This window comes from Mesoplodon bidens (assembly GCF_964165515.1).
Source record: "Mesoplodon bidens genome assembly, chromosome: X".
NCBI lineage: Eukaryota > Metazoa > Chordata > Mammalia > Artiodactyla > Ziphiidae > Mesoplodon > Mesoplodon bidens.
Genome location: NC_138163.1, coordinates 84,107,609 through 84,251,787, shown reverse-complemented (window position 1 = coordinate 84,251,787; position 144,179 = coordinate 84,107,609). Strand labels below are relative to the sequence as shown.

At 47.3% G+C, this 144,179-nt stretch overlaps 1 protein-coding gene across 4 annotated transcripts; it reads left to right on the top strand.

Annotated features, from left to right (window-relative positions):
* Positions 1 to 40,331: 40,331 nt before the first annotated feature.
* On the top strand, positions 40,332 to 111,698 carry STARD8 (StAR related lipid transfer domain containing 8). Of its 4 annotated transcripts, XM_081222303.1 has the most exons (15): positions 40,332 to 40,562; positions 52,688 to 52,721; positions 98,302 to 98,373; positions 100,547 to 100,628; positions 101,569 to 101,632; positions 102,938 to 104,328; positions 105,018 to 105,191; positions 106,180 to 106,339; positions 106,819 to 107,017; positions 107,408 to 107,618; positions 107,886 to 108,000; positions 108,286 to 108,510; positions 109,502 to 109,719; positions 109,820 to 109,996; positions 110,151 to 111,698. In XM_081222303.1, the coding sequence occupies exons 1-15, from the start codon at positions 40,518 to 40,520 to the stop codon at positions 110,266 to 110,268; spliced, it is 3,285 nt and encodes a 1,094-aa protein (XP_081078429.1). In that variant the 5' UTR covers positions 40,332 to 40,517; the 3' UTR covers positions 110,269 to 111,698. The 4 variants fall into 4 exon arrangements, with proteins under 4 accessions (XP_081078429.1, XP_081078430.1, XP_081078428.1 ...); XM_081222304.1 differs by lacking the exon at positions 52,688 to 52,721 and having other exon boundaries at positions 40,399 to 40,562; XM_081222302.1 differs by lacking the exons at positions 40,332 to 40,562; positions 52,688 to 52,721 and adding an exon at positions 72,366 to 72,385.
* The last annotated feature ends 32,481 nt before the right edge of the window (positions 111,699 to 144,179 follow it).

The following is a 144,179-nucleotide window of genomic DNA, read 5'->3' as shown; positions in this document are numbered from 1 at the left end:
TGGGTTTTATTCTTCAGTTTGTTAATGCGGTGTATCACATTGATTGATTTGCATATATTGAAGAATCCTTGCATCCCTGGGATAAATCCCACTTGATCATGGTGTATGATCCTTTTAATGTGTTGTTGGATTCTGTTTGCTAGTATTTTGTTGTATATTTTTGCATCTATATTCATCAGTGATATTGGCCTGTAATTTTCTTTTTTTGTAGTATCTTTGTCTGGTTTTGGTATCAGGGTGATTGTGGCCTGATAGAATGAATTTAGGAGTTTTCCTTCCCTTGCAATTTTTTTTGAAGAGTTTGAGAAGGATTGGTGTTAGCTCTTCTCTAAATGTTTGATAGAATTGACTGGTGAAGCCATGTGGTCCTGGACTTTTGTTTGTTGGAAGATTTTTTATTTTTATTTTTATTTTTATTTGCGGTACTCGGGCCTCTCACTGTTGTGGCCTCTCCCTTTGTGTAGCACAGGCTCTGGACGTGCAGGCTCAGCGGCCATGGCTCACGGGCCCAGCCACTCCACAGCATGTGGGATCTTCCCAGACCGGGGCATGAACCCAGGTCCCCTGCACTGGCAGGCAGACTCTCAACCACTGTGCTACCAGGGAAGCCCTGTTGGAAGATTTTTAATCACAGTTTCAATTTCAGTACTTGTGATTGGTCTGTTCATATTTTCTATTTCTTCCTGGTTCAAACTTGGGAGGTCATACCTTTCTAAGAACTTGTCCATTTCTTCCAGGTTGTCCATTTTATTGGCATAGAGTTGCTTGTAGTAGTCTCTTAGGATGCTTTGTATCTCTGCAGTGTCTGTTGTAACTTCTCCTTTTTCATTTCTAATTTTATTGATTTGGGTCCTCTCCCTCTTTTCCTTGATGAGTCTGGCTAATGGTTTATCAATTTTGTTTATCTTCTCAAAGAAACAGCTTTTAATTTTATTGATCTTTGCTATTATTTTCTTTGTTTCTATTTCATTTATTTCTACTCTGATCTTTATGATTTCTTTCCTTCTACTAACTTTGGGTTTTGTTTGTTCTTCTTCCTCTAGTTCCTTTAGGTGTTAGGTTAGATTGTTTATTTGAGTGTTTTCTTATTTCTTGAGGTAGGCTTTTTTTTTTTTTTTTTTTTTTTTTTTTTTTTGCGGTAAGCGGGCCTCTCACTGTTGTGGCCTCTCCCGTTGTGGAGCACAGGCTTCAGATGCGCAGGCTCAGTGGCCATGACTCCGTGGCATGTGGGATCTTCCCAGACTGGGGCACAAACTCGTGTCCCCTGCATTGGCAGGCGGACTCTCAACCACTACGCCACCAGGGAAGCCTGAGGTAGGCTTTTATTGCTGTATACTTCCCTCTTAGAACTGCTTTTCCTCCATCTCACAGGTTTTGGATCATCGTGTTTTCATTGTCATTTGTCTCCAGGTAGTTTTTGGTTTCCTCTTTGGTTTCTTCAGTGATCCTTTGGTCATTTAGTAAAGTATTGTTTAGCATCTATGTGTTTGTGTGTGTGTGTGTGTGTGTGTGTGTGTGTGTGTGTTTCCCCTGTAATTGATTTCTAATCTCATAGCGTTGTGGTCAGAAAAAATTCTTGATGTTTTCAATTTTCTTAAATTTACTGAGGCTTGGTTTGTGACCCAAGGTGTTATCTATCTTGGAGAATGTTCCATGCACACTTGAGAAGAAATTGTAATCTGCTGTTTTTGGATGGAATGTCCTATAAATATCAATTAAATCTATCTGGTCTATTGTATCATTTAAAGCTCGTGTTTCCTTATTAATTTTCTGTTTGGATGATCTGTCCATTGGTGTAAATGAGTTGTTAAAGTCCCCCGCTATTATTGTATTACTGTCAATTTCCTCTTTTATAGCTGTTAGAAGTTGCCTTATGTATTGAGGTGCTCCTATGGGTTCAAACTTTTTAAAATAGTGATTCCTAAAAATGAAGACAGATAAAATGGATGTGATGCAATAACTTTTAAAAAGAAGAGAATTTCTCAGAAATGAAGAAAGACATGAATATTTAAGTTGAAAGTTATTGCCAATTCAGAATAAATTGAATGAAAAAAAGATCAACATTTATATCAGAAAGCAAACTACAAGTCTAGATGATTTTGAATTTTATCAAACATTTCAGAAAGAAATAACACCAATATTACACAAACTCTTTCAGAGAATAAGGGAGGGAGGAACACCTATTTAATTGTTTAATGAGATTGCATAACCCTAATACGAAAATCAGGTAAAAGTATTGCAAGAAAATTAGATGCGAATCTCACTCATGATCATAGATGCAAAAATACTTAAAGTACTAGCAAATCAGCAGGGCAGGTGTTCACCTTCACCTGGTTTTGCCAGCAGTGTGCACAGTTTCGGAACCAGAGGAGGTGGCCTTGAGCAATGGCCCATGTTACCCTACAAGTGTTACTTTTGCCATTTTCCATGTCCTTTTGACAGTCCGGGCATTGGTGCTAGCGTTTGTACTGCCAGTTCAGACACTGGGAAATGTGGTGGGAACTGAGTGAGGCAGGTGGTTGCAGCAGCTTGGAGGTGCTTGGGGTGCAGAGGAGCCATGTTGAATTCATGGGCAGAACTCTGGAAGAATTGGAAAGTCTCAACAAAGAAATGGAGTCAGTCAGGACTGAAGTTGAAGAAAAGCAGAAGAGGCTCTCCAGGTTTACTTTAGCACTTGAAGAGCTATTGCAAAGCCCTGTGTCCTCCTTGAGTGACACAAATGTGAGACAAGGTTTTCCTGAAAATAGCCTGCTCCCAAAAGAATGATTAAGGTATTAAAGGTGGGTATTAAAAGTAACAAAAACTTGTGTGCTGTTAAAAACCATATTTCTAAGATGGGAAGCTTCAGTAGTGAGAAAAAGTATGTCTGTATTTCAGAAGAAAGTCTATCTTATGCACCTCTTAATGACAAAGAAATACAGAAGGAAAGTCATAATGAAAGTTATCCAAAGAGCACAAGATGTGTAAAAGCAATTGATACTCAGAAAGAAACTGAATGGTGGTATTCACCAAGGTAACCATGCGAAAGGCAAAGTTTTGAGAATACAAGATGATAGTAAGGGCTTCACTACTTTTGAAGACGGCATATTAGTTTAATTTGATTTTGAAGTAGAATGTACTGAAAATGACACTCCCTCTGATTCTGATGACACTATGAAGGAATGTCTTCGAATTTTCAGTGAGTTCACATGAAGCAAAGCTCATAAGGGAGAGACTGCTAAGTAGGTTTCAGGAAAGGAAATAGAATTAGACATGCTCTATTACCAGAAAATTTCTGAACCAAAAAGGAGAATGGCACACACTACCAAGTTTAATGTTCCAATCAGTAAAGATATCACTAGCCCATTCAGGGGACCAGTCCCACCACTAATTAGTCACACTGGAATCCTTCAAGCCCAGCAACAGTCAGTGCAGATAATGGCTGCCATTAAAGGTGAGCAGGATTTTGTTGCTGCCACTTCAGGACAGAAAAAATGTACATTTGCATGTCCAGCCTCACAGACCCAAAGGAAAGCCTCAGGAGAAAATTCATGTACATCAAACAGCCTTCATGTGGATATAGTTCTTCAAAGGAAAATCCAACTGCAAAGCCAAATAGATCACACTTTCCTGTGAAAAGTATTGCTTCTTTTCCTGTAAAGATGTTGAAATATAATGTGGCTCATCCGAAACAGGCTTCAGGAACATCAGAATCCTCATCCAAAGTACCTGACGAAGTAAGATAATGCTCTGTCCACCTCCTTTTTTGAGAAGTATTTGAGACTTTATAAAACAGAGGATGAGGCTTTTAACAAGGCTAAAATAGAAGAGAAGGCCACTTACGAACACTGTGGCAGTCAAAATATATATGTGAACATAGCAATAAATATTCTTAAGAAGCTGAGAGGCCAAGATGTGTCTGGAAGCAGTAACAACAAAAAGACAACTGGATTGAAAAAGAATGAAAAGAAAAATGTGCTCACAGGAATTATTCTCTACAGACATCTTAAAGACTACCTTCTAACTGAAGAACAGTTACATGAAAATAATTACCCCCAGCCCACCCCTGACAAACCAGGAAGTGTTCTTTTAAACAGAGGCATGACAAAAAATTCTTGTAAATGATCCTTCTAAGATTAGTATCAATGTGCTGTCGATGTGGGAAGATCTATGTCGTGACTTCCGCAGGCAAACACAGCAGGGTAGAAGAATGTCATTACCACTTTGGCCGAGTGTCGAGTCATAAAGTTCTTGGTGGATTAGAAAGGCAGTACAGCTGTTTTGAAGGTTTTCTTGGATCCCCCAGGTGTCAGGTTGCCAAGCTTCACGTTCATGATCAAAAAGAAAACCTAGAGGACTTTGTGAACACTTTTGTTAAGTCCCCACACCCCAACAGGTATCACAGTATATTTGCTGTGAATTATGAGATGTGCTATACATTCAAAGGTTTGGAACTTACTCGAGTGACAGTGGTTGATCCCAGCCTCCAGGTGGTCTATGATACATTTGTGAAACCAGATGAAGTCATTGACTGTAACACTAGGTTTTCTGGTGTGGTTGAAGATGACTTGAAGAACACAAAACCCTCAATCCATGATGTGCAAGCCATCTTGTTGAACCTGTTCAGTGCTGACACTGTACTAATTGGACATAGCTTTGAACATAGTCTCTATGCTCTTAAGTTAATTCATACTTCAGTTGTGGACAAAACAGTTATGTTTTCTCATTGGCTAGGTTTACCTCACAAAAGATCCCTTAAGAGTCTAGTGGCTGACAACCTGCAGAGAATCATTCAGGATGATGGTCACAATTCAAGTGAAAATGCAACCGCCTGCATGGAACTTGTCCTATGGAAGGTAAAAGACGAACTGAAAGGAAAGAAGTAACCACTTTGCCCAAGAATATCTTAAACCTCTGCATTGCTTCTGTGACTCCTTGGCATCCACTGCTGGCAGTAGAGTTTGGTCTATAATAACACGAGGTTTCTCGATGCTTTCAAAGGGAAGAGGAGAAAGAAAAGCACTGTTGAGGCTTATTTATTATATTTTAAAGATTAAATTTCCACAGTGATTTCTAAAGTTGTGACTGGGGAGTAGTGGGGGGAGGAATTAGGTCGTTTGAGATTTGACTCATCTTTGTAGGCAGTGTGTGAATAATGGTGAAAGATGGTTTAAAGTTGAAGTAATGGGTCCAGGACTTTCACAAAGATCGTTTCTCAGGTTACTTAAATTTCTTTTTCTCTCTAGATTCCTAGAACCGTTATACAGCTTGAAGTTAGAAACATCTCTACCTAACAAAATTGTAAGTTTTCTTTGGATCACCTATATAGAAATAGAAGTAGAGATTTTCCTCACAAAACATATGGAAGTAAACGTAAACTTTTCAGCGTACTGTTAACATAAAAGTTTTGGTCATTTGAAAAAAACGGTACTAGCAAATCAAATTCAGCAATATATTAGAAGGATTTGCATTGTGACAAAGTAGAGTTTATCACAGTAATACAAAATTGGCTGAACATTAGAAAATCAACCAATCTTATTCACCATATTAACAGAATAGAGGAGAAAAAGCACATGAGCATTTCAATAAATGTAGATAAAACGTTTTACAGAATTCACTATCCACCAATGATAAAAATCTCTTGCAAACTACCAATAGAAGGAACTTCCTCAAGCTGGTAAAGGGCATTTATGAAAAATCTACAATGAACATGATAGTAGTGAAAACAAAAAGCTTAATAGGGAAAACAAAACTAGTCAATGCTTCCCTCTAGTACTGGGAACAAAGCAACAATGCCACTCTACCACTACCTTTAAAAATTTCACTAGAGATCCTAGATAGTGCAATAGTGCAGGAAAAATAAAGGGAACAAAGATTATAAAGAAAGAAATTAAACTGTTTTAATCTGCAGATTACATAATTGTTTCCATGGAAAATCCTAAGGAATCTACAGAAGAACTACTAGACTTATTAAACGAATTTAGCAAGTTTGGAGGATACAAGGTTAATGTAAGGACATCAAATGTGTTTTTATATACTACTTGTATAAAATTTGAAAATTAAATACAAAACCATTTTGTATACAATAGTATCAAAAACATAAAATCCTTAGGAATAAATTTAATGAGAGACATACAAGATCTCTACACTGAAACCTACAAGGCATGGCTAAGAAAACTTAAAGAAGACCTGAATAAATGGAGATATATACCACATTTACAGATTGGAAGACTCAATATTATTAAGATTCTGGTTCTTCCCAAACTGATCTCCCTATTCATGTTGAAAGGAATTAGAAAGCTTGTCAAGAGAGAACACAGAGGTTGTTTCCAAATTTGATAAGATTAGTACGCATCAGCATATCAATGCAAGCAAGGTGCTATTCATCAAGAAAATGGGGAGATTAGTCAGACATCTAAACAGAAATTAGGATCTACTGTTGTCTAAGACAGGAGAAAAATAACCCCAAAGGCATTTCAGAGGCCACTGGTGCTGCCTCTCCCATCATAGGCCTATAGTGCAAGGGCCTGCAGGGCAGAATGATTTCATGACTCTGCTCCTCCCATTCCTGTCCCAAAATCATCTGCCCCTTTGGAGGTAGATGGTATAACTTGGCTGCATAGGTGCGGTGCTATCTCTGCCAGTGCACAGAGTGCATAAGCTATTGGATCATGGCTACCTCCACCTAGATTTTGAAGGATGGAGCCATCTGGAGCCACAGGTGCATGACCCAGTCAGAGGGCTACTGCAAACATACTCTGCTAAGGCAATTCCTTATGGAACTCTAGGGCTAGGCTATCCCCACAACTGCAAACTGGTAGGTGACCTGTGTGTGTCTGTGATTCTAGCATGGGAGAGTGGCAGGCATGTGATTCCAACCCATTAGAGCTGCAGAGTGAACTGTGCCCAGCAAAGTTGTAGGGGCAGGGCTGCTAAAAACTGTGGAGGACCACTGCTCAATTGTATCTAGAAGGTACATTTGCCTGAGTGGTCCTTACGGTTTTGGGCTTGCTTTGAACCTGTTTCCCTTTTCTTCTTTCCTGTGTCTCCCTTTTAGAATGGAAATGTTTATCATATGCTTGTCTCATCATTGTATTTTGGAAACACATAACTTGTTTGATTTCATTGGTTCACAGATGAATAGGAATTTCCCCCAGAATGAATTTTACCTTGAATCTCACCCATATCTCATTTAGATGCTTTAGATGAGACTTTGGATTTAGACTTTTGAATTGATGGCATGTGATAAGGACATGAATTTTGGGGATGGGGAACAGGGACAGAATGTTATGGACTGAATGTTTCCCCTCAAAATTCATATGTTGAAATTCTAATAGCCAGTGTGATGGTATTAGGAAGCTGGACCTTGGGAAGTGCTCAGGTAGTGAGTGTGGAGTCCTCAGGAAAAAGATTAATGTCCTTACAAAAGAGGCCTGCGGGGGCTCCCTTGCCCTCTTCCACCATGTAAGGATACAACAAGAAGTCTGCAACCCAGAAGAAGCCCTCATCCCACCATGCTGGCACCATGATCTTGGACTTCTAGTCTCTAAAACTGTGAGAAATAAATTTCTGTTGCTTATAAGCCACCCAGCCTGTAGTATTTTGGTATAGCAGCCCAAATGCACTAAGACACATCTCAAAATGGGTTAAAGACTTAAACATAAGTCCTGAAACTGTAAAATTCTGAAACAAAGGGGAAAAACTCTATAGCATTGGTCTTAGCAATTATTTATTGGATATGACATCAAAAGCACAGGCAACAAAAGCAAAAATAAGACAGGTGGATTGCATGAAACTAAAAAGCTTCTGCACAGCAAAGAAAATAATCAACAGAGTGCCAATCCATGAAATGAGAGAAAATATTTGCAAATTATATATCTGATGGGGGGTTAGTATCTGAAATACATAAAGAACTCCTACAACTCAATAGTAGAGAAACAAATAACCCAATTAAAAAGTGGCCAAAGGTCTTAAATAAACATTTCTCCAAAGAAAATATACAAATGGCCAACAGTTATATGAAAAAATGTTCAATATCAATAATCCTCAGGGAAATGCAAATTAAAACCACAAGATATCACCTCACACTTGTTAGGATGGCCATTATATTTAAAAAAAAAACAGAAACAGAAAACAATGAGTGTTGGTGAGGACATGGAGAAATTGGTTGGTGAGGATGTAGAATGGTGCAGCTGCTATGAAAAACAGTCTGGAGGTTTCTCAAGAAAATAAAAATAGAACTAGCATATGATCCAGCAATCCTACTTCTGGGTATTTGTCCAAAAGACATGAAAACAAGATCTTGTAGATATATATGTTCTTCCATGTTCATTGAAGCATTATTCACAATAGCTAAAGGGTGGAAACAACCTAAGTCTCCATTGACAAATGAATAGAGAAAATGTTGTATATACATATAATAGAATATTGTAAAAACTAAAATTTTTATGGAATAGCAAAGGATTCCAAATAGACAAACAATCTTGAAAACGAAGGACAAAGTTGGGGGGCTCTGACTTGCCAATTTCAAAACTTATTACACAGTTGTAGTAAGCAAGACAGTGTGGTATGGGAATAAGGAAAAATATATAGACTGATGGAATAGAGTTGAAAGTCCATAAATAAATCTATATATTTATACTTGTATTAGTTTGTCATAATAAAGTACCAGAGAAAGCATGGATTGAACAACCAAAGTTTATTTTCTCATGATTCTGGATGCTTGGAGTCTGAAATAAAGGTGTTGTCAGGATTGACTTCTTCTGAGGCTGCTCTCCTTGGCTTGTAGATGGCCACCTCCAACTTATGTCATCACATGGTCTTCTCTCTGTGTATGTCTGTATCCAAATCTCTTCTTATAAGGACACCAGTCATATTGGATTAAGGCCCACACTAAAACCTCATTTTAACATAATTACTTCTTTAAAAACCCAAATGCAGTCACATTCTGAGGTACTTGGGCTTAGGTCTTTAATATATAAATTTTGATGTTTTATGAGTGCCAAGATCAATCAATGGGAAAGAATAGTATTTTCAACAAATGATGCTGACACAAATGGATATCCAGATTTAAAAGAATGAATTTGGATCCCTACTTCATGCCCTATACAAAATTTAACCCATGATGTATCAAAGACCTAAATGTAATATTTAAAGCTTATAAAACTCTTAGAAAAAAAACATAGGTACAAATCTGAGTGAATTTGAGTTAGGCAACTGTTTCTTAGATATGCCTCCAAAAGTAAAAGCAATCAAAGAAAAAATAGATAAATTAGACTTCGTCAATATTAAAAACTTGTGTGCCAAAGCAAACTATCAAGGAAGTGAAAAGACAACCCACAGAATGGGAGAAAATACTTGCAAATTATATATCAGTATCAAGTGACCAAAAAATATAAAGAAAACTTACAACTCAACAATAAACAAGAAGACAAATAACCCAATATAAAAATGAGTAAAGGATTTGAATAGATATTTCTCCAAAGAAGATATGTAAGTGACCAGTAAGCACATTAAAAAAATGCTTGACATCACTAGCCATTAGGGAAAAGCAAATAAAAACCACAATGAGATACCACTTCACATCTATTAGGATAGCTATTATCAAAAATAAAGACAATAACAAGCGTTGGAAAAGATGTTGAGAAATTGGAGCCCTCATACATTGCTGGAAAGAATGTAAAATAGTGTAGTCACTGTGTAAAACAGTTTGACAATTCCTCAAAAATTAAACACAGAATTACATCATGACCCAACAATTCCATGCCTAGATATATATGAAGAGAATTTAAAACATATGTTCAAACAAAAAACTTACTCAAATGTTTATAACAGCAATATTCATAACTTCCAAAAAGTGGAAACAATTGTAAAGTCCATGAACTGATGAATGAATAAACAAAATGTGGTAAATCCATATAATGGAATGTTATTCATCCGTAAAAAGAAATGAAGTATTGTTACATGCTACAACATGGATGAACCTTGAAAACATTTTGCCAAGTAAATGAAGCCAGATAAAAAGGCCACATATTATGTGATCCATTCATATGAAGTTTTCAGAATAGGCAAATCCATAGAGACAGAGCATAGATTAATGGTTTCCAATGGATGTATGGAGGGGGAATTGGGACTAGTTGCTAATACGTATGGGGTAAAAGAAATGTTCCGTGTATATATGGTGGTGATGGTAGTTGCACATAATGAATATACTAAAAATTACTGAAGTACAAACTTTAAAATTGTGAATTTTATATTATGTCAATTATATCTCAGTTAAAAACCCCAATGAGATACCTTTACATACCCTCCAGAATAGTTAATATTAAAAACACTGCAATACCAAATCCTTTGAAGGATGCAGAGCAACTTTAAATCTCATAAATGGGTAGTGAAAATGATACAACCACTTTAAACACAGTTTGGCAGTTCTTTTAGAGTTAAACAGATGCATTCCCTATGACACAGCAATTTCACGCCTAAGTATGTACTCAAGAAGAATTTAAACATATATCCACACAATGACATGAACATGAATACTCACATCAGCTTTATTCATATAGCTCCAATCTGGAAATAATCCAGATGTCCGTAACATGAGAACTGATTAACAAACTGTGCTATACAATAACACACTATTCAGCAACAAAATGGAATAAAATTATACATGTAACAGCATGGATAAATCTGTAAAATATGATGAATGGGAAAAAAAGCCTTATACAAAAGGCATGCATTGTTGGATTTACACTTATGTATTTCATATTTGAGTAATTGTAAATGGTATTGTATTTTTCAGTTTTGGATTCCACATGTTCATTGCTAGTATATAGATGCATAACTGATTTTTATGTTTATCTTATGTCCTATGACCATGCTGAACTCACTTATTAGTTCTAGGAATATTTTTCAGATACCTTGGGATTTTCTGTGTAGACAATCATGCCATCTGAAAATAGGGGCAGTTTAATTTCTCCTTTGTAATCCATATGCCTTTTATTTCTTTCTTGCCTTAGCTAGGACTTCTAAAACTATGTTGAATACGTGGTAAGAGTTTTCCTGGTCTCAGAGGGATAACATTTAGGCTCTCATCATTAAGTATAATGTTAGCTATAGGTTTTTTGTAGATGATATGTATCAAATTGAGGAAGTTGCCCTCTATTCCTATTTTTCTGAGAGCTTTTTAAAAAAAATCATGAATAGATGTTGAATTTTGTTAAATGATTTTTATGCATCAACTGTTGTGATCCTGTGATTTTTCTTCTTTATCCTGTTCAAGAGGTGAATTAACTTATTTGATTTTCAAATATTGAACCAGTCTTGTATCCCTGTGGTCCTTAATTAAACCTCACATAGTCATGGTGCATAATCTCTTTTATATATCGCTGAATTCTATTTGCTAATATGTTATTAAGGATTTTTGTGTCTGTATTTATGAGAAATATTGGTCAATAGTTTTCTTTTTCTGTACTTTGTCTGGTTTTGTATTCAGGGTAATACTGCCCTCATAAAATGAGTTAAGAACTGTTTTCTATTTACTGGAAGATGTTGTGTAGAATTGTTAATTCTTTAAATGCTTGGTATACTTCTCAAGTTAAACAATCTGGGCTTGAATATTTTATTTGGGGGAATTTTAAAATTATGAATTCAGTTACTTTAATAGTTATAGAGTGATTCAAATTATCTGTTTCATATTAGGTGAGTTGGAGTAATTTCTTTTCCAAGGATGTGGTTAATTTCACCTAAGTTGTCAAATTGATGTGTGTAGAGTTGTTTGTAGTATTCTTTTATAATCCTTTTGATGTCCACAGGGTTTGTAGTAATACCCTCTGTTTCATTCCTGATACTGGTAATTTGTTTTCTCTTTCTTTTTTCTTTGTCAGTCTTGCCAAAGGATTGGTAATTTTATTGGACATTTTTAAAAATCAGCTCTTGGTTTTATTAATTTTCTCTATTGTTTTTCTGTTTTCACTTTCATTGATTTATACTCTTTATTATTTCCTTACTTTGCTCTGCTTTGGAATTATTTTTCACTTCTAATTTCTTGAGGGAGTAGTGTAGATTAGTGTAGATTTATTTGAGACATTTCCTCTTTTCTAATATAAATATTAAGTGTTATGAATTTTCCAAGACTGACTTAGTTGGGTCCCACAAACTTTAGTGTTGTATTTTCATTTTTATCCGGTTCAAAGTATATTTATTTCCTTTGAGATGTACTCTTTAACCTATTGACTATTTAGAAGTGTGTTTTTCAGTTTCCAAGTGAGTGGAGATTTTCCTTTCATCAGTCTGTTAATGACTTTTTTACTTTGAATGTTTTAAATGTTTTTCAGCTCTGTGGTTTGGTGCATACACATTTAGGATTGTTATATCTTCTTAGTGAATCAACCCTTTCATCATATGTAATGTTGCTCTCTATCTCTAGTAATTTTATTGTGCTCAAGTCTACTTTATCTTTTTTTTATTGAAGTAGAGTTGATTTACAATGCTGTATTCATTTCAGGTGTACAGAACAGTGATTCAGTTATACATATACATATATATATTATTTTACAGATTCTTTTCCCTTACAGGTTATGACAAAATATTGAGTATAGCTCCTTGTGCTATATAGTAGGTCCTTAATTTATCTTTAATTAATATAGTCACTCCTGTTTCCTTTCAATTGTTTCCATAGTATATCTTTTCCCATCAATTCACATTCAACATACCTATGGATTGTACCTGAAGTGAGTTTCTTGTAGGCACCATAATGGTTTTTTATTTATTTATTTTTTAAGAGCTTCAAATGCTTGGCTTTTTATTTATTTATTTGTTTATTTATTTATTTATTTATTTATTTATCTTTGCTGTGTTGGGTCTTCGTTTCTGTGCGAGGGCTTTCCCCAGTTGTGGCAAGCGGGGGCCACTCTTCATCGCAGTGCGTGGGCCTCTCACTATCGCGGCCTCTCTTGTTGCGGAGCACAGGCTCCAGACGCGCAGGCTCAGCAGTTGTGGCTCACGGGCCTAGCTGCGCCGCGGCATGTGGGATCCTCCCAGACCAGGGCTCGAACCCGTGTCCCCTGCATTAGCAGGCAGATTCTCAACCACTGTGCCACCAGGGAAGCCCGCACCATAATGTTGAATCATGTATAATTCACTCTGCTAATCTCTGTCTTTTACTTGGGGTATTTACAATAGTTACATTCAATGTAATTAGCGATATGTTAGGGCTTAGTATTATTTTTTATATTACTTATTTATTTTTTTTATTTTTATTTTTTTAAATTGGGGTATAGTTGTTTTACAATGTTGTTCTAGTTTCTACTGTACAGTGAAGTTGAGTTCTCTGTGTGCTATACAGCAGGATCTCATTAGTTATTTATTTTATACACATTAATGTATATATGTCAATCCCAATCTCCCAATTCATCCCTCTCCCCCTTTCCCCCCTCAGTGTCCATACATTTTTTTCTCTACATCTATGTCTCTATTGCTGCCTAGCAAACTGGTTCATCTGTACTGTTTTTCTAGGTTGCACATGTATGCATTAATATATGATATTTGTTTTTCTCTTTCTGACTTACTTCACTTTGTATGACACTCTCTAGGTCCATCCAAGCCTCTACAAATGACCCAATTTCGTTCCTTTTTATGGCTGAGTAATATTCCATTGTATATATGGACCACATCTTTTCTTTTTCAAAGATTAATGTTTTTTTAACATCTTTATTGGAGTATAATTGCTTTACAGTGGTGTGTTAGTTTCTGCTTTATAACAAAGTGAATCAGTTATACATATACATATGCTCCCATATCTCTTCCCTCTTGCATCTCCCTCCCTCCGACCCTCCCTATCACAACCCTCTAGGTGGTCACAAAGCACCGAGCTGATCTCCCTGTGCTATGTGGCTGCTTCCCACTAGCTATCTATTTTACGTTTGGGAGTGTATATATGTCCATGCCACTCTCTCACTTTGTCACAGCTTACCCTTCCCCCTCCCTGTATCCTCAAGTCCATTCTCCAGTAGGTATGTGTCTTTATTCCCGTCTTACCCCTAGGTTCTTCATTACCTTTTTTTTTTCTTAGATTCCATATATATGTGTTAGCATACGGTATTTGTTTTTCTCTTTCAGACTTACTTCACTCTGTATGACAGACTCTAGGTCCATCCACCTCACTACAAATAACTCAATTTCATCTCTTTTATGGCTGAGTAATATTCCATTGTATATATGTGCCACATCTTCTTTATCCATTCATCTGTTGATGGACACTTAGGTTGCTTCCATGTCCTGGCTATTGTAAATACAGCTGCAATGAACATATTGGTACATGACTCTTTTTGAATTATGGTTTTCTCAGGGTATATGCCCAGTAGTGGCAGCGCTGGGTCATATGGTAGTTCTATTTGTAGTTTTTTAAGGAACCTCCATGCTGTTCTCCATAGTGGATGTATCAATTTATGTTCTCACCAACGTGCAAGAGGGTTCCCTTTTCTCCACACCCTTTCCAGCATTTGCTGTTCGTAGATTTTCTGATGATGCCCATTCTAACCAATGTGGGGTGATACCTCATTGTAGTTTTGATTTGCATTCCTCTAATAATTAGTGATATTGAGCAGTTTTTCATGTTCCTCTTGGCCATCTGTATGTCTTCTTTGGAGAAATGTCTATTTAGGTCTTTTGCCCATTTTTTGATTCTGTTGTTTCTCTTTTTAATATTGAGCTGCATGAGCTGTTTATATATTTTGCAGATTAATTCTTTGTCCATTGATTAATTTGCAAATATTTTCTCCCATTCTGAGGGTTGTCTTTTCATTTTGTTTATGGTCTCCTTTGCTGTGTAAAAGTTTCATTAGGTCCCATTTGTTTATTTTTGTTTTTATTACCATTACTCTAGGAGGTGGGTCAAAAAATATCTTGCTGTGATTTACGTGAAAGAGTGTTTTTCCTATGTTTTCCTCTAAGAGTTTTATAGTATTTGGTCTTATATTTAGGTCTTTAATCCATTTTGAGTTTATTTTTGTTTATGGTGTTAGGGAGTGTTCTAATTTCATTCTTTTCCATGTAGCTGTCCAGTTTTCCCAGTTTTCCCATGATTCCATTTTTCGTTCTCAAGATTCCTTTGGCTATTCAGGGTCTTTTGTGTTTCCATACAAATTGTGAAATTTTTTGTTCTAGTTTTGTGAAAAATGCCAGTGGTAGTATGATAGGGATTGCATTGAATCTGTAGATTGCTTTGGGTAGTAGAGTCATTTTCACAATGTTGATTCTTCCACTCCAAGAACATGGTAAATCTCTCCATCTATTTGTATCATCTTTAATTTATTTCATCAGTGTCTTATAATTTTCTGCATACGGGTCTTTTGTCTCCTAAGGTAGGTTTATTCCTAAATCTTTTATTCTTTTTGTTGCAATGGTAAATGGGAGTGTTTTCTTGATTTCACTTTCAGATTTTTCATCATTAGTATATAGGAATGCCAGAGATTTCTGTGCATTAATTTTGTATCCTTCTACTTTACCAAATTCATTGATTAGCTCTAGGAGTTTTCTGGTAGCATTTTTGGGATTCTCTATGTATAGTATCATGTCATCTGCAAACAGTGACAGCTTTACTTCTTCTTTTCTGATTTGGATTCCTTTTATTTCCTTTTCTTCTCTGATTGCTGTGGATAAAACTTCCAAAACTATGTCGTGTAAGAGTGGTGAGAGTGGGCAACCTTGTCTTGTTCCTGATCTTAGTGGAAATGGTTTCAGTTTTTCATCACTGAGGATGATGTTGCCTGTGGGTTTCTCATATATGGCCTTTATTGGGTTGAGGAAAGTTCCCTCTACACCTACTTTCTGCAGGGTTTTTATCATAAATGGGTGTTGAATTTTGTCGAAAGCTTACTCTACATCTATTGAGATGATCATATGATTTTTCTACTTCAATTTGTGAACATGGTGTATCATGTTGATTGATTTGTGTATATTGAAGAATCCTTGCATTCCTGGAATAAACCCCACTTGATCATGGCGTATGATCCTTTTAATGTGCTGTTGCATTCTGTTTGCTAGTATTTTGTTGAGGATTTTTGCATCTATGTTCATCAGTGATAGTGGCCTGTAGTTTTCTTTCTTTGTGACATCCTTGTCTGGTTTTGGTATCAAGGTGATGGTGGCCTCACAGAATGAGTTTGGGAGTGTTCCTCCCTCTGCTATATTTTGGACGATTTTGAGAAAGATAGGTGTTAACTCTTCTCTAAATGTTTGATAGAATTTGCCTGTGAAGCCATCTGGTCCTGGTCTTTTGTTTGTTTGAAGATTTTTAATCACAGTTTCAATTTCAGTGCTTGTGATTGGTCTATTCATATTTTCTATTTCTTCCTGATTCAGTCTTGGCAGGTTGTGCATTTCTAAGAATTTGTCCATTTCTTCCAGGTTGTCCATTTTATTGGCATAGATTTGCTTTTAGTAATCTCTCATGAGCCTTTGTATTTCTGCAGTGTCAGTTGTTACTTCTCCTTTTTCATTTCTAATTCTATTGATTTGAGTCTTCTCCCTTTTTTTCTTGATGAGTCTGGCTAACGGTTTATCAATTTTGTTTATCTTCTCAAAGAACCAGGTTTTAGTTTTATTGATCTTTGCTATCGTTTCCTTCATTTCTTTGTCATTTATTTCTGATCTGATTTTTATGATTTCTTTCCTTCTGCTAACTTTGGGGGTGTTTTGTTCTTCTTTCTCTAATGGATTTAGGTACAAGATTAGTTTGTTTATTCGAGGTGTTTCCTCTTTCTTAAGGTGGGATTGCATTGCTATAAACTTCCCTCTTACAACTGCTTTTGCTGCACCCCATAGGTTTTGGGTCGTCATGTCTCCATTATCATTTGTTTCTAGGTATTTTTTTATTTCCTCTTTGATTTCTTCAGTGATCACTTCGTTATTAGTTAGTGTATTGCTTAGCCTCCATGTGTTTGTATTTTTTACCGATCTTTTCCTGTAATTGATATCTAGTCTCATAGCGTTGTGGTCGGAAAAGATACTTGATACAATTTCAATTTTCTTAAATTTACCAAGGCTTGATTTGTGACCCAAGATATGATCTACCCTGGAGAATGTTCCATGAGCACTTGAGAAAAAAGTTTATTTTGTTGTTTTTGGATGGAATGTCCTATAAGTATCAATGAAGTCCATCTTGTTTAATGTATCCTTTAAAGCTTGTGTTTCCTTATTTATTTTCATTTTGGATGATCTGTCCATTGGTGAAAGTGGGGTGTTAAAGTCCCCTACTATGAATGTGTTACTGTCGATTTCCCCTTTTATGGCTGTTAGTATTTGCCTTATGTATTGATGTGCTCCTATGTTGGGTGCATAAGTATTTAGAATTGTCATATCTTCTTCTTGGTTTGATCCCTTGACCATTATGTCGTGTCCTTCTTTGTCTCTTCTAGTAGTCTTTATTTTAAAGTCTATTTTTTCTGATATGAGACTTGCTACTCCACCTTTCTTTTGGTTTCCATTTGCATGGAAGATCTTTCTCCATCCCCTTACTTTCAGTCTGTATGTGTCTCTAGGTCTGAAGTGGGTCTCTTGTAGACAACATATATATGGGTTTTGTTTTTGTATCCATTCAGCCACTCTGTGTCTTTTGGTGGGAGCATTTAGTCCATTTACATTTAAGGTAATTATCGATGTGTATGGTCCTATTCCCATTTTATTAATTGTTTTGTGTTCGTTATTGTAGGTCTTTTCCTTCTGTTGTGTTTCTTGCCTAGAGAATTTCCTTTAGCATTTGTTGTAAAGCTGGTTTGGTGGTGCTGAACTCTCTCAGGTTTGCTTGTCTGTAAACATTTTAATTTCTCCATCAAATCTGAATGAGTTCCTTGCTGGGTAGAGTAATCTTGGTTGCAGGTTTTTCTCCTTCATCACTTTAAATATGTTCTTCCACTCCCTTCTGGCTTGCAGAGTTTCTGCTGAAAGTTCAGCTGTTAACTGTATGGGGATTCCCTTGTGTGTTATTTGTTTTTTTTTTTTTTTTTCTTTTTGCGGTATGCGGGCCTCTCACTGTTGCGGCCTCTCCCGTTGCGGAGCACAGGCTCCGGATGCGCAGGCCCAGCGGCCATGGCTCACGGGCCCAGCCGCTCCGCGGCATATGGGATCCTCCCAGACCGGGGCACGAACCCGTATCCCCTGCATTGGCAGGCGGACTCTCAACCACTGCGCCACCAGGGAGGCCCATGTTATTTGTTTTTTTACCCTTGCTGCTTTTAATATGTTTTCTCTGTATTTAATTCTTTGACAGTTTGATTAATATTTGTCTTGACGTATTTCTCCTTGGATTTATCCTGTATGGGACTCTCTGTGCCTCCTGGACTTGACTAACTATTTCCTTTCCCATATTAGGGAAGTTTTCAACTATAATCTCTCCAGATATTTTCTCAGTCCCTTTCTTTTTCTCTTCTTCTTCTGTAACCCCTAAAATTCAAATGTTGGTGCATTTAATATTGTCCCAGAGGTCTCTGTGACTGTCTTCAGCTCTTTTCATTCTTTTTTCTTTCTTCTGCTCTGCAGTAGTTATTTCCACTATTTTATCTTCCACGTCACTTATCCGTTCTTCTACCTCAGTTATTCTGCTATTGATCCCATATAGAGTATTTTTAATTCCATTTATTGTGTTATTCATTGTTGCTTGTTTCATATTTAGTTCTTCTAGTTCCTTGTTAACTGTTTCTTGCATTTTGTCTATTCTATTTCCAAGATTTTGGATCATCTTTACTATCATTATTCTGAATTCTTTTTCAGGTAGACTGCCTATTTCCTCCTCATTTGTTAGATCTGGTGGGTTTTTATCTTCCTCCTTCACCTGCTGTGTGTTTTTCTGTCTTTTCATATTGCTTATCTTAGTGTGTTTGGGGTTTCCTTTTTGCAGGCTGCAGGTTCGTAGCTCCCGGTGTTTTTGGTGTCTGTCCCCAGTGGCTAAGGTTGGTTCAGTGCATTGTGTAGGTTTCCTCGTGGAAGGGACTAGTGCCTGTGTTCTGGTGGATGTGGCTGGATCTTGTCTTTCTGGTGGGCGGGTCCACATCTGGTCCTGTGTTTTGGGGTGTCTGTTGACTTTTTATGATTTTAGGCAGACTCTCTGCTAATGGGTGGCATTGCCCTCCTGTCCTGCAAGTTGTTTGGCATAGGGTGTCCAGCACTGTAGCTTGCTGGTCGTTGAGTGAACCTGGGTGCTGGTGTTGAGATGGAGATCTCTGGGAGATTTTTGCCGTTTGCTATTATGTGGAGCTGGGAGGTCTCTTGTGGACCAGTGTCCTGAAGTTGGCTCTCCCACCTCAGAGCCACAGCACTGACTCCTGGCTGCAGTACCAAGAAACTTTCATCCACACGGCTCCTCAATTTGGGATGATTCATTGTCTCTTCATGTATTCCACTGATGCAGCGTACATCAAGTTGATTGTGGAGCTTTAATTCGCTGCTTCTGAGGCTGCTGGGAGAGGTTTCCCTTTCTCTTCTTTGTTCTCACAGCTTCCGGGTCTCAGCTTGGGGTTTGGCCCTGCCTCTCCATGTAGGGCGCCGGAGGGCGTCTGTTCTTCACTCAGACAAGACAGGATTAAAGGAGCAGCTGCTTAGGGGACTCTGGCTCACTCATGCTGGGGGGAGGGAGGGGTACAGAGTGCAGGGCAAGCCTGCGGCGGCAGAGGCCAGCGTGACGTTGCACCAGCCCGAGGCGCACCATGCGCTCTCCTGGGGAAGCCGTCCCTGGATCCCGGGACCCCGGCAGTGGCGGGCTGCACAGGTTCCCTGGAAGGAGGGTGTGGACAGTGACCTGCGCTGGCACACAGGCCTTTTGTTGGTGGCAGCAGCATCCCCATCGTCCTACGCCCATATCTGGGGTCTGCGCTTTTAGCCGTGGCTCACTCTTGTCTCTGGAGCTCCTTTAATCAGTGCTCTTAATCCCCTCTCCTTGTGCACTAGGAAATAAATAGGGAAGAAAAAGTCTCTTGCCTCTTCAGCACGTCCAGACTTTTTCCTGGACTCCCTCCCGGCTAGCCGTGGTGCACTGACCCCTTCAGGCTGTTTTCACACTGCCAACCCCAGTCCTCTCCCTGTGCTCCAACCGAAGCCCAAGCCTCACCTCCAGCCCCGCCCACCCCGGCGGGTGAGCAGACAAGCCTCTCGGGCTGGTGAGTGCCGGTTGGCACCTATACTCTGTGCAGGAATCTCTCTGCTTTGCCCTCTGCACCCCTATTGCTGTGCTCTCCTCTGCTACTCCGAAGCTTTCCCCCTCCGCCACCTGCAGTCTCCACCCGTGAAGGGGCTCCTAGTGTGTGGAAACCTTTCCTCCTTCATGGCCCCCTCCCACTGGTGCAGGTCCCATCCCTATCCTTTTGTCTCTGTTTATTCTTTTTTCTTTTGCCCTGCCCAGGTACGTGGGGAGTTTCTTGCCTTTTGGGGGATCTGAGGTCTCCTGCCAGCGTTCAGTAGGTGTTCGGTAGGAGTTGTTCCACGTGTAGATGATTTTCTGGTGTATCTGTGGGGAGGAAGGTGATCTCTGCGTCTTATTCTTCCACCATCTTCCCCGGAAGTCCCCTGTTTCTTTTCTCCCTTTTATTGTGAGCCGTGTGGAGGACAGGCTCTTGATGCTCCAGCCACGCATCAGGGCTGTGCCACTGAGGTGGGAGAGGCAAGTTCAGAACACTGATCCACAAGAGACCTCCAAGCTCCACGTAATATGAAACGGTGAAAATCTCCCAGAGATCTCGATCTCAATGCCAAGACCCAGCTCCATTCAATGACCAGCAAGCTATAGTGCAGGACAGCAGGACACACTATGCCAAACAACTAGCAAGACAGGAACACAACCCCATCCGTTAGCAGAGAGGCTGCCTAAAATCATAATAAGGCCACAGACACCCCAAAACACACCACCAGACATGGACCTGCCCACTAGAAAGACAAGATACAGCCTCATCCACAAGAACACAGGCACCAGTCCCCTCCACCAGGAAGCCTACACAATCCACTGAACCAACCTTAGCCACTGGGGACAGACACCAAAAACAATGGAAACAATGAACCTGCAGCCTACAAAAAGGAGACCCCAAACACAGTAAGTTAAGCAAAATGAGAAGACAGAGAAACACACAGCAGATGAAGAAGCAAAGAAAACACCCTCCAGACATAACAAATGAAGAGGAAATAGGCAGTCTTCCTGAAAAAGAATTCAGAATAATGATAGTAAAGATGATACAAAATCTTGGAAATAGAATGGAGAAAATACAAGAAACATTTAACAAGGACCTAGAAGAAGTAAAGAGCAAACAAACAGAGACAGATAACACAATAAATGAAATTAAAAATTCTCTAGAAAGGATCAATAGCAGAATGAGGCAGAAGAACGGATAAGTGACCTGGAAGATAAAATAGTGGAAAAAACGATTGCAGAGTAGATTAAAGAAAAAAGAATGAAAAGAATTGAGGACAGTCTGAGAGACATCAGGGACAACAATAACACAGCAAGATTCAACTTTTAGGGGTCCCAGAAGAAGAAGACATAAAGAAAGGGAATGAGAAAATATTTGAAGGGATTATAGTTGAAAACTTCCATAATATTGGAAAGGAAATAGTTAATCAAGTCCAGGGAGCACAGAGAGTCCCATACAGGATAAATCTAAGGAGAAAGACGCCAGGACACATATTAATCAAACTATCAAAAATTAAATACAAAGAGCAAATATTAAAAGGAGCAAGGGAAAAACAACAAGTAACACATAAGGGAATCCCCATAAGATTAACAGCTGATCTATCAGCAGAAACTCTGCCAGCCAGAAGGGATTGGCAGGACATATTAAAAGTGAGGAAAGAGAAAAGCGTACAACCAAGATTACTCTACCCAGCAGGGATCTCGTTCAGATTTGATGGAGAAATTAAAAGCTTTACAGACAAGCAAAAATTAAGAGAATGCAGCACCACCAAACCAGCTTTACAACAAATGCTAAAGGAACTTCTCTAGGCAGGAAACACAAGAGAAGGAAAAGACGTAGTATAACAAACCCAAAACAATTAAGAAAATGGGAATAGGAACATACATATCGATAATTACCTTAAATGTAAATTGATTAATTGCTCCTACCAGAAGACATAGACTGGCTGAATGGATACTAAAACAAGACCCGTATATATGCTGTCTACAAGAGACCCACTTCAGACCTAGGAACATATACAAACTGAAATTGAGAGGATGGAAAAAGACATTCCATGCAAATGGAAGTCAAAGAAAGCTGGGTTAGCAATTCTCATATCAGACAAAATAGACCTTAAAACAAAGAGTATTACAAGAGACATAGAAGGACACTACATAATGATCAAGGGATCAATCCAAGAAGAAGATATAACAATTGTAAATATTTATGCACCCAACATAGGAACACCTCAATACATAAGGCAAATACCAAGAACCATAAAAGGGGAAATCGACAGTAACACAATCATAGTAGGAGACTTTGACACCCCACTTTCACCAAGGGACAAATCCTCCAAAATGAAAATAAGAAAGGAAACACAAGCTTTAAATGATACATTAAACATGATGGGCTTAATTGATATTTATGGGACATTCCACCCCAAAACAACAGAATACACAGTCTTCTCAAGTGCTCATGGAACATTCACCAGGATAAATCATATCTTGGGTCACAAATCAAACCTTGGTAAATTTAAGAAAATTGAAATTGTATCAAGTACCTTTTTCGACCACAACACAATGAGACTAGATGTCAATTACAGGAAAAAAATCTGTAAGATATACAAACACATGGAGGCAAAACTACAAATTACTTAAGAACAAAGAGATCACTGAAGAAATCAAAGAGGAAATCAAAAAATACCTAGAAGCAAATGACAATGAAAACACAACAACTCAAAACCTATGGGATGCAGCAAAAGCAGTTCTAAGAGGGAAGTTTATAGCAATAAGATTCTACCTTAAGAAACAAGAAACACCTCAAATAAACAACCTTACCTTACACCTAAATCAAATAGAGCAACAAGAAAAAAAAAAAACCCATAGTTAGCAGAAGGAAAGAAATCACAAAGATCAGGTCAGAAATAAATGAAAAAGTAATGAAGGAAATGATAGCAAAGATCATTAAAACTAAAACCTGGTTCTTTGAGAAGATAAACAAAATTGAAAAACCGTTAGCCAGACTTATCAAGAAAAAAAGGGAGAAGACTCATATCAATAGAATTCAGAATGAAAAAGGAGAAGTAAAAACTGACACTGCAGAAGTACAAAGGATCTTGAGAGATTACTACAAGCAACGCTATGCCAATAAAATGGACAACCTAGAAGAAATGGACAAATTCTTAGAAATTCACAACCTTCTGTGACTGAACCAGGAAGAAATAGAAAAAATGAACAGACAATCACAAGCACTGAAATTGAAACTGCAATTAAAAATCTTCCAACAAACAAAAGCCCAGGACCACATGGCTTCACAGACAAATTCTATCAAACATTTAGAGAAGAGCTAAGACCTATCCTTCTCAAACTCTTCCAAAATATAGAAGACGGAGGAACACTCCCAATCTCATTCTACAAGGCCACCATCATTCTGATACCAACACCAGACAAAGATGTCACAAAGAAAGAAAACTACAGGCCAATATCACTGATGAACTTAGATGCAAAAATCATCAACAAAATTCTAGCAAACAGAATCATTAAAATGATCATACACTATGATCAAGTGTGGTTTATCCCAGTAATGCAAGGATTCATCAATATATTCAAACCAATCAACGTGATACACCATATTAACAAATTGAAGGTGAAAAACCATTTGATCATCTCAATAGATGTAGAGAAACTTTTACACAAAATTTGTCACCCATTTATGATAAAATCCCTCCAGAAAGTAGGCATAGAGGGAACTTTCCTCAACATAATAGAGGCCATATATGACAAACCCACAGCCAACATCCTCCTCAATGGTGAAAAACTGAAACCATTTCCACTAAGATCAGGAACAAGACAAGGTTGCCCACATTCACCACTATTACTCAACATAGATTTGGAAGTCTTAGCCACAGCAATCAGAGAAGAAAAGGAAATAAAAGGAATCCAAATTGGAAAAGGAGAAATAAACCTGTCACTGTTTGCAGATGACATGATACTATACATAGAGAATCCTAAAGATGCTACCAGAAATCTACTAGAGCTAATCAATGAATTTGGTAAAGTAGCAGGATACAAAATTAATGCACAGAAGTCTCTTGCATTCCTAAACACTAATGATGTAAAATCTGAAAGTGAAATGAAGAAAACACTCCCACTTACCACTGTAACAAAAAGAATAATATATCTAGGAATAAACCTACATGAGGAGACAAAAGACCTGTATGCAGAAAATTATGACAAAGATGAAAGAAATTAAAGATGATACAAGTAGATGGAGAGATATACCATGTTCTTGGAGTGGAAGAATCAACATTGTGAAAATGACTCTACTACCCAAAGCTATCTACAGTTTCAGTGCAACCCCTATCAAACTACCACTGGCATTTTTCACAGAACTAGAACAAAAAATTTTACAATTTGTATCGAAACCCAAAAGACCCCGAATAGCCAAAGCAATGTTGAGAAGGAAAAACAGAGCTGGAGGAATCAGGCTCCCTGACTTCAGATTACACTACAAAGCTACAGTAATCAAGACAGTATGGTAGTGGCACAAAAACAGAAATATAGATCAATGAAAGAGGATAGAAAGCCCAGAGATAAACCCACACACATATGGTCACCTTATCTTTGATAAAGGAGTCAAGAATATGCAGTGGAGAAAAGACAGCCTCTTCAATAAGTGGTGCTGGAAAAACTGGATAGCTACATGTGAAAGAATGAAATTAGCACACTCCCTAACACCATACACAAAAATAAACTCAAAATGGATTAAGGACCTAAACGTAAGGCCAGACACCATCAAACTCTTAGAGGGAAACATAGGCAGAACACTCTATGACATAAATCACAGCCAGATCCTTTTTGACCCACCTCCTAGAGAAATGGAAATAAAAGCAAAAATAAACAAATGGGACTTAAGGAAACTTAAAAGCTTTTGCACAGCAAAGGAAACCATAAAGAAGCCGAGAAGATAACGCTCAGAATGGGAGAAAATATTTGCCAATGAAGAAACTGACACAGGATTAATCTCCAAAACATACAAGCAACACATGCAGCTCAATTTCAAAAAAACATACAAGCCAATCCTAATATGGGCAGAAGACCTGATTAGACATTTCTCCAAAGAAGATATACAGATTGGCCAACATACCCATGAAGGAATGCTCAACATCATTAATCATTAGAGAAATTCAAATCAAAACTACAATGAGATATCATCTCACACCGGTCAGAATGGCCATCATCAAAAAAATCTACAAACAATAAATGCTGGAGAGGGTGTGGAGAAAAGGGTACCCTCTTGCACTGTTGGTGTGAGTGTAAATTGATACAGCCACTATGCAGAACAGTGCGGAGGTTCCTTAAAAAACTAAAAATAGAACTACCATACGACCCAGCAATCCCACTACTGGGCATATACTCTGAGAAAATCATAATTCGAAAAGGGTCATGTACCAAAATGTTCATTGCAGCTCTATTGACAATAGCCAGGACATGGAAGCAACCTAAGTGTCCATTCACAGATGAATGGATAAAGAAGATGTGGCATATATATACAATGGAATGTTACTCAGACATAAAAAGGAACGAAACTTAGTTATCTGTAGCGAGGTGGATGGACCTAGAGACTGTCATACAGAGTGAAGTAAGTCAGAAAGAGGAAAATAAACACTGTATGCTAACACATATATATGGAATCTAAAAAAAAGAAAAGAAAAGAAAAGAAAAGAAAATTGTCAGAAGAACCTAAGGGCAAGACGGGAATAAAGATGCAGACCTACTAGAGAATGGACTTGAGGACACGGGGAGGGGGAAGGGTAAGCTGGGACAAAGTGAGAGAGTGGCATGGACATATACACACTACTAAACGTAAAATAGATAGATTGTGGGAAGCAGCCGCATAGCACAGGGAGATCAGCTCGGTGCTCTGCGACCATCTAGAAGGGGGGGATCGGGAGGGTGGGAGGGAGGGAGATGCAAGAGGGAAGAGGTATGGGGACATATGCATATGTATAACTGATTCACTTTGTTATAAAGCAGAAACTAACACACCACTGTAAAGCAATTATACTCCAATAAAGATGTTTAAAAAAAAAGATCCTCCCTTACCTTTTCCTTCAGATTTCTTCCCAACTTTGCCATCTGTAGTTTAACTTTTACATGGACATGTTGATAATATTTAGATCATTTCTCCTTTGTTCTATATAGTTGTCTGGTGTGCTGTTTCCTTCCTGCCTAACTGGGGTAAAGGAGAATGGTGGTAGGGAATTCCTGGAACAAGAAGCCTGCAGAGAGATCTAATAAAGTTCACACAAGTCATTTGCCCTCAACCTAGTGAAGGGAAAGCCTCTCTCCATTTCTCCAGTATGTGTTTGTTTCAGAATGGGTCCTGGGATTCTTAGCCAGACTTCCCCTCCCTCCTCCATCCCTCCAAATATAAATGTACCCCCCAGGAGGGCTGGCTCAGAGGACTAGGAGTGGTCCCCTAGGGGCAGCAGCGAGCCCAGTAAGGTGAGGTTTCAGGGTACTGCTCATTTTGTATGTCAGCCTGGAACAGTGCTAAGAGATTCACTTAAACTTGACCCAGTTCCATACCCCTTCCCTGCCAGCAGACACACATATACACCAAGAGATGTGACACATCTCATAGAAGTGTGACTCCTTTATACTATTCACCACATACTTTTCACACGTGCCATTTCCATGTCTCAACATGGCAACCCCATGCACATTTTTACTCTTATTTTACACATGATGAAATGGAAGTTTAGAGAGTTGAATGTGAGTGGCAGAGCTCAGATATTATGTCCAAGGCCATACGAACCTGATTCCAGGCTCCAGAGCCAGAGGGAGATTGATACTGTACGGTTTTCTGGAGATGCCTGTGAGCCCCTGCTGCTCTCTCCATATGAGAATTCTTATCCTATGGCATATTTTAGGGGGCTTGGGTCTATGAAAAGGCTCCAGGCTGGGGCTGTGGGTCTGTATCTCTCCTCCTTTCCTCTCTCTTCCCTTGATCAGCCCTGGGTCTTGGCTCTTATGTGCTGGGGAGGAAAGGAGGGTAGAAAAGGTGGAATGGAAACCAATTCAAGGAAGAAAGCTGCAAACTGTCCAAAAGTCAGCATTTCTCCATGGGTAAGGAAAATGGAATGGTCTGATTGTTATGCAAGGTGGCATTAAAAGTAACATAATTGACTGCAATGTGAAATGCCCTTTTGGAAAATTCCAGATGAGGAATAAAAATGAGGCAGGCTCAAATGGATTTAAAATTCCAAAAGGTTAGAAAGTGGAAGGCTTTGTGAAGTGTGTTTCTCTTTCTTTTTATTCTCCTACCAGGACCTTTTCAGCAATATTCCTTTCCAACTAACGCTGAGCAATGAACAAGACTCCTTTTAAAAGTGCTTCTTATGGCATAAATGGAGTCTCCTGTTTTGTTATGCGAAGTGAATGTCTAGGAGATCAGAATGGAATTATAGAACGAGCCGTGACTCGAATCCATAAGGAGACCTGGATTTAAGCCCTAGCTCTGTCATTAACCTGCGCTGTCAGCCAGGACAGTTCTCTCTGGGTCACTGTTTTCTTATTTATAAAACAGGAGTGACAGGAAAAGATGTTAAACTAAATGATTTTTTAAAAAATTTCTGGTCATAAAATAGTTATTAAGGTATACTTTAGGGAATACAGTGAATATAAAATTTAGGATCACAGAATGAAGCAATTTCAATTCTCTCAAAAGTCAGCCCAGTCTTCAATGCTCTGCAGATGTAAAACCACTGGTGAGACTCACTAAAAGCGATTTAAGTCCTTTCTGGTTCTACGGACCATGCTCAGCCTCTTCCCTCTCAAGAGTATAGTCTCTTTGTTACAGAATAGGTGGCCTCTTCCAATTCTTCCATTTGGTATGTGATATGAGGAGATATTTCTGCCCCACCTGTCCCCTTCTCCAGCTCCCCCAATTAGGCACCATGTGAAAGCCCTGTCCTTGAAACTGAGCAAGTACCTTAGAAGAATGAGGTATATGTGTGCAGGCAAGGAAGGGAGGGAGAATTATGGCATGGTGGGGGAAAGAAAGAATTGAGGGGCAGACAGAAGGATTCAAATTCTGGCTCCACCATTTTTCAGCTGTTGTGATTTTAAGCAAGTCGCATAACCTTTCTGAGCCTTACTTTACTTGTCAGAAAACATGGATATCTTCTGCCTTGTGGGATGTTGTAAAGATCAAGCAACAGAAGATATGTGAAAGGGGTTAGGACAGTGTTCACTACTCCACAAATATCACTCATGGTCAAGTCCGATATTCAGTGGGTTCACACTGGTACGGGGTCCATTCTGATTGGTCAGAGCTTGTGCCACAGCAGTTGTGGAATATTTAGAGTATCACTATCTGATGGTTTTTAGTATTATTACCCAGGATTTCTAGAAGGCCAATCCTCTTAGTAAAACCTAAAAGACTCTCCTTCCCTGGACCTGGAGAGTCATGCCTCAGCCAGTGCTCACTCCTTTCCAGGGCAGCTTGTTCAGATACATGTAAAGAGCGATTGCTAGGCATGTGTGCTCCTTTGGGCTCTGCAGTTATCAGGCGGTTCCTAACAGTGCCAGGTTGGAGCATGGCAAACCATGGCGGTAGATGGGCTATGAAGAACACCTTGAACAGAGAAGTTGAAAAGACATCTTACGATTGTGATGAAGATAAGTTATGGAATGGCTTTCCACAGAGGTCTTGGTGAATACGAGAAGTTCTACTTGCTTGCATTTGAGCAAATGCCATGTTCCTTCCATGGAGAGATGGACTGCCATGTTCCTCAAACTTAAGTGTGCATAAGAATCACTTGGGGACCTTGTTAAAATGCAGATTCTGATTCAAATGTCAAGGGTGGAGACTGAGATTCTGCATTTCTAACACACTCCTGGGCACTTTGAGGAACAAGTGGCTAGATGACCTCGTTGGAATCATGTGCCTTGAGATGATTACTTCTTCTGGAACAAGGGTCTGACTGCTATGCCCCTCTACTTCAATTCAAAGTCAGAGCCTGGTAGTGAGGTTAAAAGGGATAGGGACCTACTCTGGTTAGGGAAGTGGTGGCAGAGCTGCAGAATGAGCGGACAGAGGTCCTGTGAGAACCTCTCCTATCCATAGACCCCTCCACTCTCCTGATTTTTGAGGGTCCCAACCAGCATGGGCTGAAGCAAGGAATTCAGAGAAATGGACTATTTACCATCCCCCATTCCCCCCTCCCTGGTTAGTTCATTTGTTTCTTCATTTATTCACTAATTCATCTAACCATGTATCTACTAAGTAAACATTTACTAAGTCCCTTGCTCTATGCCTAGTCTTGTGATGAGCACATTTATTTAGAAAGGAATCAGATATAATCTCATCCCTCAAGGATCTCAGTCTAATGGGAGAGAGACATAAATAAATTGCAATTCAGTGTGATACATTTTATAATAAAATATGAGCAAGGTTAAATAGATTCATGAAGGAAGGATGTTCACCACTTCAGGGTATAGGTGGCTGGTTAGAAAGGCTTCATAGTGAAGAAGGTGACACTTAAGATGGGATTTGGTATGTGAGTATTTGTCATGCACATACAGGAGAATGCATTCCAGGCAGAGGAACCAGCATGCACAAAGGCACATACTAGTGTGTCCTGGCAACTAAAAATTGCTGAGTATGGTGTGTATTAGTTAGGATGCTTTCCATTGTAAGTGAATATCCAATTAAAAGTATCATGAACACATGAACAATAGTTCGTTTATTATCTCACATGACAAAAAGTCCAAAGGTGGTTCCCAGGTAAGTTCAGTGGTTCAGTGTTGTCATCAAGGACCCAGAGGCTTTCTTATCCTTCTTCTCTATCATCCTTGCCTTGTCAACAGTATCTCTCTTCTGGATTGCAAGATGGTTATTCTGTCACATGCAGGCATAACTACATCCAGTGAAGAACAGGAGGACCACTTCATTCCATTTGTGTCCTTTTAGTAGGCAGGAAAACTTTCCCCTGAAGCTACCCATCAGACACCCCTTCCAGTCCCCTGCCCATGCCCTAAATGCAAGGGAGGCGGGGAAGGTGAGTATATGGAGTTTTCAGACTTTATAGTGGGAGGCTCTTCCACAGGGAGAGGTGACAGGAAAAGAACCTGAAGAAACCAGGTTCTGAAATTCTTATATGTCTGGCTAAGAATTTTACATTTTCCTCTACAAACTATTTGGGAGAAACTGGATCAGAGAACTAATATAATCAAATCTGCATTTTTGAAAGATCACACTGCTATGTTTATATATATGTATGCAAGTACAGTTGACATTTTGTAACTGAGCAGGAACTTATGGGGCCTTCCCAGGACAACAACCGCCCCCCCAAATACCCTCTGCCTGCCTCTTGTCTGTAGAAAAACTTTAGCCACCTAGGCCTTCCCCAAGTTCCAAAGAATAAATTTAATCAGAGAAGTGAAAAAATGCAGAAAGGAAAACAGTCAAGCAAGACAAAATAATAATAGTTTAGCCATTAAACAAAGTCAAGGACCTTTAGTTACTCCTCAAAGACGATAGATAATATTCTTAGCCATATCCTATGAACTATTTTATAGATGCTGAAAGCCCCAACAAGTAGAAGAAGTTAACTGTATGCTGCCCACCAACATGTAGACCCCACACCGAATGGAACCAGAAGGTTGATGATGTTGACTCCCAATTACCTCACCACCAACCAATCAGAAGAAGGTCCATGAGCTGACCATGCACCCCACAATCTCCCTCTCTCACCCTGTCTTGAAAAACCTTTCCCTGAAGGCCATCGGAGAGTTCAGGTCTTTTGAGCACTAGCTGCCTGGACTCCTTGCTTGGTGCCTTGCAATAAATGCTGCACTTTCCTTCACCACAACCTGGTATCAGTAGATTGGCTTTACTGGGTGCAGGCGAGCAGACCCAAGATTTGTTCGGTAACAGTTTGAACAATGTGGGAGCTGGGGTTGGGGCACCGACCCTCATGCAGTTGAAACTCTGAGTATAATTTATAGTTGGTCCTCCATATTTGTGAGTCTTCAGTATATACAGTTCCTCCATATATGCTGTTCCAATGGTTCAACCAACTGTGGATCATGTAGTACTGTAATATTTACTATTGAAAAATATCTGTGAATAAGTGGACCTGTGCAGTTCAAACCCTGTTGTTCAAGGGTCAACTGCATATATAAAAGTTCTGGAATGACAGATGTCAACTGATACTAAGAATCATCTCTGAGGAGGAGAGTAGGATTGGAGGAGGTGAAGGGGGACATGCACTTTTTACTCTTTAGCAGTGGTCCTCAACAGGTGGAGATTGTGCACCCCAGGGGATATTTGCTAATGTTTCCAGATTTTTTTTTTTTTAGTTGTCGCAACTGGGAGAGTGCTATTGGCAATTAACAGACAGAGACAGAGATGTTGCTAAACAACTTACAAGGCATGGGACAGCTTCCACAGCAACGAAGAATCCAGTCCAAAATGTCAATGGTGCTGAGCCATATTCTGTAGTATTTATCTTTTAAAAATGTTTAAAAACATTATTGCATAAACAAAAATTTATAAGCAACATTGGAAAGCAGATTGGAAAGGTAGAGACTGGAGGTGGAGAGACCAGTTAGGAAGTTGTTACAACATTTAGTTCAATGGTTTTCATTTTTCTTTCTTCTCCCTCCCTTCCTTTCTTCTTTCTCTCTCTCTCTTTTCTTGGGCAGTAGGAACCCTTTATTCCATGAAATTTTCCTGGATCCCAGTATATAAATCAAGGAGTCAACTAATTGATCATCACTGTTGATGCAGGAGTGGGGTCTAGAGCCCTATCTTCTGACACTTTCCCTCCCCCTCATGGTGGCCTGATATGCTTCCATATCAGAGCACTTTGAACCCTTCCGCCCACCCCAGGTAGAGGCTGAGGCCTGATCCAGCCCAAGGATGGTAGGGATTGAGAGGCTGAGAAGATTCTAGAATTAGTTATGTGTGGTATGTTTGGTAGAACAATCATGATAATAACTCAGATAGCTAATTACAAAGTGTTACAATTTTGTCAGTAAGAAGAGGCATTTTGGGGACCATTTCTAATTCTAATTTGCTACAGATAACTCCCTTACCTTTAACACTAAGTAAAGGAAGACAACTGAAAAACTGAGAGAGCAGGTGGAACTGATGGAACAATGGAACATGGTGATTGGATATTAGAGGAAGCTTGGAGGATTCCCAGGTTTTTGTGTGTGGGTGCTATTCATTAAGGTGAGGAATAAATGAAAGTACAAAATGAGGAGTTCAATGTTGGATGTGTTGCATTTGAGGTGCCTGTGACACATTCAGGAAGAAGTGTTGAGTAGACAACTGTATACATGGGTCTGAAGCTGAAGGAGAGATCGGGCCTGAAAACAAAGGTTGGGAGTCATCAGCACATAAATTGTGGTTGATGTCTTGAAAATGAGTGAGGTCATCTAGGGAGAGTAGAGTGAACCTAGGAGAGAACTTTAGAGAAAAGCAGTGGTTGTGGAATAGGCAGAGCAAGATGTCTCCCTGAAGGAGATGGGGAAGGGCTGAACCAGAGACAGAAGAAGAGATTAAGGTAAATGAAGAGTCTTCAACATAAGAAGTGCTTCAAGAGAGAGGAAGTAATCAATAGTCAAATGTAGCAAACATGTCAAATAAGAAAATGACCAAAAAGTGAGTTGCCTTGGTTTCTCTCTCAGGGCTCTTTGACAGTGCTGCCTATAAAAGATTTGAGGATGAAAAACCAAGGACAGAGAATTTTGTTAGAAATTGACCAATTCAATTCAAAGTAACTTTAGGCCAAAAAAGTGTAATGTAGGGTTGAACAACCAAACTCGAGAGACAGGGATAGAGCCGGGCCTCAGGAACCACTGGATCCGAGCCCTTGAACACTGCCAGAACCTGAATCTAGCTGTATCTCACTTATCAGCTTCTATCTGCATGCCATCTTCAGTCTCTCCTACACAAGACAAGACTGGCCCTCTTCACGTGATAACATGGCCTCTGTGCCTCACATAACCTGAGAGTGATTGAATCCCTTTCCCAAGCTCCAGTTACAAAAGTTAAAGGGTAGAATTAGATGGTCCAGGCTTAGGTCAGCTAACCACCCCTAGACCTGTCTCTGGATTGATAAGCTATGGTCAGAAAGTATGTTTTGAGAGGCAGTGGTAGTACCAGGTATCTAAGAACGCAAAACTCACACACGCTTTTTAAATGAACAGATACAATTCTCTTCTCTTCTCACTGGCCTTCAGCTATTCTTAATCATGAAGATTAAACAAGTTAATGAGTGTGAAATGTTCTTTGTAAATTGGAAAACATGACAGAAATGTGTTATTACTATCAAATGTAGGCTCCGTTACATTTCCCTCTAGAATCCTCTAATTTGGAATTAGGCAGATTTCATTAAAAAAATGGAGGGTGAAGAATTTCTCAGAAGAAGTGGGGAAGTTGCAAGCCGAGAGAACAATTGAGCAGGAGAGATTAGTGAGGAGTTCCTGAAGTCTTGGAGCTCCTGAGATTTCACCTGTCTCCTTCCACTTCTCCCCAGTCCTTTCCCAACAGAGACAAGCCTGTGCACAGACATGGACACAGGAAGCTGTGTGTTGTCTCTAAAGCCTGCTGGTCATGTACTCTCTGGTCTTTATACTCCAAATGCCAAGGAGGGAATTGAATGTCTTATATTCTTTACGCTACCGGATCAAAATCCTTCTCCTCCTGAGGGCCTCTCTGTCTGTGGGGAAGCAGTCACTCCCCCTCCCCACTATGACCCAATCAACTGCAGCTTGGTAGCAGCTTGGGGTCCAAGGAACCCATCCCATCCTAACACTATGACAAGATGCGCTCACCTTTGATGCCAAAATGACCTGAGCTGCCAGACAATTAAGCCCTACTGGAATGCCTAATTTCAAATTAGAGGAGTCTAGGAGATGTAACAGAGCCTACACTTGATAGCAATAGCACATTTCCATCACATTTTCCAATTTACAAAGAACATTTCACACTCATTAACTTGTTTAATTCTCATGATTAAGAACAGCTGAAGACCGGTGAGAAAAGTACAGAATTGTATCTGTTTGTGTATTTAAAAACCATGTGTGAGTTGTGCATTTGATTTAAATGTTTAACTTAGTAGAGGTTGCTGTGAAAGCCAAGCTGCTTTCATAAAGAGTTCCATTTTAATTTTTTAAAAAAGTGTAAATGAGTTGAAAAGCACAACACTCTCCTTGACTCAGTTAACCTCAGCTACAGCCAGCTTAGCTGTTCAGACCAGGATAAATACCCCCTTCAATTTGCATGGCACTTTAGAGATCCCCAGTACTTTGACATCCATCCTATCATTTAATCTTAAAAATAATCCTAGCAAGACAGATTGTCATCCAGATTTTCAGAAGCGGAAACCAAGGCATGGAGTGATGCAGAGGTTTGCCCAGGCTTACTCAGCTTTTGGGACTGCTCTAGGACTACAAGGTACCTGCATCGCCTCTCAGCCTAGGGAACCTTCCCCTCCAATAGAAATGTCTGTTCTGTTCCCGAGACTAGATTGCAAGCTCTTTGAGTGCAGGATTGTGTCTAATTCATCTTGGGTAAATCCACGGTGGCTGATGCTCAAAAAATTGCTGACTGCCTGACGTTCTGGATGGGATATGGATTCACTCCCATCTGTAAGCTGAGGAGTTCACTGCTAGTGAGTTCCAGGAACTTAGGAGAAAACTAGTCTCTCTACCCATTGCTTGGCCTTGCCACCAGGGGTCAGCACTACTGTTCATGAGTCCAGAGCCCAGGGTGATGGGAGCAGGGAGAGGAAAGACAGGCAAACTTGAGCTTCTGTTCCTAATGGCTAGCGAGGGGGCTCCCATTGCCCATGGGAAGGACAAGCCCACCGCATACCTGCCTTCAAGCTGTTCTACTCTACTCCCGGGAGTCACACTGGCTGTCTAGGGAGGGTCCTTCCCCTGCTGTCCTCCCTGCTCCCACCCTGACTCTCTGACCCTGCCAGATGGAAGCTCTGGAGTGCCACTTCCCCTGTGCACGGGCAGCACACCCCAGGTCCCTGCTATCTGCTCTGCCTTCTTCCTTGGGAAGCGTCCTTCTTATAAAAGAGACCTTCTGAGGCATCTGGGAAGGAACCATCACAGGACTGGCAAGGGGAAGGGAAACATTCCTGAGACAGGAGCTGGGAGAAAGAAAGGAGTCTCTGTTAAGACAAAAAGTAAAAGGCAAAGAACAGACCCTCCTGGCATAAGGATAAGTAGGAACCACTCCTCCCCTTTGGGCAGTTTTACAATTTCCAAAGTGCTTCCACAGTCATTAACCACTTTATATTTTGAGCCTCAACAACAGCCCTTAAAGGGGCCATTATCCCCACGTCTCCCCTGCTTTCCTGACCACCCTAGTGAAAACAACCACCTCTCCACCCTCCCAGCCCTATCATTTTTCATCTTCTTCCCCTGTTGTATTTTTATAGCCCCTCTCACTACCTGGCATTTTATTTTATTTTTATTACATGTTTACTTGTTTATTGTTGACAAATAAACATGGATGACAACCAAGCCATGCCCACTGGTGGAGACACACCTACTAACTGCTGCTAGGCTAGAGGGAGGAGCTGGGTATTTTTTTATTATTATTATTCTCCCCATGAGCCTCCCTGTGGGAGACCGCTGAGCATAAGAGTTACTTATGCAGGTTCAGGTGCCAACCTGCCAGGATTAACAAGCTGGCTCCACCACTTGCCAACCATATGGCCTCAGGCAAACGTCACTGAACTGCCTCTGTTTCCTCATTTCTACCTACCACTCAGGAGTTCTGTGAGGATTAATGAAGCAATCCATGAAAGGTGGAGCCAGCTTTTTTGGAGGGGTGTCTGGCACAAAGTAAGTGCTTAATGCATTGTTAGCTATGATTGTGGTTATTTTGTTAGAACTCGTCATTATATTTTCTTCTTATTGTTCTATTTTTATTTATTTTATTTCATCCTCCTCCTCATCATTATTATTACTCTTATTTTGGTTTCTTCTCCTTCCATGTATTTTTCTTCCTCCAGCCCTAAGGATGCATGGTAGATGGGGAAATGAAGGCCCGGAAGCCCAGCATTGGCTTGTCCGAGGTCTCAGAGTTCACCAAATTACCAAGAAGACCACAGCTTCTTGCTTTCCCTGAGCCTGGGACTCTTGGGAGACCTTTTGGCCACTGTGGCAGACTCTGGGTCAAGCTGCACAAGCTGAGAGGTGTCAAGCTCAAGGAGACAGTTACTTCTGGGCTAGACTTGGTGCTGTGGGGTCTATTATCTAATGTTGTCCAGGACCCGGCCACTACTGATCTCCTTCCTGCATAGCTGAGACCTTTTGATCCCAGCTGTAGACCGAGCCCCATCTCTGGCATTCATCCAGGCACTGGGCAGCCCCAGGCGCACCTGCTGGAGTCAACATCAGAGCCTTGCTGTGGCCTGGCCCTGTCCCTGCATCCTGGTTCAAGTCACAGGGCTCTGACTAGTAACAGTGACCAAGTCCCCACTTTGATCCCTGGTTCCATCCTTGGTGACCTGAGAGCTGAGCCCTGCTTTGCCTTTACTGGTCCCCTCACAGACTAGAGTCTGGCCCTTTTTCCCCTGCTGGAATCCTGCCGCTGCAGACAGACCCCCCACTCCAGCTGCCACATCTTCAGTCGCCCCCTAGAGTACTTCGCATTACCTGCCCGTGGACTCCTTGTCAGTTGCTATGCTCTCCCCCAAGACAGTGTATGAGACTGAAGACCTCCACTGCCTCCCTGAGAGTCCCCACTCCTGGTTGTTGCCTCAGCTCCCCAGAGAGCCCGTTCTGCCTGCCTTCCTTCAAGTGTAGCAAGGCTTACCCTGTAGTGCCTGCCCAGGTCCTGCCATCTCTCAGGGAATCCAGGTTTGCTGAAGCCATTATCCCATGACAAAGAATTTCATTCACCCACCAAGCCTGGCAAAGAAGTTCTAAAGCATTCACTGCCACTAACACAGGGTCTCCCTGAGTCATGTCTATGGGCCATCGTGGGGCCCTGGGAGGTCTCCACTGTGTCATTGGCCCACAACTTGTTCCAAGCCAGTTTTCTTCTTTCTCCTGCCCTGTTTCTCAGTCCCCTTACCCCCATTTGTGACTCCTTCTCCCTTTCCCTCCCCTCCCTTGCTGGCCAACTTTCCCACCCTGGGCTTAGCCCTGCCAGGTTCTCTCTGACCTGTGAGGGCCAAGACAGCAGCCCTTTTGTCAGAGCATTTGGAGCTACTACTTCATGTAGGAAATTGCTCATGTGCTGGGCTGATAATGACCAACAACCCTGCTGATAATCAGATGCTCATGGGATTCAGCCCTGGGTTGCTACTACTTCCTGTGAGGCCCTGCCAAGCCAGTGGTGGCCTTGAGCGGCCATCACACTTGGAAATGAAACCCAAGACCTCTCCAGAGAGGTGGAGGGGGTTGGCCCAAGGTGAGGTCTGCTGGGCCTGGCTAGGAAGTGTAGCAGAGCTTGGTCCTTGGGGAATTTCGTGTCCCCTGCCCTGCCTCTGACTCTCAGCCTATCAAGCTGGCTGGGGTGGGGGCCACAGGAGCTAGGAGGTGCCGAGCTGACCTACTTATGGGCAGAGCCACCGTGGCAGTGGGCAGGGACACTGCGTTCCTGAGCTGGGAAGTCTGTATTTCCCACCCGAAGCCCTGGTGACTGGGAGACCAGACTTTCTAACAGCAGGAATTTCACTTCTCCAAGGGGCAGTTAATGTCTTTTCTGGAGATCACATTCAGGCCTGCCTCAGTCTCTGGCTGCTTCCGTTAATGGTCCTGTGACACACAGAACCCTAGTCTCCATCCCATTTCCCAACCATCTCTGGGCCTCTCCCTTGGGCAGGAGGAAATTCCTGCCAAGGCAAGGGGCATTTTGTAGCAAAGAGATGATTAGCTGCCTTTCATCTGCCAGAACTCCTCATTTAAAATGGTAGTATTCTGTCTCTGGGAGAGGAATGGATAGGGAATTCCCAGTCTTTTGTGTCTGGCCTCTGTGGTGAGGAAAAGGGAGACCCACAATTTACAGATGAGGAAACAGAAATGAGGTGGCTTTCCTGAGGGCACACTGCTAGAAGGTAGCAGAACCAGCATTCAAATCGAAGTCTGTCTGGTTCCAAAGCCTCAGTTTCTTCAATAATACCAAATGACATTTCTTGAGAACTTACTGTATGCCAGGCACTATACTAAATGCTCTAACTCATTTAATTTAAACCTCTCAACCAGGTAGGTACTATTATTATCCCCCATTTTACAGGTCGGGAAACTAAGGCAGCCCAAGGTCACCCAGTTAGAAGGTAGCAGAACTTGGATTTGAATCCAGGCACTCCACCTCCACAGTTTGTGGGCTTAACCAATGCATGCTAATATCCTCAAGGCTAAACTGGTGTGAGAGGCCCAGAACTGAAACCGAAGTCTCCTGGTCTCTCGGGTCAGTATGCTGTGCATTATTGCCTCCTGAATGAACGTCCAAAGGCACAGCTGGTGCACCGCCCCCCAGGGGCCTGAATCTAAAGAAGGGGGTCATTCTAGGAGGCCTGGCCTCCTGCCATGCAGCCTCCATGGCTCTCCATCCTCACACATCTGGCTGTGGGGGAAGAGGAGATACGCTTCCAAAGAGGGAACACTGCTCCACTCTTGGTCCTTGTGTTACTCGCCTGCCCCAGGCAGGGTGCTTCCCCTCATAAGCGTGTGTGCAGTTGGAGGCAGGTGGGAAGGACCCACTTGACTTGCCTCTGACTGACTATCATTCTGACAGGGCCCAAAAGAACAAACATCTGAGACAGCCCAGAGGCTAGAGAGAAGGTGAGAGATTCGTTATCACAACCTCCCCAGGGTACAAATGAGGAAACAGGGCCACAGAGTAAGTTGTAAGCAGAGGTGGAGGGATCCTTACAGACCCTCAAGACAAACCTTTGGACCAAACCACAGATGAGGAAAGTCCTCAAACATAGGCAGAGGCTTGCTTAAAGTAGGCTTAAGATCTTCTAGGGCCCCAGGATTTGGCCCTTTGCCTGACCAGCTAGAGTCTTAGAAAGGGAAGTGAGGCCAGAGGGAGTAAGTTATTCTGGGACTGTGATGACATGTGCCCCAAGAGACCCAAGCCCGGCCCTTTGCCATGGGGTCCCTGAGAGCCTTCTGGCCACCAGCCATGGCACCTTGCCTGCTGAGGCTTGGGGGCAGGGGGGATCACTGCTTCTTAATGGCTTCCTGCCCAGAAAGCCTCTAGAAGTGCCTGGTGCTAACTCTGTTTCCACTGAAAGAGCTGACTTCAGTGCATCCAGAGGGTTTAAGATCAGAGTCCAGGCTAAACTGGATATGGAGAGTTCTGAGCATGGGAGTAGATAAAGAAGGGAAGACATCATCGCCTTAGAAGACGTTCAGAAAAGGACATATAGCCAGGCTATCTGATCTGGGAGAGAGCTGTGTTGCCCTGAGGCAGGGGGATGGAGGAAATGACCTTTGAGGTCTGGGATTCTCTTTGGGGCATTCCCTGACTCCCTGTGGATGCCCAGGGGCAGCACAGTAGTTCTGAGAGGAGCAGTAACTGTCCAGAAGGGATTTTCTTCCAGACTTGCCCTGTACCTAACTCCAAACAGGAGCCATACAACAAACTTGACACTTAGCGACCTGTGAGCCTGCCTCTCATTGTACAGCTGGGAAAACTGAGGCCCAGAAAGGAGGGGGCCTCCCCAAAGTGCCAGAGTGACTCATGATTCATGACATTAGAGCAGGGTGGGAGAATGACCCTGGGACCCAGGGCCCAGAGCCTCCTGTCAGAGAAGGTTTCCTAAGGCCACAGACTTTCCCCTTCTATGATTGTCTCCACACCAGCCTGGGTCCGGCCCAGGTTGAGGGCTCTCCTCCCTGGGTCCTTTTCCTTGGCACTCTTTCCAATGCCACTGTGCAGTCTGGGTTCTACCCAGAGGCCCCCAGGAAGGGCTGGTGTGTCATTCGCAGGAGGCAGCGTGCAGGTGGCGGGACCGGCGGGTGAGCCACAGTGGGCTGGACGCTCCAAGCTTGGGAACTGTAATGTTCGGGGAACTTCAACTGGCATTGCTGTCCAGTCCCAGCCAACTGGTTAACGGTGCCGAGTTTGAATCAGTGACCCGCCTCCTGGTCCCTCCTCCTCAGCCTCTCTTCCTCCCTCCCTCGGGCCCTCCAGGAGGCGCCTGGAGTGCAGGCGATCTGAGCTCAGGCCGCTGTTCTCCGCCTCCTCCGTCTCAGAGCTGAGCTGGCTGATGGAGCTCAGGGCTAGGGCTGGCTCTTGCCGAGCCCCTGGTCCCGGGTAGCCTGGTCCCCAGAGAGGGAGAGGCCTGTGCCCAGCAGAGCTCTGCTGGGCCCTGCCAGCTCGCCTCACCCCACCATGCCTCTGTTGGACGTGTTTTGGGCTTGCTTCAGGAAAGTGAAGGTAAGAGGCTACCCAGACCCAGCCCAGCCCGCTGCTCTGGTTTGAAGGAGGCAGCTGGGGACCACTGTGTGCTGGCTGGAAGGCAGATGGGCTTCTGAGACTACCTTGGAGCTAGAAAGGCTTGGGTTCAAGTCTTGCCTTTGTCACCAGCTCTGTGATCTTCTGCTGCTTTCACACGAAAATAAGTCAGCTAGCTGGCTCTTCTTCTAATACCTACCTCTGTTGCTTCCCTGGCCTTGTCACAAAGGCAAGATTCTTAACCTCTCTGAGCCTCTGTTTCCTCAGCTTTAAAATAAAGACAATAGAGACACCAACCTTATAGGGTGGTGAGGTTGGTGTTATTGTTTACATATTAAATGTATTCAAATATAAGAGATAATATGTGTAAAGTTCCTAGCGTAATGCCTGGCATGTGGCATCCATACCATATGAGTAATGGTAACTATTATTATGATTATTGTTACTAATTTCCTTCAACATATATTAAGTACCTACTCTGTGCTAGGCACCATAGGAGTTACACAAAAAAACAAAAGGGACATGGCTTCTGTCCTCAGAAAGGAGGTAAGAAAATGACAAATCTTTATCAGGCACCTACCATATGACAGACACTGTGGTAGACAGTTAGTCGGCCAATAAATGTTTGTTGAGTGCCTGCTATATCCTGGACACGGGGAATATATGAGCACAGCAGCACCCATGAGGAGGTGGAGGGCATGATTTCTGCTCTAAAAAACCAGGGAGCTGATATTTATTTAGTATCTGGTATGTATCAGGCATAGGCACTTTCAGTTCGTAAACTGTGGTGGTGATTTTCACCACAAGCCATTGTTTTTCTGCTTTTGTAGATGGGGAATGGACACTGTGAATGATTAAGAAATATTTACAAGGTCACTCAGATATGATTGGCAGAGTTGGGATCTGAACTCCTAAGTAAGTCCATACTCTTCTTGACAGTATATGGCTTCCCACAGCTGAACTCAGTAGGGAGACTTTTAAACAACTAGCCTGACTGTATAGAAGACACGATGAAAGTCAAGCTGGGATCCTTGGAGGGACTTGGAAAGGTTTCACAGGAGGTCACATTTGGGCTGAGCTTGAAGCTTGAAGGAAGAGAAAAGTTTGTCAGTCCAAAAAGGGGGGAAGGGCATTCCAGGCATGCCTGGCAGAGGGAACTTCATAAGCAAGAGTCTGGAGGCAGTCAAGTTCTGGGTTGGGGGAGGGGCTGGTTTCATCATGTGCCTTAAGTGCCGGGTTCGAGGGGAGAGGCGCTAGAGAGAGGGAACCAGGGGCTGCCTCCCATACAGTTTGGAATTGATCTGTGGGTTCATGGTCCTCTCCTAGTGAGGGTTCCAAATGAGCTTTTCACTCATCTGTGGTAAAACGGGAGAAGAATGGGGCTGATGCAGTGCAGTTTTCAGAAATCTAAATTAATTCAACTCAAAGGACTATTTTTTATTTAGAAATTATTATGACCTTCTTACAGGGGTGGGGTTCAAATGATCTTTCTTTTATGAAACAGGAGTGTGAGATTTTTAGAATACCTGTCCTCAGCAAAATAAAAAAGTTTGCAACACTCTGACTGTTCCCCTCCTCATTTATTTAAAAATTCTCTTCCTCGTTCATGAAATTCCAAAGTCTGGGGACTGCTGTTTTAGGGGATGGGGGGATTTCAGTAAAGTAAGGATATAATTAAGTGGACAGTTTTAAGAAAAGCACTCCAGCAGCCTTGGACGGAAATGGTGTGGAGGGGCCCCAATAGTGATGCGAAGGCCAGGAAGGTGGCTGTGATGGCAGTGGGGATGGGTGGGGAGGGGATGATGGGGGATGGGTGGGGGGGGATGATGAGAGATGGGTCTAGTGATAAGAACAGGACAAGTGGGAAGTGAAAGTACCCGTGAGGTTGGATGCAAGACTGGCACCATTGTCCACTCTCTGGAGAACCATTCTGGGTGCTTGGCATGGATTTAAATCCCTTTGCGCTCATTACTCCTATCTGTCAGACTCCCAGCAAATGCTCCCAACCCATGTCAGCCTCTTAGAAATTGTTGGGGCCGAGCAGCCCCAAGAGAAAGTCAGGGCCCTCTATCCCAGGTCCCAGACACTAGCACACATGCACACATTCACTCATGTGCATGGCCACAAAGATGGAGCCTACACATGCATTTCTGCACACTCTCAGCTACACACACATATGCATAGACACGCCATTCAAGCGTGTGCACACACACACGCACATAGAGACAAACACACACACAATCACATATGCACACACAAATATTACATATCCACAGGCATGTAGACTCACATACGTGCCCACATGCACATACAGAGGTAGGCACGCATGCACACAAATACATACCTTCCCATGCACGAGCTTGCAGGCACACACACAATTATGGAGGCATACAGAATCATGCACACAGTGGAAAGGCACATGTGCACACACAGTGTTGTGGCAGATGCTAATCAACACATGGTTAGATCTCAGGGGTAAGAGGCAGCCTGCCAGACCAACGCACACCTTGAGTTTTGGGTCTCTTTTTCCAACGCTGCTGCTTTGAGGCCTCACGGTCATGGGCTGCTCTGAGCCACCCTCCCTCTCTGAGCCAGCTCCCCTCCTGAGCAATTGCATGGCTGTGCGGGAGGGGAGCTGTGTCAAATGCAAGAGCTGCCTGCAGAGAGGGACATAGCTGTGGCCAAGCCTGCTATAGCTGAAAGAGCCATCTCAGACGTCTCATTCGACCTTCTTGTGGTCCTAATAGGGAAACCGAGCCCCCAGCATCCTGCACCACATGGAACTCTCCATCAGCTGAGGAGGTTTGAGGAGGGAGGAAGCAGAGAAACTTAGAATCCCAGCCCCCCACCCCATACACACAAGCACACATACTAGCTGCGTGCTTTTGAGCAAGTTCTCTCTGAGCCTTAGCTTCCTTGCCTGCAAAATGACACTATTCGGGCCTGCCTCACAGAGATGCTATGAGGATTCAGGGAGGTTGTGTCTTTAAAGTGCCTGGCATGGAGTAGGTGGTCAACACACATGACTTGCTGGAAAGAGATTTCAGAACTGTACACCGGGGGCGTCAAAGCAAAGAACAAGGTTATTCCATGCTTGGCAACTCCAGGCTTAAGGTCTCAGGTTTTGTCTTCTCCTTTGCCACAACTCCCCTCAGCCCTCTCCTCTGGCCCTGTCTGACCCTAGGCCCAGAAACAACCTGTTTGGGAGCTGAAGGGTGACACCTCAGTGATACTGGGAAGGTGGCAAGAGTTCAGGCCAAGGCCCAGAACTGCTTTGAGCTGCACTGGGGTTAGGGGTAGCCAAGGGGCAAGGCGTTTGGATGTGAGATGAACCCAGTGTAAATAGTTCCATCCGTGTCTGATGTATCTTCCCTGGATACCAATGAGGGTTGAGAAGGTATCCATGACTTCTCAGCAGAGCACCATGTATGCATGCGAGTCCCCCCAGCCTCACACTCACACGCGTACACACGGGACCATTTCTCTGATGTGTCCTTTTGCCCCATTCCAGCAACTAGCATGGTGTGATGCACATAACGAGTGCCTAGAACATGGATACTCCCTCATGTTACTCTTTTTGTATCAGGTGGGCATATCAAGTCCTGGAGGGTACTGGCTTGGCAGGTAGAGAATCCAGCTGGAGCTCCATCTCAGCCATGACCTCTAGGTGACTTTGAGAGGGACAATATTCCCTGCTGGCCCTCAGTTCTTTCCCCTTATAACAGAGGTAGATAGTCACACAATATCAGACATGGCAAGGTCCATAGAGGTCATCTGTTCTTCCATCCCTTTTCCTCCCTCCAAACTACCGATGAGGAAACTGAGGCTCAAAGAGGGGAAGAGATGTGCCCAAGGTCACACACGTTGTCAGGACATAGCTGGATCCACACACGGTCTGTGTAGTAGACTGTAGTCTCCCTACTGCTCTGTGGCAAATTCCAAACACAGCTCGTCTCTGGTAGAATATAACAGCAATACCAGCGGGACATGCCACACACATGCACATAAAGGCATGTGGCAATAACCCTGTCTCACCTAACTGCTTCTCTGGGAGACAAAGCAAATCACAGATAGAAAATTCCGTTGTAAACTAGGAAGCTTTGTCAAGGTTGGCCAGCCAGTTATGGTCCAACAAGCAACACCATGCTTTTCCCCAGTCATGTGCTCACACAGCCAGGCATATGATTGCAGATGTGCACAAGGGCTCTCCTGAGTTCACCCAAGGACACACTCTCAAGCACCCCGTCCTGTGTGCGCAAAAACACCTAGTCCTCGAGACAAAAGGATGGCTAAACTGGAGTGCAGGGTACTTCCTGCAACAGCACAGCTGGAACAATCTTGAAAGTGGGCCCAGCCTGGGGATGGGGGTGAGGACCTCCAGAATTTGCCTGATCTTGACTCCTAATCCTCGCCCCCTCTCCTCCAGCTGCCTCATCTCAGCACAATTGGTGAGGTTTGCTCAAGAGCCATCTGAGATTGGACAACATTTGTTCTGGGGAGTGGGAGAGGTGGCAATGGGCACTGGCAAGGTAAAATGGGGAGTAGGAAGCAAGGCTTTGACTCTGACACATGTGTTGGACACAAATTCTTACTTTGCCTTCAGCTTCTTTGGTACCAAAAGGAGTATGAGTGGGGGCTGCTGGGGGTAGAGGACAGGCCTGATGATATGGCTGGTGGAGGCAGAAGAAGCGGAAAAGCCTGCAGATTGGCAGTGCCAGGGTTTTTATTCCCTGCCCAAAGCCCTATGGAAAGTTAGATCTGATATTAGCTACATTTATACAGCACATAGTATGTGGCAGACACTGTTCCAAGCCCTTGACATATATTAACTCATTTCACCATCACAATCACTCTGCAAGGTGAGTACTATTATTCTCATCATCCTCATTTTACTGAAGCACAGAAATTTTAGGAAAGTTATCCAAGGTCACACAGCTATTATGTGATAAACTTGGGATTTTAAATGCAGGTAATTGAAGTCCAAAACCCATGTTCTATCCACTATGTTTATGTAATGTCTGCCTCAGTTTTTTCCACCTATAAAATGAGGGGGTTAGATGGATTTATCTCTGAAAGTCCTTCCAGCTCCGGTACTCTAATTATATTTGATATTGTTGACTGAAAAAAAAAAAAAAAAAGCAAGACTCTTGCATCTTCCCATACATAGAAAAGTGCTAAATGTATTAACTTGAGATGTCTGGTTTTCTTTAATTAACGGTAATTCTTTGATGTTCCAACTACCTGGTCTTTGTTGCAAAACCCCCATATATCCAGGGTCCTCCCTTACCTCTTCAGAACAGTCCTTCGGAACTGTCTGAGAGGCTGTCTTCCAGGCTTGAAGTCCTCAGAAAGACTGCCAAATAAAACGTAATTCTCAACTTTTAAGTTGTGCGTTTCTTCTCTGAACCTTTAAGCCAAGTGAAAAAAAGAACTGCTCCCAAATGTCAGTGATTTCTACTCAAGGTCCCTGGGGAGTGGAGCTGAGCCCAGGTTCAGAGAAATGAACCTGCCCTGGAGGCTGGTCCTCCCAGCAGCTCCTAGGCCTGGAGAAGAGCTGGAGGCCTGGGAAGCTCTGGGAGCCAGGGCCTGGCCTGCATTTCCAAATCACTAGTAACAATAACAGGGAGCAGCAGCTCAGGCAGCCTGTGCTGGGATGTGGGGTCAGAGGTTTCACAGTGGGGTTGGGGAGTGGAGCTCCTTGACTGCATCCCTTTGGCCCACCCCTGAGCTGCTGCTGCCGCTAGGGACCTTGGAGTCCAGCTAGACCAGCAGCTCCAAGGCTGCAGCTGCCAAGGGACAGAGGAAAGGAAGTTCTGCATTTGGGGAATAGGGCTTGAGGCCCTGTAAATGAGCATGGGTCGAGGACATTCCCTGGCCTTTCCAGCTACTCTGGCTTGGGTCCCCCTGAGAGTTGAGAGAAGAATGCGGTATAATGATACAATGTAGTAGCTGCCGGAAATGGAATGCTGACCCACAAGCCCAGCTTCGGCCTCTTCTTTCCCTCTCTGAATCTCAAGTCTCCTCATCTACAGCATGGGGATAATAGTCTCCACTTCAAAATTGATTGCAAGGATGACATATGTGAAAGTGCCTGCTGCATAGTAGGTACTCAGAAAATGTGAGTTAAATTTGAAGATAGTCTATAGGTTGCTCTAGGTGATTCTGGGCTCATAGCTTGGGCCCTCAGTTTCCTCATCCATAGAATAGGGAGAAATTCTACCTGCCTGAGGAGAGCCTAGATTTGGGGACATCCTGTGGAGATAAAGACAGTAGGAAACACTGATGTTACTACCCTGAGGCTTTGCAAGTGAGTTGTTTAAGCCATTCCCCTCACTCCTCCTATCCCCACCCCTACTCCCACCCTGGGCCAAACTAGTTCAGAGTCTGGAAGAGAGGCCCCATTCCACCCTGGAACCGTTGCGTCTCCTCCCTCCAGTCCCTTCCTGAACTCGCCCCATCTAAGGCCCCTCTCCTAGAAGAACTCCCAAGCTCTGGGCAGGAAGGAGGGTCCCTGTTGGCTGGTGGGAAAGTTAAGTCTTTGGGATGTGACATTCCTGAGATTATCCAGAGAACCCCTGGGGGTTGCAGCTGCACTCTCTCTCTCCTCTCCGGCCCAGCTCTCCGCCTGCTGTGGAGGAGGGGAGGGCAGGAGGGCAGGAGGCTGGAGAAGGCTGGGGGGAAAGGGGCCCAAAGGCAAGGAGCCAGGCCTGGAGTGGCCCTGCAGGCCAGGTGAGGAGTGGGGAGTGGGGAAGGAGCAAAGGACACCCCACCAGGACTGGCAGGAAGGAATCAAGGCAAAAAGAGCCCAAGGCAGCAGGCTATCTGTCACAGGGTGAGTTATAAAATGATATACAGATCAGCATTCCTAAGGCTACAGGTCGGATCCCCTCTTGAGGGTGGGTGAGTTGGGTATTAGACCATGGTAGTTCTGGTGGGTGGGAAAGGAGAGTCAGGACTTCTGAGAGGCTCACACATTCCAAGCTAGTCTGGGACAGCTCGCACCCTCAGAGAAGGGAAAAAAATCCCCTCTGGGGATTCCTCAAAGTGCTGTCCCAGATTGAGTTCTACAAAGGCCTTCTCGAAGTCATTTCTTCCAGTGTCTTTTCCCAGCTGGGATTGTCCCTCACCCTCTTGCTTGTAATGACAGGATAAGAATGGTCAGGGGCCCACTTATTATAGGCAACAAGTCTGAGGCCCAGCAAAGAACTGGTCAAAGGCATGTGGTCAGGCCCAGAATGCCTGCTGTCACTCAGTCCCACTTTAAACCATGTCTCCCCTGTCCTTCCCAGGGCAGAGATTGGCATCCCTCAGGGCTGCAGCACCTCACTCGCAGCAGATGTCACACCCTGAACATGAGCACATGTTCCCAGGCCACTGGAATGGGGTTTAAAAGTGACGGCACGGGCTTCCCTGGTGGCACAGTGGTTGAGAGTCCGCCTGCCGATGCAGGGGACACGGGTTCGTGCCCCGGTCCGGGAAGATCCCACATGCCGTGGAGCGGCTGGGCCCGTGAGCCATGGCTGCTGAGCCTGCGCGTCCGGAGCCTATGCTCCACAACGGGAGAGGCCACAACAGTGAGAGGCCCGCGTACCACAAAAAAAAAAAAAAAAAAAAAAAAAAAAGTGACGGCATGACACTAATGCTCCAATTGAGGCTCAATCCAGCCCCAGCACGCACACTGCAGTCCATGTACCCAGCTACCTTCAAGCTGGACTGTGAGCTCCTTTAAGGACCCAGCCTGTGTCTTATGCACCCCTGTATCCAGTCCAACACAGCCTCTATTTTAGGCCCAGCCTAGAGGAAGTTGGCTGAGTGCATAGAATATACATGTACTCTCGTGCACATACAAGTAGCCAAAGCCACTGCACCTTCTCCCGATGGAGAGACCCCAAGAGACAGAGGAATCAGCTACCAAGGGATCAGAGGAGTCTGCTTCTCACAGTGGCCATAGTCTGTGTTGGCAACACACAGGCTGGGCCTGAGGGCAGTGAGAGCCCACTCAGGAGGGAGGGAGGGGTCAGGCTGTGAATAGGGCTCTGTGTGGCCCAGCTGAGAGGACCGGGGGAGGCTGGAATGTCAAGAACGTGCTCTCATGACCAGCCCCAGGCTGGGGCCTGTGGCACAGGGCTGGCCAGGGGTTGGGGGGGAACAGGGAAGCCAGGTAAGGAAAGGACGAAAAGTCGCCACCAGCCTGTGCTCAGATAGCAGGCTAAGGGCTGGGCATAGAGGATGCTGGGAGAGCAAGCTCCAAACCCGCCAATGATGCTGAGGACTCCTCAGGTCTGGACAAAGCCTGTCAGTAGCCTTTGCTACTCCAACCACCCCTCTCAGATCCCGCAACTTCTCAACCAGCAACCAACTTCCTGTTTCCATCCCCCTTTGGGCTCTGGCTCTCTCTTTCTCACTCTTTCAACAGGATTCCCTTTTTCTGTCAAAAACTCTGGATCTGTCTCTTTCTGTCTAGCCACTCTGTCTCCCACTAGATGGCAAGCACCTCAAGCGTAAGGTCCATATCTGCTTCTGTGCAAGTTTGTATCTGCAGGTCCACCGCAGGGCCTACTGCATAGTTCTGAGCAGATGCTGCACACAGGCTTCAAATCCAAGAGATTCAGAGCGAGATTTATTACAAAAGGAGGATTCCCCTCCCACTTACCCCCAACCAGGCCTTTTCCTCTGTTCCTGACCTCAGTTAATAGCACCTCCATCCACCTGGTTGCCCAGGCCAGAAACCTTGCTTGGACTCATCCTTGACTCCTCTCTTCACCTCCCACATCCTGTCATTTACTGTGGTTTCATTATATAGACAGTTCATATACTGGTCCCCTCCTTTCTATCCCAAAGGCCACGGACCCTATCTGCTCCAGCCTCCCCGTGTCAAGTTTTGCCCAGCCTTCCCCACCCCCATTCCCAATGAATTCCTCACTCAACAGATAGAGTAACATTCTGAAACATAAACCTGACTCTGTTACTCCCCTGATTAGGCCCCTTCAAGAGCTCCCCACTGGACTCTGGATAAAGTTCAAGTTCTATCACATTGACCTACAAGGTTCTTCATGATCTGGCCCCGACCGCTGCTCCACACATAGTTCTTACTCTCTGTCTGGCACTCTGCTCTCCAGCCAGACTATACACAGTTCCTTAAACCTCACGCTTCCACACCTCTTTGACTTTTTCTCTGCTCTTCCGGCCATGCTTTTTTCCAGTACTTACATGGAATTGTGATGACTTGTACTTGTGGCCTACCCCCTTGCCCCCACCTGGCTGTGAATTCCTCAAGGGCTGGGAACATGTTTAATTTATCTGAATCCCTGGGTACCTATCAAAGGGCCTGGCCCTTAGAGGCTCATAGTAAATGAATGGATGAATGAATGAATGACCCACTGGATGGGAAGACTGTCACCACCAATCCCGGCCTTGTTCCAGAGTGCCTATTTCTGCAACTGCTGGACTCCTGGCTCCTCTGTCCAGAATCTCCACATGACAAGAATATGTTCTACAACCCAGAAACAAAAAGAACCTTCGCCCCGTAGCAAAATTATCTGATGTAAAAGTTCATACCTCAGTTTCCCCTGTAAGCCTCTCAGCTACCAAAATAGCACCAGGATCGGGGCCCAAAGCCGAGTGGGTTTCATGGTCCTGGTCTAGGCCAGGTTATCCTGGACCCAGAGTAAAAAAGAATAGGATGCAATAAAACTGGGAGCCCCATAAGCCTAAACTGTAAACTTGGTTCTGTCATTTACTAGCTGTGTGGCCTTGGGAAAGTCATTTCTCTTCTCTGGGCCTCATGTTCTTTATGTGTCACATGAGTATAAGAAAACCTACCATGTTTGTGATAGTCAAACACATTTACTTATTTGTAACCTGTAAATCCCTGTGTAAATAGCTCCTGAACATCTTTAATTCTCTTAAACCTATGGTGCCTTAGGGGGTAGGGTGGGAGAAGAGGGAATTTAATAAGAATAGAACAGGATTACAGAGTAACTGTGTGCCCTACCCATCAGTTCATCTCCTAATTTTCCAGAAGAGTCACATTTAGGACCTCACAAGGCCCTGCTTCCACCTTCCCTCCCACCCCCTCAGCCTTTTTTTTTTAACTCCCCTTTGGTCCACCACAGAGAATTATATTGACTTGCTTAATCATGGGTCCACTTTGGAGCTTTGTAGGAGAATTTCATATTTTTCTTTCTCGATTGGTCTTTCCCCTCTCTTCACACCTATCTCGTTCTAGAACTGTCCATCTCCCTCACACTAACATCCCTTGAGGACTTTTCCAATGAACAGTCGGGGGGACACCTCCTACCCCTACACTCTCTTGTGGCCAATTGTGGGTTGGAGACTCACCAGATTTTGTCTTGTGGTCTACAAGGGTGGATCTGACTTTTGGTCATTTCACATGATCTAGAGCTGAGATTAATCCCCTGGGACTAGAAATCATTGTAGTCAAGTATCTGCACCTGGTGTGGCAATCACTCTGCAGGGATAAGACAGATAAAAAGTACTATGGCAGGCTTTTCCGGTGGCGCAGTGGTTGAGAGTCTGCCTGCCGATGAAGGGGACACGGGTTCGTGCCCTGGTCTGGGGAGATCCCACATGCCATGGAGCGGCTGGGCCCATGGGCCATGGCCGCTGAGCCTGCACGTCCTGAGCCTGTGCTCCGCAATGGGAGAGGCCACAACAGTGAGAGGCCTGTGTACCGCAAAAAAAAAAAAAAAAAAAATGTACTATAGCAACTCCTTTCCTTATAATATTTTGGTTGGCTTAGAGACTAGCTGCATGAAGCCAGGAGAACAGGCAAGAAAACCTTCTACCTCTAAGAGGAACCCTTCTTTCTTTCCTTAACTATTGAATTCACATCTATACCACTATCATTTTAGCCCAAGCCACCAACATTGCTTACCTGCACTAGTGCAAAAGCCTTCTAAGAGACCTCCCTGCTTCCTCTGTAGCTCCAAAATCCATTCTCCACACAGCAGCCAGAGTGATCTCTCTATGATGGAAGTCAGATCTTGCCATTCTCCTGTTCTATGCCTTCCAATGGCTACCTACCATCGTTTGAATCGAAGCCAAAATCCTCACCCTGGCCTTCAAAATCCTGCATAATTTGGCTCTTGACTCTCTCAACCTCTGTTTGGAATGTTCTGCACCCAGATTGTCACATCGCTGGCTCCTTCTCGTCATCCAGGCCTTGCTCAAAGTTCAGCTCCCCTGAGAGATGCTCTCTGGTCACCTTTTCTAAAGCAATCCCCACCTATCCTGTCTACCCTATCATTCTCTACTTCATCATGTTTTTTAAAGGTTCTCCTTCTTGGTTCTTAGTGATGTCTGTGATTTCCTTATTGATTTATTTGTTTACCTATTTATTGTTTGTCCCTGCTCCATGAGGACAGGGACCTTATCTGTCTAAGTCTATGCTATATCCTTAGCATCCTATTATAGTGCCTTGTAGGGCATCGGTGCTCTATAAATATTTGTTGAATGAATTAATTTATAATATTCTTTATCATTTAAAAATGCTTTTGTGTATATCAATTTCTCACAAAATCTGTGACGCTGGGATTATTACCATCTTAGGCTTATGGATGCAGAAACTGAGTTTCAAGAGGTTATGGGTGATGTCCAATGTTATATAACCAATAAATAGGGGAAGGTGGCCCTGAACTTCAGCTTTCCAGTTCCAATTACTGCTTTTCCCACCAACATACCTTGCTTCTAACCTGGTTGATGCTATACCAGGGATGGCATTTTCCAAGCAAATGCTGACTGATTCTTTGATAATTTTTATTGTCAGGCCGTGGAACAGTACTGTGACCTGCACAGACCGCCTCTGATCTCCTGACTTGGGGGTGCTCTTATTCCATGAGAATGACATGAACCAGAGGAGTCAGTCAGTGGAGTGGGAGAAAGTAGTATGGAGTGGGCAATCAGGAGTCTGGGCTTCTAAGCTCCACTTTGCTCCCTACTTGTACTTCATTTTCCTTTTCTGTGGGCCTCCGTGTGTCTTCCTGTAAAATGGGTAGATTGAACTTGCTGACTTCAAAGATTCCTTCCAGTTCTGATATTGTGTGGGGCTCTGCAATGCCTTAATTTCTCCTCTGTTTCCTTTACAGTGCTTCCCATTGCTGCAGGGGAGGAAGAATGCCGGTAAGTGCATGAGGTAGGGCTCAGAAGTGGCATGCAATGGCACTGAGCTTCTCAGTGGTCCTCACAGACTAGCTGATCGGGTCCCTGGGCCGTGGAGCCGATATCCTAGATGCTGAAGCTGGAGATGTTCTCTGTCTCCCTCCAGTGGGCATTTCCTGGGCTCCTCAGCCTGGTTTTTTGGAAGTGAGTGGGTGTGCAGAACTTCTGTATTTCTCAGGTTTTTTCCAGTCAGGGAGCCAGGGGAGGATCTCCCTACAGAGCTACCAGCAAGTGGCAGCCACCCATATGCTTCCCTTGTTCTCAGATGCCTTCTTTCTACTGGGAAGTATATGAGGGTGGGAGATATGTTGGGAAAGGGAACAGGTAAGATGAGGGTGAAGGAAAGAGACTTGGCATTTGGAGTTCAGTGTGTGATATTTCCAATGCTTACCTTGTGTGGAAGTCTACCAAGAGGGTTAGTTAGGACTGAAGGGATATATATATATATATATATAGGCTTGAGGGAGAAAAATCCTTCCCTTTCCTCTCTAACAAGTTTCTTTGGGGCTGACTGCTTATCTGCCTTCTGCCTCTGGTGTCCTACTTGGGTGTGGACAAGCGGGTGGCATTCTGGAGCAACTCACTTCCATTGAAGAGGGCACAGTTGTCTAGAGGGGGATGACTTCTTTGGGGAGGAAGAGAAAGAAGGATATTGGCCAGGAATGAATTTGCTGCCAGAGCCTGGACTCCTGGCATCAACCAGGCTCTGCTGAGCTCATCTAGGTCATCCTCCTGGCTCCAGCCCGATCTCAGCCATTTCCACTGGCTTCAGGTTTTCATCAGGATGAGTTCAGGACTTGAATGAGCATGGCTGCTAGACAGCAATTAGGGCTGGGGGGTCATGGAAACAGAAAGACACCAATTAAGAAGCGGCATGCTAAGCGCCTGTGCGAGGCATCTTGGGAAGATGTTGGAAGAGACAACCCGAGCCCTCGCTCCTGATCACCTCCCCAAGTTGTTGGAGCTGGTTTGGACACAGTCTTACCAGGAGGCAGAGAGGGTATCTGGTTACCTCTCAAGGACTTTTCCACCTAGGACCCTGAGTTCTTGGGTGGTGGCTGCTCAAAAAGAAGAAGAGCCAGCAGGGTGAGGTGTTTATTTACATTGCCATGACAGCAGATGAGAGGGGACCTATTTTGGAGCAGGAACACTGCTTTGATCAGCATACAGCATACATCTGTTTCTCTGTGCCGCACCCCCTCCCAAGCCTCCCCTATCACCATTCCAGGGCTTCTTGCTGAGCACAGTTCCTGCTTTGCAATAGAGACTTCTGGGGGCACAAGATCTCTGGGCTGCCCATACTGGGGGAAGGACGAACTTCTCCATTTCAGAGACACCAGCTGCAAAGGCTAAAAAGAAACCCTCAGGCCCTGAAATAGTGACCCCCCCCAGACAAAAGCACTCTCAGCAGCTGCCAAGTTGCCTCATTAGAATGTCTGTGCCAGGCTGAGTTGCCAGTGCTGAATCTCGGGAGGGTGGGCACCAGGTGGCTGAGTGGTCTGTGGCTTCTAGAGGAAAGAGGAGTGTCTTTTAGAGGGCAGGGTCAGGCAGAAGAGATTGCCACCTGCAGAACTGAGCTGGGACTAATTTTTGTGCTACTTCTTTAGGTTAAAGTTTGAAAATGTCTACTTAAGGGCAAGTGTGAACACATTGTCTCAGGCTGATCCAAAGACAATCTGGCACAAATTAAGAGTTTATGTGGATATGGCAGTGGAAGCAGTGAAGCACTGAAAATCAAAGGACCTGGATTGTATACCAAATTTCATAACCAATTCACTGCGTGGACCCAGGCATGAAACTTCCTCTCTCTGGACCAGTGTCCACATCTGTAAAATGGAGCTTATTGCATGGGGGTCTTGCATGGATCTCAGGAGGTAGTGCATTAAAACATCAAAGTGCGGGTTTCCCTGGTGGCACAGTGGTTGAGAGTCCGCCTGCCGATGCAGGGGACACGGGTTCGTGCCCCAGTTCGGGAGGATCCCACATGCTGCGGCGCAGCTGGGTCGGTGAGCCATGGCCGCTGAGCCTGCGCGTCCAGAGCCTGTGCTCCGCGATGGGAGGGGCCACGGCAGTGAGAGGCCAGCGTACCGCAAAAAAAAAAAAACACATCAAAGTGCTGAGCAAATGTGATTATTTTTGAGATACAGCTCAAGGAGGGAGAGAACTCTTGGTTTGTTTAGTTATTGATTTTTTTGGACTAGGTAATGACTTCACCTGTTTTAAAATTCAACAGGTATGAAAATAAAAATCTCCCCACTTCTGTCTCTCCACCAGCCAGCAACCCTCTTGGATGTGACCAATGTTACCAGCTTCTTGGGCCCTTGATGAATGTTGAAGGTCTAAAGGAAGTGAGCTGCACTAGCCAAGACTTCAGTGGAGGCTGTAGATGCCTGATTTGGGCTGGGAGTAGGGTTGAGGGAGTGTGTAGAAAGGGCAATGGAGAAGGAATTGCGGGGCAGGAAATGTGGAACAGTGGTGGAATAAGCATTTGTTTGGGATTCAAGAGATCTGGGATCCAGTCTTGACTGTATGACTCATGGTTGAATGATCTTAAGAACCTTCCCCTTTCTAGCTCTCAGTGTTCTATCTGTCCATTGAGCCTGTTGTGTTCTCATATGCCATTCTTACAAGTTCCACCAGAGTAGAGCAGAAGTGGTGGAGGGGAGGACAGACCAGGGACATTTTAGAGAAGGAGAAGCCAATACACTGACTCAAAGCTGATAATTGACTATGCTTTGCATATGTAATCTTCTTCCTATTAAGATTAGTCAATCAAAGGGTTCTCTGCCACGCTACTGCTTTTATCCTAGTGGTTTCACTGACAGAGCAAACCTTTGGCACCATCTGCACAGGAGAACATTAGGAACGTCCAACTGGCTTCAACATATGTAATGCTGCCCGGGCCCAGGAGGATAGCCTGAATAAACTTTGGTGGTCCTGCTATCATGGCCCAAGAATCCACTAGCACAATGTTTCCCAAATTTCACTTATTGGTGGACCAGCTTCACAATTTTTGCCCTTATTTCGTCCTGTGCCATTATGTACTTATTATGTTTCTTTAACTCAACCCGATTTTAAACAATAACCTCACCTTAAGCCGTAAATATCTATGAAATGAGGGGCTGAGGTACTAGTTACAGCTTTCCTAATGCATATTGAATTCAACATATATCTATCACAATTCAAAACATCAATGTATCACTCCAAACCATCCCATGCATATATACCCAGCATTGGAAACCACAGAGGTAGTGGTAACACAAACCGGCAGGTCAAGAAGGCCTTTAGACCTTTGGAGCTCACTCCAAGACTCACTAGGTGCTCCCGGGCTCCCTGCATCACTCCATACTCCTTATGTTGTGTTGCTTAGGGATGAATTGCTCCTGAGATGGAAACAGGTTCTGGAACCTAAAAGGAGCCCCTTCCCTCCGAACAAAATCCACAATTCTGAACTGCCTCACAGGTACTGAAGTGAGAACACCTGAGTAGAACACCAGAAGTTCTAGGTTCCAGTTTTGGCTCTGCCCCTGACCAGCTGTGTGACTTTGGGCCTTCCCCTTCCCCTCTCTGGGCCTTCGTGTTCCCAACTATAGTATGAAGAGTTTGGTCTAAATGACCTCTAAGGTATCTTGCTGCTCTGAAATTCAACGACTTCTTGACTTGCAGACCCTACACTTCTGTTTAACTCATTAGCTCCCCTTCCCAGCAGTCCACAGAGGTGAGAAGGCTGCTGACCTTCCCTCCCGTTGCCCTTGCACCAAATCCTCCGTGAGGCCCCTTGCTCCCAGTGCACAAGGCTCCTTTTGTTGCCTGGAGCCATTCAGGGCTTCTCTTCAAGCTCTCTTGTTGAAGTGGCTGAGGCAACCTGTGGGGTAATAGTTGGCCTGTAACAAGAGCCCTGGCTCCCCAACCCAACTGGCTCCAGCCTGGCTGCAGGCTTGGACTCAGCACCAGACTTTGTCCATCAGCTGCCCAGACCCCTCCCTCCAGTTCTGAGAGGGCAGAGAGGCTAATTTAAAAGGGAAAAAATAGAAACGAATACATTTATTTAAATGCATTTATTTAAGTTGCTCTTAGACGTCACTTCTAAGGCCCAAGAGGAGAATAGACCAAAACACTGAGTCTGTGAAAATCGTCAGAATAATAATAATTCAATTAACTTCCTCTCTTTTGAAAATGACCAAATCATTACTGTAACTAATTCTTGACAGATCTGGCCATTTAACATTTGCCATTTTATGAAGAACACTTGCAGGGCATAGCTTATCTAGCATTTGACAGATATTTTACCCAGCAACTTGGAATAGTATAAAAACTGACTTAGGGGGTATCTGGAATTGATTATCATTTGAGACAGGAAATCTTTCAACCATGGTCTGCAGTGAATTCAGCCAAGGTAAAAAACACTGGACTGTGAGTTGAAAATTCTAAGATCTAATCCCAAGTCTGACATTAACTCCTTCTGTGGCCTTGAGTTAGTTGCCTCCCCTGCCTGGACCTCAGTTTCCTTGTGTGAAAAATGAGAAGGTTGAACTAGATGGTCCCAAGGTCCTTTGCACTCTACTCTGTGTCATCCTCCACCCCCTGTCCCTGCCAGAGTCAGGCTGAAAGGAGGGAGAGGCAGGGATAGGGTCAGTGAAAAGGGCAGTTTCAAGATGTTCTTTGGGATAGGGGAAGGATTTCCAGACCCATGGAGGAGAGTAACAGCTTCCTTCGGGGTCAAAATGGGCTGGGAAGTCCAGGTCCCCGATGCTTGCTGTCAGGAGTCAAAACAGAAAGCCAAGCCGAGGCTTACTGATACGAGCCAAGAAAATGTCCTGAGACACAGCTTAGTTGGCCATTTTCACAGCCTGGGTCAATCCAGAAGATCAGAGCAAGGGCTGCGTGGCACGGGACAGCTACCCAGGGGCTGGGCAGGGAATGGGAGTTGCAGATGGAATGACAGGTCTGGAAAGTGTTATTGGATGCTTCCACCAGAAGGTCACATGAATCCTTCAAACTCAACACTAAAGAGCATAGTTCTTCATCATTCTCCTGGAAACCTTCTCCTTCTCTAGGATTCTCTTGCGTGGTTAATGTACCATCATCCACCCAGTCACTCAAGCAAGAATCATGGAAATTGCTTGGGCTCCTCCCTATCTCATTCGTTACCATGCAGTCACCAAATCATGCCCATGAAACTTCTCTGTAATGTTTCTCAAATCTGCCCCTTCTTTTCCACCCACACTGCCATAGCCCTGCATCTCAGCCCTTAGCATCTCTGACATGGATGGTTGCTACAGTTCCTAACTGGTCTCCCTGCCAGCATGCTTTCCCTTCCAGTCCACCTCCCATACTGCTGCCAGAGTTCTCTCTTTAAAAGAAAAGTTTGGTCATGCTCAAAAACCTTTGATTGTTCCCTACCTTTTGTCAAAGTCCAGATTTTTTGCCTTGGCAATCAAGGTTCTTCACAAGTTAATAACCTATCTTTCTTATTTCATCTCACACCACATCCCCACATTTCTGAGCCCCATGGGACAACTCAGAATTTCCTATGCATACAATGAACTCTCATATTGGACTCTCCACTGTATGTGTCTTTGCCAGTCCCCCTACTTGGCTTGTCAAGCCATCTTCTGGTCCTCTGGACAAACCCATCTTGTCCATATTTCTATTATAACACATCATGCAGTTCTGCATTTGCTTCTTTTCTTTCCTGTATCTCCCATGGACCATGAGCTCTTCATGTACAATAACTATATCTGACTGACCTCTGTATTTCCAGAACTAAGTACAGGGCCTCACATAAACAACGAATCTGCCAAGGACTGTCTTTTATTTTTGATGGCATAGCAAAGGAACTTCTGGTAATTAGACTAGTGATTTCTTTCTCAGCAGACTTTCTTCCCTATCATTTCAGCTCTGAACTAGCTATTACAGATGAACACAGAGCCCCCACTGGCTCCAGATGACAAATTGTCTTGAGACAGGGCTTTGAGGGGCTTAACAGTTGCAGCCAATGGTACAGATCCATGTAAAACACGTTTCCACCAAACCCTTGAAACTTGGAGGTTGCCTACATCTCAAGGCAAGAAGGACACTTAAGGACCATATTCATATTAATCAATGGCTTACAAACTGAGTCCCGAGGAACTCTAGAGTCCTCAGAGATTCACTGGGAGATGTGAGGAGAGGACAGGTTTGGGGGGGGGGTGTTGCTTCACTCAACCAAATCTATTTCACCTCTTGGAAGTTCCATAAAGGTTTCATTTGGAGACTGAAGTTGGCCACATAAAAGTGGATATTGGAGACCAGTGCTCTAGTCCAGTGCTCACCCGCTAACAGGCTCCCTTTATACCATTCCTGCTATGTGCCCAGTCAGGCTCAGACCAAACTCTCCAGGTATCACCAAGCATCCCTTTTCATCCTGTACTCAGTTGAAAGTTCTTATTTATATGCAGCCAGAATCTGCCTCACAACTTCCACCCAGTGGTCTTGTTTTCACCCATTGGAGTCTCATGAAGTTGTTCTGTTCCTTCTTCCCCGATGACCAATCTGATGGCATTTAGAATTACCCAAAGTCTGAGATGGAAGGAACCTTGTAGCTCATACAGTCCAATGCTCCCATTGCAGTTGGTGAACCTGAAGCTCAGAGAAGGTAGGTGACCTGCAAAACAGCAGACAGCACTTAGCAGTAAAACTGAGACCAGAACCCAAGTCCCCACTCATGTATAATGTCCTCCCAGAATCTGTCTTTCCACAGAATGAACAGCTCCCACTCCTAATTTCTCACAGTCCTGATGACTCTTCCCTAAACTTACTCCCAATTGACAGTACCCAAGTGCTGAAGATCAGCATCTCAGCTGGTGAAAGCTCTGTGGTGTCCAGGCTTTCATCAGCCTGGGGTAAGGACAAAGGGAAAGGAGAGCAAACTGGCATCCGAAGCAGAGCTGTTTCCTCATCACAGCCTGGATGCTGTTCTCCTCTTCTTTCCATGGGACTAAATTCCATTCCTATAGCCCTCCTCCCATGGCAGGGCAGCCAAGGGGCAGCTTTCAGAGGTCCCTTCTGACCTGTTTGCTAGAGGGTCCCTGCTGTGTGACCCTCCACATCCCCAAACCAGAAACAGGAAGAGTTGATTTGGTTTACGTTTCAAGAAGAAAAATGAAAACATAGGAAGTAGGGCTCCTGAGAACAGAGGCTTCCAACTCTGTGTCCATGTGCCCCTAGAGCAGGATATTTCAGGGAATACATTCCACAGGGGAAGGGAATGGCCTCTTTATTAAAAACAAAACACAAAACCTTTCAAGGTTTGGAAAAAGAAAACGGCCAAAGGAGACCCTTAAGGAGGGGCGGGGCAGTTGTTTCAGAATCTCCAATGCTCCCCGCCACCCCACCCCACCCCCTTCATCCACCACTTGGCGCTTTGATCATACTTTGATCTCACTGCTGTTATCAGCACATTTGGCCCCCAGAGATGCCCTGTTCCCTTTAAGCTACGGCCCAAGAGAAGGTCCAAGCACCTTTTCTTGTTTCCCTGAGGATCATCAAAGTAGGCTGGCACTTAGAACCTTCCTTTAAACCCAAGCAAAAAAAAAAACCAGAATGAGTAATGAATTCATTAATTCATTAACAGAACATGCAAATGGCAGAACAGCATTCAGACTTTGCAAAGCACATGCTTTTTGTCTTGAGAAACCCAGCAAAAGCAGGGAAGCACTTTGCCAGTCCCTAAATATCTTTCACAGAATAATTACTTCATTGCCCCACATGAGCTGCTGTAAATTTGCCTGACTTTCTCCCCTCTCGGCTCTCTGTTGCTGGGAGGTGGGTGCCATCTTGTTTCCCAACCACAGTTACCAAAATGGCCAAAGCAAAAGGTCTTTTGAAAAAAAAAAAAAAAAAAAACCTTCCGGAACACCTAGTGTCCTTTCCAGTTCTGGTTTCTGGGCTGAGAAACATGGCTAGTTCACAGCTAGTTGACAGGGTAGAAGTGTGGATCATCTGGGTGCCAAAGAAACATGGTCCTGAAAAAGAAACAGTGCTGGCCACCTCTGAAGCTTCTACAGAGCTTCTATGTGTATCACATGTGTGAATGCATGCACACACACATATAGCCTCTTCACCAAAATCTTAACCTTCACCACACAAAAACGTGCCACTGTCTCTTGCTTCTCAGAGGGGTCTCTGTGTCCCTTTGGGCCAGAGGTAAGCAGAACCTCTTCCCAGATGTTTCCAAGAGCATCTGTATGGAATAGCTCATTCTCCCTAAAAGATCTGGGGGAAAAACATCATTTTTAAATGAAAACAAACATAAATATATGTAACGGAACAGCATGCAAAATTCACATGAATTTGTAAGATAAAAGTGGAGACTTCCAAGAAATTTCTCACTTATGGCTGGCTACATGGGCTCCCCGGCTCCTTGGGGCTGTGTGGGGAATGAGTTCATTCTGTTCAGTCATCTGGGGCTACTCTGGTGCAAAAGTTTGAGAAGCACTCACTGAACTTGTAGGCTCCTTGAGGGCAGAAACTTTGTCTCATTCCTCTCTGTATCCGCCTGCCTAATACATGGTCAGCAACAGAGAGACTGCTCAAGAACTGTTTGCTCCATCCTTCTATCAGCCTATCCATCCTCCCCAAGAAACCAGTGAAAAAGGTGGCCTTAGGCTGATGAAAAGGGCTCAGTTTCTGAAGAACTCAGACAGCTCTGGGTCTGAATTCTGACTCTGTCACTTACCAGCTGTGTGATCACCTCTCTGAGCCTCAGTTTTCTCAGTTTGAAAATAAAGATCCAAACACCCAATTCCTGGCTTGTTGTGGGAACTAACTGTGATAGTGGGAGTGAGATAGCTCTATAAGCTCTACAGCAATACACAAATAATAGTTACTAAATGATTATAAAAGTGACCATCATGACCAGTCCAAACAGGAGAGTGCGGGAAGGGAGAGATGTTTTCTCCAGTCCAGAAGTGTGACTTGAGATTAAGAAGGCAGGAGCTGAGGCCTCAAGAATGAACCCCTAGGCCTCTCTGATGGAGAGGGCCCAGGTTGAATGGCTCTGGAGTCCCACCCCCACTCCAGGGAGACAGTGTGTATAGGCAGCTTCGGGCAGAGTGATGGACATATCAGATGTGCCTCTGTATACCTCCAGTCTCCAAAGACCAGATGTGCTTGCTTTCTCATGTCTGCCGATGAGCCCTGTGGAGGCCTGGCTCACTGCAAGGGTCACACGTCAGCTGGGCTAAAGTTACAATCAGGCACGATGGTTTGGTGGCTGGCAGCTCTGTGACCTTGGGCAAGTGTCTTCTCTTTCTGGTCCCAACTTCCCCATCATTAAAATGAGGGGATTGGATAGAGTGACCTCTAAGGCCCTTCCATCTCCTACACGCTATGGCTGTATGGCCCTTAATCGGAAAGCTGTTTGACCTTGTTTTTCCAAAAACGTGATCTATCTTATCATCTGATAGTTTGATACTGAATCCTGGAATTTAGTGAAGAGCAGTGTGGGGAGGCCTGGCTGGGACCCCTTCTGTTTGTAAGCCTCCTGGTCCCTATGGCTCCTTCTGCCTGGGTCTGGCTGGACTGGCCCATCTCCGGGGCAATTTGTGATCATGTTCCAGGTGAGGGGCGGGTGGGTGAAGCAGGTGTTTCCCAAGGCTGGGACTCAGGGCCAGGTACCTCACAATATAAAATGAAGAAAGGGAAGAAAACAGGAAATCCTGCCCACTCTATACACCTAATTGTTCAGGAAAAATTCCTTCTAGGCAGGGCTGGAGAGCTGCTGTGGTCCCTGGGATTCTGAGACTCCTCACCCCCATCTCAATCTGTTCAGACCTTTGCCATTCTTTGACAGTCAGTTCAAATAGTGTCCCCTCCCCCCTTCAAATCCTCTGCATACTGTTTATCTGTCTTAGAGCACGGATCCTGTTCTGCCTGTGTTGGAGCTATTTCCTTCACATAAGGATTAGAAATAAACTACATTCTCTGAAGAAAGACTTTAACCTGAATATCTGGATATAAAATGGAGAGCCAAAGTCCTATAACTCCTCACTCCCACTTTTAAGAATTAGCCACCTTTAGGAAGTTTTTCCAGTAGTTTCCAGAAAGCTTCTGTCGTCAAAGCTATTGACAATGCGAGAGAGCATGATGCTTTGGAGGGAGGACTGGCTCTAGAAATTAAACACCTGGGTTTGTGTCTCAGCTCTCCACTTGCCGGTCAGATCAGCTAGGGTGAATTCTGTCTTCTCTTTGACTCTCAGTCCTCTGCTCTGTAAAATGGGATAACAGTTCCTCTCTTGCTATCTCACAGGGCTGTTGTAAGGACCAAATGAGACAAAAGAAATGAAAGCATTTTGGAAGCTCTAAGGGATGCTCTATTTATCTCCATGCTTGTCTTTGCAATTTGACTGTAAGCACCTTGAGAACAGAAACCTTGGCCCATCTGGGGCTGGGTCCCCATTGCCCCTAGTTCTGACGATTTGTCTGGAACAGGCAAGAGGTGACTGTCAGGCGGGGTGGGGGGCAGGCATGGAGCTCAAGCCCAGGGGTTGCACCACACCCAGCGGAGTCAGTGCTTTGCTCCTGCCCTGGTTCTGGGCACATAGTTCCCTGAGCTTCCTCTGGAGCCAAACTCAACCTCAACCGAGAGGACCATTTTTCTAAAGTCATTTGGCTTTTAAAATGCTGCTCTACTTTGAAAATTCAGCAACTCCTGTTCCCACCCCCTACCTCCCTCAGCTCCCAGTTCCTCAGATTCTGGCCCTAAGTAGTGTTTTCAGAGTTCTCAGAACACACACACACACACAAACATTTCTGTGCGTGTGTGTGTGTGTGTACATATACATAGATATAAATGAGAGAGAGAGAGAGAGAGAGAGAGAGAGAGAGAGAGAGAGAGAGAGAGAGAAAAGTGGCCAAGAAGATTCAATTTTCTAAATGGACCAGATATAAAATGGTTGGAAATTAAAGCTAGAAAACTCCTCGGATATCATTTAGTCCAATCACTGCTCCCCTTCAACCTTTAACAGATGGACAAACTGAGACCCAGAAAAGGGAAGGGACTCACCCAGGGAGTTAGTGGCTCTGACAGCCAAGTAAAGGTAGGGAGAAGGAGCAAGGCTTCGGGCTGAAGGGTTCAAGTTAGGGGATCCAGCCTGGGGAAGATGGGTGGGGCCCGAGAAGAGATGAATGTGGCCAGAGTGGGAGGATCAATTAGGAGAAGCAGTCAGGACCAGCTGAGAAATTTCCCTGGGAAGTGGAAACATAAGAAATATGAGGGTTGTGGTTTAGCAAGTTATTATGAGCCTTGCTGAGCAAGGAGAGGGAGGGGAGAGGAAGAGAAAAACAGAGGGGGCCAGAAAAGGAGAAGAAATATAAGAAGGAAGGCTGACCTGGGTGAATGGAGGACATTTAGAGTGATGGGTCAGTAAGGACTGAACTGAGCAAGTCAGCAGAGCCTTGTCACCTGTGGGACATCCAGTCACCTTACAGGTTCCCACCCGTCTGCTCCCTGGCTTCTTCTAGGCTCTGAGCATGTGAGCCAGTTCTTCTTTTCTTTTTTTTTTTTTTAACATCTTTATTGGAGTATAATTGCTTTACAGTGGTGTGTTAGTTTCTGCTTTATAACAAAGTGGATCAGTTATACATATACATATGTTCCCATATCTCTTCCCTCTTGCGTCTCCCTCCCTCCCACCCTCCCTATCCCACCCCTCTAGGTGGTCGCAAAGCACCGAGCTGATCTCCCTGTGCTATGCGGTTGCTTCCCACTAGCTATCTATTTTACGTTCGGTAGGGTATATATGTCCGTGCCACTCTCTCACTTTGTCACAGCTTACCCTTCCCCCTCCCCATATCCTCAAGTCCATTATTTTCTTAGCAAACTCAGCCTTTTCCCACTGCCCACAGTTTGGGGAAGTGGCCCCAGACCATAGGCTTTATCTCTGCAGATTTGGGGCAAGGGCACCCTGAAGCCTGGCCTGGCTGGCTGCCAGAACAGGAACGCACCCACTCTACAGCCACGGTCTGGTTTTAGGTGCACAGTCACATTGAGAGGCGAACTCAGCGCAACTTTCAGATGAAGGGTAAGAGAACATACCTATGGAAATAACCATAAGAATAACAAAAATAACTAAATATGTATGGAGAACCAATAGTTGGACCGATCAAGAAGGAGGGCACTAGAGCCAAAATGCCTGTATTTGAATCCCAGTTGTACCCCCCCCCATTAGCTGTGTGATCTTGGACGAGTTGCTTAACTTCTCTGTGCCTCAGTGTCCTATGTGTAAAATGAAGATACCAATTGTGCCTTCTTGAGAAGATTTGGAAGGAGCAAATGAGTTGACCCTGGTACAGCCTTTAAGCGATGTCCAGCATACAGTGCTCAATCAATGGTAGCTATTATTGTCATCATCATTACGTGCTGGGCACTGCTATAAAGGTTTGACTTGTATTATGCCTACAACGATCACTCAGAAGGGAACTGAGGCCCATGTAAGGACATGTCTCGTCCATTTGCTTTTTCTTAGACGCAGACGTTTTTCCCCCCAAACCGAATCCTGTGTGGAAGCTCAATGTGTAAAACAGATAAAAAGCAGTATGGCTCTGATTGAAGCAAGGTGGGGTAGGGATGGGAACCTGAGCCTCCAGGCTCAGCCTTCCCTTGTTCTCCCCTCCCCCAACATCCCCATGGTAGGCCTTGAGGCTCCTCCCCAGCCACTGTGAGGCACAATTTGCAAGCCTGCTCACTTAGTCCATCTAACTTTTTATGCTCTGATGAAGATATCATTAGACTTGAAAGGGCAAGTAACATGCCCAAATGTTATACAGCAAGTCAAAGGCAGAAGGGAGCATGGGTGGCACCACCAGGCATGGAGGACAATAACTTGGTCAAAGAGAACAGCCTCCTTGGTTAAACTAGAACATAGAACATCCAGGCTTGGGCGGAGAAGAGCCAGGAAAGGAGGGGTGAGCAGGAGGGGAGGGGACCCTGACCCAGAGGCCCTGCCCCTGGGCCCTGAGTGTGAAGAGCCCCTCTGGACCCTCCTATCAGGCTGGGGCCACCCCAGACCTCAAGACAACAAGACAAGGCCCTGTCCTCATGGAGCCTCTCACTACACAGGGTTTGGGGTTCTGTTTTGACAAGGGACATGGTCCCTGTCCCTGAGCTCTCCAGTCTGGGGGATGCAGCTGATGTGGGGCTAAATCCTGCCCTTCAGGCCTTCTGACTGAACACTTGGTGGGAGAGAACATGTTTACAAGGCTCCTTCTCCTTCAGGGTTCCAGGACAGCAGCCTGGCTTCCAGTGCATTGTTGTCAAGGAAGTACAGAGGGACAGCCTGGCTCACCATCCCTTTCACTGCTATGTGTGTGGACGCCCCCCTCTGTTCAAGACTCACCACTGTTTATCTAAGAACCTGTGCATGGCCAGCTTTTGTTTTCAGGCTTTGGCGTGGGTTACCTGAGGATACCACACAGAGGAGAAATGTTCCTCCTAGAGAACTGTGGGACTTCTCTGGAATCCCTTCTGACCTGATAGTTTGAGCCAGTTAGACCCGTAAGACCTCTGGAAGATGACTGAACCTGCAGGGCAGGGCAAGGCAGGGGCAAATACTGAAGGGCAAAACCTGGGTGCAGGGCCCTGAGTTGCTTGCCCCTCCCTGCACAGGCCTCAGGATCTCCATCTGTATAATGAGGGGGTGGAACAGATGCTCTCTGAGGGCCCCTCAGCTCCAGGCTGGGCTTCTGTGGAGGCCCCAGCCACTTGGGCACTCTGTCACACAGTGGCCTGGAATCCCAAAGGAACACACCAAGTGACAGATGCAGACAAAGCCTGTTCACTGCCATGGCTTGCCAGCCCTTGTGGCAAGTCACACAAGGGTGATGATGCAGGAGGCAGATGACTGACCCAGCCCACCACCGCTGCCAGATTGCAAACTCCTTCTCTGACACAAAAGCTGCTTTTGTTCATGGCCAGGCCAGCTGCTCAAATGGACCGAGACCTGGATCCCTGAGCCGGGCTGCAGAGTCCATGTTCCTGTTGGGTGGTGCTGCACCTTGCCAGGTGATGGGGAGAGGAGGAAGCCTTTCTGCAAGTTCCATCAGGGTGAAGGGTGTGTGCTAAGGCCCAGGAGTGGGAGTAGGGGCAGCTGTGGGTGGGTGCTGTAACTACTTCCCGGATAAAGGCAAAAAGAATTAGTAGACATTAAATGGAGCAGCCTGCATGACACAAGGACAGGAAGGAAGTAGCCAGGCAGGCGAAAGGCTAAGGGGTGAGTTTGCCACTGACAAGTGCATCTTATCAGTGATTTCTCATTTGGGTCACATGACAGTTTTGAGAAGTAGGTGTTACCTTCTCCCTTTAATAGTGAGGAAACTGAGGCCCAGAAAAGTGATACGTGTCTTCTAGTAAGTGTTGAAGCTGGAGTTCAAACCCCAGGCTGCTTTGAGAGTTGCAGTTCTTAAGGGCCCCTTCTCTGGAGCTGATAAAATCTGTAGAACATATACACTGTTGCTGCCTATCCAGTAACTCTTCTAAGACTTGGCTGCAAGGACCTAGGAATGATCCTTCCCATTTTACTAAGGCCCAGAAAAGGCTAATGATTGGGCCGTAGTCAGACACAGCCAGGTGGAGACGGGGAAGACTGAGGCTCCATCCTTCACCTTTCTGCCTTCACTTGGAAAGCTGCAGAACACTGCTCCAAGCAGCACTCCGCCGCTATTCTCTCTACATCTGGTCACTTTCCACTTAAAAAGTGCTCTCAGATACATTATCTCGAGGTTTGTGGGGCAGAAAAAATATATATTTCCATTTTCTAGGTGAAGAAACTGAGGTTCAATAACTTGCCAAAGGTTACACAGCTACTGAATGGTAGAACCAGGACTTGAGGCCAGAGTTGTGCCCAAACTGCCCTCTAGTTGTCCACAGAGTGCATTTGACCAGCATGGGAAGGATAGAGCCAATTGGGTGAAGCATAATGTTTGAGACCCAAAGCAGAAAACCCCAACTCCCTGGGGTGACATTTAAACCCTTTGCTCTTTTCCATATGAACCTCTGAATTGCACAGAGTCACGGGGCCCTTGGGAGGGAAACACAGAAGCCAGTGAGGTCAGTTCTCTGGAGCAGACCTCAGAGCTGCCAGCTTTCGTGGCTTGCTAGATGTAGATGCCCCATCAGCCCAAATGGCCTTGTGGTCAGGGTGCCAGGTTTGAGTTAACCACACAAAGGGCATGAAAGGGTGGACAGGCCTTCTCTCTCTTCCCCTCTCACCAAATGTGGTTGCATTTCATGCTTGGTCACCGAGCCATCCTGACGTTCCTCTACCACAGTGATGTTCGGGAAAGAAGACCCCAAATCTTTCTGCCACCATTGATTGAGTTTGGGCAAGGCTGCTTCTGGGTCATTCATTCAGTCCTTGAACAAATATTCCCTAAGTGCCAACTCTGTGCCAAGCTCCTTCCTGATCAATGGATATGCCATAAATAATAAAACACAGTCCCTGGTCTCAGAGGATCCAAACTCTTTTTTTTCCCCAAACTCTTATTGGACAGGAAGACATACAGATAACTCAACTCAATATAGAATTATTGCTGATGAAACTGAGCTGAAGGAGCAACTGGAAAGGGAACGGCTTATGCTGTTCATAGGAGTGGCTACAAGGATCTGTGGGACTTTGCCAGGTACAGGAGATAGGGCAAATACCTTAATCTCTTTGTACCTCAGTTTCCTCATCTGTAAAATGGGATAATAATAGTACCTAGATGGTTTCTGTGATGAGTCCATGAGTTAAAATGTGCATAGAGCTTAGAATAGTGCCAGGTACATTGAAAGCACCACGTAAGCGTTTGTGAAATGAGTCAAGGAAATAAGGATAAGCATTCTTTGTGTGTGTGAGAGAGAAGAGCACATGTAACACATTGGGAGGGTTAATGATGTTTAGTGTGTTCTGGGAAGACCAGCTGCTTTGGCTGGGTGAGCTTGTGTGGAACTGTGAATGTCAACCTTAGAAGTGTGAACTTGTCCCTGTGGATGACGGGCAGCCCTTTCTGAAGTTGGATTTTTGCTATGGAGGGTAGCAGAGGGCTCCTGTGTGAAATGCTAGTGCTCTTTCACCAGCCCAACAGGTGCTGGGTCCAAGAGACAGCCACCAGCCAAGAAGCAGTCAGCTGCCACACATGAATGGAGAGCCAGCCCTTTGCACAGCCCAGCTCCTGGCTTAGCATCGATCTAAGGAAGGCTGAGTTGGGGGGAGAGACCCTACATCTTTGCCCTCAAGGAGTTGCTCATCTCATTGGAATAAGGTCTGCTTCTGCTAAGAATCAACTGAATTTTCCTGGTTTGAAGCTGTGGAGATGTGTGGGTGAGAAGCTCTGTTGTGGCTGGAGAGGCAGTATGTATAGTGATTACTAGCCAAAGGTGACAGGCTTGTCTGGGTTTCAAGCCCAGTGGTCACTTCCCAATTGTGCTGCCTTGGGCAAATTACTTAATCTCTCTGTGCTGCAGTTTTCCCGCCAAAAATGAGGGCAACGATAATAACTTGACCTCCTCACAGATTTGTCACGATGATTAAAGCACAATCGTACGTGGAAGGTGCTTAGAACTTTGACTCACATAACAAGTGCCTCATAAATGTTTTTAGCTATTCTCAGTGACTGAGGGCCTACCATGTGTCAGGTGTCTGGCACCCCTGGGGTCAAAGGCAGTGCCCTAGAGGCATATGGATGCACAGGACCAATGGGGCTCATCTTCCTGGAGTGTCAACTTTCCTTAAAGGCTTAAAGGAGAAAAACACCCATTTTTACATGAAAACAATATGGATGTACACTGGAGTTAACTGGAAAATTCAAGTAGATGTTTAAGAGCAGGGATTTTAAAGACATTCCCTGCTTGGAGATAAAGCTTCAGGTTACATCTTCAGCCCCCGGGGTTTCTACACATTCTTCCCCCTAAGCCTTAAGGGTCCTGGGGTACAAAAGTTCCAGCCACACAAACACATGTGAGCTCACGGGACCTTTATGATGCATCATTCTCTGGGGTAAGGAGGATCACTGCATCATATGGGTGAAAACTGAGGTTCGGGGTTCAGATTCTGCCATCGCCACTTGTTAGCTGTGCCAACTTAGCAAGTTACATGATCTTTGTCGTCCTCAGTTTCTTCATCTGTAAAATGGGTGTGATGGTGATAATGATGATTACCTGCTTTATCTGGTTGTAGTAAGAATTAAATAGATTAGTATGCCAAATGCACTTAGAACAACGGCAGGCATATAGTTAGTGCTCAATACACATTAGCTTTTATTAAATCCACTCTCACATTTCCTCCCACAACAACATCGCCAGGTGGGTGCCATCCTGTCCATGTGATGAGGCATGAAGTTGAAGCTGTAAGAGATTAAGTCAGATGCCCCCTCCTCTTTATTAACAGAAGGCATTACTGCAGTGGGGAGGAGGTGGGAATAAATGACCTCTGGGGTCCTTCCCAGTTCCCAGGTCCTATCATTCAAGTTAAACTTTGGAGCCTTTTCATACTACTGTTCTGGCTGGAGCCCAAGAAGCGGAATTCAGGAAATAGGGGAGGGACTGGCCAGGGAGGAAGATGCCTCAGCAGGGTAGGAAATGGCTGCTGCCACCGTTCCTTCTAGGCTGCTGCTGCAAGGGGCTGTATCCTGCACTCCCGCCCCACCAGAAAGCAAAAGGGAACCTCCTGTGCTTGGAAGGAGCCGACCAGGGCCTCCGTTTCCTCAGAAGGGAACTTGCCCCCATGGCAGGCGCCTGTGTAGTGGCTGCTGGAAACTCAAAAGTCAAAGGCTTGGCAGCACTAAGTTGGGCACCGAGAGGGGCCTCCTGATGGCTGTTTATCCTGGCTGAGCTAATCCAGAATGGGGACTCCTGATAGGCCAGAGGGTGCTAGGAGAGAGGAATGGGCTCCCCACTGATTTGTGATCGTATGAGAGAAAAACAAAAAGAACTCCATGAGACAGAATGGCCTAGTGGAAGGAGTAGACAGGAGATCTGTCTCGATTCTGAAATGAATTCACTGTGGGACCTTGGGCACGTTCTCTTCCCCATGTGAAGAATACATTCATTCAATAAATATTTTGTAAACACCTACTGTGTGCCAGCACTGCCTTGGGAAAGGGCCAATGACATGGAGATCATCAACATGTTAATCTCGCATTCCCTTCCAGCTCTGCCACTGAGTCTATAAAAAGTGGGTGCAAATTTCAGACAAATAAGAACAAATCAATTCACAAACCTCTCTTCCTTTTCCCAGCCTGTCCCTCACATATGGGTTTGCTAAGCCCTTGTCTTGTGGCACAAGAGAAGGAGACAGTAGAGGGAGGGGCTGTGAACTTCACCTGTGTATCCCCTTATCCTTATTCTCATATGTCATGGGATTATTATCCTCATGTTGCAGATGAGGAAATTGAGGCTCAGAGAGGAAAATGGCCCAGGTTATGCTGCGGTTAGTGTAGAGCCACTGTTAGACTCTCCACCCCCTTACTAGCCACCACCACAAGTGGAATGGAAATGGCCAGTTCTGAGAGCTGGCATCTTACTGCCTTCCCTCCATTGTCAGCAAAGCGGGATAGGACTCCCCACCATTCCCAAGTTAGGTAATGTAAGTTTGCTTGCATAGATGGAGGTTAGGGGTGAGGAAGTGGGTTATGCAATTTCGGGTCCTGGGTCCAGGCTTTTTTTGGTGGTGGATGCCCAGTGCTGATCTCTTTGAGAATAAAAGCAAACCTTTCTTTATGGAGACTGTACTCTGTGCCAGGTACCATGATCAGCCCCTTTACATCCTCATCACTGTCCTGCAACAGAGAGATAATTGTCCCCTGCTTAGATGATGGCCAAGTCATTTGTAGTCTTGGGCCTCAGTTTGGGGTTTGTAACACAAGAAAGTCTTTAAGGAATGCTTCTGCTCATAAGGTCCAGGATATTCTTGGCACTAGAGGGGTTTCAAGGGGTCCTTGTTGGAACCCAGGGTCCGTTGCTGTTGTCAGACAGACAAAAAACAGGGTTGGGGGGTAATGAGAACTATGGGGTGGAGGAGGCCCAGGAGTGAGTCAGCCGGCCAAGAAGGCAGGAGCCATTGTTTCCTTCTCCATCTGGATGTTGCACAAGGTCTTCCATCATGTCACGTGGTTGGTGAGATGTCGAGTAGAAAGGAGGTGGAGAGGCTGACCTGGTGACTAAAAAGACCCTCACTATCTCGAACTGGGCTGGGAGAAGTGGTATGGGTTGTGAGACACCTCTCAAATAGGGGTCCCGGGTGGAGAAGGCCGGAGGGGCACTCCAACCCCAGAGAGGAGGCCCGATGGCAATGGGGAGGCCGAGTAGTGGAGCTAAATGACTTGAGGCTGGTGTAGGACAGAGAAGGGGGAGTTTCTGCTCAAGGTGGGGGCGGGGAACTTTCTAGTCGCCCCTGGGGGGCGGGGCTAGCTCGGCCCCTCCCTCCCTTCCTCGGCACTGCCCGGCGGAGGGCTCAGTCCTGGGGCCTCCACCCGAGGCGCCGGAGCCCGCCGCGGACTCATGGCCCAGGCGCCGGGCTGGGGACAGGCCTTGCGGCTCCCGAAGCTCCGGACGTGGATGCCGCGGGGTGTGAGGGACACCCGCTGGGACCCGCCGAGCTGGAAACCAGGTGATCAGAGCCGGGCGGACCCTGCGGGAGGTCGGGGCTCGGCTGCACTGAGCCCGGAGTCCCCGTGCTGCCACCCGCCGGCTCCGCACTCCCGGCCCCCTCGCCGCCTCGTCTGTTGTTCCAGTCCCGTTTTCATGGATTTCATCTGTCCATTTGTCTAAACCCCGCCCCTGGCTGGCAGCCCCCTTTTTCAGACGTTCCACCCCCGCAGCCTGCTTGCTTCTAATTCTTAGCCAGCTCTCTCAGTCCCTGGGTGCACCATCCTTTGACCCCTATGGTCTGACTGGCTTCGTCCGTACCCACCTCTCTCCCTGTGTGGGCATCCTCCTCTCAGAAAGAACAAAAGCAGGCTACTGTGGTTATTAACACATAGTAGGCAGTTTTAATACACAGTATGCTCCTGGCCCCTTATTCCTCCAGCACTTTCTTTGTCGCTGCCTCTGGCGTGGCGCCTGCACCCTCCTCTATGTTTTCCTGTTCCACTATATGTCTGACCCTCGGTCTGTATTTTTACCTCTGCGTTCGAATATCTGTCCATCCTTCTCTCCCACGTTTTGTCTCCGTGTCTTACTACCTAGCCGGTAGCTCCCTACACTCCCCGTCACCCCAAGGGCCCCTTCCTGCCCCACTTTGTCCCCTAGTTGTGTGACACAGCCCAGCCACCCTGGCAGCACATTTTTAGTCAGCTGGTAAAGCCTAAGAGCTCCATCCCAGGGCCTGTTAACACTCCAACAGGCCTCCAAGAGTGCCTGGCACTTTGTCTTTTTTTTTTAATGGAAAAAATATATGTTTCTTTGAGCACGGGAAAAAAAAAAAAAAACCTCCCAGGCTCTGCCTGTTCCTTTTCCCTGGTAATTTTCCCCTTGCTCCCACTCAAAAGGCATATAGGGAATAGCAAACCAGGTTTAGATTTGTCATGGAACTTGAATGCATTGAAGGATGGGGGCTGTGGAGATCCTCAGATCATACCCTCTGATTGTATATATGTGGACACTGAAGCCCAGAGAGGGCAAGACTCTCAGTCCAGTCACACAGCGTCTCTGTGGTAGAAGCAGGGTAGAAGCCAGAGTTGCAGTGTCCTGGCCCCTGATCCAGGAGCCTTCGTGAGAGTGGGACCCAGAAGCTGCTTTCCTGGTGTTTCTTGGGGATCAGTTGATCCAGAGACATCAGATATGCAACCCGGGAGCCTTACTGTCCTCTCCTGTCTCCTTGTCCTCTGGGACCTAACCTGGCTGCCCACCTGCCTGGGTTGGGCATTCTCCATCCGGGGCTGCTATTGCCTCCTGCACTGGCATGGGAGTTCCAGGAAGGTAAGGACCCTTGTTGGGCCTATCTACCCTGTTCCCCACGCAAGCCCCTGTCCAAGGATGTCCTTGTTGACTGACAGGTTGATGTGTATGCGTAGGGGAGCCCTGGTGCTGGCTCAGGGTCAGATCAGAACTTTTATTTGTGTGTGTGTGTGTGTGTGTGTGTGTGTGTGTGTGTGTGTGTGTGTGTGTAGGGATATTGAGGAGGGGGAGAGCTGTGCTTGCCGAAGGGCCCACTGAGATGAGACAGGGACTCCAAGGCCAAGGAGAACCCACACCCTTTGCTGAGTGGCCCTGGAACCACATCACACATCCCATGCCCTCTCTGATGTCATCCTGGGGCCTCTAAGGGCTATCCTTCAGGGGAAGGAGGCAGGGTGGATGGGTGGCCAGGGGACAGGCACTGTCTGTCTGAACTGAGATTGCCAAACCCCAGAGACCCACAATCACAGGGTTGGTCTGGGCCAGGCTGTGGGCAGAACCTGTAAAAGCTACTCTCCGCCCCCATCCTCCCCCTCCCCCCAACAGCCCTCCAACTCTGTGGGCTGCAGCATGAGGTCAGGCTGTGGTGGGCTGGTGGTGGAGCCTGTGGGTGGGAAGGAAGAGCCCCCTCTTCCTCCTCCTTCATCTCCTCCTCACCTTCCCAGAGTTTGTCTTGGGAGCTGCTTCCTGGGAGGGACATGTGGAAGGGTCCCAGGCAAGGGGGCAGGATCCTGAGCTCTGTTCAGGGGCTCTGGGTGTCTACTGCTGCCGGGTGAGCTGAGGACAGCACTGGAGGCAGAGGTCGGGTCTCCAGCCATCTGGACCAGCTTGGCCTCAGCCCCCTCGCTTTCTCTGCATCTCACCTCAGCCCTACCCCTTCCTTTACTGCACTTTCTTCTGCTCTTTCTCACCTGGCTGTCTGCTAACCCCCATCCTCAGAGGACCCTCACACCCCACCACCCTTCCTTTGCAGAAGCCCCATGCATGTAGGGTTTCTGGGAGCCCCACCCCTTGGGGACACACAGAGAAGCTCACAGGAGCAGAGAATAATCTGGAAAGAAGGGACCGTAGAAACCCGGACCCAGCCCTGTTTTTCCAGATGAGGAAACTGAGCCTAGACAGGAAGGAGCAAGTTGAGGGCTGAAACTAGATCACGCAGAGGGAGCTGTTGGGGAGGTTAGAGGGACTTTCCTCTGACCTCAGCTGCTTGTATGTGTGCATGGGGAGGGTGCGAGGCAAGGTGAGGGGCTCGAGCTGGAAGTGGGCTTGCCTTTGCTCATTTCCCTTCAGCACACTGTGACCTTCCTCTGAAGGACAGGAATGGCGTGGGGTGTGGGGGCTGGGGGTGGATATCCTGCTCCGGGTGTCCGTGCCCAGTGTGACCCCACCTATTTCGTTTGGCCCAAGGCAGGCCAACTTCCCCAAGGGAATGGGGTGGGGGGTGGGGAGAGTACTGTGGGGTGGTGCTCCATCTGCTTGCAGCAGAAAACCTCTAGCTCCTTTGAGATAGGCCAGTCAAGCCAGGCAGGGGTCTTATCCTGGGTGTGAAAGGGGCCCATCGCTGGGTGTGTTGTGTGGATGCTGCAGGATGCCATCAAGCTGACACTGTATCTGGTGTTTGTTAGCAACAGGGAGAAAGGCTCTTGGATGTCTGAGGAAGAGCCCCGGACAGGGACTGTGTAGGCCTGGGTTTTCTGCCTCCAGCTGCCTAGTCCAAATGTCTGGAGGCAGTCATGAGCTGCCCCAACACTCTCCTCTTGATGGCTGCAGAAGGCAGGTGGGAGGGAGTGAGTGCCTCTATGTCCTAGCTCAAGGAGGGAGAGCCCAGAAAGGGCAAAAGTGACCCTTGAAACTCCCCTGGCCTGTGCCTGGCTTGGCCAGTGCTCCAGCTCCCCTCACAACCAGCCCAGGGCTCCCAGCCCAACACAGAGCTCCCCGCTGCAGAGTGCTCTGGGGTGTGGGGTGAGCACAGCCATGGCAGTCCCCTGGGTTGTGAGCTGACAGGGGGTCTTTGTGCTCCTCCCAGGACATAGCTCTCTGTCCCCCACCCCCACTTGGCAGTGCTCAGTGAGGTGTCTGTGTGCCCCTTACCTTTGCAAGCCCCTCCCACCACTACATTTTCCCCTCCCCACATCTGGCCCTACTCCAGCTGCCCCCTTAGTGCACACCCCCCTGACGTGGCCACAGCTCCTCAGGAATTTTTTTTTTTTACAACCTGTCACAATCCCACGTTGTGGCAGCCTGATCAATAGCCCCTTTTCATGAGGCTGGGTGGGGGCCCTAAACCGCCAGGGAGCGGTCCTTTGCCCTCCCAGGCCTGATGGGTGGGCTTTCCATGAGGTCTGCAGGAATATGTGTGCAAGTGTGAGTGCGTGTGCCAGGGCACCCATGGTCTTGTGCTGGGCAGGGCTCGTCAGAGTGTAATTGATTTTCCCCTCGCAGCTCCTACTCCTCTTTTTTTCTTCCCAGCTGAGTTCCCTGGAATTATTTGCTGCTGCTCCCTTAGCTGCATGGAAAAGAGTAGTGGAAGAGTCTGTTGGGTTCCTACCTGATGTTACCCTGGGCCATTCTGGAGTGGGGCTATGGGTCTACCTGCAACAGCCTGAGGAACCCCCATCCTGGGCAGGGAGGGGTGTAGGGACTGTTTTAAGTCCTCAGATAGGTGCTTATTGGGATGCAAGTGTCTCCGAGTGAGGCTCAGGGTAAGGACATACAGAGTTTCGCTCTGCCACTGCCTAGAAGGAAGGAGCTGAGTTGCCCTGGCAAAAAGCTTAGCTCTGCAACACCTTCAGTGCCATCCTGTCACCTGTCACCCTTTACAGTACAGCCTCACATCCATTGTCTCAACTTTGCCCACTAGGGATTGTACTCTCCCCTCATTTTACAGATGAAGAAACTGATGGTTGGAGTGGCACAATGACTTTCCCTTGGTGAGACAGCCAGAAAGCTGTGGAACTGGGACTAGCACCAAACTCTCCTACTTCCTGATCCAGGGCTCACTCTACCATTGCTCAGTGCCTCTGTCAGCATATCTAACACTTAGAAGCACTGTCTAGGTGCCAGCCACCGTTCTAAGTGTCACTTAGTCCAGTGGATCTGCTTAGCAGCAGAATAAGGTCAGGACTATTATGATCGTCCACACTTCACAGATGAGGAGACTGAGGCACAGAAAGTTGGAAAAGTAATTTGCCCAAGGTCACACAGCTAGTAAATAGCAGAGTTGCACTTTGCACCCAGGTTGTCTGGCTCCAGAATCCACTGTACTGCCTTTTGTATGACACAGCTGGGCTGTGGTAGTGGTAGAATGAGGGAGGCGCCCGTGCCTCAGGCATCGAAACACACGCATTCACCCTGAGGCTTTTTCACCTGCCCTCAGCCTACCCCCATGAAGACTACATTTCTCTGCCTGATGGTTGAGCTGACATCCAGGGCAGCAGCAGCACTATAGGACACACAGGAAATAGGGGGGTTTATGGAAAAGGGGATGGCAAAGACCTGGAGGCTCCAGTTACCTCTAGAGTCATTCAAGATGCAGCCCAGAAAGGAACCTGTGAAAAGGTACCATGTTCTCATCTTCCAGGCACCATTACCGAATATCTGTTCTATGCAAGACTCTGGCTTAGGTTGGGGGTGGGGGGCTTGGGGAACAAGGGCTGCTGGTGGTTGAAGGTGATCAACTATCTTTGTTTTTCTGACTAGGCTGAGCTCTCCTTGCTTTTCTGAAGCTCATGGGATACGGGAAAGATCAAAAAACACCCAGAGAAATAGCCTAGACATTGCTTGGGCCATTTCAGAATGTCACAATGTGCATGGCAAATATTAGGATTGTAGCTTTCGCTGACTACTGTGTTCACTCATTACCAGATTTTTTTTTTTTTTTTTTTTTTTTTTTTTTTTTTTTTTTGCCGTACGCGGGCCTCTCACTGTTGTGGCCTCTCCCGTTGCGGAGCATAGGCTCCGGACGCGCAGGCCCAGTGGCCATGGCTCACGGGCCCAGCCGCTCTGCGGCATGTGGGATCTTCCCGGACCGGGGCACGAACCCGTGTCCCCTGCATCGGCAGGCGGACTCTCAACCGCTGCGCCACCAGGGAAGCCCCAGATGTTTTTATTGAGTGCCTAGTCTATGCCAGGCACTGTGAAGCTCTTGTTCTCATTATTTATAGCAATTGCTCCTTTTGTAGTTTTTGTACTCTTTGTAGTTTTTGTACTTCCTGTAGTTTTCCCTTTTGCAGTTTTCAGGTTTGATTGCCTCTTTTTTTTTTTTTTAAAGAATTGGGTATCTCAGAACCCATCATATCTGATTCAGTTAAATGTATGTACCAAAAGAGAAATGGGGTTTTTTGCTCATCATTCGCTTGACTGTATTTATTTGTGGCTGTCCCTTGAGTATCTTTTAACATTCATTCACCCATTAGCAAACATTATTGGGAAGCTACTGTAGGCACTCTGCGTGGTGTCATGCGGTGGATGGAATCTGCTCTGACATGGTTTCCTGCCCTTAGGGAAGCTCTAGGATCATTGCAGGACCCACACTCTTATATTCTTCTAGCCTTTTCCAGAAGCAAGATAAGTTTGGCTCCAACTCAGAGCCTTAGGGATACTTACAAATATAGCAACCCAGTCTCAGGAAGGTCATCTTGAGTGACCCATCATAAAGGTTTCTTCCCACCCATCATAAAAGTTTCTGACTCTGGGTAGGATTTTGTTTCCAGGAGTGAGTTCTGGCATACAGGCCTCGTCCACATCCAAGACCCAAGGGGGCATGGCTCATCTGGAGCAAAGTGCCAGCTGTGTGCGGTTATGCCATTGAGAGGAAAAGAGGTGTATACACAGGAGGTAGCCTTGCTTCACCATTTCTCCTCTGATTCTCCTCTGATTCAGGGCTGGCAGGGAAGGAAGGTGGAAGAATTCCAATTTGGCCTAATGTACTGAAGGCCAGACAAGAGGGGTCACCTGGGGCTAGGTCTGGCTCTGCCATTGCCTCGGACGACCTTAAGAAAGTTGCAGTCCTAAGAAACATTAATTTTTGCTCTCCTCAGTGTTGGGTATTCTAGGCAACAAGTTGGATGCAGTCCCTGCTTTCTAGGAATCTCAGCTTCATTTCTCCCATCTGTTAGAAAACTGGTGTGCATGTATTGTTACTGCCATGGATTTGCTGGGAAAAGTTGAGTGAGTCATCTCTTCTTAGTTTCTGCATTTGTAAATGTGGAGGATGGTGATTGGATGGCATGGGGTCTTGGGTATTTCCATCCCTGGCTAATAGGAGTCCCCAGGTCAACAATGAAATCAAAGTGTGAACTTGTGTTGGACCCTTGTGAGGAAAGGCAAGAGAGAAATCAAATCTTAACACTCGGTTTCTTACTGAATTTAAACAGGCTTTCTGGTGGTACTTGCTGTCACAACTCTTGGGAGCCCTCTCCTACTATGATTAATGCAAATGCCCCAAGTTTTCCGTGCATTTCTCTGCAGAGGTAGAGTCTGGACACGGGGCAGAGAGTGGGGGAGTTGCAGAATGCTGAGGCCTGAACAAGGTGGGAATGGCAACTTCCTTCTCAAATATCTAATGTTCTCTTGGTTGCCCCAACTAATCGGAGATCTCACCAAAGTTGTGTCTTCTGAACTCCCTGTAAATTATCCTCAGCAAGCCACTGAACCTTCCCGTGCACATGGCGTTAAGTATTTAAATTCCCCTCCACGGTGCCAGTCACTTACAGAGCTCAATAGATATTAGCCTGCGTGCCCGGCCACCGGGTTCCTTCACCCTTAGTTGCTGGCCCTGGGCTTGTGCCTTGTCCCAGCACCCCCCCCCCACCCCCCGCATTGGTGTGACCGGAGGAAGTGGCAGCAGCGCGGGGATTGGAAGAACTCGAAGGCAGAGCCCCGCCCACCACAATTTGGGCCGCTTTCTGGGGAGTTCGGTGGGCCGGACTGCGCCCTCATTGGTCGAAGGTCCTGTAGGTGGGCGGGGCGTCCCCGTCCCCGCCACCCGACTCGCCGCTGGTCCCTCCCCACCTGCGCAGAGACTGGCCGCGGGTTGACAGCAGCTAAGCAGCCGGCAGCTGCTCCTCTAGCTGGCACCGTTACCCCCGCCCAACCCCAGGCTCCGCGCGTGCCTCCCGCCCGCTGGCAGCTGCGTCGGGGTCTCGAACCCAAAGCGACGGACGCGGCCTCCAGGTGGGAGTTGGGGCGACGGCCGGGGGAGGTCGGGGCCAGCGGGGGGCCGGGGCTCCCTCGCCTCTCCTCGCCTCGCCTCTCCGGCGCGCTCCGGCCCCCGCTCTTAGCGGTTCGGCTGCGCGGCGTCCACGGGAGACGCGGAGGGAGCGAGCCGAGCCATTTGCGTCCCCAGGATTTGAGGCCGGTGTCGCCGAAATTGGGAGACCCCCAGAGCCCGCCAGCCGCGCTTCTCCCTAGGAAGCCTCGGGAGTGGGGTGGTGGAAGGCGGCTGTCCGCCCATTACCCCCCCGGGCCTGACTGGAGCCCGGAGCCGTAGTTCAGGGGCTCCGGAGACAGGCTGGAACTGGGCGGCGTGGCGGGGCTTGGGCTTTGCGGTCGGGTCACGCCGCTTTTCCTCTCCTCTCCTCCTTCCTCTGCTTTGAGCGCACTTCCAGGAAGCCCCTGGTTGAGCGGCATGGGCTTTCCCCTCGGCCACTGCCTGCCTTCTGAGAAACGCCCGCACTTTCCTGGTATTGAGGTGACAGCGGGGATCAAGCGAAAACCTTTGGATAAGTCGCTTCTTCCAGGGCTCAGTTTCCCCATGAAGTCCAAAGTGGGTTTCGATTAGAGAACCTCTGAGCAAAGGCCTTTTAGTGGAAGTTTTTGGGATTTCCCAATTAGATAGTCTGAGGTTCTCTCCTCCATTTCTCTTCTCCCAAACTCTTTAAAGTACTGAGTTACGACTCAGGGAACCAAGGCTCAGCCACTAATTCATGTGACCTTAGGCGAGTCATGCTACTTCTGTGGGCCACAGTGTTTTCAACTGCACCTTGGGTGGTGGGCTGGATTTCGGTATCTAAAGGGCCAGTCTCTTCCACCCTGACATCTGGTGACTTGTCCAGGCTCTTAAACTGGCAGGTAAAGGGTTGTTTCTGAGATGCTTGGGGCGACAGGAGCTTTGCAGATGGAGAGCCTTGTGGTGATTATGCAGCTAAGCCAGCTGGAAAACTAGTGGTGTTGGGGAGGGCAAGCAGGACAGCAGCCAGACTGGTGGGGAGTGGTGGGGCCAATACAGAGCCCTGGGCCCCAGAGGTTGGGCTGGAGGGCCCTGGCTTGTCTCCATCTCACTCAGAGCACCCACGTCGGCCGACCCCGAAGGAGACGGTGATGAATCACACCCAGGGCTATTTTCAAAGCCTGACTCCTACTGTGGACCTGTTCCCGCCCCCACTCTAGGGGTTGATGTCCCCACCCACCGTCTGTCTTACTGCTCTCTGAATTTTCCCTTCACTTTCATCCTCCTGGCGTAGAAGAGAGACAGTTCTTGTCGGGGGAATGAGAGGGCAGGCAGCCCAAGGGCGTAGAGAAGGTGGTGACTGCAGGTGGTTTCTGAGTGGTTGATGGAGTGAACCGAAAGAATGTGATGGGAATGATGGTTTTAGGGGTGGGGGATTCTTTCACCCTAAAGCTACAGCTACCATATCGCTGGACATTCTGGGCTGGTCCTCATTTCCAGGATTTGGCCTTTGTCCAACTACGTTCTGGATTTGGGATTTGGAATTTCTACTCCCTGGACCTCTGTAGTTAGAAAACACCACATGGATAGAGTCTGGTTTCCCCTATTTGCTTGCCTTTTCTCCACTCCGTAAGCAGTTCTTGGAGAAGTATGCTAAACCTCTCTGTGCATCTGCAGCTCCTCTCCCTGAGCTGGAGAGGAGAGGGAGATGATATCTGGAGGTGTTTAGGGCAAGAAGAGGCTGAAGTTGCACTAAAGGGCTGTGTACCCTGTGTGAGTCATGGTTGGGGGGGGGCAGGTGGCATGAGTCTTGTGGGGAAGACAGAAGACAACACTTCCTGAGTTTGAACAGAGGAGTGAAGGAAGTGGAACAGAGAAGTCCAAACTTTGACACTCTCTCTGTCTTCTTGAGGTGTAAAAATTCCATTCTTAGGGCTATAGATTGGAGAGGGAGGAGAGGACCCCTGGAGCCGGGTATAGGGGTAACAGCAGCGACACAAAAGCAAGAACGTCCCGAAGGGAGGAGAGGATGGAGTCTCTAATGTGGCTGCTGTGGCAGCGGTCAGTTCTTTTCTGCCCGGAGACTTCTGGAGCTCCCTGTTCCAGCCTTGGAAAGTTCAGGTTCAACAGATGACAGGTTTAACAAAGGCAGGCTGTGCCTCCACCTTCTTGGGGAAGGTGGGGCGTGGGGTCTCTCACTGGAAGAAGGAGTTGCCTCTGGCTTGAATAGGATAAGGAGAATGTTTTTCTTGGACTCCCAGTTTGGTAAGATCGAGTGTCATGGCCCTGGGCCTTTGGGAGGCTGTTATCAGATAAAGTAAATATAGGGGATCGGAAAGATGCAAGGGCTCTAGGATGGGATGTGTGAACTCCCCCACCCTGCAACCCTAAACAGAGGAGCTGAGCACAGGGCTGGAAACACAGTTATTGGTGTCAAGGGTTTATTACAGCTTTATTCATCTGTGGCCCGGGGCCTTGGTTTATGTGTGTATATTAAGGGGGAGCGGGTGCTAGTAAATTTGAATCAGTGGACAAGAGGCACCAGTCTGGGCCCTTGTCACCAGTCTGAAGTGCTGTGTTTGTGTGTTGAGTCTCCTCTTGCCCAGACTGCCACCTTGGGAACTTGCATGCCCACTGTTGCTGTTCCCATTTACCTGCAACCTCTCAGGGACTGCAGAACTGGAGGTTAAGTTCCTCAGGAGTCCAGCATGGTGCGAGGCCAAGAACTGGGGACTGGGAGCAGGACTCATGGAGGTTTAAATCCAGGCTCTGCTGCTCCACTCAGTCTCTCAGACTCTTAGTTTTTCCCCGTTTTTTTCCCCTTTACTGGATTAAACAAGAGGATCCATGGCTAAGTGCTTGGTGAACTACCAAGTGCTATATAAATTATTGGTCATTAAGTTCTTGGTACTAGGTCTTGTGGAGGACACAAAGTGTAACCCCCAACTTCAGGGAACCTACCATCTAGTAGATGGGGGTTAGTGGCCTGAATGGTACACGACACACTGAGTCTTTACCTTGGTGAGGGCTTGAAAAAATAATTATGAAGAATTTCGAACATACATAAAAGTAGAGATGATTAATGTAATAAGGTCCCATGTGCTCGTCACCCAACTTCAACAGCCGTTAGCCCATGGCCAATCCTTCCCTGTATATGCCTCCATCTACTTCATTCTCCTTCTTGTTATTTTGGCATGAATCCCAGACACCTTTTGATTTATCTATAAATAATCATTCATATATATATATATATATATATATATATATATATGAGTGATAGGGACTTAAATGATAGACACTGCACCACTATCACACTTTAAAACAGTCCCTTAATATCATCAAATATCCTAACAGTGTTCATATTTCCAGTTGTTGAGGAGGATATTTTGCCCTGGGAGGCCTGACCAGGGAGCAGTGGCTTTTGACTGAGGGGAAGGTGACTGACAGAGGCAGTGACATTTGAGCTGAACCTTGAAAGAGAGGCCCAGGAAAGGTCTGAGCTGGAGGGATTATGGAGCCCTATCCCCTTGTTTTACAGTGCCTGCTGCCATCTCTGAAGCTCTGGCTCTGGGGCTCGGGCTCCCAAGGCTGACTTGTGGAGGCTTCTTGTGGAAAGTACATGCGTGCTTTGGTTCTCTAGTGGTAAATGAGAGTTCTGACTCTCTTTCTGGCCTCCCCAGTTCCAGGGCCACCCAGGATCTTGAGGTCGGCAGGCCTGGGAGAATTCCTGGGAGGCTGCTTGCCTCCTGGCCCCTCCCCTGCCCCTGGCCCCTGAGGCCAGTTCCATTTCAGAGCAAAACAGGATGCATTCAGGATGAGCGTCTTTCCCAGCTTGTCATCTAATCACCATGACCCAGCTTGGAGCTTCCTCTCTCATTCATGATAAAAACCCTCACTGTCTCGCTTTTCCCTCCCACTCCAGTAAGGGTGTGCTGACTTCCTCCACATCCGGGCCAGCCTTCCTCCACCCCTGTGTGGAGCTGAGAGAGAGCGCTTCCCTCATCCAGGCCTCGCTGCCCCAGAGCCTCCTGCTCTTGGGCTGTCCTTGGGAAAGGAGTGGCTCCTTTCCAACAAGCCTGGGGTCCTGCCACTGCTTGGTTAATGATTGAGCCACATAATAACCACTTTGGAAAGTCACCTCTAGGGATGGCCATTAACTAACTCTTTGTCCACCCCAGGCCTTAAAGGGACCCCATTTCTGAGCCCTTACCTTCCCCCAAGGGGACATTAATGAACATTCAGTCATGGGAACTTCTGGGGCCAATTAAACTTCTGCTCCTCTGTTTTCACTTGGGCAAACAGAAGTAGTCATTCACATTGCTTGAAGGACACATATGCAACTTGGGTGGTATTATAGAGAGGGGCAGGGAGTTGAGTTAATAGGGATTCAGATGGACAGTGGGGTAGGAGTTTTTTTGGGTTTTTTTAGGCATCAGAGTCATAAGGGGTTTGGGGTGTTTCCAGGAGCAGCTGACTCCCTGATCTCAATCTGAAAGTCTAAACGAGCAAGAAATGCCCACCCAAAGGGTTTGCCATTACTGGGGGTGGGGTGGAGCTGTGTGTGCTTGTTTTCAGCCCGCTGTAGGTCCCTTCACACCAGCTTGGGACATGAGGCCTGAGACCTCCATAGTGGAGGAGAACCTGTATCTTGACAAGCAGTGGGAGTTGGGAATGGTCAAGCTAGGACCCAGGTCCAATTTAGAAAGCTCTAGACCACAAGAAGCTTTCTGCAGTTTCAGTGAGACGAGAAGGAACCAACATTTAGTGAACCCTGTGGGCCTACGATAGGGTCAGGAAACCTGGCTTCTGGTTGTGTCTCTCTACAGCACCTCTCCATGAGTGACTTCAGAGAGGACATTTGCTTTCTCTGGACCTAGATCTTTAAAATGCAGGGCCCATGGCATGGACTCAGTGGTCTCCCAGGCTTCCTTTTGGCCATGAGCGTATGCGTTTCCAGTCAAGAGCATTTTCTTATCCACAAGGCAAAGGTGAGCTGGCTTCAAATTCTGCCAGGGCCAATCACTAAATACTCTTAGCCAGCTGGTCAATTAGGGCTGGCCGGGCCTTGAACTGCCAGAGCTTGGGTTGTCCTTGAGCGTGGGCTTTTGTGCAGTTTGCTCTCTCACCCCTCCTCATGTTTCCATCTGTCTCAGGTGGCCACCCTCTGACCCATTCAGCCACAAGTTAATGAGTGACCTGCTCCCCCTGGGTAGTACCAGCCCAAGGTGCTCCTGAGATCCCAGGTCTCTGTGGGAATCAGCCGAGGGCCTAGCCAGCTCCAGTCACCTTTATGCTTCTCCCACAATACCCCAGAGGTAGGAAGCAGACAGAGCTTGGGGAAGAAGAACCTTCAGAGGGCAGTGGGTCTGACTCTCTTTCTGAAGCTCGGGTCTTCCCCCTCCAAGTACTTGTGCAGCTCCTGTCACCCATCTTCAATAACTGGGAGTGCAATGTTTCAAGGTGGTTGCTTACATCCATGTAATCTCCAAGAGGTTTTTCTGATGTTGAGCTGATCTCTGTCTCCCTATGGCTTTTACCCCTGAGTCCCAGCTCTGCCCCCTGGGACCGCTTAGACCCTATCTGTTCTCTCGGATCTGTAGATGTCTGAGGACAGAGCCCAAGTCCCCCTGTGTTTGCCCCAGGCCAAACAGCCTCAGCTCCTCCAAGTGCCCCTCAGGGGACCTGGGACCAGTCCCCTTCCCAGCCTCATTACTGTCCTTTGCACATGCTACCCTTCGTGGCTCTGGGGCACGAAATGGGGCTCTGGAAGTCCCTCACTCTCCTCTGTTTTTCTGTAGCCTGAACTTTTCCAGAAGACTTCTCCATTAACTTTTCCTGGTTGACTCCAGAATCTCAGGTAGATTCTGAACCCCAGGAGTCCTGGGTCCAAACACCTTATACGGTTCTCTCTGATTTGTTTGTCATTCCGGTCCAGCCAGCTCCCATGACTGTGGTGCCCTGGGAGGGTAGGGCCTTCTTCTCAGCGCTCCCACGGCGGAGGGCAAGCCTGAGGGGAGGAGGTGCTCACTGGGATGGGCTGACTGCACTGTACTGTGTGGGGGGTGCCCCTATAGCCCGCTTTCCTGTGACTTGCTTTTGCCTCTTGAGCTGGTCGGGGGGTGGAGGAAGGGGATATTTCAAGGAGCGTCGAAGCTGGAAATGAGTCCGAGCCATGCCCACAGCGGGGGGCCTAGAAGGGTGAATCAGACGGGGAGGAACACCAACTCAGCCACGCCTCTAGCAGTTGATGATGATGACATTGACGTGTCCTCCCATTTCTTTAAAGTTTCCAAGGCACTTTCACTTCCACGATCCCATTCTGTTCTCAGAGGAGCCCAGTCAGATAGACAGTGTGATCCCCCCAGTGCGATCCTGGCTGATCCCCACCTGAGGCCCAGAGAGAGGAAGGGCACAGTCTCCAGGGAGGGAGGATTTGGAACCCAGGTCTCTGACGCTCAGCCCTCCCTGTTTCCCCCAAACCACACTCGGCAGCTAGGGCAGCTGGGGCTGACTTGGCAGCTTCCCCACCACAGAGGAACCTCTGCCCAAGCTGCAACTCTGTTCCCATGGTAGAGGGAGTGACCTCCAGGGGAGGTGCCCGAGGATTTCCTGTCCTTTATCTGGGCTGGCCAAAGGCATGCCTGTCTGAGGTGTGAGATGATAGGCACTTGCAGCCAGCTTTTCTGCTCCAGGCTGAAGTCAAGTCAGGAGGGACAGGGGCAGCGAGCTTGGGAAGCCCCAAACATCTGGTCTGAGCCGCCCTCACCTGAGTAGGGCTTTCTAAATGGGAACAACAAAGAGGGGCATGTGGGAAAGCGGCCAGAGTGGAGCCAAAGCAAAACACCCCCCGAAGTGTACACACGGAGCCTGGGGCGGGAGAGTGTCATGGTGAAGAGTGGGGACTCTGGTATAATGCAGCACTGGGTGACTTTGGGCAAATTGCGTACTCTCTGTGAGCCTCCATTCTGTCAGCTATAAAATGGAGATACGTACTTACCTCATGGGTTGCTGAATATTAAATCCAATAATATAAACAGTACTCTCACTGTTATTGCTGTTTAGTAGTACTTTCTGCCACCTTGTCACTTTGCTGTTTCTCACTGACCTGGGGACATGCTGTGCACAAACCTGCCACCTCCTGCGCATAGGTCTGGACTTTTCTGTCACTTCAGGTTCCACCTCCTCCCGAAAAGCTCTTCCTGGCCATGCCCGCCTACAGGGTTCCCTTCCTCTGGCCTCCTTAGTGGCATTTATGACACTGCAAGAGGCTGTAGTAATGATGATAACACCAGGAATAATAGTGAACTCGTCTCAATTTTTCACGCATTTGAATTTACTTAGCTCCCATGACAATTCAGCAAAGTAGGTACTGCTCTCGTCATCCCCATTTTATGTATGAAGAAACCGAGGCGAGGAGAGGTTAAAAGAAGAACTTCCTCAAGGTCACTCCAGCAGCTCGGGAATGATGGAGCTGGGATCGGGACACAGGCAGTCTGAGGCCACCACCCACCCCCTTAGTGACTGTGTCATGCTTCCCCCTTCCCTTTCCCAGATGCCTGGCTGGGAGGCAAGACCTGAAGCTTGGGTCTCCCTTCTACTCCTGACTGCTCCCCGCACCCACCAGCAATCAGTCACTGCTGTGCAGTGACAGTCCCCAGGTCCTTGCCTGCTCCCGGACCCCCGAGGTGGACGGATGGAGAGCAGAGAAAGCACTGAGGGCCGGGTGTCCCTGCTCTAAAGCAGAGCTGCACTGGGGTGGGGGAGTGTGTGCAGGAGGGATTTGGCGGTTGTTCTGATGTCAGCAGCAGGCCTGCCTGGTTAGCACTTTCCAGCACTGAGGGTGGAGAGCAGGCTGCTGGGTGGCATCAGGGGAGAAGAGACATTTGAATGAGCTATCTCCACAACCAGGTTGCATTATTTAGGAGGTTAGGGGCAGGTGGGAGGCTGTCTGGATTCACTTTTGTGAGCCCTCCAGCTGGTGTGGCCCATGCTAAAATTGGGAATGTATGTGGTGGGCTTTTGTCTGGAAACTCTAGTCCTCCTCCACAGTGTTCCCACCTCAGGGCCCTTGGGTGCTGCAGGCGTCCCTCCCTCAGGCTGTACCAGTTGCCAGCTCCATTGCTTTCGAGCTCATTCTCTGTTACTTGCCTCCAAACCAAACAAGCTCCAGGGGGTGCTTCGAGGACATTCCAGCTTAGCCTCTGCCTCCCTGAGAAGGATGGGCATGGTAGCAGCTCTGGCCAAATATTCCAGGAGAGTTCAACATTTGTTCAGTTTTCAGACCTTGGTGCCTACCACAGGGCCTGGTGTGGAGTAGGTGCTCAGGTAATAGTGGTTGAATAAGTACACAACCAAGGGGGAGTGGATTTGGAGGGGAGAGCCTGGGGAGGCTGACATGGGAACAGATCAACAGGAGGGCGGTGGGTATTGAGGCAGGCTCCTGGCTCCATCTGTAGTCCAGTAGAAGCCACTTGGCCTTTCCATAGCCTTAGTTTCCCCACTTGTGCGGCAGGCCTGCTTTGGACAGGGCTGTTGTGGAGACCAAAGAGATATGGGATGATTAGGTGCTTTCTCCACTACTCTGAACTTACTTCAGGTTAAGGGTTCATACTGCAAAAACCCTGGTGTATGTTTTTTGTGTCTATAGCCTAGGCGATTTCTCCTATTTAATGAGGAGGATTCTAACTTAGTGGCTCTGACTCTGGAGCCAGGCTGCCTAGATGTGCGTCTTGGCCCACCACTTCTTCACTGCTGATCTTGGGCAAATTACCTGATAGCTGTGGGCCTCAGTTTTCTCATTAGTCAAATAGAGATATTGTCAGAGCATTTACCTCACAGGATCGTTGTGAAGATTCAGTAACATAAATCATCTAAAAAGTACCTAAAGTAATGCCTGGGACATAATCATGGCTTGTACCCTTTGGCTGTTATTATTATTATCTCATTTTATACTTGCAAATGTTGTCGGTACTATGATCGTAACGCTCTTTGACAGATGAGGAGACTGAGGCGTAGAGAAGTTGTCTGATAACAGTACGATCTGTGTAAGGTCCTTAGCCCCGGGTCTGGCACATAGTAAGTACTCAGTAAATATTAGTGTCTATTATGAATTATCCTTAATAATTACATTTAGTATCATAAATACTGTTATCAATAATGATCACAGCCACAGCTGAGAAGTAGCAGAGCCAGGACTAAAAGCCAAGTCTTCAGATCGTTCGCCTGTTATTCTTCCCACTCACTGTACCCCAGAACCTCTATGCTCTGAGGTCTTAACACAGCCATTAGACCACTGTTTTGGGTTCTCCTTCCCTTCACCCCACCATGGCCTGAGCATGCCTGTCATCACCCCTGCCCCGACCCTCTCCTTTGTGCTCCTCATCCTGGCCCTCCCTTTGGCTGCTGCGGGGCTCTGGGGCGGGCTTGTGTCTGCTGGCTTCCAGAGGGAGAGCAGGCCCCACCTGAGGAGGCTACTTCTCTCAAGCCCATTTCCTTTCTGTCAGAGACAATTTTCTCTGGATCTCAGGGTGGGGCCAGGCTCCTCCAAGGCATTTCCTGCACAGGAGTTTATATTTGGCCTCAGCAAAAGGAAAGGGAAGTAGGACTAGGAAGTGGGGGTGGGATGTAGATGTGGTGTCCCAGGGTCAAAACGGGCGAGTGCCAAGACTTTGTAGGCCAGGAGAGGGAAGCACATAGGCCTTCTCTCAAGTGAGCTTGGATGCCCTCACGGGAGCTTGGGATGGGAGAACTAAGTGCTCCTTGAGGCCAGAATGCCTCCACCCTCAGGCAGAGTTCATTTTCCCTTCTCATATCTCTGGGTCTTGGTTCCTGGCTATGTGGCTTCTGCCCTGGGGCAAGGTGGGTTGCCAGTCAGCCAGTCTGCTGGGTCGCAGGTGTGTGTTCAGTTCTGTGTCCTCACTATGGGGATACCAGAGGAGGGGGTGCAGTCAGAGGTCTGCACCCTGTTGAGCTGGGAAGCAGAACTTCTTATCTAGGTGTTGCAAGAATATTCAGTAGCCCATACCACGCAGCAGTGGGGATAATGAGACCCAAAGGACCCCAGTGCGGTGGAGCTCCAGTTGAATGGGGGAGACAGAGTTATGTGCTGCCAAGAAGGTACGGGAAATGCTCTGGGGGCCACTTAATTTAACTAAGCCATTGGGTGCTAGGGGGTCGGTGAGAGGTCAGGGAACGAAGGCTTCATGCGAGGTGGTGTTTGACCTCCGTCTTGATGAGTAATAGGAATTTGCAGCTTCGAGCCAGGCTGGGTCTAGAGTGTGGAGGTGGAAAACAGTCTGACGTCTGCCCTGGGCAGTGGGCAGTGGGGAGCCCATTAGGTTGCAGAGTAGGAGAGTTGCCAGGTCAGAGCTGGGCTCTTGGGAGAAGAAGCTGGCAGGACGACCTGTTGAAAGGAAAGCCTGGAGGCTGGGAACTTAGGGCATGGTTGGGCATGGGAAACTGTGACCATTGGATGGCAAAACTGATAGGAGTTGGTGGCTAAATACACGAGCGGAGAGAGGACAGACCAGGCTGACTGGAGGTTTAAGCCTCAATGTTTGGTGCCTTTGGAGGCAGGAAATCAGGAGAGCTGGATTGGGAGGGAAAGATGGGTTTGCTCTTGGTCCCTACGGAGGGTCCTCTCTTGAGTCTCCCAGAAGAGAACGTGCAGGAGAGGCTCCCCTCTCTACCGAACCAGCCACTGCCAGTTACACATACTTCTGTTCTGGTTCTAGGTTTTGGTGAGTGGCCATTAGAAGATGGGGAAACTGCAACTTAGGCAGAGGTACTGGCTTGCCCAAGGTCACCCGACAGGTTCCTAGTGGAGCTAATTAAGGCCAGACTGTTGTTCTCCTGACCTTCAAGCCAATATCCTTTCCACCCAGACCACCGTGGAGAGCGGTTCCATCTGCGCCAGACCGGTTAGGCTGGCGTCTCTTGCCTCCAGGCTCCAGACTGGAGGCGATGGAGCAGCACGTGGATTATTAAAACACCTGTGTGTCCTTGTCACCATGACCTTGTCAGAGCACCTGGGACACGATCCCCTGAGGGCAGGAAAGCTAATGGAGCCGCTGCGGCAGAGCAGGTGACAGCTTTGACCTTCGCTTTCGCAAGGAAGCCCTGGGCCAAGCAGGAATGTCAGCTGCCTGCTTTGGCTCTGCTACATCAAGTGCTTGCCTAGGAGACCACAGGCTGGGCCAAGCCTGGACCCAAATTGTCAAGCAGCCCCAGCAAGCCAGAGGTCTAGCTTAGCCACAGGGCCCTTATGACCCTCCTCCATTTACAGCTGCATACTAGAGCTCAGGCCACAGCTTCCGTCTGTGTGTGGGAGCACAGTGGAGGGTTCGTTGTGTCACTTCCGTATTTATAGAAACTCCAGAACCGAGAACCGTCACCTCCCCTTGGCTGACCCTGCAAGGGGTCCACAGTGTCCAAAGACAAGGGACCTCCAGTGAACACTGTATCCATTCTTCCCCTCACTCCTCAGGACATCCCCAAGGTGGGCTGGGGATGCCTGGAGGTACCTGAGGCCCCCAGGTAAGGTGGAAGGAAAGTGCCCCTCCTGGTCTTGCACTTCAGGTCTGGAGTCAGCCTTTCTTTCATTGTGGGAGGTGTCCTCTGCACTGTAGGATGTTCGGCGGCGTCCCTGGCTTCTCCTTGGCAGATACTAGCAGCATCCTCCCCAGTTGTGGTGACCAAGAACGTCTCCTGACATTGCCACAGGTCTCCTGGGGCCGGGGAGAGGGTAAAATTGTCTCTGGTTGAGAATCCCCGTGGCCCTGTGGCCATGACATGGATATGGAGTGTTAAGGAGGGAGGGCCGCATGTGTGAACCTGCTACTGGCTAGCAAGATGATTCGATGTCTTCATTTTGTTGCCACCCAGTCCCACAGTACTGTATTATCCTGGGCCATCTGCCTCGGTGGTGCCCCACTTGTGATGGGGAGGCTCCAAAAGTGCTGCTCACATGGGCCCAGGGCCTTGGCGTCCCGCCGTAGCTCCAGATGAGAGACCAAGGATTGCATCCGAACAGGTGCAGCAGGGGCCCCGAGTTCTGACCTAACAAGCCAGGGGCTGGTCAGTGTCCAGCGCTGTCAAGCTCGGCCGCTTGACTTCGGCAGCCCTTGCTGCGGCTCCCCTCCTGCGAGGGTTGGAATGTGCGATGAGAGCTATTTTGGTCTCAGTCTCCCTTCCTCCCCCTCCCTCCCTCCCCTGGAACAACCTAGTTAAAGTTGTGATTCCAGCCAAGAGCAGCAGGAGCAGGAGAGATGATGGGTGCACCTGACCTCCCAGTGGACAGTGCATGGTAGACCCCCCCCCCCGAATGTCCGCTTCAAGGTCAGGAGGGGAAGGCTTGACGGTCGTGGCATCCATGACAGCTCTTAGTACCGGCCCTTGTGAAGACCCCTCTCCTTCAGTCCCCCAGAGAGAGAGGTGGCATAGCCAGGTGGTCACCTGTTGCAACACCTATGCCAGGGTCACTACCAAACTCGAGGACCCCTTTGTGCAAATTCAAATGAAGTGCCACCTCGGGGCTGGGTGGGCACTCTTCTCGTGGCCAAGGCCCCTTAGTGTAACCTTACGGGAGGGTGGAAGGAGCTGGTCGTGAGCACTTGGGGCCAACTGAGATATGAGCCCTCTGCTGGAAGGCCAGCATCTCCTTCTCGGGCGGGGTCCCTCTCTAAGAGTGGGGGTGGGCAGAGGAACTGAGACTTGCATCAACCAAGAGAAATGATCTGAGAAGCTGTTTGCCAGAACCTGGCATTTCCCAGGTGCAGCAGCAGGACCTGGAGTGGTAGGCGGCCCTCTGCCTACTTTGGCTACCAGCTTGGCTTCACAGAGCCCACCTTCGGAACTTGGGTTGTCACATAGACAGCTGCCTCCCAGGCCTTTCTTCACCCCTCTGAACACTGGCTCTACCTTCTGGGTTCACTGAAGGTGAGAGAGATCACGCTGGAGACACCCATCCTGCAGTGAGGGCCACAGGGGAGACACCTTTCCAAATAGGCAACGAAGTAAGGGAAAGGAAACCACGTTTGTTGAAAGCTGCCTCATGGAGTAAGTCAGCTTTGAATAAATTACCTTCACAAACACCCACAGATGTGCCCTCTCCTGTCCTACCACACGCATTCAGATCACTGTTCATTGGGCCCAGAGAGCACGCAGGCCAGTGATGAGAACGGGCCTGAGTATAGCCTCCAGCTAGAATCTTCTTAAAGACCTACGCTGTGGCTTTTTAGCTGGTCACGTCTGTTTAGGGCAGCGGTTCTTGATCCTGGCTGTGCTTTCGAATCACCTGGAGAGCTCTCAAAAACATAAAAACTAACTCTATCCCTAGAGAGTCTAATTTAATTGGTCATGATTTAATTGGGGCCCAGGCACTGGCCTTTTAAAGCTCCCCAGATTATAATGTGTAGCCTGAGTCGACAGGTGACTGCTCCAGCCGTAACAGGGACACTTTGACCTGGGCCTCTGTGACATCTGCCCATTGCTTGTCCTGGGCCCTGGATCTTGCCTGGTCCCTAGGCCTGGGCTGGACTTTGAGTTGAGAGGGAGCAGGCTGAACCGGGCCTTGGGCAGCAGCTGTCTCACGGCCCACTGAGTGACCAAAAGGTGTAAAGGGCTTGAGTTCCCCAATAGTGGTGTGAAGAGAAGTGGCGGGGGATTGGTGAGGGAAGAGAGAGTGGCTGGCTGAGGCCTGAGCTCCGGCAGCTTTGTTGCCGATTGCCTTTTATTCTCCTTCTAGCTCACCTTTTATTCTCCTTCTAGCTCACTTACTTTCTCACTTTACGCCTAGGACACAATCTGAACTGAACTTGAAAGACTGTGAATACAAATTTCAAGTCTTCTTAACAAAACAGCCCTCTCTGATGATAACTTTCATAGAGCTGCTTTCAAAACCAGACAGAAGCCAACCAGATGCACACGGTAACCTCAGAGGTAGGCAGGAAAGCTGTTAGTCCCCGTTTTATAGATTCGGAAACCAAAGCTTAGAGAGTAAAGCAAGTTGCCTAAGATGACTTAGGCGGCAAGTGGGGGAGTCAGCATGATTGGAAAAAGCTTTTTCTCCAACTCAGTTATCATCTCTGGGCCTTATTGTATTTCCTCAGTGGAAAACATTGCTGCCCTTTTCCTGGGTGCATAAACTCTTCCCTCATTCATGTAGCATTTCTCAAAAACAGAAGCCCTGCATTTCTCCTCATTCTATCCATCTTTGCATAGAAAAATGTGCCATGCTAAGAGGATCCCTGGACGTGGCCCGTGGAAGTGTAGGTGTAGATATTGTCACTGACCCCCGAGACAATCCGCTGCTGCTTGGCTATTCCTTCTTTGTCACTCCCTCTGGGAGACCTGTGGGTGTGGCCCTGAGGCCTGATTTGACTCTGGAGCTTTCTAGTATGTTGTCTCCCCCGACCCTTAAGGGGATCAGTTGGGCTCCTCCGCAGGGAGAGAGTCTGGGGTTAAATCTCAGTGGAATCCAGCTGAGTGCTGTCCCTGACCTGTCCTGGCATATCACCCTAGCCTTGGCCAGCACATGGCCTGCAGGACATAGTGGTTGAAACGGCTGGAATCTGCACATCTGGACACACAGGCAGGACCAGGGGCCACAGACATTCCTCCGTCACTCGCCTCAGCCTGCCCAGTGTCACTCTTCCCGCCAGGCACATAAGGCAACCCTCAGTCTGGGCTGCCTGGGCCCCAGCCCCAGGTGGATTGACTCTCCTGGGCGTAGGTGGTCACTCCTGGCCCCGGCCTGGGCAGGCTGGGATGGGCGGGAGGGACAAAGCAAAGCACCTTAGCTCAGCCCTTAATCACCAAGACCTATGTCCTTGACTGCTCCATCTGGGAGGGAGCCTCAGGGCCTCTCAGCCTTCCACGAGGTGGTGTACTGTCAGGAACCAATGTCCCCGACATCCTGTTGGGTAATAACCCATTACATTCTCCAGATTCCTGCCACGGAGGGCTGCTGGGGATTCACTGGGAGCCCTGCTTCTAACTCCTTGGCTCTTTTGTCTTTTGGAGCTATTGTGGCCTCTTTGAAACTTCTGCCTCTTAATCTCACTTCCTTGAGCCATCTGGCTCCAATTGTGACAGAGATATAGATGCAGCCACTTTCCAGACCCAGAAGAGAACACTAGCTGAGTCTCTTTCTCCCGTTTTCTCTTTTTCCTTGGGACCCTTCAGTCAGTGTGGGGAAGGAACCCTCTGATGAATGCTTGGTACAATGTGCCAGGTGCTTTTACTCTCTGGTATTTTATTTAATGTTCTCAGTAGCTATTAGAAGTGGATTCTATTATTCTCATTTTACAGAGGGGAATACTGAGTCATAGAGAGGTTAAACAACTTGCCCAAAGTCAGAGAGCTAGTGACTAACCAGGATTGGAACTCAGACTTGTAACTCCACTAGACCAGAAGGGGCAGAAAAAAGCTTGGGGGCCTGGAGTTGCTTCCTTTGAGTCTAAGCCCTTTGTTTATCTGGCATCTGAAGGAAGGTGCCATAATCCAGTGGAAAGAGCGCTGGACCTGGAATTAAAAGATCAGGGTGGTAGTCTCAGTTGTGACACTTAACTCTGTGACTTGGTAAAGTCCCTTGGGCCCTTTCCAGTCCATACTATATCTTTTACAAAATACTGATTTGGAGAGTCTCACCACAGGTCAATTAAACGGGCCTCCGGGGATGGGGCCCCAGGGGATTGGTATTTTTACAAAGCTTCCTAGCTGACTCTAACGTGCATCCAAGGGTGAAAAGCCCTGAGCTAGGTGATTTATGCCAGCGCTTCTCAAACTTTAATGTGCATATGCAGATCATCTGAGGACCTAGTTAAATGTAGATTCTGATTCAGTAGGCCTGGGATTCTGCCTTTCTAACAAGCTCCCAAGTGATACCACTGCTGCTGGTCCAGGGATCACGCTTTGAATAGCAGGGGCTAGAGGCCTCTACATAGGAATGAAAAAACTGGGCGCCCACCTGAGTGAGCTGGTCCCCTTCCCGCCAACCCTGGCCAGGGCCGCTGCCGAGCATGAAGGGAGTGGGCAGCCTGCCCCTCTCCCACGGGACTTGTGACTCAGGCAGGAGGCACAGATGTGTAAGATGAGGACTTCATCACTGCACTCTTCCGCCACCTCCAGGCTCAGGAAGGGCTGTCAGATTCCTCTCGCCTCCCCCTCCTCCTCCTTGGTCTGCCTCTAGCCGCGAGTGACCGAGGGCTGCAGTGGTCTTCAAGGGTGTGTTCTTGACATGCAGACCTGTTCCTGGGGACTGGCTCCTCTGCCTTGGGTGGCCATTCTAGACCTGTGGCCCTTTAGAGGTCACTGTCTCCTTCTGTGCCTGCCTTCCTGGAAACTCGGACCTGGTCCTTCCTTTGGCACCTCCCCTTTGTCCTAATGACAGGAAAGCAGAGCTGGTTGCCTGGAGGGGCTCTGAGGACAGGGATGGGCCTCTTCCCGGGGGCATGGTAGGAGCAGGAGACAGGGAAGTGGCTGTGGCAGCCGGCTCAACTGTCCTAGCAGCAAAACCATGTCCCTCAAATGCTGCCTGGGCTGGTGTGAAGTCCCTTTGGGCTACTCTGACCACATCCCGAGATCATCACTGGCCTAGAGACCTGGATCATTTCCTGGGCTTGCGTTGCCCCCTGCCAGAGGGGCTGGGGTATTGCTAGCTGGGCTCTGCGGGAACAAACACTTTGCCGTACCTCTCAGAGGTCCTGGTGATTCCTAGATTTCTATCGTAGGTTAGAAGGTTGTAGTGACATAAAACACACACATGTGCACACAGATGCAGGTGCAGGTGCGTGCACAGACCGAGGGGCCTGGCGGGGAGGGTGCACAGGTTCATGGTCCCGTGCTGATCTATGTGGATCATGGACATGAGCAAACTTGGCTACAGTTACATGCAGAGACAGATGCTGGGACAGCAGCGACCAATGCACATGCTTTCAGAAATGCACAAGCGTTCATCCCCGCCCCACCCGTTTGCCCCCAAAGCCCTCAGGGGCTCCAGAAGCTTCAGAGCCTTCTCTTCTCCCCATCGAATCCTCATTAGTGTGCGACCCTTGAGGAGCCTGTTATTTCTTCTGACCGACTTCCACCTTCCCACACTGTTCCCTCCCTTGTCTACCCACCTAGCATCTCTGAAATACATTTTTCTCCTTTAACTCATGATTCCTGGCTACCAGAATCTCATCTTGGGTTTCCTTGGGGGAGAACACCGGGGAGAGATCTCTTCCTGTCTTGGAGAAACGCCCCCCCCCCCGCCGCCCAGTCTCCTTGGAGTCTCCTGGTCAGAGGCACTAAGGAAGGAGAAGAAATGTTGGGGGCAGGACTCCGTGGGCAGAGAAGCTCAGCTGAGCCAGCAGCCTCTCTGTGCCCCCAACCACAATGCCAGGTCCCATGTTCCCAGCCCCACTGCTTCCTGGCACCACCTGCATAGGGAACTGGGCAGTCCCAGGGCTCTGATGCAGGTACTCAGCCTACCATGGCCAGGAGGACCTCCTTTGTGGCTTCAGTCCAGCTGCAAGTCTCCACTGAGGCTGGCAGCGGTGCCCAGCTCTGTGCCAGGCACTGTCAGAGCAGAGGTGGAAAGCTAACCCAGCCACTGCCCTCCAAGACTCCCATAGGCCAGCACTGTCAGCTTGGCAAGCAGCATTGAGTTGTGCCACAAAGAGGCCAAGCCACGGGAGAGTGCCGGAACAGTCCTGGGAGGCCCCGTGGGGAGGGAGGGCTGGGACCTGGTGAATGGTGGGGGAGGGAGCGCACTGGGGAAGCTGCCATGTTAGAAGGGGTGAGAACCCTGAGCAGGAGTCAGGCTGAGCTTGGACTCCAGCCCCTGCACTCTGCTTTGTCAAGTGCGAGACTTGTAGACGAGCCCTTCCTTTCCGAGCCTGTTTGGAGATATGTAAAATGGGCATATTAAAATCTGCACAGCTTATGGTATGTGTTAAATGAGATTTGCTTGTCAGAATGCTGGGGAATGTTAGGTATGATGATAGGAAAGAGAATAACAGCTGTTGAACATTGTGTATCCCTAGCTGTACTAGGATGGTCTACCTGGGTCATGGGAGTGGGTAGCTCCCCGGGGGTGGTGGGAGGTGAAGACACAGCAGTGGTTTCTTCCCCTGGCAGTATTCCTTGACCCCAGATGTTCCTGGGAGTTGCTGCTGCTGGTGGTCCTGTTCTTGGGCAGGGGTGGGAGAGTGGGACAGGGATTGGGACAGGCAGGTAATGAAGCATGAGAGGTGTCCCAGCACATCCCGGGAGTAGGGTTTGGGGAGCATAGGGGAAGTCCTAGCTGTGTGACATGGAGTGAATGTGCCAGCCCGGTTGTGCCTTTGTTGTCATTTCGAGGTCACCAGAGCTATAGGTACCTCCCTACTGGAGGGGCAGGGGCGCACACCAGGGTGGCTTGGCGCCAGCACCCCCTAATCTCCTTTCTCTGTCTCTCTCCCCCTCATCTGTTTTAGAAGCTGAGGCCAAAAACGCATGCAGGTGGCTCCAAGCGACAGGATTCCCTCAGTATGCTCAGCTTTTTGAAGGTAAGGCCACTCAGTGGCTCCCCCTCCCCCACCCCCAAACTTGCCTTATCCCTCCATTTTTCAGCTGGAAAATGGGTCCCCTCTTTGTTTTCTTCAAGCACACAAAGAGCTGCGTACCCTGGCCCTGCTCCCGTAGTTACAACCTCTCTCCTGCACCATCCTGTCCTCTCTCCTGCATGCTCATCAGCTCTCACAAGCTCTGCGGTCACCCATGTGTTAAAGTATCTTGTCTCAAGCCGGGCCGCTGCTCTGTACCACCACATCTGCTTTGTACTGTTTCTGAGAACCCTATTTACATAGATGCAACATGGAGGGTGCACCCTGGCAGCCCTGCTTTCGCCTTCCCTCCCCATGGCCTTATTTCTTTGCTTTCCTTCATTTTTCTGTTTTTCTCTAGAGTTGTTCATACTTGCTGTTTTCAGTTCCCCTCTTCTTCCCACACCCCCACTGTACACTGGCTTCATCCCTACCTCGCCAACAAAACAGCCCTTGTCAAGCTCACCAGAGATCTCCATGTGGTCAAATTCAGCGGTCACTTCTCAGTCCCGACTTAGTCTCTCAGTAGCATTCAACACAGTTGGCCACTCACTTCAGCTCCTAGAATGTCCTCTTCTCCTGGCTGTCTCTCTGGCTGCCGCTCTCAGTCTCCTTAGCTGACTCGGCTTCCTCTAGCTGCTCCTAGTTGTTAGGGTGTCCCAGGGCTCCATCGTGGCCCCTCTTCTCGCTCGACGTTCCTCTCCCAGGAGAACCTTGTCCAAGTACCATGTATATTCTGATGACTCCCCAGTGCCTCTCTGTCCAGACCTCAGTCCCAAGCTCCAGGTTCATCTCTTCAACTCCGAATTCAGTATCTCTGCTTAGCTGTCTGACAGACGTCTCAGATGATGGCACCACCACCGCTTAAGCCCCACATCCAGGCATCATCCCCCATTCCTCCTTTCCTTTGTCCGCATATCTAACCCTCCAGCTAGTCCCTTCTCCCTCCAGAATCTATCTTGAATCCATCCCCTTCCTACCACCTTCACTGCCACATCGGCGTGACCCGCTCGCCTGGCCCAGCGCCGCAGCCTCCTTTCTGAGCTCCGTCCTCTACTCTGAATGCACAGCAGCTGGAGGGACCCTTACTCTGCTCTGTGTTACTCCTCCGCTGGCTTCATAGCACACCCAGGATGAAGTGAGCGTCAGCACTTTGTTCCCGCCGACGAGGCTGCATCACCCAGCTTCCACATACTTCTCTCTGCTTTGCTCTCTACTCTCTGGGCTCCTTTCTACCACTTGCTCACACCAGGCTCTAGCCCTCCTTGGAGCCTTAGTTTGGGTCCTGCCTGGGACTTTCTCCCAGGCTCTTTGCACGGCTGGCCCCTTCTCGCTCTTCAGGGCTCAGCTCAGAAGTCACCACCTTAGCAAGGCCTCTCTTTACCCCGTCACCCTGGCTCGTGTCTTGGCTAGCATTTATAACTGCATAGTTTGTTTCTCTCACATATCGTTCACTGTCTGTTGCCCCTGTGACAACGTAAACTCCACGTAGGCTTCGATCACTTTAGTCTCATTCACTGTTGTGTCCCCAGTGCCTGGCACAAAGTCGATGCTCAATTAATAATAGTAAATGAGTCCATGGGCTTGTTTTACCAGTAAGGCAGAGAGGTGTGGGATTTGGGGATGCTCCTTCCTCTTCCCCCACTCCTTCCTCTTTCCCTTCCTCTTCCCAGACCCCAGGGAGTGGGTGCCCTTGCTCTGAGAAGTAGGCCAAGCGAGTTGTTGTTTGGCTGCACATGCACACTGTCCTTCCTCTCTCCCTGGTCTCCCCGGTTCACCTTGGGTCAGGGAAGAGGTTCCCTGTCTGAGCAGCCCAAGATGCAGAGGGGACTGGAGGAGCTCACACGGGCTCTTGGCAGCCACTCAGGGCCTCGAGCCTGCCTTCCCCCATGGACCTGCCAAAACTGACTGATGGGTCCTCTTGTCCAGGTTGACCCTCCTATCCTTTCCTTGACCTTCCCCCAACGGCCAACCATGAGCTCCCTGGGCCCCTCCTTTGCTGCAGCCTTTCTCCTGCTCAGCTCTCGCCTGCCTGCCTCCCCACTTCCTGGGCCCCCTTCTTCTCGCTCAAGGGTCGCTGGCACTGAGTTTCTAACCTGCCACCCTCGACCCATCTTGGCTTTTCTCTGGCATACAGAAGGTTCGTTTCCTGTGGATATTGGCTCTGTGAAGAAGGACCACGGTTTTCTGGACGAGGACTCTTTGGGGGCCTTGTGCAGGTAGGGGTGCTAAGGGCCAGACCTGGGAGGTCAAGGGCCTGGCTTGGGGCTTCCTCATGGGAAAAAGGACTATTAACAAAGCTCATCTGCTGCAGTGGACGCTGTTCGCTCTGTCTGCTGTGTCTGCTGTGACATCCTCACCCACCCAGGCACTAGAAAGCCAGGGTCTCGCCTCGATTCTTTTTTCCCTTCAGCTAGAGCCTCCAAACGTTCCTCTGATTTGTCCCCTGTCTACTTGTTTGAGGCCAAACCACGACTTCTTGGATTCATCCTCCTAACTGGCCTTCCTGCCTTCCAGCTCTGCATTCCCCTCCTTGCTCTGATCCAACGTCCCTATAGACACCAGAGTCAGCTTCCCAGTGGGTGTTCCCCTGCTTCAAGTGTCTCCCTGTCCGCAGGGAGAAGTCCAGAGCGTTTTTAGCCTGACACCTGAGGCCTTTTGCAACCTGGCTTTGACTGACCTTATCAGCCTCAGTCCTCCCCTCACATACACACTGGTCTGTTTATTGACCGTTTCCCTCTCTACATTGTCACAGGCTCTTATCGAAGCCTGGTATATGAGTCCCTGTTTCTCTCTCCCTCTGAATCCTACTTCTGTTCTCCAGCAAGTCTTCCCTGACCGCATTCCCCTGCCTTCATGGAAGGTCCTTGTCCCACCCCCTGCGTGCCTGCTGTGCCTTCTTTCTACTCTGTTTCTGAACATGTCCCATCTCTGTAGTGGGTTTTTCCACATCTGTATGTTCCAAGAGGGCAGAGCCCATACTCTCCACAGCATCATGCCTGGCACTGAAACCTTCATGAACACGGGGACTTGGGAGAAGTTCTGATGTCTTGGGCACGCAAAGCAGTGGGTGGCATCTTGGGAGTGTCTTGGCAGGCTATGCCCTGCAGGCTCTGGGGCTTGGGACCCTTGAGTGAACCCTGCTTTGTTTCCTTGCAGGAGGCTGATGACCTTGAACAGTTGTGCCTCGATGAAACTGGAGGTTCATTTTCAATGCAAGCAGGTGAGTCAGGACAGGAGTAGGCTCTGTGGTCTTGAGGTACCATGGGGAATCCAGGTCAAACAAAAACCACTTGTGAAACTAGCTCCAGTGTCCTGTGAGTCTGGGCTGTCTGGAGTGGTGCCTTGCTCCAGCCTGAGAGTGGGGTGTAGGGGGCTGTATGAGGCTGTTGGGTTTTGGTGAGCCTGGTCTCAAAGTTGGGGTGTGAGAACAAGCACCTTGGCCCGCAGCCTTACCCACCCCCCTCAGCCCACCCCTCCCTCCTGGACTTACTAATAACCTGACCTAGTGATGGCCGTCCCTCAGGGAAATCCATCTGCCTACACTGCCCTGTGATGGCAAAAATTCCTCGACTAGGGAGCAGAGACAGAGTAATGTGATGGAAAATCATGGCCTGTATGGTCTTAGAAGTCAGGATCCCAACCTCACCCCACAGGGTCTTACCCCACTGAGCCTCACTTTGTCCATCTCTGCAGTGAATTGGGGGTGGCATTAGTAGCCTCCAAAGGCCTTTCTGACTCCGCCAATCTGGGGTTGTAGAAATGGAGAGGGCTCTCGGTCTGCATGTAGCCCTGGAATGTGGGCCGGATGAACCCATCTTTCCCTGGGGTCAGGCTTTGTGGCTTTTCTCTGGAGCTTTTTCTACCAGAGTCCTGCCATCTCCAAGTTGCCAGAGCACTGGCCCGGGAAGCAGGAGACACCTGGCGGCTGGTCCCAGCTTTGCACTGACTTTTCAGTGACCTTGGACAAGCCTCTTCCCCTCTCTGGTCCTCAGTTTCCCCACTTTGCAAATTAGAAAATCTAAAATATCCTTTCTAGCTCTGCCATTCTGGGATTCTAATCTAAGAGTATAGGCTACAGATCCACTGGGAGGCTGCTGAGAACAGGAGGTCAAGATGCTTGGATTATATTATAATATAATTATACTAATATAGTTTATAATAATAATATTATAATATAATATAATAATATAATTATATTATAACCCTGGCTCTGTCACCAACTTACTGCAGACATTGTACGACCTTGGGCAAGTGGCTTCTCATTTGTTTGGGTTTCCCTATCTGTAAAATGGGGAGGAATTTGATTGATCAGATGACCACTACCCTCCGTCTGGGCTTCCTCCATGACTCCTAGCTGCTTCTGGCAATCCCAGAGCCAGTTCTCCCCATCCTAGGATGTGTTCTCAGCCAGAGAGCAGGGCCCTTTGCCCCAAAGTCCCCCAAGAGTTTGGAGGCAGAGAGTGGAGCCCAAGCAAGGGCTCGTGGGCTGGACACCTCTGACCCCACCCTGTGGCACCCTTCCCAGAATGAAGACTCAGAGGAGGAAGAGCATTGTACCATCAGCAACCACTGGGCCTTCCGGCGAGAAAGTAAGCGCTGGTCTCATGTGGGCTCCTCTGACCTGCTGGCCCCACCGAGCCCTGGCCTGCCAGTGACCTCCAGCTGTGAGAGCGTCCTCACTGAGCTTAGTGCCACCTCCCTGCCAGCCATCACTGTGAGCCTACCGCCTGAGCCAGTGGACCTGCCCTTGCTAGGCTGTGCTCCCAGCCCAAGTGGCCGGCCCTTTCTCAGCCCCACTCAGGACCAGAAGACTCCACAGGACAAAGCCAAGAAGCACCGTTCCCGGAGCTTCCTCAAGCACCTTGAGTCTCTGAGGCGGAAGGAAAAGGGTGGCAGCCGGCAAGTAGAGCCAGAGCGTAGCTCAGCCACCTTGGAGAAGGCCACCAAAGCCGCCTCTTTCCGAAGTCGCCGTGGCTTCCTCTACAGGGCCAAGAACCGGGCAGCCACCTCAGCCAGTGGCAGTGGCACTGAGACCCCGAGGGCCTGGGAGGCCTGGCCTGTGGCCACATTCCAGCATCCTCAGCGGGCACACTGGGATGACTGCCTGGTGCACGTGCCCAGGGACCACAAACCAGGCACATTCCCTCGCTCCCTGTCCATTGAGAGCCTGTGCCCTGAGGATGGACACCACCTGGCAGATCGACAGCCAGGTAGCTGCTGGGGCTATGACGGGCGCCGGGGCTCCTGTGGCTCCACGGGCAGCCACGCCAGCACCTATGACAACATGCCTGAGCTGTACCCAGCTGAGCCTGTCCTGGCTGGTGCCAAGGCTGAAGAGGAGGAGGAGGGTGGGGACAGCTACACTCACCTGGATGACATCCTCCAGCACGTGTGGGGGCTGCAGCAGCGGGTGGAGCTCTGGTCTCAGGCCATATACCCAGACCTGGGGCCTGGAGATAAGGAAGAGGAAGAAGAGGAGGAAGCCGCTTCATCAGTAGAAATAGCCACCAGTGGAGTGGAAGGCCAGACCGATGAGGCTCGGGCCCAGGGAGAGGCTCCAGCCCTCAGGGAGTCCTCAGCCCTGGGCCAGGCGGATGTCCAGCCAGGAGTCCCGGCTCAGGCTCAGGCCCCAGCTGAGGCTGAGCTCCTGGCACTGGCAGAGGCTGGGGCCCCCGGCTTGGCCCAGGATCATGAGCAGGAGGCTCATTCAGCCGGGGAACCCACTTCTGCCTCCAGTCTGTCTGTGGAAGAAGGACACTCCATTTCTGACACTGTGGCCTCCTCCAGTGAGCTGGACAGCAGCGGGAACTCCACAAACGAGACTGAGGCCACAGGGTCCCCGGCTGGACTCCAGGCATCAGCACCCCGTGAACGACGAGATTCAGGTGTTGGGGCCTCACTTACCAGACCCTGCAGGTGGGAGTTCAGGGTAGGGGTGGGGCAGGGCTTCTGTTGTCCCTCTCTCTCTTTCCCCCATCTCCCTGTCCCTCTCCCTCCCTTCATCTCTTCCCCTACCCCGTTTCTCTCTTCCCTTCCTCTTTCCCTCCTCACTCCCCCAAGCCAATTTCTTCATCACAAGGCGCAGGGGCAAGTTCTTAGGGGCTGGGTGACTGCCAGCTGGCATCCAGTCCCAGAAGAGAAATAGAAAGAGTAATGGGATCGGGAATCTGGAATGTGAGGTTCAGGACCTGCCTCTGCTATGGCCTTGCGCAAACTGTGGCTCCTTTTGGGTCTCAGTTGCCCCGTGTGTAAATCCAGGGCATCACAGGAGATGGTCTCTGATCCCCAGCTTCACTATTCTGGGCTTCTCAGAGCAGCCCCTCCACTGCAGTCTTGAAAGGAAGGGGGACTGATACTGTTTGCCGGCACTAGATGGGCCTGAGCTCTGTGCCACCCTTCCTGACAGCATCTGGCTGCTGTGCAGCCCTGGAAACCAGGACTGAGCTTTCTCCACCCTGGGGCCCAGCATCAATGCTGACCGTGGTCCCTCCTCCTTGTATGTTTTTTCTTTGGGGGGAAAATACGAAGACCAGAAGAACACAGTTTTACTAAGGTTTACTGAAACCTGCTCCTCTGGCCTTCTCTACCCCGTCACCCCTCACCAGGAAGCTCCGTTGGCACAGCTTCCAGAACTCCCACCGGCCCAGCCTCAACTCAGAGTCGCTGGAGATCAACCGGCAGTTTGCCAGCCAGATCCACCTCTTGCACAAGGGCTCACTGCTGCGGCTCACCGCCTTCATGGAGAAGTACACTGTCCCCCACAAACAGGGCCGGGTCTGGTGAGTCCTGGGCCATGGTGGGCGCCAAGCTGCTCATCCAAGTCCTGGATCCCTCTCTGCCCCCACCCCAGGGCCCTGGGAGGGTCACCCTCAGTAGGTGGGTGCAGGCAGGTGGAGCCCCTAGGCCAGTGGAGTGGTGGGATGCGCCAGGAGGCTGGAGAGGTCAGCGTGGCTCTGGGTGACAAATGTATGTCTGTGGGAGATGCACATGGGATTCACATGAGTGGGTGCCGTGAATGAGGAGGGGTGGGGTGGGGGTCGGGACCCCAGGCCCCCCAGCTATACCTCCTCCATCCCAATTTCCATGCTGCCACCAGGGAGATTGTCCTAATATGCATCTTTGGTGGTCACTCTCCTGACAGATACCTTCCTGTGGCTCCCCATTGCCAGAGAATGTGGTCCAGTTTCCTTCCCATCATGATCCTTTCACGTTCCAACCCCGCCTCATCTGTCAGGCTCTTTGGTCTGCCATACCCAAGCAACACCACCAGACAGGCCAGCAGACTAGTCGCCCTTCTCTGAATGCACCATGCTCTTGTTCCCGCCTCTTTGCCTTTGCCCATGCTGTTCTCTCTGCCTGGAATGTCTTTTTCCCATTTATCCTCTTGGACAAGGCCTACCCATCCCTTAAGAGCCAGCTGAATTTCCACCTTCTCTCTGAAGCCTTCCCTGACCCCCTAGGTACATACAATTCCCCTCCCTCATGGGTCTTCCCCTAAGTTCTTGGCCCACTCCTGGCCACATGTATTGTCACTGCCTGTCCATGCAGTCAGCTCCTTGACCAGACTGAGAGCTCCCTGTGTTCCTCTGGGACTCCCTAGGGCTGGGCCCAGAGCAGGTGCTCAATGAATGTTGCCTCTGGGGAGATGGCATGTTTCTTACCCTGCTCACCCACACCTGAGTCCCCCAGGACTGCAGACAGGGTCTCCAAGCTGTGTCTGGGCCTACCCCATCCTTGCTCCTGATCTTCTGTCCCTCCCCCAAACAGGTCAGTGCCCAAGTTCATGAAGAGGCACAAGACACCGGACTACCGGGGTCAGCATGTGTTTGGGGTGCCGCCCCTCATCCATGTGCAGCGCACAGGCCAGCCACTACCCCAGAGCATTCAGCAAGCCATGCGCTACCTGCGCAGCCAGTGCCTGGACCAGGTGAGGCCTTCTGGGGAGCACAAAGAGAGATGGTGACGGGAAGGAAGTCCAAGGCTGAGGGATTAGGGAGGGGAGCTTCGCTGGCCCTCCCCCTGGGTTGGGCTAGCCCACCAGAAACTTTTCCTATCCTCAGGAAGCCCCAACAAGGATGGACCCAAAGCTCCCTTCTGCCTGGCTCTGTGCCAGCTTTTTTTCTGGCCCAGGCGCATTAGCCCCCACCTTCCAGGAGCCTGCGTTAGCCTAGGTCCTCGTTTTCCTACTCATCTCCACTAAAGCCACCTTTCTCCTTGGCCCCAAGGCTATGAAAACCCTTCTCTTTGGTTTTGCCATCTCTCTCCTACCCTGCCCAGCAGGAAGCTTGCCAGGCTTGGATGTCTCTGGGGTGGCCTACACTCCTAACACACGGTCTAGGGCTGGCCTCACGGTCTCCCTCCCCCCCCCCCGCATGTCTCCCTCTCTCCCTCCCCTGCATGGGCCAGGTGGGCATCTTCCGCAAATCCGGGGTGAAGTCCAGGATCCAGAACCTGCGTCAAATGAATGAGACCTCCCCCGACAACGTCTGCTACGAGGGCCAGTCTGCCTATGATGTGGCTGACCTGCTGAAGCAGTATTTCCGGGACCTGCCTGAGCCAATCTTCACCAGCAAGCTCACTACCACTTTCCTACAGATCTACCAGCGTGAGTCGCCTGCACCTATCCTCAGTAACCTGCCAGGTTCTTGGCCTCCCTGAATCCTAGGGCTTGTGGAGGATAAACCTTGTGCAGGCAAGCGTAGCTGCACCCATGAGCTCAGTGGAAGATTTACTATGCCGAGTTGGAGAGACCACATTCCATTCCCCAAACCCATTATATGGACTGAGGCCCTGAGGAATGGCAGGGACTTCCCCAAGCTCATGCTTCACCTTACAGCCAGGCTTGATCTAGCACCCAGAGACCTCCCAGAGTCCACCTTCCCCCTCACCAACTTCCCCTTGGGACCACTGTGCCTTCTGCGTTCCTGGAAGCAGGAAGCTTGCTGCCAGAGGCTCTTGGGGAATAAGGAAGCCCTTCTGTCTGCCTTCCTCACAGTCCTCCCCAAGGATCAATGGTTGGCAGCCGCGCAAGCCGCCACCTTGCTGCTCCCCGATGAGAACCGAGAGGTGCTACAGACCCTGCTCTATTTCCTAAGCGACATTGCCTCTGCTGAGGAAAACCAGATGACAGCTGGTAACCTGGCTGTGTGCCTGGCACCTTCCATCTTCCACCTCAACGTCTCCAAGAAGGATAACCCCTCCCCCAGGTGAAACAGGGCAAGGCATGGCAGGGCCAAGCAGGAAGGGTTTGGACCCCACTGGCTTTTTGGCCCTGGATGATTGGCACTGCAGTTCCCAGGCGTCACCACAAGGGGCCAGCCTGACTCCTCAGGGGCCCTGGGCGGGTTGGATGCTGTGAAGCAGGGTCTTCAAAAGGGCAGCAGGTTGTTTTGTGTTCAGGACTGGCAAACAGGCTTCTGGGGAGCTTGGCTTGTGCCCTCGTGCCATCCTCTCTTCCTGGCCCTTCCCTCCAGGATCAAGAGCAAACGCAGCCTGGTTGGCCGGCCAGGCCCTAAGGACTTGAGTGAGAACATGGCTGCCACCCAGGGCCTATCACACATGATCAGTGACTGCAAGAAACTTTTCCAGGTGAGTCACTCTAGGCCATGGTGCCTACTTCCCAGACCCGGCAGAACCAACATGCCTGGCCTTTGTGCCCTAAGTCCGGGATAGGGCGCATCTGGACACATAATGCTTCAATGTCCTACTTTCAACTCTCCCCCTACAAAGTTTTTCATCTACCACACCGCAGTAGCCAGGTCTCTCCGCTCCCTTAAAATGAACCTGGCAGACCCCGTAGGCTCTGGGACTGGGCGTCCCTGACTCTGCTGCTTCCCACGGCCCCCAGCCTGGTGTGTGTGTGTGCTCTCCCAGGTGCCCCAGGACATGGTGCTCCAACTGTGTGGCTCCTACAGTGCAGCTGAGCTCAGCCCTCCGGGCCCAGCCCTGGCTGAGCTGCGGCAGGCCCGAGCTTCTGGCATGAGCCTGAGCCTCTACATGGAAGAGAGCGTCCAGGAGCTGCTGCGCGATGCCGCTGAGCGCTTCAAGGGCTGGATGAGTGTGCCAGGGCCCCAGCACACGGAGCTGGCTTGCAAGAAGGTGAGGACCACACTGCCCAGGGTGACCATGGGGCCAGGAGAGGGCAGGGTGCAGGCTGTGTGCAGGGATCCTCAAGGAAGGAGCTGCCCCCGCCTGTCTCGCTGTGCTTCCGCCTGATACTTGGAGAATGTCAGCCAGCAGAGCGAGGGCCTTAAGGAAGTGAGAAGCAAATGAGAGCAGGGCCCTCTCTCAGGGAGCACCTGCCGGAATTACCTCCCCAAAAGCCCACTCCAGACATGTCACTACTTTTAGAGCCTCACCTGCCATCCCTACCTGCACTGCAGTCACGCTGAGCTCCTCACGTTTCCACCTTTGTGCCTCTGCCTCTGCTGTCCTCCTGCCTGGACCTGCCCCAGGCATTATGTTTCCTCAGCCATTTTCAGCCCCAGCTTGATATGCCCCTCCTCCATTCAGAGCCTCCAGTCATAGCCCAGGCTGGAGGTGACTTCTCTCTGTCCTTCTCTTGGCACTAGCCGCGTTCTTTCTCGGATTCTGATTATAAGTAACAGTACAAGCCCAAGGTTTGCCACGGATAAACCGGTCGTAGTAAAAGCCTCCTTACAGGGTCAGGGTGAGAAGCTTTGCACAGGGCCTGGCACATGCAAAAGGCTCAGGAAGTGGCAGCTTCTGTGGCCATGCGTGTGTTCCGCTTCCCACACTAGATGGGGAGTTCCTTGAGGATGACCCCCATATTCAGTTCCAGAAATCCCAAGCGCTGTGCCCATTGCTCGGTAGAGCCTAGTAGGCCTCAGAGAATGTGTGTCCTGTCATCTCTTTGTGCTCTTGAGCAGGCGGAGGAGCAGAAATCTGGAAAGGAGAAAGAGGACAGGGAGCACAGGGCTGGCCTGTCTGGATCTGGCTGGGGTTAGCGGAGTAGTCCTGCCGCCTTCCCTTGTTGGGGGCTGGAGTGAGGGCAGGCCGGGGCCCAGGGGTGGATTGGGAGTTCTCCAGCCCTGACAGCTTCCCCCATCCCCACTCCTGTGGCTCGCAGGCACCGGACGGGCACCCGCTGTGTGTGTGGAAGGCATCCACAGAAGTGGCTGCCCCTCCGGCCGTGGTGCTACACCGTGTCCTGCGGGAGAGGGCCCTCTGGGACGAGGACCTTCTGCGGGCCCAGGTGTTGGAAGCCCTGACGCCGGGTGTGGAGCTGTACCACTACGTCACCGACAGCATGGCACCCCATCCCTGCCGCGACTTTGTGGTGCTCCGGTGAGGGGCTTGAGCTGTCACCCTGCTGTACTTGGGGGACTGGGGAGGTGGGGTGGGAACCGGCGCCAGGAAGCTGAATGTGTGTGTCCCTTCCCCACAGGATGTGGCGCTCTGACCTGCCCCGTGGGGGTTGCCTCCTCGTCTCTCAGTCCCTGGATCCTGAGCAACCCGTGCCGGAGTCGGGGGTGCGGGCCCTGATGCTCACTTGCCAGTACCTCATGGAACCTTGCGGCCTGGGCCGCTCCCGGCTCACTCACATCTGCCGCGCTGACCTCAGGTACCAGGCCACCTCAGCCCTGCGCCCCCCCCCCACCACCACCACCTCTACCCCATGCCCCTGATCCTGGGGAGCAAGTCCTGTCTTCCTTGTCCCTGGCAAGGGCTCCAGGGAAGAACCCACGGCTCATGGCCTCCTGCTTCTACTTCCCCAGGGGCCGTTCTCCTGACTGGTACAACAAAGTCTTCGGGCACCTGTGTGCCATGGAGGTGGCAAAGATCCGGGACTCCTTCCCGACCCTGCAGGCAGCTGGCCCTGAGACAAAGTTGTGAGCCTTGGCCTGGTCCCAGAGTGGCACCACTCAGGCCCCCTGGCACCAACGCAGTGAGGGGGAATGAGAGCAGAGCCGCCCCCGGATGGATGCTGCTTCCAAGGGTAGAGGCAAGGCCATGCGGTCGCCCTTACTTCCCGAAGCTCCTCCATGTGTACGGGGAAGGAAAAGGGAATTTCAGTGTCCTGTCTCCACTCCACCTCCGCCCCCAAACCTGTGCTCTGCCCTCCCGAGGGAGAGGAGTCACTTTTGGAGCAGGAAGACGGCTACTGTCCTTCAAGTGCAAGGAGCCACCAGTCAGCCTGAAGCCTTCCCAGCTCCTCCGCCTGCAGGGTGAGAAGGCAGAGAGCAGTGTGTGCTCCTAGCTCTCTGCCATTCTGAAAGGCCAAGCCATCCTGTTTGGTGCTAGGGTCCCTCTGAGTTTGCACCGGAGGTTCTGGTAGTGCCTTTGGGCCCAAAATTGGTCCTAAACTGGTTTTTGCAGAGAATTCGGACTGGAGTGGATAGGCACAGGGCAGAGCACAGGGCAGCCCCAGCCACCACGAGCTGGTTGATCTGTGTAAATATGATGCTGATTTTTATGAGGCTGATTTAAAGAGGGGGCACTGATGGGTCCCAGTAGGTGACATGACGATTTGGGATAGCTTGGCATGTGAGAGTGGGGGGAACCTTCCTTTCTCAGATCTCAAGAGACCAATGAACCAGTCTCCCCTGACTCGGGCCCCATACTTGGTCTGCCACTCCCTGGGGTCCTGTGCAGCCATTGGCCACGCGCTGCCACGTCTAGAGGGTAAACAGCCTCGCTCCCGCCACACGGGCGGAGCAAAAGCAGATGGTGGTGAGGAGACACTGTCTGTGTCCGCGTCGCTTTTCCTGCTCTTCCTGCCTGCGGTAGCAGGCTGATATGACAACCCCTTCCCCCAGCAGAGACCTGGCCCCTGGCTCAAGCAGCCAGCCAGTCAGATGGAAGTGCGTAATGTCACGTCAGCCTGCTGGGGCTTGGTCCGAACCTGACCTCTCCCACCCACCAGCCATCTTGGTTCACGTGCAGAGTCAAATGCCAAACGCCAGCTGGTGCTTTATTATCAGTTTGGGCCGAATAAACTGGAGTGGGATGGGTTCCAGCCAGTCAGTTGTAATGTTTAAACCTATCTATCTATTTGATTTGTACCTGTAGATACTGTACAGTCAGAATATAAAAAATGTATTTGTGTATATATAGATACATATACACCCCCCACACACACACATCTATATATATACACACACGCACACGCGCACACACGCACGTATTCTATGAGTGTACCATAATCTGTTGGGTCGGGGCAGGGGTCTGGAAAGCCTCGGCGGGAAGGGCCCTGAAGATGAGACAGGGGAGGTGGAGAGCGTGGTCCATGTGACCCCCCCACCCAGTGGAACAATAAAGCATTCCTACAGATGCACTGTGTCTGTGTGGTTGTCTTTGCTGAGACGATGGGCCAGGGACAAGGGGCAAATTACAATGCAGTTTCGGTGTTAGGGTCAGAGGTTGTGAGCGTTACCAACGTAGGACTTGAGGGAGGCCGCAGGAGAAATGGGGAAGGGCCTCAGCCTTTCTCTGCGGGAGATGATTGGGGCTGGGAGAGGCAGGATTCTGAGAAGCCAGGGCTTGGGCAGAAGCCGCAAACCCTATTCCCTGACCTGACCATGGCCCCTATCTGAGCAGCCCCCACCATGACCTCATGCGTCCTGACGATAGCCCTATGGACGGGTGCCTTTGCTACGCTCTCCTTTCTTCCCCTGCTGCACACGGCTCAAGCTGAAGGATGAAGAGTGGAGACCCAGTCTCAGGAGGCCTGGGGACCCTGTTCTACCCGTAAGCCAGCCTGATACAGGTCTCAGTGCCTCAAGGCAGCCCCTGGCCTGGCTCCAGTGGCCGGCAAAGAGAGGCCCCTCATATAGACTTCCTGCTTTCTTTGCCACATTGCCGTAGCCATAAAATCCCCAAGCTCCGAGGGGCAGCTAGAGAGAGAGAGTACAGGCTTTGTAATCAATCTGTTTGCATCCTTGGGGTGCTGTTGAGTAGCCTGGGGTAAACAAGTCCTGTTCCTCCTCTTTCTCTGAACCTCAGCTTCCTCTTGGGCCAAGCAGTCCGGTGATCACCTCATCACAAGTCTGGCTCAGTAAGTGTTCAGCACTTAACACTCGGTGTCTGTCAAGTCCCATTTCTCTGTCACCTTCTTCCAATCTCTTCTTCTGGGTTCAGCTGTACCTACATGCCCTTGGCCTTTCCTCACTGCTGCTGCCTGGGGGTCTTGGCTAAACCTAGAAGGGAGGGAGGTGGAGCAGAGAACCTGTCAGCCCCTTGAGTTTGGGAAAACAATGAAGGCACCCCGTGTGTGATGTAGGATGGGAGATCACTCAAGCAGCTCTAGTGTTAGGGGACACCGGCCTGAGGCTCGAGCCAGTACTTTTCAAGGCAGGCAGCCAGGGGAACTTCTGGCACAGGTACTGCCCCACCTGGTCATGGAAGGAGGCCGTGGTGATGGTACAGAAGATACGGTTGAGCATGCTGTTCATGGGTGGCATGAAAATGCCAGGAGACAGAAAAGAGTTATGGAGGAGGTTCTTGGAAGGGCCAGAGAATTCCGCGTGTTTCAGCTCTGGACTCTGAGGCCCTGGACCAGTTGCCCAGTGTGGCTCCTCTATGTTTGGCATTTTAGGAGAGGTCGTACCAAGCAGGGGAGCTTCCCTGGGCCTTTATGTAGTGTTACCCCCCTGCATAAAGCAGAGGCTTCCATCCCTCCATCCTGGCATCTCTGCCTGGCCCACCATGCAGTCTGTGAGTGCACTGCCATGGCTTATAGACATCGGAGTGGGTATCATGGTGATGAGGCCGCCCAGGCCGCTCACTCCCACACATGGCAGGCACCACCCATGGCCATTTCTAACCCTCAGTCTTGTACCTTGATCCACCTTGAGTTGGCCTTTCCCTGGTGCCAGAGAATTCTCACCCTCAAATTCCCAACCCCATTGCCTGTACGTTCTACTCTTATGCTTCCCCTGATCCAGTGAAACCAGGCTGTGGGTGAATCCCACACGGGAACTGAACAATCTGTCCACGAGCATCAATCCGTTATTTTCTAGTCTCCAGAGCCCTGTTGCCAGAGTGGCTGAGGGTAGATGGTAGACAAACCCAGGCTCAGAACTAGCTATACCATCATCTGGCTCTGTGACCTTAAGTGGCACACGCAACATTTCTGATTTGGTTTTCCTCACAGAAGATAAGGCTAGTGCTTGTTTGTACCTTGCAAGGGTGTCATCAGGGTTAAATCAGCCAGTGCTTGTGAATATGGCTACACAGTGCCTAGGACATGGCGGACATGAATAAATGGTTGTCTCCCCTGCCCCGCGGCCTCCCTGCCAGACTCCGTGGAAGGCTTGGACTTAGGTGGGTGGGAGTGGGGTGCATATGCATATCATTTCCTGATTTGCACCAAGGTCCTACCTACCCTTTTGGCTCCCAGACCACCACAACTTCGGCTTTCGCCATTCTGGACACACCTACCTCTTCACCAGCCTCTAAATATCCTATGACCTCTTTACATCCTAACTACTGATTGGTTTTCACTGTACTTCCTCCTTGAGAATTTGGCCCCATGGCCTTATCTTTAGTCTTGAAGCCTTCCTTTCTTATCCCGTCCTCTCTGCCTCACCTTGCTCATTAGGGACCTCGCTGACATCCATTGTTTCAGTTTATACCTCTGTGCAGAGGCCGTCCCCCGCCCCATCACTACCAAGATCCCCATCACTTCCTTTGGCTCTGGCCAGTATTTATCACTGCACGAAGGGACCTCTGCACCTGGAGGCCCCACCTGCATATCCAACTTAACAGGCACAAGCCAAACTCACCATCTTCCCACACACAGTCTTCTCCCTGCTGCCTGCTGTGTCTCAATTCGTGGTACATGTTATCTTCCTGGCTGCACAGCTCAGATCCCCAGATCAGCCATGATCCCTCCTTCTTTCTCAACCAATGCATCCATCCATCCATCCATCCATCCATTCAAATTCCCACCCATTCTGCTATTCAACCAGTAGTTGTGGAATGTCTGTTTTATGCCAGACTCTGCTGAGGCACAGAGAATACATCAGTGAACAAGACTGATAAGATTCTCACCTGCCTTTAGTGCACATTCTAGTAGATGGGTGAGTGGAGGGAGGTGGATGATAAACACACAAGCTAACTTCAGCTATTATAAGGGTGATGAAGGCAGTAAAGCAGGCTGAGGTAGTAGTGACTGAGCACTTACTCCAATAGGGTGGTCACAGACAGCCTTTCTAAGCAGGTTACATGGAAGCCAAGACCTGGGGAAAATGAATGGGCTATGCAAAGATCTAAGGTAAAGAGTTCTGGGCAGAAGAAATACTGAGCAAGTATAATGACCTTAAGGTGGAGACAAAGTTGGCATTCCCAGGTCAGAGTGGCTAGGGTGCAGGGAGCAGGGGAGAGTGGGAGAAGATGGGGTCAGAGTGGTAGGGCCAGATTACGTGGGCCTAATGGGGAAGTAGCCACGTCTTCTTGAGTCTCCTTGCACGGTGTCCCCCCTTCCAGCCCCTGCCCCAATGTCTGCAGGAGCCCAGTTCACATTGCATTCCTTTCCACCTGGATATTCGGGAGAGGCCCTCATCTCTTGTCTCTCCTCTCCCACCCTTTTCCACCTATACCCAGTACCAGGTCAATCATTTCTAAAGTCAAGTGTCACCCTGTCTTTCTGACTCAAAAACTGTCAATGCTTCCACTTCCCCTCCCCCCACAATGCAGCCTTGACCTGTCCACCAAGTTTCTTCCCCCTTACCCTCTGTTCTCCAGCTGTGTTCCAGGCATGCTCCCTTAGTTCCCTTTGCCAGGGGTGGAAGTAGGACTGTCTTGGACTCAGAGGACCCAGGTTCAAGTCTCAGCTCTGGCAGTTGTTAGCTGTGGGGCTGTGGGCAAGTTATTTAAACTTTCAGGGCCCCAGTTTCCCCATACATAACTAAAATGAGGTTCGGAGAGACGTGTGAATTACTTAGCAAGGTAGGTTGATTATTGCAAAGTGCTATCACCGTCCAACCTCACCAGTCTAGCAATAATACTCAATTCCAATATGTCTCCACCATGAAGTCATTCCCAAAACTTCCAGCAAGGTTTGTTCTATCCCTCCTCTGAGTTGTCATTGCCCTTTGCATCTAAAAGGCCTCCATCTTGCTGATGCCTCCTCTTAGGGTGTTTTGGGCACCAGTCACATTGCCAGTATCCCCAGTAGTTTGGGAGCACCTGGGATCAGGATCCTGTTGGGGTTCACCACTGAGTCCTTCATAGTGCCCAGCTCGAGGAGGAAGGGAGGCCCAGGGAAGGCATCTGGAGACACAGAAGTGGGTTCAAGTCCTGGTTCTGCCACTTCTTGGCAGTGTGAACGTGACTTTCTGAGCCTCAGTTTTCTCATCTATAAAATGGGTACAGGAATGCCTGCCTCTCTAGGGTGTTGCGAGGAACCCACATACCAAGCACAGTGCCCAGTACAGTCCTAGGCAGAAAGGGAGCGTGTTACCACTGTTTATTGTGCAACCTCCTTTTCTCCAAGCCCTTGCGCTACAATCTCCCCCACCAACTAGGTTTGCCCCCTTCCAGGCTCAGCCAGCCTCTCCCAACCAACCTGCCCCTGAGCTCATGAAGTACTTTTTGAGTGGAATTTTGTCACATAAAACTAACATCAAATGTGCAAGCTCATCTCCTCATCTAGGTTACGACATCCAGGACAGGGACTAGGTGAGAGGCATCTCTGTAGCCCCAGTGGCCAGCACCGGATCTGGTCTAGAAGAGCCAGTGTCAGGGAGCTCAGGGCGTGTGTGCTGAATGCAGTTAAGTATTTGTGTGTAGAAGCAGGAAGACATGAGAGAACATGAGATGGGGCCTGTGAGGATGGAAAGGGTCCCTGGAGCTTAAAGAAACCTGGGGAAGAGTGAGTGAGGATGGCATCAAGCTTCTGCCACCGAGGAGTGAGCACGTGGATACTGAGCGCTGACTCTATACCAGGCCCTGTGCCGTGTATTTCCCACGCAGGATATCCTTTAACCTCAAAAGTCCCCTGTGCGGTGTTAGCATCCCCTTTCCCTGGATGGAGAGCTGAGAGTCTGAGAGGCAAGGAAACTTGCCCTGGGGTCCACAGCAAGCAAGCAGTGGAGCTAGAACTTCCGCCCAGATTCCCAAGCTTGTCTTCTTCCCCCAGCTATCCAGAGTGAAGGGAGAGGATGCTCCCACCTCTTGCTGGTAGCGTCAGTGTGTCTGCCAGAACAGTAGGGAGGGAACCGGGAGTGGAACGTGTGAGAGCTGTTGAACAAGGGAGGAAAAGCACTTGGGGAAAGCTGAGGCCAGGACGCAGGGCAGAGGGGCGGGGCTTCAGGGATGCACACTGGTCATGGCCGCTGCCTTTCTCTGCCCCAGGCCACCCCCGCAGCCTGCTGGGGGTTGGTCTGCCCTGTCCCTAGGATTCCTGCCCTGCCCGGGAAGGGCCCTAGGGTGGCCTTGGGCTGCCACGGCCTCTAGACAGGCAGATGGTGTCTCAAGCCAACGGGGTAGGTCTGTGATTGAGCAGAGACCGGGGCCGCACGTGAGCTTTCATGGCCCTGCCTACTTTGGCCTTCGTGGGCACTTCCTTCCTAAACAATATTTTAATAAATATTTTACAACTACATTGGTATAAACTCAAATATTCTCTGGGCTGAACTAATCATTATATATTCACTGTTATTATATTCATTTTTTTCTTCCGATGTTAAAATAAATTAAAATTAAAACATTGTCTTGGGCCCTAGATGCTGGACCTACACAACTAACAATAAGCTGGCCCTGGCAGAGGGCAGCACAGAAGCTATAAATGAGTAAAAACAGCTCTGCTCAGGGGGTGAGAGGTCCTGAGGCCTGGGCAGCTGGGTGTCCGTCTCTACAATTCACTTCGGGCGCATTGAACACGAGTGACTGTGGACACCCCTTCTCATTTCCCAGCTCCACCCCAGCTACGCTTCCTAGTCCAGAGAGGCAAGCACATTCCTGTCACGGCCTCTAACTGGCTCCTATGGCCTTGGACCAACTTCTTGCTGGCAAATGAGAGCGATTTATCGCCCCAGGCTCCTGACTGGCAGGCAAAGCCCGTGGTTCCCAGCTTCCTCTCCTCTGAGGAGCCGGGGAAGAGCTGGGCCCACCCTGAGGCTGGCTTCCTTCCAACCAGCCCCCCGGGGTGGGTGGTCAGCTGAACCAGTGGCTCCAGCTTGTCCCTGGAGTGGGACATGTTGTAGAGGTCACAGAAAAACACCAGCATAAACAAGCACTGCTTATGTAGGCAGAGGAAATGGCCATGTCTTGGCCTGTGACAGCTTTATGAGGAGGGGAAGCAGAGATGAGGGGAGGGGAAGATGGGGGGTGGGGGGGGGCAAGGTGCTGAGAAGGGAGGCAGGGCCCAGGGCGAGCAGGGGGAACTACAGGATTGAAACCCAACCCCTCCCTCTTCAGTGTGGTTGACACAGCTCGCCTACCTGTTTTCTCATTACATGTTCACAAAACCCTGAAGGTAGGTACACTTTTATCCCCACTTTTAAGGTGCAGAAACTGAGGCTTAGAGAGGCGAAGGAGGGCACTTGCCCAACATTATACCCAACTAGGGATTCTCTGTTAGTGGTGGAGTTAGATTTGAACAAATTGGGTCTGTGTGATTCAGTGTTGGGTGGGTGAGAAGAGCTCAGTCAGTTAGGTGGTGGCAGAGAGGTGGGGGTGAGTGAGGCAGGAGAGCCTTCTATCTGCACTGTTTCCCATCAAGTACACTTGATTTGCTTCCAAAATACTCTGGGGTGGGTATCAGCATACTAGTAGCTGATGTTTACTATACGCCAAGCACCGCTTACATACTTTACATGTCTCTCCTCCTCTAGTGCTTAGTGTGCTTTGATTATGACAGGCACTGGGTTGAGTACTTTAAGTGTATTTGCTCATTCACTTTTCACAACACTCTTGTGATGAATAGCCCCATTTTACAGATGAGGACAACCGAAACCCAGAAAGGTGAAGGGACCTCCCTGAGGTCACAGAGCTAGCCAATGAGGGACCCTGGATTTGAACCTTGTTTTTTCAGACTCTAAAGACCAAAGAGGAACTGGGGTTGGGCAGGGCAGTGGGCGTTGACGCAGTGGGATAATCTCGGCAGAGCGAGAGGGCTGAAGACGGAGCCCAGTCAAAGAAGGAACCTCAAATGCCAGAGACTGTTCTTCACCCAGAGGGATGGTTAGAAGTTTCCATGTCCAGAAGGAAAGAGAGGAAGTAGGTCTAGAGAGTGGCTGGAGAGATTGGGGTTGGATGTTGGGAAGCACTTCCTCATTCTGTGGATCACTAAAGCACCACTTACCTGGCAGCATCTTGCCTGGAAGGAGGGGCTGTCTAAAATGATCCCCCTGAGGCTTGGAGATTGAATCAGACTTTGAGGAGGACATGCAAGGACCTAAATTGTCTCAAACAGCAGGGCTGAGTTCCTCCTTCGGAGACCAGCTCCCAGTTACAGGTGGAAGGAGAAGAAATGGGCCTGAGCCCCAAGCACCAGATTCCTCTCACCGTCTTCCCCGTCCCAGGCCAGGTCTGTCCCCAGCTGTGTATTTCACTGTTTACACCTGAATGGCAAACTTACATCGTACTCTGTCCAGGTCTGAGAGGCCCAGCCCCTTGGAAATACGTGCATGCTCTTGTCCCCCCACGAGATGGGGGCTGTGGTACAGTGTACAGAGCCGCAGCATCACTGAGTTAGGCACCTCATCAGCTGAGGCCTTGGGCCGCTGGGGACTGTGAGATGAGGAAGGATGATGGAGACCACGGTCAAACAGTTTCATGCTACACAGGCTGCTTTGGTCTGAATCTCACAGCAGGCCCATGTGCTGAGAGCTTAGAGACCCATCATACAGGCCAGGAAAACAGACTCAGACAGGACTAGAACATGAAAGGAAACACAGGAGATGTGCCAAGTGGCAGTGTTTAGAGGAGGGCAAGGTTTCATCCTAATGGGATAGTGCAGAGGGGGCCTCATTTCAAGGTAGCATTTGGAAGAAGCTAGAAGAGTGGATACAGCTGCAAAGGTGGGGACAATATCAGAAGGATGGGAGGAGGTACCATGGAGGAGGGAAGAGTGTGAGCTAAGGTTGGAGTCAGGAAAGCACGTGAGGTGAACTTGAGGAACTGGGTTGAACCTGAGGAACTTGAGGAACTGGGTTCGCAGGAGAACACAGTGGGGGCAGGGAGAGAGGAGGGGATGGGTCTGGAGCAGAGGCTTGCCCCTACATGCCCAAAGGTAGATTTGCTTTGAACTCCCTAGGAGCCACTGAAGGTTTTTGAGTAGGAGAGGAGTCTGATGAAAGCTGTGCCTAAGGAAGATAAACCTGGCAGCATGGTGGTGGGGAGGGGAGGCAGAAAACCCAGGGAGAAAGCTGTTTCTAAGACTCCTGGAAAGAGAAGGTTAAAGTCATGGCCAGGGAGCCAAGAGACATCAGTTCTCGACAAAGCAAAACCACTGAGTCACGGTCCCTCCCCTTCTCTTGGCCTCAGTGTTTCGATCTGCACAGTAAGGGATTTGGGCTTCAGTTCTCCAAGGGCCCTTCGGCCAAAACATCCCAGAGCTCTGACTTGCCAAGGTCCCTCCAAGATTCCCTGGAAGGACAAACGTGCCCAAGGGATAGTAAAGCAGGGTGGGCAGTAAGGGCAGGGAGGCTGAGAATGGAGTTGCTCGGGCCACTGATGTTGTCACATTCCAGGTCCCTGACAGCAGAGGAGTTGGAGGGTGGAGCCCAGGGACACACCCAGAGGCGCTGGTCTTGCCCACAGTGATGGCAAAGAGCCTCAAGAGGAGAAAGCCAGGAGCTGTCGGGCTCGGCAGTGGTGTGGGCACCTAGCAGGATAGGCAAAGTCTTAAAAAGACCCAGCTGAGGTACAAAAAGTAAGTGGTGCGTTGGCCTAGGGCTTGGCATTACAAACACACAATTTTGCTACTGATATACTGGCGAGTCTCAGTGTCCTCCGCCAGCCTCTGCCCCCTTCCCTCCCTACCAGCTCTCACCTCAGGCCACCTCTGAGTCCTCAGGACGTGTATGGATGGGAGTGCCCAGGCCTAGCCACCAAATGTTGGCCCTGGAGTTATGGGATTTAGCGCCAACCAGGCAAGGAACGTGGCAGGGAAAGGGCCTCAGAGAGGTACTGGGAGCTGTGCAGCTGGACTAGCCCACCACCCACATGGTGGCCTTCCCAGGAAAGGGAGGCAGAACCACAGTGGCTGCCTTCAGTCTAACCCAGTGCTTCTCAACAGAAGGCAGTCTTGCCTCTCAGGGGACATTTGACAATATCTGGAAGTGTTTCCGGTGGTCACAACTAGGGGCAGAGGGCAGGCGTGTGCTGGTGGCACACAGAATGGCACAGAGAGGCCATGGATGCTGCTGCTTAGGACACGGGACAGGCTCCACAGCAAAGAATTTCCCCACCCGAAACATCAGTGGTGAAAAACCCTGGTCTAACCCAAAGCCTTCCAGCCGTGATTGGGGTTAACTGGCCAAGGCCTGTGTGACCAAAGTCTGTAAAGCCAGGAGATCAAGAGTGAGAAGGTGAAGGGAGAAGAAAAGAAGGGCTATAGGGAACCGACTGTGTACCATGCAGCCCTGCTCTCAGAGCTCTGAAGGAGCCGCCCTCCCAGACAGTGAAGCTTGGACAGCTGGGTGAAGAGAGAAGGGGCAGTATGTAGGGAGAGACCTGTCGAGCAGGTGCCTAGAATGTGGCAAGCAAGTAGACAGGACTGGGTGCCCTCCTGGGGCTCAACACTCTGCCAGACACCCAGGGAGACACAGTGCCTCAGAGTCACCTCTCACAGCCACATGGCCCTTTACATCCAACCAAGCCTCACTGTCCACTGGCTCCTGTGGGCTTCATCAGTGCTCCAGGGAGAGGCAGGATGAAGATGCTTCTCTCTGCTCTGGGGTATTAGAAAAAACCACTGTTCCATGAAACAGGAGCCATAGGGGGGTCTTAGCTCTGTTGCTCTGAACTATGTGACCCTGAGCAAGACCCCCACACCCGGCTCTTCCTCCAAGCCCACAGGGTCTAGGAAGCTGAACCAGGGTACGTGTTCCACACCCTCCACCAGTCCCAAGGGGTAGACTTGGGGGCTTCTGGGCTCCTGTTCCCTGGGAAGAAACCCCTGGCCCTCTCCTGGGTGCAGGTAGGCCTGTGCATACACACACATGTCCAAGGACATGTGCGTTGCACACACATACTCATGTGGGCACACACAAAGTCACACACACACACACACACACACACACACACTCTCTCTCTCCAGATTCTTTGTTCCCTGGCTGGAGCAACTGTGGGGAGAAGGGTGGATAGGATCAAGAACTTACAGAACGTACAAGGATCTCAGCCCCAAGACAGTGTCCAGGAGCAGCTGCGTGAGCTTACTGCCAACCAGCCTCCTGCGAGGAGGTAAGCCTCAGCAAGGGGGTGCAGCAGGCCGGTACTGCCCAGGCAGGAGGCCCAGCTCTCAGGTGGGGTGCAGTCGGAGGCATCGTCTCCTGCCAGCCTTCCCCCAGACTGCAGCCCTCATCCTAGACAGCCTCCAGGAAAGTGTCACAGATTTGCCCTGTCAACGTAGCCAAGAATTCTGTGGACAGCTGAGGTGACATCTCCTTCTGAGTGGGGGCTTCCCCGGCCTTCAGCCTTGCACTGTCCTGGTTCGTCCACATACAAATGGTGAAAACCACCAACTAATGTGTGAAGGGGTCTCACTGTGTCATTGTTCGCAGGGTGCTCAGGCTGAGTGGCCAAGGTTAAAAGGCAAATAAGTGCACTTGGGGAAGAGACCAGTGCGTGATTCCAGGTTGCTGAGAACAGAGGACAGGCACACCAGGTTTTACTTACAGCAACAGAGGAGAAAGGCACTGCACAAGATCCAGGCACTTGCAGAGTGTGGGTCCCCCAGGGCCGGAAGTTCTGCTCTGCAGCCAACTCATGCCATGTGACTACAGGCGCCCCACTTCGTGCTGTAGCAGAAAGACAACGTCCTTCCCCTCTCCCTCTCCAGGGTCTGAAATACAGAAAGCTGGGGGCGTGCCTGAGGACCACTGACGTGGGAGCTTAAGCAGAACAAAAGAATCTACATAAAGCCCAGAACAGAGAGAGAGTCCCTCACAAGGCCGTAAGCCCAGCATAGCATTCCAGGTCCAAGGCCCAGCAGGGGTGGGAGGTGGACCGCTGCAGGATACTGCCTTTCCCAACACTCGCTGAGCCTTTTCTTATCTCCCCTCCATCTTGCTCCCACATCCAGAAGGAAAGAAGCCACTCACAACCACTCCAGGGAAAGGTCCTGAAAGAACCAGGGAGGGAGAGCCAAAGAGGCCCCAAAGGCCAGAGCAGACTCAGGGACAAGGGCAGGGCTGAGCTTGAGGCTTACCTGGGCAGTGGGTGTGCTGAAGGGCCCGTGAGGGCTGGCTTGAGTGGAAAGGTTGTGTGTGGGCTGAAGCCTCACTGGATGCCAATAAGCCAAGAGCAATCAGCCATTTCCAGTAAAGCTGAATAGAGCATCTTATATAATGTACTGTTCTTTTGTTTCAAGTCCATTATCTTGGCACATAGAACCTGGGGCATTCTGAGTGCTTCCTGACAAAAGCTTTCATATACTTGCTTTTGCTCTCTCATTCCCTCTTTCTACTCTTCTTAAGCTCTCTTTTTCCTTCTTTCTCTGTCACTCTTTCTGTCCTATCTCTCCATCCAGCATTCACTGAGAACTGGCAGGCCCTGTGCTGGGCTCTGGGCCCAGAGTTGAATAAAGCCCAGACTCTGCCTACAAGGAACTCAAAATCCCATGAAGGAGGCAAATATGGAAATTGTTTCAATACATGGCAGTAATTCACAAGCCAGAGATAAGCACAGCCTGGAGAGTGAGGATGCGGAGTGGGTGGGGAAAGCCAGGGTAGGCTTCCTGGAGGAGGCACAGTCTAAATGTCTGCAAAGGTGAGTATGAATTAGGCAGGCAATGGGAGGGCCAAGGAAGGCATTCTAGTTTAAGGGACAGCATGAGTGAAGACAAGGGGGCTGGAGGTACATGCAAGCACCAGGTTGTATATGGCATATAGAGCCAGTATTTCTCAAACTGCGTTCTGCTGAACACTATGTCCTATGAGAAAGATGTGGTAGATGACATACACATTAGCACAGTACAGATGCTGATCTGCTCTACAATAAAGACACCTGTTTTACTTTGTTGAAGGAAGCATTCTCCTAATTTATTTGTCCTTGGAACCCCTTTTGTCACCAGATCCCAATGATCATCCCAGGCCACATAATTTGGGAACTGCTGCCATAGACTCAAGGGAACCAGCAGAGGGTTTCAGTCTGGGAGTGACAAGATTGGGCCTATGTTTTGGAAGGCTCGCTCTGGATGCTTGTGTGGGTGTGGACTGGAGAGGGCAAGAAGAGCTGCAGGGAGATCAAGGGAGATACTGCAATCATCTAGGCAGAAGAATTAAGGGTCCCACCCATAGCAAGGATACAGCAGGGATGGTGAATGGCATTGGAGCCTGTCTCGTCTTTGAATTGGCCCAGTTCATGCACCCTGAAGCCTGCCCACAGCCCAGGACTGAGCCCTCATTGTCAGCCCAGTCCTACCTTAGGTCTGCCTGCACTCTCCCTGACCAGCCCTATTCTCCTCCAGACTGCCCAGGATGCCAGTGCTGACACTCGAGGAGGTTGGGTTCCTGGCTTCTCTCTACCTTAAAATCTTGAAAGACTGGGGTCCTGCAAGTCTCAAAGTCCTCAATTCCATTTATCCCTAATAGGATTTGCAGTCTGAGAACAACTGACCCCAGGCTTCCTTCTCTTTTATGAAGCATTTTATGACCTCCCACTGGAGGGATTTTGTTGGGAAGGCTAGCTGGACAGTGAGAAGGGAGGTACAAATAGTAGCTCTTATTCTCATGGATTAGCCTCACTTCCACACCCTGGTCAAGTGTGGAAGCACTCTGACAGGCTATTGCTGTAAGCAATGGCAATGGGCACCTTTCTCCACGTGGACACACTCTGCGTACACTGAGCAAGGCCCCCAGGCCTACAGGTACCTGGGCTGGCCCGAATGCTCATAAAAGAGAGCATGTAGCCAGTGACACTCATATACTCACTCGGAGGCTCAGACACACACACACACACACACACACACACACACACACACGTACATAACATCTTGACCTGGCTGCTTAGATGAACGCATTTGGACACCAGGAATATTTTGTTCTGACTGCTTTAATGGGTGTATTTGACACAAAGGTATTTTTATAAGGTCTAAAATTAAACCATTACATTTTCAGCTTGAAAAAAGAGTATTATTATCAAGTTCTATTTGAATAGGACATCCCAAGTTAGATCCTGTAATTGGTAATGGTGGTGCATAATTCTCTTCCAACTCCAGTTTAAAAGTTAAAAAATGAATGTAGTAAGTATAACCATAGCTAGTTGTTATCCATGAGTTATTATCAGCTTAAAATAGGGTATTACAAGTTTAAGATATTTTATATAAGCCTCATGGTAACCACAAGGGAAAAACCTCTACAGGTTTTCACACAAAAAGAACATTTCACAAAAGAACATGATAAAGAAATCAAAGTGTACTAATACCAAAATACATCAAAACATGATAAAAAGATAGCAGGACAAGAAATAAAGGACAAGAGATCTTGAAAACAACCAGAAAACAATGAACAAAATGACAATAGTAAGTCCTTACCTATCAATAATTACTTTAAATGTAAATGGATTAAATTCTCCAATCAAAAGACATAGAATGGCTGAATGGGTTTAAAAAAAACAAAAATAAGATCCAATGATATGCTGCCTACAAGAGACTTGCTTTAGCCTTAAAGATGCAAATAGACAGAGTGAAGGAATGGAAAAAGCCATTTCAAGAAAATGGTAATAAAGAAAATCAGGGTAGCTCTAATTATATCAGACAAAATAGACTTTAAAGACAGTAAAAAGAGACAAAGTCATTACAAAATGATAAAGGGGTCAAATCCATCAAGGAGATGTAACAATTGTAGATATTTACATGCCCAACATCAAAGCACCTAAATATATAAAGCAAAAACTAACAGAGCTAGAAGGAGAAATAAACAGCAATACAACAATAATTAGGGACTTTAACACCCCACTCTCAACAATGGATAGATCATCCAGATAGGGAACCAATAAGGAAACAGCAGATTTGAATAGCACTATAGACCTAATGTATCTAACATACATATATAGAACATTCTATCCAACAACATCAGAATACACACTCTTTTCAAGTGCACATAAACGTTTTCTAGGATAAAACATATATTAGTCCACAAAAACCACTCCGCAAATTCAAGAAGATTGAAATCATACCAAGTATCTTCTCCGACCACAGTAGCATGAAACTAGAAGTTAATAAGAGGAAAACTGGTAAATTCATGAATACATGGAAGTTAAACACTCTCCTGAAAAACAAAGGGATGAAAGAAGAAACTAAAGGGGAAATGAAAAACATTCTTGAGATGAATGAAAATGGTAACACAATAGACCTGAATTTATTGGATGCAGCAAAAGCAATTCTAAGAGGGAAGTTCATAGCATTAAACACCTACATTAAGAAGCAACAAAGATTCGAAATAAACAACACTACACCTTAAGGAACTAGGAAAAAAAAAAAACTGAGCCCAAAGTTAGCAGAGGAAAGGAACTGATATATATGAGAGCAGAAATAAATAAAATAGAGAACAGAAAAACAACAGAAAATATCAACCAAACTAAGAGTTGATTCTTTGAAAAGATAAGATCGACAAGCTGTTAGCTAAACTAACCAAGGAAAAAGGGGATAGGACCCAAATCAACAAAATTATAAATGACAAAGGAGACATTACAACTAATACTACAGAAATACAAAGGAGCATAGGAGGCTGCTATGAACAACGATATGCCAACACACTGGCCATCCTAAAAGAAATAGAAAAATTCTTAGAAACATACAACTTACCAAGATTGAATTAGGAAGAAATAGAAAATTTCAATAGACTAATTACTAGTAAGGCAATTAAATCAGTAATCAAAAATCTCCCAATGAAGAAAAGCCCAGGACCAAATGTCTGCATTGGTGAATTTTACCAACCAATTAAAGAAAAATTAACACCAATCTTTTTCAAATTCTTCCAAAGAACCAAAAAGGAGGAAGTACTCCCAAACTCCTTTTACAAGGCCAGCATTATCCTGATACCAAAACCAGGAAAGGACACTGCTAGAAAAGAAAACTATAGGCCAATATCCCTGATGAATATAGATACAAAAATTCTAAATAAAATACTAGCAAGTCAAATTCAGCAACATATCAAAGGATCATGCATCATGATCACGTGGGATTTATCCTTGGGATGCAAGAATGCCTCAACATACACAAATCAGTCAATGTGATATATCACATTAATAGAATGAAAGAATCATATGATCATCACAATAGATGCAGAAAAAGCATTTGACAAAATAAAACATCCGTTCATGATAAAAAATCTTTAACAAATTAGGCATAAAAGGGGTATATCTCAGCATACTAAAAGCCATATATGAAAAGCCCACAGCTAACATTTTACTCAGTGGTGAAAGGTTGAAAGCTTTTCCTCTAAGATCAGGAACAAGATAAGCGTGTCCACTCTCACCACTCCTATTCAACATACTACGAGAAGCCCTAGCTAGAGTTATTAAGCAAAAAAGAAATAAAAGTTATCAGAATTAGAAAGAAAGAAGTAAAATTGCCTCTATTTGCAGATGACATAATTTTATCTACAGAAAATCCTAAAGACTCATGCATAAAACTGTTAGACCTAATCAATGAATTCAATAATTTTGGCAGGATACAAAATTAACATACCAAAATCAGTAACATTTCTATACACTAACAACATATTTTCTGAAAAAGAAAGAAATTGACTCCATTTACAATAACATCAATAATATTAAAATACTTAGGAATAAATTTAACCAAGGAGGTGAAAGAGCTGTACTCTGAAAACTATAAGACATTAATGAAAGAAATTGAAGAAGACACCAATAAATGGGATGGTATCCTGAGTTCATGGATTGGAAGAATTAATATTGTTAAAATGTCAGTACTACCAAAAGTCATCTATAGATTCAATGCATACCTGTCGGGATTACAATAACACTGTTTACAGAAGTAGGAAAAACACTCCTAAAATGTATATGGAACCACAAAAGACCCCGAATAGCCAAAGAAATCCGAGAGAGAAGAACAGAGCTGGAGGCATCACACTTCCTGATTTCAAGTTGTACTATAAAGCTATAATCATCAAAACAGTATGGTACTGGTATAAAAACAGACTAAAAAATGGAAAAGAATCAAGATGCCAGAAATAAACCCAAGCATGTATGGTAAACTAATATATGACAAGGGAGCCAAGAATACCCTATAGAGAAAAGATAGTCTCTTCAGGAAATAGTGCCAGGATAATTGGATATTCACATGTAAAAGAATGAAGCAGGACCCCTAACTTACACCACTCACAAAAATTAACTCAAAATGGGTTAAAGACTTAAATGTAATACCTGAAAATGTGAAACTCCTAAAAGAAAACGTGGGAATAAATCTTCCTGACATTGGTCTTGGTAACAATTTTTTGGATATGACACCTAATGCACAAGCAACAAAATAAAAATAAACAAGTTTGACTTGTTTACTTTGACTACATTAAACTAAAAAGCTTTTATACATCAAAAGAAACAATCAACAAAGTGAAAAGACAACCAACCTACAGAATGGGAAAAAAATATTTGCAAACCATATATCAGATAAGGGGTAAATGTTCAAAATATATAAAGGACACATACAACTCAACAGCAAAAAAACAAACAACCCAATTAAAAAATGTGCAAAGGACCTGAATAGACAGTTTCCAAAGTATATATATGAAAGGCCAACAGGTACATGAAAAGACACTTTACGTCACTAGTCATTAAGGAAATGCAAATTAAAACCACAATATGGGGGAGAGCTTCAAGACGGCCCAAGAGTAAGACGTGGAGATCACCTTCCTCCCCACAAATACATCAGAAATACATCTACGTGTGGAATAACTCCTACAGAACACCTACTGAATGCTGGCAGAAGACCTCAGACTTCCCGAAAGGCAAGAAACTCCACACGTACCAGGGTATGGCAAAAGAAAAAGAAAAAACAGAGACAAGAGAATAAGGATGGGACCTGCACCACTGGAAGGGAGCTGTGAAGGAGGAAAAGTTTCCACACACTAGGAAGCCCCTTCACTGGCAGAGACGGTGGGGGGAGTGGTGGGGGGGAAGCTTCGGAGCCATGGAGGAGAGCGCAGCAACAGGGGTGCAGAGGGCAAAGCGGAGAGATTCCCACACAGAGGATGGGTGCCGACCAGCACTCACCAGCCTGAGAGATTTCTCTGTTCACCTGCTGGGGCTGGTGGAGGCTGGGAGCTGAGGCTCGGGCTTCAGAGGTCAGATCCCAGGGAGAGGACTGGGGTTGGCTGCATGAACACAGCCTGAAGGGGGCTAGTGCGCCACAGCTAGCTGGCAGGGAGTCCAGGAAAGAGTCTGGACCTGCCTAAGAGGCAAGAGACCCTTGTTTAGGGGTGCATGAAGAGACGGGATCCAGAGCACCACCTAAACTAGCTCCAGAGACTGGTGCAAGCCATGGCTATCAGGGCAGACACCAGAGACGGGCATGAAATGCTAAGGTTGCTGCTGCAGCCACCAAGAAGCCTGTGTGCAAACACATGTCACTATCCACACCTGGCCTTCTGGGAGCCTATGCAGCCCACCACTGCCAGGGTCCTGTGATCCAGGAACAATTTCCCCAGGAGAAAACATGATGTGCCTCAGGCTGGTGCAACATCACGCTGTCATGACGGCCTCTGCCACTGCAGTCTCACCTGCATTCCGTACCGATCCCTCCACAAACTCACCTGGCCCGAGTGAGCCAGAGCCCCCGAATCAGCTGCTACTTTAACCCTGTCCTGTCTGAGTGAAGAACAGACGCCCTTAGGCGACCTATGTGCAGAGGCAGGGCCAAATACAAAGCTGAACCCCAGGAGCTATGCAAACAAAGAAGAAAAAGGGAAATCTCTCCCAACAGCCTCAGGAGCAGCAGATTAAACCTCCACAATCAACTTGATGTACGCTGCATCTCTGGAATACCTGAATAGACAATGAATCATCCCAAAATTGAGGCAGTCGATTACGGGAGCAACTATATATATATATATATATATATATATATATATATATATATATATATATTTCCTTTTTCTCCTATTGTGAGTGTGTATGTGTATGCTACTTGGTGTAATTTTCTCTTTATAGCTTTGCTTTTACCATTTGTCCTAGGGTTCTGTCTGTCAGTTTATTTATTTATTTTTTTAGTATACTTTTTTAGTGCTTGTTATCACTGCTGGATTTGTTTTTTGGTTTGGTTGCTCTCTTCTTTCATTCTTTCCTTTTTTTATTACATTTTAATTTTTAATAATTATTTTTTCTTTTAATAACTCTCTTTTCTTTCTTTCTTTCTTTCTTTCTTTCTTTCTTTCTTTCTTTCTTTCTTTCTATTTTTCCTCATATTTACTTGGAGCTGTGTGGCTGACAGGGTGGTGGTGCTCCAGCCAGGTGTCAGGCCTGTGCCTCTGACATGGGAGAGCTGAGTTCAGGACATTTGTCCACCAGAGAGAACACCTGGGTCCACATAATATCAAATGACAAAAGCTTTCCCAGAGATCTCCATCTCAATGCTAAGACCCACCTACACTCAATGACCAGCAAGCTACAGTGCTGGACACCCTATGCCAAACAGCTAGCAAGACAGGAACACAATCCCACCCATTAGCAGAGAGGCTGCCTAAAATCATAATAAGACCACAGACACTGCAAAACACACCACCAGACGTGGACCTGCCCACCAGAGAGAAAAAGTCCAGCTTCATCTACCAGAACACAGGCACCAGCCCCCCCAACCAGGAAGCCTACACAACCCACTGAACAAGCCTTAGCCACTGGAGGCAGACACCAAAAACAACGGGAACTACGAAACTGAGCCTGAGAAAAGGAGACCCCAAACAAAGTAAGTTAAGCAAAGTAAGAAGACAGAAAAACACAGCAGATGAAGGAGCAAGGTAAAAACCCACCAGACCAAACAAAGGAAGAGGAAATAGGCAGTCTACCTGAAAAAGAATTCAGAGTAATGATAGTAAAGATGATCCAAAATCTTGGAAATAGAAGGGAGAAAATACAAGAAACTTTTTCAAAAGACCTAGAAGAACTAAGGAGCAAACAAACAATGACGAACAACACAATAAATAAAATGAAAAATTCTCTAGAAGGAATCAATAGCAGAATAACTGAGGCAGAAGAATGCAAAAGTGACCTGGAAGATAAAATAGTGAAAATAACTACTGCAGAGCAGAATAAAGAAAAAAGAATGAAAAGAATTGAGGACAGTCTGAGAGACATCTGGGACAAATTTAAACACACCAACATTCGAATGATAGGGGTCCCAGAAGAAGAAGAGAAAAAGAAAGGGACTGAGAAAATATTTAAGGATATTATAGTTGAAAACTTCCCTAATACGGTAAAGGAAACAGTCAACCAAGTCCAGGGAGCACAGAGAGTCCCATTCCTACAGGAAAAATTCAGGGAGAAACACACTAAGACACATATTAATCAAACTATTAAAATTAAATACAAAGAAAACATATTAAAAGCAACAAGGAAAAAACAACAAATAACATAAAAGGGAATCCCCATAAGGCTAACAGCTGATCTTTCAACAGCAACACTGCAAGCCAGAGGGAGTGGCAGGACATATTTAAAGTGAAGAAAGGGAAAAACCTACAACCAAGATTACTCTACCCAGCAAGGATACCATTCAAACTCGACAGAGAAATTAAAACGTTTACAGACAAGCAAAAGCTAAGAGAATTCAGCACCACCAAACCAGCTTTACAATAAATGCTAAAGGAACTTCTCTAGGCAGGAAACACAAGAGGAGGAAAAGACCTACAATAACAAACTCAAAACAATTCAGAAAATGGTAATAAGAACATACATATCGATAATTACCTGAAGTGTAAATGGATTAAATGCTCCCACCAAAAAACATAGACTGGCTGAATGGATACAAAAACAAGACCTGTATATATGCTGTCCACAAGAGACCCACTTCAGATCTAGGGACACATAAAAACTGAAAGTGAGGGAATGGAAAAAGATATTCCATGCAAATGGAAACCAAAAGAAAGCTGGAGTAGCAATTCTCATATCAGACAAAATAGACTTTAAAATAAAGACAATTACAAGAGACAAAGGAGGACACTACATAATGATCAAGGGATCAATCCAAAAAGAAGATATAACAATTGTAAATATTTATGCACCCAACATAGGAGCACCTCAATACATAAGATAAATGACAACTGCCCTAACAGGGGAAATCGACAGTAACACAATCATAGTAGGGGACTTTAACAACCCACTTTCACCAATGGACAGATCATCCAAAATGAAAACAAATAAGGAAACACAAGCTTTAAATGATACATTACAAAGAGGGTCTTAATTGATATTTATAGGACATTCCATCCAAAAACAACAAAATACACTTTCTTCTCAAGTGCTCATGGAACATTCCCCAGGAGAGATCATATCTTGGGTCACAAATCAAGCCTTGGTGAATTGAAGAAAACTGAAATTGTATTAAGTATCTTTTCCGAACACAAAACTATGAGACTACATATCAATTACAGGAAAAAAAAAACTGTAAAAAATACAAACACATGGAGGCTAAAAAATACACTACTTAATAACCAAGAGACCACAGAAGAAATCAAAGAGGAATTTTAAAAATACCTAGAAAGAAATGACAATGAAAACACAACAACCCAAAACCTATGGGATGCAGCAATAGCAGTTATAAGAGGGAAGTTTACTGCAATACAATCCTACCTCAAGAAACAAGAAACATCTAAAATAAAAAACCTAATATCACACCCAAAGCAATTAGAGAATGAAGAACACAAAACCCCTAAAGTTAGCAGAAGGAAAGAAATCATAAAGATCAGATCAGAAATAAATTTTTAAAAAATGAAGGAAAAAATAGCAAAGATCAATAAAACTAAAAGGTGGTCCTTTGAGAAGATAAACAAAATTGATTAACCATTAGCCAGACTCATCAAGAACAAAAGGGGGAAGACTCAAATCAATAGAATTAGAAATGAAAAAGGAGAAGTAACAACTGACACTGTGGGAATAAAAAGGATCATGAGAGATTACTACAAGCAACTTTTTTGCCAATAAAATGGACAAACTGGAAGAAATGGACAAATTCTTAGAAAAGCACAACCTTCCGAGACTGAACCAGGAAGAAATAGAAAATACAAACAGACCAATCACAAGCACTGAAATTGAAACTGTGATTAAAAATCTTCCGACAGAAGATGTCCTTTTCCTCTTCCTTGCCTTCAGCCTTCCAGTGGTCCTACAGTTGATGGCAGGAGCCCTGCTAGCAGTGTCAGACCTTGAAGCAACCCTGAAGGAAGAAACTGCACCCTGGGGATGGTGGAGCCCAAGCCTGGGAGCCTGAGCCCTTGGTGACCCTGGAGTCACTATGCCATCCCCAGCTCGCCTTCCTCTGCACTTCTTTTATGTGAGAGAGAAACCAATCTCTATCTTGCTTAAGCCCCTTTTCTGAGTTTTCTGTGATAGGAAAATAAACCCAGCCCTAGCTAATAGAGTTCTCTCAGAACCAACCTAAAAAGCAAGAGCTCATGGCAGGGATGTGGTGAGGGCTGTTCCCTGGGGAGGGCTGGCTACCAAAGGTGAGGCTGGGCCTCGCCACTTACTCATCGCCGATGTAGAGCTTGGGCCAGACCTCGTTGACGTGCGTGTACTGGGGACTGCCCTTCCAGAAGAGACGCTCCAGCTCGAAGGCTCCGGGGGTACAGTAATCCTCAGCTTCCCCCTCCTCCTCCACCTTCGGCAGCAGCTTCTTGGCAGACGGGTGGAAGATGGAAGCCCAGTGGAGAGATGCATCATTCATTTGAGTGGGAAACTTAAACCCCTCAGTGGACCCCTTGAGCCTGCAGAGACTGGCCAGGCAGCCATGCCCAGGAGTGTGAGCCACAGAACAGGCCTCCTGCTTAACAAAAAAACACAATTTAAGGATCCTTTCCTTGGGGAAAAGATACATCAGAAATTCATCTACACGTGGAACAACTCCTACAGAACACCTACTGAACGCTGACAGAAGACCTCAGACCCCCCAAAAGGCAAGAAGCTCCCCACATACCTGGGTAGGGCAAAAGAAAAAAAGAATAAACAGAGACAATAGGATAGGGACGGGACCTGCACCAGTGGGAGGGAGCCGTGAAGGGGGGAAGGTTTCTACACACTACAAGCCCCTTCGCGGGCGGAGACTGTAGGTGGCGGAGGGGGAAAGCTTCGGAGTAGCGGAGGAGAGCACAGCAACAGGGGTGCGGAGGGCAAAGCGGAGAGATTCTGGCACAGAGGACCGGTGCCCTCAGGCACACACCAGCCCGAGAGGCTTGTCTGCTCGGCCGCCGTGGCAGGCGGGGCTGGGAGCTGAGGCTCGGGTATCGGCTTTCAGTCGGAGCGCAGGGAGAGGACTGGGGCTGGCGGCAGGAAGAGAGCCTGAAGGGGTTAGTGCACCACGGCTAGCCCGGAGGGAGTCCGGGGAAAGGGTCTGGAGCTGCTGAAGAGGCAAGAGACTTTTTTCCCTTTTGTTTCCTGGTGCGCGAGGAGAGGGCATTAAGAGGGCTGCTTGGGGAAGCGCCGGAGACAGGCACGAGCCGCGGGTAAGGCACGGACCTCGGAGACGGGCGTGGGCCGCCGCCGCCGCCGCCGCCCGCCGCCCGCCGCCGCCGCCGCCGCCACCGCCGCCCGCCGCGGCCCGCCGCCGCCGCCGCTGCCGCCGCCGGGCCTGTGTGCGAGCGCGGGTCACTGTCCGCCCCGCCTTCCGGGGGGCCTGTGCACCCCGCCACTGCCGGGGTCCCCGAGACCCCGGGACGGCTTTCCCGGGAAAGCGCACGGAGCGCCACGGGCTGCTGCAACGTCACGCCGGCCTCTGCCGCCGCAGGCCCGCCCCACACTGCGCGCCCCTCCCTCCCCTCTGCCTGAGTGAGCCAGAGCCCCCGAATCAGCGGCTCCTTTAAACCCGTCCTGTCTGAGCGAAGAACGGACGCCCTCCGGCGACCTACGCGCAGAGGCGGGGCCAGGTCCAAGGCTGAGACCCGGGAGCTGTGAGAGCAGAGGCAGGGAAATCTCTCTGTGCAGCCTCGGAGGCAGCGGATTAAAGCTCCACGGTCCATTTGATGTGCCCTGCGTCTGTGGAGTGCATGAATGGACAGCGAATCATCCCAAATTGAGGAAGTGGACTTTGAGGACAAGATTTAAGACTTTCCCCCCTTTTCCTCTTTTTACAACGAATTATTCCAAATTAAGGAGGTGGACTTAGAGAGCAAGATTTCAGACTTCTCGCCCTTTTCCTCTTTTTACAACGAATTATCCCAAATTGAGGAGGTGGACTTGGAGAGCAAGATTTTTGATTTTTCCCCCTGCTCTCTTTTTGTGAATGTGTATGTGTAATCTTCTGTGTAAGATTCTCTCTGTATAGCTTTGCTTCCACCATATGTCTCAGGGTTCTATCGGTCCGGTTTTTTTTTTTTTTCAATAATTACTTTCTAATTTTAATAACGCTACTATATTTCATACTTTATTCTATTTTACTTTACCTGCTCTTTCTTTTTTTCCTACTCTCCCTTCCTCCCTCCCTCCCTCCGCTCCTCCTTTCCTTCTTTCTTTTTCTTTCCTCCCTCCCACCTTTCTTCTTTCCACTTTCTTTTTCTTTCCTTCCTCCCTCCCTCCTGTCTTTCTTCCTTTCCTTCCTCCCTCCCTCCCTCCTTTCTTTCCTTCTTTCTTTCCATCCTTCCTCCCTCCCTCCCTCCTTTCTTTCTTCCTTCCTTCCTTCCTTTCTTCCCTTCTTCCTTTCTTTCCCTCTCTCTTTCTTTCTTCTACTAATTCTTTCTTTCTACTTTTTCTCCCTGTTACTCTGAGCCGGGTGGATGAAAGGCTCTTGGTGCTGCAGCCAGGAGCCAGTGCTGTGCCTCTGAAGTGGGAGAGCCAACTTCAGGACACGGGTCCACAACAGACCTCCCAGCTCCACATAATATCAAGCAGCGAAAATCTCCCAGAGATCTCCATCCCAACACCAGCACCCAGCTTCAGTCAATGACCAGCAAGCTACAGTGCAGGTCACCCTATGCCAAGCAACTAGCAAGGCAGGAACACAACCCCACCCATTAGCAGAGAGGCTACCTAAAAACATAATAAGGCCATAGGCACCCGAAAACACACCACCAGACGTGGACCTGTCCACCAGAAAGACAAGATCGAGCCTCAACCACCAGAGCACAGGAATTAGTCCCCCCCACCAGGAAGCCTACACAACCTACTGAAACAACCTTAGCCACTGGGGTCAGACACCAAAAACAACGGGAACTACGAATCTGCAGCCGGCAAAAAGGAGACCCCAAACACAGTAACATAAGCAAAATGAGAAGGCAGAAAAACACACAGCAGGTGAAGGAGCAAGATAAACACCTACCAGACCTAACAAATGAAGAGGTAATAGGCAGTCTACCTGAAAAAGAATTCAGAATAATGATAGTAAAGCTGATCCAAGATTCTATTTCCATGATCCATAATCTTGGAAATAGAATAGACAACATGCAAGAAACAGTTAACAAGGACCTAGAAGAACTAAAGATGAATCAAGCATCGATTAAAAACACAATAAATGAAATGAAAAATACTCTAGATGGGATCAATAGCAGAATAACTGAGGCAGAAGAACGGATAAGTGAGGTGGAAGATAAAATAGTGGAAATAACTGATGCAGAGCAAAATAAAGAAAAAAGAATGAAAAGAACAGAGGAGAGTCTCAGAGATCTCTGGGACAACATTAAACGCACCAACATTCGAATTATAGGGGTTCCAGAAGAAGAAGAGAAAAAGAAAGGGACTGAGAAAATATTTGAAGAGATTATAGGTGAAAACTTCCCCAATATGGGAAAGGAAATAGTTAATCAAGTCCAGGAGGCACAGAGAGTCCCATACAGAATAAATCCAAGGAGAAATACACCAAGACACATATTAATCAAACTGTCAAAAATTAAACACAAAGAAATCATATTAAAAGCAGCAAGGCAAAAACAACAAATAACACACAAGGGAATCCCCATCAGGTTAACAGCTGATCTCTCAGCAGAAACCCTACAAGCCAGAAGGGAGTGACAGGACATAATTAAAGTGATGAAGGAGAGAAACCTGCAACCTAGATTACTCTACCCAGCAAGGATCTCATTCAGATTTGATGGAGAAATTAAAACGTTTACAGACAAGCAAAAGCTGAGAGAGTTCAGCACCACCAAACCAGCTTTACAACAAATGCTAAAGGAACTTCTCTAGGCAAGAAACACAACAGAAGGAATATACCTACAATAACGAACCCAAAGCAATTAAGGAAATGGGAATAGGAACATACATATCAATAATTACCTTAAATGTAAATGGACTAAATGCTCCCACCAAAAGACACAGAGTGGCTGAATGGATACAAAAACAAGACCCATATATATGCTGTCTACAAGAGACCCACTTCAGACCTAGAGACACATACAGATTGAAAGTAAAGGGATGGAAAAAGATATTCCATGCAAATGGAAATCAAAAGAAAGCTGGAGTAGCAATTCTTATATCAGACAAAATAGACTTTAAAATAAAGACTATTAGAAGAGACAAGGAAGGACACTACATAACGATAAAGGGATCGATCCAAGAAGAAGATATAACAATTGTAAATATTTATGCACCCAACATAGGAGCACCTCAATACATAAGGCAAATACTAACAGCCATAAAAGGGGAAATCGACAGTAACACAATCATAGTAGGGGACTTTAACACCCCACTTTCACCAATGGACAGATCATCCAAAATGAAAATAAATAAGGAAACACAAGCTTTAAATGATACATTAAACGAGATGGACTTAGTTGATATTTATAGGACATTCCATCCAAAAACAACAGAATACACATTTTTCTCAAGTGCTCATGGAACATTCTCCAGGATAGATCATATCTTGGGTCACAAATCAAGCCTCGGTAATTTTAAGAAAATTGAAATTGTATCAAGTATCTTCTCCGACCACAATGCTATGAGACTAGACATCAATTACAGGAAAAGATGTGTAAAAAATACAAACACATGGAGGCTAAACAATACACTACTCAATAACGAAGTGATCACTGAAGAAATCAAAGAGGAAATTAAAAAATACCTAGAAACAAATGACAATGGAGACACGACGACCCAAAACCTATGGGACGCAGCAAAAGCAGTTCTAAGGGGGAAGTTTATAGCAATACAATCCCACCTTAAGAAACATGAAGCATTTCGAGTAAACAACCTGACCCTGCACCTAAAGCAATTAGAGAAAGAAGAACAAAAATACCCCAAAGCTAGCAGAAGGAAAGAAATCATAAAGATCAGATCAGAAATAAATGAAAAAGAAATGAAGGAAACGATAGCAAAGATCAACCAAACTAAAAGCTGGTTCTTTGAGAAGATAAACAAAATTGACAAACCATTAGCCAGACTCATCAAGAAAAAAAGGGAGAAGACTCAAATCAATAGAATTAGAAATGAAAAAGGAGAAGTAACAACTGACACTGCAGAAATACAAAAGATTATGAGAGATTACTATAAGCAACTCTATTCCAATAAAATGGACAACCTGGAAGAAATGGACACATTCTTAGAAATGCACAACCTGCCAAGACTGACTCAGGAAGAAATAGAAAATATGAATAGACCAATCACAAGCACTGAAATTGAAACTGTGATTAAAAATCTTCCATCAAACAAAAGCCCAGGACCAGATGGCTTCACAGGTGAATTCTATCAAACATTTAGAGAAGAGCTAACACCTATCCTTCTCAAACTCTTCCAAAATATAGCAGAGGGAGGAACACTCCCAAACTCATTCTACGAGGCCGACATCACCTTGATACCAAAACCAGGCAAGGATGTCACAAAGAAAGAAAACTACAGGCCAATATCACTGATGAACATAGATGCAAAAATCCTCAACAAAATACTAGCAAACAGAATCCAACAGCACATTAAAAGGATCATACACCATGATCAAGTGGGGTTTATCCCAGGAATGCAAGGATTCTTCAATATACGCAAATCAATCAATGTAATACACCATATTAACAAGTTGAAGGAGAAAAACCATATGATCATCTCAATAGATGCAGAGAAAGCTTTCGACAAAATTCAACACCCATTTATGATAAAAACCCTGCAGAAAGTAGGTATAGAGGGATCTTTCCTCAACATAATAAAGGCCATATATGACAAACCCACAGCCAACATTGTCCTCAATGGTGAAAAACTGAAACCATTTCCACTAAGATCAGGAACAAGACAAGGCTGCCCACTCTCACCACTCTTATTCAACATAGTTTTGGAAGTTTTAGCCACAGCAATCAGAGAAGAAAAGGAAATAAAAGGAATCCAAATTGGAAAAGAAGAAGTAAAGCTGTCACTGTTTGCAGATGACATGATACTATACATAGAGAATCCTAAAGATGCTACCGAAAAACTACTAGAGCTAATCAATGAATTTGGTAAAGTAGCAGGATATAAAATTAATGTACAGAAATCTCTGGCATTCCTGTACACTAATGATGAAAAATCTGAAAATGAAATCAAGAAAACACTCCCATTTACCATCGCAACAAAAAGAATAAAATATCTAGGAATAAACCTACCTAAGGAGACAAAAGACCTGTATGCAGAAAACTATAAGACACTGATGAAAGAAATTAAAGATGATACAAATAGATGGAGAGATATACCATGCTCCTGGATTGGAAGAATCAATATTGTGAAAATGACTCTACTACCGAAAGCAATCTACAGATTCAATGCAATCCCTATCAAACTACCAATGGCATTTTTCACAGAACTAGAACAAAAAATTTCAAAATTTGTTTGGAAAAACAAAAGGCCCCGAATAGCTAAAGCAATCTTGAGAACGAAAAACGGAGCTGGAGGAATCAGGCTCCCTGACTTCAGACTATACTACAAAGCTACAGTAATTAAGACAGTCTGGTACTGGCATAAAAACAGAAAGATAGATCAGTGGATCAGGATAGAAAGCCCAGAGATAAACCCACGCACATATGGCCAACTTATCTTTGATAAAGGAGGCAGGAATGTACAGTGGAGAAAGGACAGCCTCTTCAATAAGTGGTGCTGGGAAAACTGGACAGGGACATGTAAAAGTTTGAGATTAGATCATTCCCTAGCACCATACACAAAAATAAGCTCAAAATGGATTAAAGACTTAAATGTAATGCCAGAAACTATCAAACTCTTAGAGGAAAACATAGGTAGAACACTCTATGACATAAATCACAGCAAGATCCTTTTGGACCCACCTCCTAGAGAAATGGAAATAAAAACAAAGATAAACAAATGGGACCTAATGAAACTTCAAAGCTTTTGCACAGCAAAGGAAACCATAAACAAGACCAAAAGACAACCCTCAGAATGGGAGAAAATATTTGCAAATGAAGCAACTGACAAAGGATTAATCTCCAAAATTTATAAACAGCTCATGCAGCTCAATAGCAAAAAAACAGACAACCCAATCCAAAAATGGGCAGAAGACTTAAATAGGCATTTCTCCAAAGAAGATATACAGACTGCCAACAAACACATGAAAGAATGCTCAACATCATTAATCATTAGAGAAATGCAAATCAAAACTACAATGAGATATCATCTCACACCAGTCAGAATGGCCATCATCAAGAAATCTAGAAACAATAAATACTGGAGAGGGTGTGGAGAAAAGGGAACACTCTTGCACTGCTGGTGGGAATGTGAATTGGTACAGCCACTATGGAGAACGGTATGGAGGTTCCTTAAAAAACTACAAATAGAACTACCATATGACCCAGCAATCCCACTACTGGGCATATACCCTGAGAAAACCATAATTCCAAAAGAGACATGTACCAAAATGTTCATTGCAGCTCTATTCACAATAGCCCGGAGCTGGAAACAACCTAAGTGTCCATCATCGGATGAATGGATAAAGAAGATGTGGCACATATATACAATGGAATATTACTCAGCCATAAAAAGAAACGAAACTGAGCTATTTGTAATGAGGTGGATAGACCTAGAGTCTGTCATACAGAGTGAAGTTAGTCAGAAAGAGAAAGACAAATACCGTATGCTAACACATATATACGGAATTTAAAAAAAAAAATGTCATGAAGAACCTAGGGGCAAAACGGGAATGAAGACGCAGACCTACTTGAGAATGGACTTGAGGATATGGGGAGGGGGAAGGGTGGGCTGTGACAAGGCGAAAGAGAGGCATGGACGTGTATACACTACCAAACGTAAGGTAGATAGATAGTGGGAAGCAGCCGCAGAGCACAGGGAGATCAGCTCGGTGCTTTGTGACCGCCTGGAGGGGTGGGATGGGGAGGGTGGGAGGGAGGGAGATGCATGAGGGAAGGGATGTGGGAACAGATGTATATGTATGACTGATTCACTTTGTTATAAAGCAGAAACTAATTAAAAAAATAAATAAATAAACTTAAAAAAAATAAAAAAAAAAAAAAATCTTCCGACAAATAAAAACCCAAGACAAGATGGCTTCACAAGGCAAAATCTATCAAACATTTACAGAAGAGCTAACACCCATCCTTCACAAACTCTTCCAAAAAATTGCAGAGGAAGGAACACTCCCAAACACATTCTATGAGGCCACCATCACCCTGATACCAAAACCAGAAAAAGATGTCACAAAGAAAGAAAACTAAAAGCCAATATCACTGATGAACATAGATGCAAAAATCCTCAACAAAATACTAGCAAACAGAGTCCAACAACACGTTAAAAGGATCACAAACCATGATCAAATGGGATTTATCCCAGGGATGCCAGGATCCTTCAATATATGCAAATCCATCAATGTGATACACCATATTAACAAATTGAAGAAAACCATATGATCATCTCAATAGATGCAGAAAAAGCTTTTGACAAAATTCAACACCCATTTATGATAAAAACTCTCCAGAAAGTGGGCATAGACGGAATCTACCTCGACATAATAAAGGCCATATAGGACAAACCCACAGCCAACATCATTCTCAATAGTGAAAAACTGAAAGCATTTCCTCTAAGATCAGCAACAAGACAAGGATGTCCACTCTCACCACTATTATTCAACATAGTTTTGGAAGTCCTTGCCATGGCAGTCAGAGAAGAAAAGTAAATAAAAGGAATACAAATTGGAAAGAAGAAGTAAAAGTGTCACTGTTTGCAGATGACATGATACGATACATAGAGACCCCTAAAGATGCCACCAGAGAACTACTAGAACTGATCAATGAATTTGGTAAAGTTGCAGGATACAAAATTAATGCACAGAACTCTCTTGCATTCCTATACACTAATGGTGAAAAATCTGAAAAAAAATTGACGAAACACTCCCATTTACCATTGCAATAGAAAGAATAAAATACCTAGGAATAAACCTACCTAGGGAGACAAAAGACCTGTATGCAGAAAACTATAAGACACTGATAAAAGGAATTACAGATGATACAAACAGATGGAGAGATATACCTTGTTCTTGGATTGGAGGAATCAATATTGAGAAAATGACTATACTACCCAAAGCAATCTATAGATTCAATGCAATCCCTATCAAATTACTAATGGCATTTTTTACAGAACTAGAACACAAAATCTTAAAATTTGTATGGAGACATAAAAGATCCTGAATAGCCAAAACAGTCTTGAGGGAAAAAAACGGAGGTGGAGGAATCAGACTCCCTGATTTCTGACTATACTACAAAGCCAAAGTAATCAAGACAATATGGTACTGGCACAAAAAACAGAAACATACCTCAATGGAACAAGATAGAAAGACCAGAGGTAAACCCACGCACCTATGGTGAAATAATCTATGACAAAGGAGGCAAGGATATACAATGGAGAAAAGACACTCTCTTCCATAAGTGGTTCTGGGAAAACTGGACAGCTACATGTAAAAGAATGAAATTAGAACACTCCCTAACACCATACACAAAAATAAACTCAAAATGGATTAGGGGCCTCAATGTAAGACTGGACACTATAAAACTCTTAGAGAAAAACATAGGCAGAACACTGTTTGACATAAATCACAGCAAGATCTTTTTTGATCCACCTCCTAGAGTAATGGAAATAAAAACAAAAATAAACAAATGGGACCTAATGAAACTTAAAAGCTTTTGCAGAGCAAAGGAAACCATAAACAAGACAAAAAGACAACCCTCAGAATGGGAGAAAATATTTGTAAATGAAGCAACGGACAAAGGATTAATCTCTAAAATATATAAACAGCACATGCGGCTCAGTATTAAAAAAAAAAACAACCCAATCAAAACATGGGTAGAAGACCTAAATAGACATTTCTCCAAAGAAGACATACAGATGGCCAAGAAGCACATGAAAAGCTGCTCAACATCACTAATTATTAGAGAAATGCAAATCAAAACTACAATGAGGTATCACCTCACACCAGTTAGAATGGGCATTATCAGAAAATCTACAAACAACAAATGCTGGAGAGGGTGTGGGGAAAGGGAACCCTCTTGCACTGCTGGTGGGAATGTAAATTGATACAGCCACTATGGAGAACAGTATGGAGGTTCCTTAAAAAATCAAAAATAGAATTACCATATGATCCAGCAATCCCACTACTGGGCATATACCCAGAGAAAACCGTAATTCAAAAAGACACATGCACCGCAATGTTCATTGCAGCACTATTTACAATAGTCAGGTCATGGAAGCAACCTAAATGCCCATCCACATGCGAATGGATAAAGACGATGTGGTACATATATACAGTGGAATATTTCTCAGCCATAAAAAGGAACAAAATTGGGTCATTTGTTGAGACATGGATGGATCTAGAGACTCTCCTACAGAGTGAAGTAAGTCAGAAAGAGAGAAGCAAATATCGCATATTAACGCATGTATGTGGAACCTAGAAAATTGGTACAGATGAACCTGTTTGCAGGGCTGAAGTTGAGACACAGATGTAGAGAACAAACGTATGGACACCAAAGAGTGAAAGCCGCGGGTGTTGAGGGTCGTGGTGTGATGAATTGGGTGATTGCGATTGTCATGTATACACTGATGTGTATAAAATTGATGACTAATAAGAGCCTGCTGTATAAAAATGTAAATAAAATTAAATTTAAAAATTAAAAAAAAAGAGTCATGTATCGCAATGTTCATTGCAGCTCTATTTACAATAGTCAGGACACGGAAGCAACCTAAATGTCCATTGACAGATGAATGGATAAATAAGATGTGGCACATATATACAATGGGATATTAATCAGCCTTAAAAAGAAATGAAATTGAGTTATTTGTAGTGAGGTGGATGGACCTAGCGTCTGTCATACAGAGTGAAGTAAGTCAGAAAGAGTAAACCAACTACCGTATGCTAACACATATATTTGGAATCTAAAAAAAAAAAATAGTTATGAAGAACCTAGGGGCAGGACAAGAATAAAGACACAGATATAGGGAATGGACTTGAGGACATGGGGAGGGGGAAGTGTAAGCTGGGACAAAGTGAGAGAGTGGCATGGACTTATGTATACTAC

Coding starts and splice junctions, on each gene's coding strand:
- STARD8 (XM_081222303.1), top strand. CDS start 40,518: ATGCCTCTGTTGGACGTGTTTTGGGCTTGCTTCAGGAAAGTGAAG. Junction 104,329..105,017: donor TCACTTACCAGACCCTGCAG/GTGGGAGTTCAG, acceptor ACCCCTCACCAG/GAAGCTCCGTTGGCACAGCT. Junction 107,619..107,885: donor AAGGATAACCCCTCCCCCAG/GTGAAACAGGGC, acceptor CCTTCCCTCCAG/GATCAAGAGCAAACGCAGCC.